The sequence below is a fragment of the Leptonotus elevatus genome, chromosome 3, assembly GCF_054856555.1.
Source record: "Leptonotus elevatus isolate MCC_2025b chromosome 3, RoL_Lele_1.0, whole genome shotgun sequence".
Taxonomy (NCBI): Eukaryota; Metazoa; Chordata; class Actinopteri; order Syngnathiformes; family Syngnathidae; genus Leptonotus; species Leptonotus elevatus.
In genome coordinates this window covers 6,313,239-6,457,417 of record NC_141241.1, presented here as the reverse complement: position 1 = coordinate 6,457,417, position 144,179 = coordinate 6,313,239, and the positions used below count along the sequence as shown (strand labels likewise).

At 39.0% G+C, this 144,179-nt stretch overlaps 4 protein-coding genes and 1 long non-coding RNA gene across 10 annotated transcripts; 3 read left to right on the top strand and 2 right to left on the bottom strand.

The window, feature by feature from the left end:
- The first annotated feature begins 2,857 nt into the window (after positions 1-2,857).
- LOC147176772 (uncharacterized) lies at positions 2,858-10,409 on the top strand. 2 transcript variants are annotated; one of them, XR_015094377.1, is made up of 2 exons: positions 2,858-4,029; positions 7,754-10,409. It is a non-coding gene; the product is annotated as an uncharacterized LOC147176772 (long non-coding RNA). The 2 variants fall into 2 exon arrangements; XR_015094378.1 differs by having other exon boundaries at positions 2,858-7,229.
- Positions 10,410-12,246: 1,837 nt separating this feature from the next.
- Positions 12,247-15,157, bottom strand: LOC147176771 (uncharacterized). The gene is made up of 3 exons (XM_086071356.1): positions 14,435-15,157; positions 13,324-14,352; positions 12,247-13,011 (listed from the first exon to the last, which is right to left on the bottom strand). Exons 1-3 carry the CDS (start codon positions 15,155-15,157, stop codon positions 12,247-12,249), a joined length of 2,517 nt encoding a protein of 838 aa, XP_085927482.1.
- Positions 15,158-31,754: 16,597 nt separating this feature from the next.
- pcdh20 (protocadherin 20) lies at positions 31,755-35,820 on the top strand. Its single transcript, XM_086070515.1, has 2 exons — positions 31,755-31,912; positions 32,056-35,820. Exons 1-2 carry the CDS (start codon positions 31,865-31,867, stop codon positions 34,672-34,674), a joined length of 2,667 nt encoding a protein of 888 aa, XP_085926641.1. The 5' UTR covers positions 31,755-31,864; the 3' UTR covers positions 34,675-35,820.
- Positions 35,821-45,257: 9,437 nt separating this feature from the next.
- tdrd3 (tudor domain containing 3) lies at positions 45,258-55,694 on the bottom strand. Its single transcript, XM_086070409.1, has 13 exons — positions 55,497-55,694; positions 54,671-54,755; positions 52,840-52,905; positions 52,117-52,274; positions 50,531-50,672; positions 50,314-50,385; positions 49,907-50,050; positions 49,445-49,582; positions 48,984-49,155; positions 47,944-48,066; positions 46,737-47,629; positions 45,936-46,061; positions 45,258-45,677 (listed from the first exon to the last, which is right to left on the bottom strand). The coding sequence occupies exons 1-13, from the start codon at positions 55,532-55,534 to the stop codon at positions 45,561-45,563; spliced, it is 2,274 nt and encodes a 757-aa protein (XP_085926535.1). The 5' UTR covers positions 55,535-55,694; the 3' UTR covers positions 45,258-45,560.
- Positions 55,695-58,818: 3,124 nt separating this feature from the next.
- Positions 58,819-133,445, top strand: LOC147176768 (protein diaphanous homolog 3-like). 5 transcript variants are annotated; one of them, XM_086072033.1, is made up of 30 exons: positions 58,819-58,965; positions 59,239-59,412; positions 60,651-60,683; positions 61,019-61,198; positions 61,991-62,095; positions 62,356-62,486; positions 63,613-63,687; positions 64,212-64,281; positions 66,328-66,464; positions 66,722-66,827; positions 67,715-67,825; positions 67,960-68,078; positions 68,302-68,418; positions 69,988-70,106; positions 70,236-70,300; positions 70,689-70,793; positions 72,050-72,346; positions 73,907-74,021; positions 81,470-81,502; positions 82,259-82,354; positions 83,227-83,321; positions 83,925-84,026; positions 86,937-87,176; positions 89,499-89,628; positions 92,286-92,411; positions 94,008-94,171; positions 97,325-97,460; positions 101,849-101,944; positions 102,182-102,244; positions 131,967-133,445. In XM_086072033.1, exons 2-30 carry the CDS (start codon positions 59,284-59,286, stop codon positions 132,320-132,322), a joined length of 3,651 nt encoding a protein of 1,216 aa, XP_085928159.1. In that variant the 5' UTR covers positions 58,819-58,965; positions 59,239-59,283; the 3' UTR covers positions 132,323-133,445. The 5 variants fall into 5 exon arrangements, with proteins under 5 accessions (XP_085928159.1, XP_085928163.1, XP_085928162.1 ...); XM_086072035.1 differs by lacking the exon at positions 58,819-58,965 and adding an exon at positions 59,052-59,170; XM_086072037.1 differs by lacking the exon at positions 60,651-60,683.
- Positions 133,446-144,179: the final 10,734 nt, after the last annotated feature.

The following is a 144,179-nucleotide window of genomic DNA, read 5'->3' as shown; positions in this document are numbered from 1 at the left end:
TAACAACTGTTGTTTGGTGCGTGCATTTACCTAAAAGGATGAATACTTGAGTCCTACACCATCCTGTCAGACAAGAGCTGTATAATCTTTAACTGTAGGTAACTACTAAGACAACTTGAGTGTTCTTTTAATAGTGATTCAGTCCTTGAGAAAATTCACGGGCCAGTACAACAAAATGTCAATATTATGTGTGAGAGCAATAGAGAGTAGAGTCAATGGAAAGATGTTGAAGGCTGGACAGTCCTAACTTGTCCTAAGATTTTATAATGAACCATGCACAATTATTACTGGTACTCACTGAGGAAATCTGTTGATAAATGTCTCAAAATCAATGCAAATGGTTAAAATCAGCACAAAAATCATTGATCCCAGATTGACACACTCCTTGACTAATGCACAAATCAACCACAAAGTGTTCCTGGAGTCTCAAAAAATAACAAACATAAATTGTTCAAGATTTATGACATTTTCTTTAGATTGCTTTCTTACTGCACTTAACTTCCATTGTTTGTGTAATTCCAGTTATAATGTCACTCAGTGTACATCAATGACAGAAAAATAGCTTTGATGTAATTTGCAGCAGCTCTCACGAGTACTTTGTAATCATGCACACAAAGCGAAAAGCACTCCGAATGCAATCAAATCATATCAAACGTGCATGAACAGACGAGGCAGCCATTCATCCATGCCCATCAACGCAACATGTCTTTTGAAGATGTTGATCGCTTGCCGCTGATTCCACTTGACCATTTGACTCCACCATTGTGTCATTTGTATTTCATGTTGCGCTAGGAACGTTCACAGCGCATGCAGCGCATGCAGCGGATTCAGTAAAACGTCATCCCCATTTTGCACGTCCGCCTCTCTTAACACCCTTACAGGTGCCTGGCCTTTAAAATAAGAGTCTGGCGAAATGAAACTGGCAGATAAACCGAGAGAGGCTCAGGAGATGTGCACACCCCCAAGGGAGATGGGCAAACTCGTCGACATGGGAAGGCGAGGCACTTGAAAGCAAATAGGAAGCAGGATGGAAATAGAGGTGCATCAGCAACTGTTGCCTGCAGGGGAGAGAATACTTGTTTGGTGTTCACCACTGAGGTGGAAATGTGTGGATGGTCTGGCGTGGTAGGTGGGCAATGTTTTTTTTTTTTAAAGGGGGGGGGGGTGGACAAGGTTTCCTTGACAGCAATGTTTTCTTTTACTGAAACTACTGTTGACGTGATCAGGAAACGGTATTCCGCAAGTGACTTTGAAAAGAAATTAGCTTGAACTATCATTAGTATGGATATGGCCAGTCGTATTTTTAAATAATTAATCTTGCACAGAACCCAAAATGGTGCGAGAATGTCACTGTGAAGGTGGTTGGATCATTGCATTGAATTATTAGCGCCAGTGAAATATGAGAAAATTCATGTTCATTCAGTGTAAGTAACAGAACAGAGGCAAGCAAAGTTTTCATTTACTACATAATTAATTTTTAGATGCAGAACTGAATGACAATTTGAGCTTGTTTTTTATGCTCTCTAGACTGCTGCTCTTGCTGCAAACTAAAATAAGAATTGAAAAAGAACAGTCCTTAAAGCTTTCCTTAGAGTCGACTCACGTTACTGAGTTTGACTTGCGACTTGCTTGGCTAACATTTTTGGGAAAACTTGACTTCGATTTGAACTCCATGACCAAGTCATTCTTTGTACATTTGAAAATCTGCTTCTTTTATTTTGTCGGGTTTTTGTTTACTTGTTTTTTTGTGTCATGCTTGTTGTAAAGGCACCAGGCTTAGACTGAGGTGAGTGCTGAGGCTGCCTTTTTGAGCATTTTTCACAGAGGACGCTCCAAAGTCAAATACATTTGGGCTAAAGGATTATCTTTTTGATGAAATTGGGGGAAAGACAGTAGCAACACAAAGGTTTACAACTTGAAGATAAGAGACACAGCATCTTTGATGTTTGCCTTCATCTGTCAGACACCGGCAAACTAGCTGTGTGGACTGTGAAGTTAAGCTAGCTAGGTTAGCTCGACAGTAGAGCTCACCAATCGCTGGTCAAATATGAAGTAATCTTCATTTTTTATATATATATAAGACTTCAAAGTGATAGATTTGATTGTTTGTTTGTTTTTATGTAAATGTTATCATGTTTGGGTTCTGTTTTTCCTTGTGTGTCTCCCTTGGTCTTATTTAGTGTAATCCTGCCCTTCCTCGTGTCAACTGTTACAATTATTAATATTGTTTTCTGTTTTACATATATATTCTTCAAAGTGTTTTTTGATTTTAGTTAGATGAATATAACTGTGGTAGAATGTGGTCTGTTTTCCCCCTAAGGAAGTGAGGTGTCAGAATCCACACAGCAGGTATGCAGGAATCTCTGGAGCCAGCTCTCCCGAGGTCAATAGTTTATCTAGGAAGCCAATTGTATACCTCATGTTTGTTAAGGACTGGAAGAACTCAATAGGAGTTGGCCAGATTGTATCTCACTCTGCTGACAGGACAAGATCAAAAGGGGGGCCTGGTAGAGGGAGAGGGGGGCCCAGTGTGGCCCACATCCCGAAGGAAGAGATAAGAGAGGGGGTGTGTAGAATTGGGGTGACAGGAAATATCACATGCTGAGAAAGGGCCGAATGGTCAATGAGGGGGAGGGAACCATATGTATAAATGCACGCATGAACTTTGTAAAGAACACATCTGTGGGTGAGCTGCGATGATTGAGCAGTACTACAGGTGACTTTCAGAATCTGAAATAAAGCTGGCAAACTTGTTCACAGATTTCCACTTTGAATTTATTTGAACACGCAGAAATCAAGGAAATGATTTCCAACAATTGGTGACCCCGAACGCTGAAGGAGGTAAGAGGATTTCGAGCTGCAGTGATTAATGAACGAATGGAACTTCTAGGCGCCTAAATAATTAATTACAGTAAGTGGAGACGTTGATCCACTAGAGGAGTTCTGTATGTTTGAAATCATTGCAACTTGTTTTCGTCTGCTAAATTGTGTAAATTTGTACATGAAATCTGTTTGAACAAAGTTGTAGTTTGATGTCGTTCTAAAAATTTCTGCGACATTGAACTATAAACACGTACGTGGGGTGGAGCATGTGGAGAATGTGCTGGCCCGGACCGGTGAATGCGCGAGGCTGCTGGGGACAGGGCCATATTAACAGGAAGAAGCAGCGTCTTTTGTTTTTTTTTTTAATTTGTAAGTGTTATTCTGTTTTGGCGTTGTGAAGGATTCGATAGACTATGATATTTATTTTTTGAATATAAGGATAAAGAGGTTACGGGGTTTCGTGGATATTTGAAGATCCATTGGTAAATCTGAAGATCATAGTAGACGCGCCTGCCCTTGGCAGTTTTGGTTGGTTCAGGACTGTTCTTTTTGGTAGTACATGTCGCCTGTATTAGACGGTCCATTTCACGTAATAAGTTATTTTAAAAGTGCGCGCGCTGTTGAAATTGAACAGTTGGGGAAGTCAGGTCGATTGCAACGGACATTGGGTTTTAAACGTTGTATTTGCGATCGATAGATTACGTGTGATTTTTTTTTTGATTTTGCGCTGAAAGAGCGCCTTGCATGACATATGCAGTAAAAGAGAGACAGTTTTGACACTGTGGAATTGGATCACGTGATTCGTTGTCTGTGTACGTTCTGTGAGTCATTGTGTATTCGTTGTGTGTGTACGTTCTATGTTGTGTTGTGCGTGCTGTGTGTTTTGTGGGCTTCTGTGATTGCTTGTTGTACGGTTGTTTAAACGTTGTTGAATAAATTTACCCTATTCGAACTATCATATTGTAAAGTGAGACGTCACTGCATTGATGAATATTAATACTACTTGCGTAAGATAAGAAACCGAAAGTAAAATAGCCTATGAACAAAATGGAGGCGATTTCGACCCGGATACAGTATGGTCTGTCCTGAATGCGCTTCCGGTTTAGAGTCGGGACTTGTGAGTCGCCGTGAGGAAAAAAGTGTCGATATACAGTGAAAAAACGAACTATGGATCGATTGTATAAAAAGCTTTCGCTGGACAAAATGGTATGTCAGACGTTTGTATTTTCTTTGTTGGTAATGAAAAAAGGCTGAATTTGGTGCTAAAATGACTCCAGCATTGTTGGAGTAGTTTACGGGTGATGTGTTCGAAGTTAACCCGTTTACTGAAATCACCGTATGGAACTGCGGTTTAAATGCTATAAGATTTGTGGACAACGAATTGATAGAATAACACCGTTTATTATTATAATGACTAAAGAGTGTGTGCGTATGCATTTGAGTGAGGGGTAGAGAAGTACGACGAAATTGTAGACATGAGGATCAAATGATGAGGAATGCTAGAATGTTGGCGATGGGCAGTTCGGTTAAAATTGCTAGAGGAGCGTTGGTAAAAGCGGGTGCTAAGGATGTGGCTAATTGTGATGCTAACATTGTTGACAAAGCATGTGCTTTTAAATTGGACCTAGCTTCTAAAAAAAAAAAAAGGTGGGGGCTGCTCTGTTGGAAGTGTTTGGATATTGGGAGGTTTTGTTTGATTTTCTTCAATATTCTTAACTGTAAATTGGTTTTGTGTGAGTTTAGACTGGTGAGATGATGGCAGATGGAATAAGGTAATGAAAAGGAGTTTGGTAAAATGGGTTTTGCGATGTTGAGGGATGCTAAATGAAGAAATTTTCTCTCCTCCTCTGTATGGGAAAAGAGGGGGTTTGAGTGTGAGTGGGGGATTAGTCATGTGTCCTCGTATTGTGAGTTTTTCTCTTTCATAGATAAGAGAAGGATGATAAAACAAAATAAGTAACAGTTTTTTAAGGCTGTTGCTAAGTTCTTGTAGAAAAATATTAATTTGGTGTTTTTATTTTTTAGTGACTGCATTTGACAGTCTTTTATGCTATACTGTTTTTGATAAAGACGAGCCAGGTTAACTTTTTCTTTTCGGGACAAATGAATAAAGAGTAATGATAAAATGATAGCATTTTGTATTGAGCTATGTTGAGTTAAAATAATTATCCCTATATCCGTACAGCTGTGGCTGGATTTAGGATAGTTGAATGAGAAGTTATGAATGTTTTTGTAGTCAACATAATGATTATGATGTTTAATATTTGTTTTTTCTGAGTGTGTCATTTCAGAAACTGATGTTTAAGTTCCAAAGCGGATGGGGTTTGATGACTATCTGCAAACGGGATGCGCCCAGCTCTACGGATACGTTGTATTTGCAAGTATTTCTAGTGGCTGTTTTTGAGGGGCATTCTAAAAAGAACAAGTTTGAAATAAGATAATAAGAAAACGGGAAGTGAAATATCTTGCTATAATCCCACATCCTCAGTCTGGCATTTTTAATGCATTGCATCAACGAGTGTGCATTTTTTGGTCAGGTGAGCTCTCAGAAAGACTATGTGTCATCAAGCCCGCCATTGCAGACAGCAATTTCCAACGTTTGGATGTACGTGACAAAGAGTCAAAGAGCTTCGCGCCGCAGCACAGTCATTCTCCTCCCGTGCCGACAGACAATCATAATGCTCAAATTCCTCAATGCCCAGTGACTGTGTACACGTCTCATTCCAGTGACTTCTCCCCTATGGCTGTTGTGCATCCAGAGGAAATCTAAATGCCTGCTTTGAACATTGCTGACACAACAACCGCCGTCCTGACATCTGCTGGCTAATTGTAAAATGTCACAAGGAGTCAGAAAGCAAAGCAGCGATTGGCTGCCGTTGAGAGAAATCACAACAAGAAAAGCAGACTATTGTTGTCCTCATCGTGTTGGGCCTGCCTCCTGACCTGGCTGGGAAAAAGGACAGACAGGAGCCTTCAAAGACACGCTACGGCAGGACTGCATGTTAGACTCGTCACACAAGGAGGTTTGGCAGCTCCGACGAAGGCTGAAGTGGCAGCTGAAATTGTCACCAAGTGGAACAAGGAAGCGCCGGTAGCGACAGCAGAACTGGAACATTGGAATCGTTTGGAACAATCGATTGGCAAAAAGAATCCATCCTTTGGAAGGTTGAAAATGGCAACCTCCCCACAGCGACATCTGCTGGAGGACTGGACAAAGACTAATAAAGATGGAGGTCCGAATGGGGTGTGATCTTGCTCAAAGAAGTGCTACACGAGTGGTATGCAAGGCATTTTTAATGTGTTGGATGGGGAACTGTGATCTATAGCAAGGTATTTCAGGAAATTGAACACGACATATGTGAATTTGGAATGAGGGATTGAATAAAATTTATTTCAATCTTAGTTCCTCTATTTTTTTGTTGAGAAGGGCCTACTAAATGTCTGGCTATTTTCTTGGGATAATCAGTTTCTGAATTGGTACAATGGGAATTTAACTAATACGATACGATATACTTTTGTTTTCCCTGTGGGGAATTTTTTTTTTTTTTTTTCTGGGCTCCGTCCAGCTGCAGTTAAAGTTGAATACGAAGTGCAGCATTAAGTAGAAGTCTTCCCAGGAGTCTTCACAATAGTATATGTTATAAATATGTATTATCTAAGTGTATGTTCTATAGACATAATATTGAAACTTACATCTTATCATACTGAGATATTGTTATTCAACAAATAACTGATAATTTGATGATTCATTTTCGATTATTATTTTTTTTCTCACAGCACTGTGATTTGTTAATCCCAGAGATATTTTTTGTGCTGTGTTTTACGAGCCCCACTAATCTGTAGAAGAGGTGAGGTTGATTAGCAGTTTCTGAATCATTTTTAGTTTGCTTGAATCTGGTAGTATTGTTTTTCATGTCTCCAAAGTTTTCACATTTAGTGTTTTAGTTTTTATCTGATTGTGCTAATTATTTGCAGTGTTCTGCGGCTATCTCGGTTGCCTCACATTCTGGTTTTGGGAGTTGTGAATTTTACGACGTCTTTTGCGGGGGCTGTGGTCTGGCAGTCCTTTGTGAGCTAACGGGTTTTTTTTATGTGTCTTCCTTTGAAGTGCAATGCGTGTTTGTAAAGATCTGTAGATCTTTGCCAAAATGAGGGAGGAATGAACAGAAGGACAGTTCATGTTTAAGATATTAACCAATGTAGATGAATTAGAAAATTCAATACAAAATTAAAAGGTTGTGGGTTAGAGAATGAAAAACAAACTTAAAAACAAAATTACAAAGGTTGTGGGGTATCGCCTACACTCCATTCGACAGGGTGAGTTTGAAAGTGATAATCCACAGGAAATCGATCGCAAAGTAAGTCTGAAGCAAGCAAGGACAATAATGCATATTCGCCGAATGAAGGTAATTATATTATATTATATCTTTTATCTCAGAATCACATGTGAAAAATGTAATGTTTGGAGCCCAGTGTTTGCAAAAGAGTATAGATAATATGAATATATGTGAGTTTTTCCCAGCATGCCAGGATTCGGCCGATCATGAGATTCTGGGAAGAGAATATATGATATGCTAGTAAAATGATTCCTTTCAGGATGGTGAAAGGCACAGTCATGCAAATTTAGAACTGTAAATGTCGAGGTAAAAAAAATTACCTACAATTATATGAAATCTATTTGAAAATTAAATATTTACGAGCTTTGTCTGTTGTATTAATGAATGAGCGAATGTCATTCAACTCAATCAAAGGCTGGGCTCTGTTTCAATGTCACAAAAATAGATATTTTCCTGTTCCAACAGTGCAGTACCTACGGATCTTAATCAAATAACATTTACTAATCCCAACTAACAAAAACTATCAGGGTTTTTCCTCAAAATAAAATGTATGTGTGTTTGTGAGAGACTAAATGAAAATGTTCTGCACTCAGGAGAACGGCCCCAGGGGGGACGGAGAGGAAATCTTATGCAGTTCGCTGCACAGAAAGGAGGATGAAGACGACATTCCACATCTGGTCTACAAGGTTGCCGGAGACGTGCCAGGCTCAGCTATCTTATCAACTGATGATCATCAATCTCATCACCTCCAACTGGGAAAACAACGTCAGCTGATGTCCCGATCTAGGAGCCACGTCAACTGATGATCCAGTTTCCGGCTCAGGAGCTGTCGTTTGAGGACATCATTCAATCTTATTGAACGAAGATCAAGAGCAAGTGCCTTTTCTTGGGCAATCATTCCTTTGATCAGTCACATTTTGGGCAGAATAATCCCAGGTGACAAATCGAAGAATTTGGGTAGTCTACCCCAAATTCTTGAAGAAGAGACGAACTATTGCGACACTCTTTTCATTCAAAAAGACCTTCAAAGAACTTCATTACGAGATGGCTTCAAAGCTGAAAAACATATCCTTCTGCTGTACTGCGACCTTTCTTCTCATGATGACTTGGTACTTTTTTCAGCCTTTTGACACAACTTTGAACACAATTACAACGTATCGTATTAAGCGAAGTATTAAGTCTACATATAATCCCTGGGTCACATTCTGGACTTATGAGAAATCAATTGCTGTGACAGTTGCTCCAAATACAAACACTTCTGTTAAAATTCCTATTAGATCCTTAAAGGGATTTGGTAAGGGGAGACAGACTAAGGGGGAAGATTGGATAAGATACTGGTGGTATTTGACAGGTCATGTACGACGAGATTGGAATGCTCTGATAACAACACAGGATGGAAGATACTGGCGTCCGGGAACTAGTGAGGAGGCAGTCTTCTTTAGCAAAAGAATAACATTGCGTAATATGGGGGGGCGACTCTATATGAACTTTATTTTTCCAGAAGGGGAATTACGGTCGCCTAACACAACAATTGATAACGCCTCCTGTTTTGGATTTTTGTTGTGGGCCTGGTTCTCTGGACATGACCCATATTTCCCCATTTTAGTATGCGTAAATAAAACAATGAGTAATTTAGAACAGCCAAAAATGACTAAATACACAATGGAGAGCGGAGTAAAGGCGGTCAGCGTACCAACTGAGGGAATAGTTGAGAGGTTTCGGGTTACAAAAGGATTTTCCGGGGGCAGTAACAATTGGCTATTATTGGCGAATGAAGCGGCTCGAGCCTCTGATAAAGACAATTGTGTGGTATGCGTAGGTCCGCGGCCTCTATTGAGAATCATTCCAGCTAAAATAGATGATCACTGTATATTGGAACTAATGAATAAGGCTGTCCCCAATGTCAAATGCTCAAAATGGGATAAGGTGTATCCCCTCGTCGATTGGCAGAAAACTAAACCAGTATTTTCAAACACAGTTGCAAATGGTAATTTTACATGTATTAAAATGACAGGCACTGGAGAACAATTGGGAAAATTAAATCAGATTACTCAGTGCGTGTCGATAGTAGATGTGGGACAGAAGTTCCAACCGAAATCCAGAGCGGACATATACTGGTGGTGCGGTGACAACAGAATATTTGATAAGTTGCCTTTAAATACAAAAGGATATTGTGCCCTCATAACCCTTCTCATGCCAGTACAAATCTACCCCATCTCTATTGATAATCTGTTACAAATGATTGATAATTGGGAACCAAAACCTCCTTCCTTCCAGAGGACCAAAAGACATTCTTGGCAAGAGCAGAATGTTCCCACCTACATTGATGCAATTGGAGTACCAAGAGGTGTGCCAGATGAATACAAATTAACTGATCAAGTACTCTCAGGATTCGAATCTGTAATTTGCTGGTGGTGCACCATAAACAAAAATGTAGATAGAATTAATTCACTGCGCTAATAACGATTTGCGGTTGTTGTTTTATTCCATGTATTCGTTCACTTTGCCAAAGACTTATTATCACTATGATTGAGAAACAGGATGTACAAAATAAGTCGTCTCATATGATGGTAGCTGTTGCTAATCAATGGATGTCTCCTGTTGCTTCGAATGAGGGGGATGAGGATGCCGCTGGCATTTTCCTTTAAAAACAATATCTAATGTGTTGAACTATAGAATAGTTCAAATGAGGGAATGTTACAATTATTAATATTGTTTTCTGTTTTACATATATATTCTTCAAAGTGTTTTTTGATTTTAGTTAGATGAATATAACTGTGGTAGAATGTGGTCTGTTTTCCCCCTAAGGAAGTGAGGTGTCAGAATCCACACAGCAGGTATGCAGGAATCTCTGGAGCCAGCTCTCCCGAGGTCAATAGTTTATCTAGGAAGCCAATTGTATACCTCATGTTTGTTAAGGACTGGAAGAACTCAATAGGAGTTGGCCAGATTGTATCTCACTCTGCTGACAGGACAAGATCAAAAGGGGGGCCTGGTAGAGGGAGAGGGGGGCCCAGTGTGGCCCACATCCCGAAGGAAGAGATAAGAGAGGGGGTGTGTAGAATTGGGGTGACAGGAAATATCACATGCTGAGAAAGGGCCGAATGGTCAATGAGGGGGAGGGAACCATATGTATAAATGCACGCATGAACTTTGTAAAGAACACATCTGTGGGTGAGCTGCGATGATTGAGCAGTACTACAGGTGACTTTCAGAATCTGAAATAAAGCTGGCAAACTTGTTCACAGATTTCCACTTTGAATTTATTTGAACACGCAGAAATCAAGGAAATGATTTCCAACACAACCAATCAGTGCCCTCAGCCACTTCTCCCAGTCTTGCCCCAGGTGTGTCTTGTTGTGTCGTTAGTGTGTGTATTTAGTCTCCTGTCTCCCCTCTGTTTTTTATGTCAATTCATTGTTGTTTTCCTCCCGTCTTGCTGCCAGTTTTTGCCTTGTCATCCCCACATTTTGTTTCACTTGTCATTTGTAGTTCACTTTTGTTTTGTATAATTAAATTCCTTTTTTTTTTACGTTTCCTCTGCCTCCTTGCCCTGCTTCCCTGCGTTTGGGTCCGCAACCACCACTACCCCCTGACAAATGTACTATATCATTATCCAAATCATTCCAATTATGTTGTGCTGAGCAGGATTGTATTATTTGATTTACAACTTGCTTGAACCAAGTACATGACTTGTAGTAACTTGAGATTTGCTGGAGACTTTAAGGTTAGATTTGAGCCTTACTTGTGCCAATGTGATTTACTCCCACCTCTGCCCAAAAAAGAGGGTCAAGGGGTAGTTATATTCTCAGTTCCCGCTAGATGTCGATTTAAAGGTGTACTATTTGATGGAGGAGTTTATTAGTCCAGATACTTGATTATGGGTGGAGCTACATACTATCTTCAGTTGATCATGTTGTGGAGTAGATCTTTTCCTCCGCGTGTTCGTTTTCTTTCGGGTAGTGAGAATGTTGGTTATCTGAATACATGCTGGAGATCGATGGACAGTTCCTTCAAAGCTTTTATTTCTACAGAATATTCCGGGCACAAGTGAGTTACAGGCAATGGCTGCAGCTTCTCACAAGTGCGAAGATTACAGAGGATTTACAATATTCTTATACTATCTTGAAGGGCGGTACCACACAGTTTCCAGTAAACAGTTCAACCGGAGTTGACCGGACATGAGATTAAACTCAAGGACATCATTCAAACACAGACCAACGCCCATTTGAGGATTAGAGGAGGTTATTCAGTCATTATTCAGTCAGCCAGCATTACAGCCCACCATCAGATCTTCACCCACCATACTTCCATCTTTTATTCTTAATCTATCTCCCAACCCTCCCCCACCACCCCCTTACATACCAATCACTATCCATACCTTTACGGACCTATTTTTAAGCCATAAACCTACTACCTATAACCATCAACCCCCTACTAGGAATCCCCTAACCTCAGCCAAACCAAATATTCCCCTCCCTCTTCCAGAATTCTCCCTGGCCTTTCCCCCATACTACATCCTCTATACCTCCCCGTGACCCAAGAAGACAAAGACCCTTATCCACCCCTGTCCCCTCAAGCAGTAGGTGGCTTGCAGAGCCCCTCCCTTGGGTCACTTCCGTTTCCGGCCTTCATCCTAGACATATTTCCTTTTAGTGAGCAGACCTGACCCACCATCCACCATTGCCCCCTCACAGAGCTAGGTGACTTGCAGCGCCAGTCCCTCCAGTCACCCACTAACTTAATTTTTGTGTTAGTAATGAACAGAAGTCATAAATAAATACAAGCAAAAAAGATTAAAATAACACCAGTTACAATAAAAAATAGACAACAAGAATACAAGTTATCCACACATTTGTTTATATGTTTATTCATTTATTTTATTATTTACAGTTTTTTTTTGTTTTTTTTTCATACAGTCGTTTCCGGCCTTTTTCCTTGGCTTCTCCTTGTCCTTCCCTGGACTGGAACCCGGGATTTAAGTAGCCCCCCACCCAGGCCTCTGGGTCTTTATTTCCATGCTCTTCCTGGCTACTTCTCCCATCTTTGACATGTCTTAGTATTACTGTACCAAAATGCAGCGTCGCTATCTCCCTTGCAGCCCTCCATAGAACGCTGCCAATACATCCATTGAATACAGCAAAGTCCTTCTGCTCACCAGTCTGGCGAACTCCTTCGATCTTCCTCCAGTAATACCCAGGGCGTTAAGCACCTTAAAGTTCATCGGGGGCCACTTTCCCCGGGTTCCCATCGGAAAGCCCATCACCTGTACATCTCTCCCTCCGACCATCCGAGCAATCTGTGCCGCTACCGGTCTGTAGTGATTCACCTTTTCCGTTGCCGCCCTAGCGAGGCTGTCACAGTCCCTTTCATATCGGACCGTCACATCCAGGACCAGAACCTCCAGTCCACGCACGCACACCAGGTCCGGAATCCTGAGGACGCCCCCAGGAGTCGTCACCCGGAACTCCCTGGTCACGACCCAACCATATTGCACCGCCTCGGCGGCCAGGAGCTCACACACCTTATTGTGCCGTTTTATCCGATTTGGTTGGGTATAAGCACAGTTCCCCAAGATGTGAGAGCATGATTCGATCTCTATCTGGCATCTTCTGCAGGCTGCTCCTTGCTTGCTCCTGCCCCTCGCCAGGAACTCCCAGGTGGGATACACGCCCGCCCTTAGCGCCAGTCCCACCAAAAAGTGACGTTGCCTGAACCCCACAGCCATGGGATTCTCAAGCCACGAATTGCTTATCCTGTCGCTTCGGAACACGCCTGCCCCCACCCCCTGCACCCGGTTAGCCTCCCATGCCAAGCTCTCCTCACGCCTCCAGTCTGGAAACTTAGGTGCCTAGGAAGCTTAGGATCCTAGGAAGGGCAAATGAATTCAGAACCTTCAAACGCTGTGACGGCTTCAGGGGTGCCTTCGAGATTCTCTCCAACCATATTTCCATATTCTCCCTAGGATCTTTCGGAATAATGCCTCTACCCGGCCCCACCTGAACTCCCAGGTAGCCCACCGATTCGCCCTCGCCGATCATATGGATTTCTATTCCATTTATTTTCCATGGCTTGCATCTTCCACTCCTCTTCCCTTCCATCCAGAACCCATGGCATTTCTTAGGTTGGGCTGCAAGTCCTGTAATACTGCAAAATTGCTCACCTTCATACCCTCCTTCGAATCACTCATCAGCACCAGATCGTCTGCAAAGGCAAGCGTTGCGATCCGACGGCCCTCCCAACGTACTCCCAGTCCAGATTGTTCAAGCCTATGGATAAGGGGATCCATAGCCAGGTTGAACAGCAATGGGGACATTGGGTCCCCTTGCTTTACTCCCACTTCCATTCTTATGGGTTTGGTGTAGGCATCCCCACATCCCACTCTGGTCGAGCAGTCCACGTACGAATTCCGTACCAATCCGCTTACATGTTTGTCCACGCCCCTCTGCTCCAATGCATACATTATGTGCTCATGTGACACTGAATCGAAGGCCTTCGCAAAGTCCACGAACACCACTGCCAGTGGCACCGCTTCCATCCTCGAGCGTCTGATCAGTCTGTCCAAGATCATTAGGTTTTCCGCGCAGCCATTTGAGCCCTCCACGAATCCACGCTGTCTAGCGTCAATTGGACAGGCTCGCGCTATCCTCATCGTCATGACTCTACTGAACAGCCCCAACACCACCGACCCAATCGTTACCGGTCTCCACCCCGAAACCGCACCCATCTCAATCGGGTCAGCAGTCTTGGGCAGCAGCCGTGTCCTGCACCTCTTGAACGCCCGAGGGATGACTCCACGCACCAACCATGTGGTAAACAGTCTCGCCATTTTCCGGCCTGCCGGGTCCCATTTTCTCAGCGCCTTTCTGCTTATCCTGTCCGGTCCCGCGGCAGCTGTCTGTTTCATTTTGGACAAGCTTGCCGTGACTTCAGCCGCTAGGATGGGCCTGCAGAATCCCTCATTATCTGCACCTCCACCTGGCTGAAATCTGCCCAAACCACGGAATGGCCTTACCGCCCCCCATCTTGAACGAAACGCCTTGTCCACCATGTCCATTGGCAAGGCACACTCCGGGTTCCCTACTCCATCCATCACTCGGGCAGCCAGCTTAGGCAGATCCTTTATGTACATCCTCTGGTGCTCATAATAGTGCTTTTTCTTTTGCGCAAGACGCCTCACCCATCCTTTTCCCTGAGGCCGTCTTCGCACCGGAATCCTACGGCCTGTTAAGTGCCCCACAGACCCCCCCCAACGCTTTAATCAAGTCAATTGCCATGGTCTCGATCAGTTCCGGATTCTGGTCGACATCCCTGACCAAGGCAGCTATGGCCTTGAGCTCCTCGCCCTCTTTCCCGTCGCCCCCTTTCTCTATCTCCTCCCAAATCCTGGCCGCCACCAGATCTGGGGGTGCTTTAGACGGGCCTTCAGCAAACGACTCTCCTTCGCCATTTCCTTGGTCCACCTGTCGTCCCTCCCGGCCATGGCTCGCCTTGTCGCCACATGACGACCTTGTCCCCATCCTCGCCTGGTCAGCTGGATTGGGGCGCAAAGTTTCTCTTTGTTTTGTCCTTTTCCCTTTGCTCCTTCCCATGACAATCCTCCTCCATTCCTCCGGGTGAGCTCTCCTCTTGTGCCGGGAAACACCAACAGCCTTCTTGAATCGGCGTCCACATACATCACACGGAAATCCCAGAGTGGCTCTCTCCTCACCCAACACGCCTCCACACTTAGGAATGTGGCACACAATGGAGTGCTTGTTGGTGTTGCTCTTCCTGCACCTCCGACACATGTACGTTACCGTAGCGTGACGATGTTTCAAGGCCAGGTGTCTCCCAAGCTCCACCACATTCCCAACACGCACCCAGCACAGCGGGCATCCTCCAGACTTCAATGGTAAGAGCACTGCCACTCTCACAGGGATGATAGTCCTTCTTTGACGGAGTTCCGGGATTTTGCTCTTAGTAACATTCATTTGTCCATTTATTTCCTCGCACATCGTTCCTTTCCTTCCAACTTGACCAAACTATACAGACTTCACACTCTCTTACAACTTTTCTCACGCTATCAAGTCCTCCAAAGTCCCCACTTCCTCCTTTTAAGGGGGACGCCCAGGGCCTCGACCAATCACGATCCGCCAGCACTAATTGGCTGATTGGTGCGGTCCCCGAGCTCGTTTGCTTGTTAACAGGGACTTCCCCTCCAGAGAGATTTCACCACCACACCCAACTATTGCTTTCAACGAGAGACATGTCTCAGTTACTTGAGAACCCCTTTATTTACGAAGGATGTGATCCTTACTTCCTATCCCAAACCGTTCTGTCAGGGACAATCAGTCACGTTTTTTTTTTTTTTTTTTTTTCCAGAATCCTTCAATTTCGAAAGGAGCCAACCCACTTCCCTTCCTAGGACCCCTCTTTTTCGGGACAATGGTGGTCCAACCCATCATCCCTAGGGGAAGCTTTTGGCCAAACAATGTCACACACTCTTTGTTGCCCAGCGGACACCACGAGGAGGCAGCTACCCCCAGGGAGCCTTATTTTATTCGCCATTTACCCAGGTACATGGATTTCTTCACTTTGACATCCCCCCCTAGGACGAATACAAGTCATACCGTGTTATTTGGCTTTCCAGGCGGAGGCACTCAAGCCTCGGGCAGCTAGAAATCCCAAATCGACCCTCGAACATTCATATACTCCACTATCCGATATATCCGGCCTCTTTACTTTATTATTTTTCATACAGTCGTTTCCGGCCTTTTTCCTTGGCTTCTCTTTGTCCTTCCCTGGACTGGAACCCGGGATTTAAGTAGCCCCCCACCCAGGCCTCTGGGTCTTTATTTCCATGCTCTTCCTGGCTACTTCTCCCATCTTTGACATGTCTTAGTATTACTGTACCAAAATGCAGCGTCGCTATCTCCCTTGCAGCCCTCCATAGAACGCTGCCAATACATCCATTGAATACAGCAAAGTCCTTCTGCTCACCAGTCTGGCGAACTCCTTCGATCTTCCTCCAGTAATACCCAGGGCGTTAAGCACCTTAAAGTTCATCGGGGGCCACTTTTCCCGGGTTCCCATCGGAAAGCCCATCACCTGTACATCTCTCCCTCCGACCATCCGAGCAATCTGTGCCGCTACCGGTCTGTAGTGATTCACCTTTTCCGTTGCCGCCCTAGCGAGGCTGTCACAGTCCCTTTCATATCGGACCGTCACATCCAGGACCAGAACCTCCAGTCCACGCACGCACACCAGGTCCGGAATCCTGAGGACGCCCCCAGGAGTCGTCACCCGGAACTCCCTGGTCACGACCCAACCATATTGCACCGCCTCGGCGGCCAGGAGCTCACACACCTTATTGTGCCGTTTTATCCGATTTGGTTGGGTATAAGCACAGTTCCCCAAGATGTGAGAGCATGATTCGATCTCTATCTGGCATCTTCTGCAGGCTGCTCCTTGCTTGCTCCTGCCCCTCGCCAGGAACTCCCAGGTGGGATACACGCCCGCCCTTAGCGCCAGTCCCACCAAAAAGTGACGTTGCCTGAACCCCACAGCCATGGGATTTCTCAAGCCACGAATTGCTTATCCTGTCGCTTCGGAACACGCCTGCCCCCACCCCCTGCACCCGGTTAGCCTCCCATGCCAAGCTCTCCTCACGCCTCCAGTCTGGAAACTTAGGTGCCTCCCTTGCCATCACTCGAGTTATACCTCCCTCACCAATCACCGGTGTATCATTCGGAGTCCCTCCGGCCTTCACCCACCACCTTTTCCAGTCCGAATGTCCAATCAGCTCTCCTGCCAGGACTCTCACCCACGGGTCCAGAGACTCCCGCATTTTCCAGGTACGCCTCACCTTGATCGATGAGATTAGTGTCTCCAATCTTAGAAGTCCCACACCTCCATCTCTCGTCCTTGAATATAAAAAGCCATTGCACGTGGCCATAGCAACGTGGAGCCATTTCTTCACATATTTCCTCACCATCCTGTCTACTTGGGCTAACACTGTTGCCGAAACCTTTCCCAGATCGGCCTGATAAATGATCCTAGGAAGGGCAAATGAATTCAGAACCTTCAAACGCTGTGACGGCTTCAGGGGTGCCTTCGAGATTCTCTCCAACCATATTTCCATATTTTCCCTAGGATCTTTCGGAATAATGCCTCTACCCGGCCCCACCTGAACTCCCAGGTAGCCCACCGATTCGCCCTCGCCGATCATATGGATTTCTATTCCATTTATTTTCCATGGCTTGCATCTTCCACTCCTCTTCCCTTCCATCCAGAACCCGATATATCCGATATATCCGGCCTCTGTTCTTAAGAGAGTCATAGTTACTCCCGCCGTTTACCCGCGCTTCATTAAATTTCTACACTTTGACATTCAGAGCACTGGGCAGAAATCACATCGCGTCAACACCCGCCTCGGGCCATCGCGATGCTTTGTTTTAATTAAACATTCCCCTGGTCCGCACCAGTTCTAAGCCAGCTGCTAGGCGCCGGCCGAGGCGAACCGCCGCGGGAGACCGAGCGGCGGCGGCGGCGGACACCCGCGACCGACCCCGGAGGGCCGGAAACGGGGCCGCCGCGCGACCGACCGCCGCGGAGCCGCCATTTGTTTGAAGGGAATGAGAAACAAGGTGCTTCCGGAGGCACCGCCGCCGCCTCCGGGCACCAACCTCCCCCTGACTGGGCTTGCGCCTGTCGGGCGGGGGAGGGAGGGCCGGCGGGGCGCCGGGCTCCGTCGTAGGACGGCCGGGTGATGGCTTCATAACCCCCCTCAGAACTAATTCCCTACTTGTTTCTTCGCCCCCACGTTTTGATAGACCAGCAGGAGCACTCGAGCGGCTGACTGATGCACGTTTGTGAGACCCTGACAATGTGTATTTAGTTTGTCATGCCCTTTACTAATTAAACAATGTGTTTCTTTTCAGACAGTTTTCATGGATTCCTTTTCTAAACAATAATACCTTGTTTTTAGTCAAGACCTCTGGTTTTGTGCGGCACTTTGGGACGCTACAGCATGGGACAAAAACAAAAGCTTTGTTTAAAACAATAATATGGGTTATGACAGGAAGAGGATTTGTTTACTACTTTGTGGAATCCGCTGGTGAGTTCCAATGCTGTAATGCTACTTATAATGTCACAGTATTAACAGAGCACATGCTATGCTGCTATGGTGTTCTGCCATCAGTTACACACTTGTGCTAACCAAACCAGAGTGCAGCATACCGAGCCAAACTCTAATGCCGTTTGGAAATGTGGCTATAAAACAAGGAGACGTCTGGGTAGAGGTGTTTATTTGTTCAAGTGGGCAAAACACCTGTCTATTGGAGTAATATATTTGTCAGCACTCTACCCCTGCATACAAATATATTTATCAAGGTAATTTTTTGATTCTACTGTTGCCTGGTACCAGACAGACTTTTTGGAATCGATCAAAAATGCCAGTAGGCCAATCATTATAGTGAGGTAAGTTTAACATTGAAGTTCTTTGCAGTTGGATCACAGCCTTTATTATTGTTGCCAATAACCACAGTTCACGTAAAGGAAATTAAAAATATATATATGGTGAGGCACTGCCTCTTGGAGAATTTCCAGTATGGATTCGCTTTAGCCATACAGCACATGCACATGCACATGAAATGTCAGCTCCTTACTAGAGCTAATTGGTGGAATTTAGTTTTTCTGGATGGTAAACTGGGGGGAAATAAATAAATAAACCTGGCTGAAATTTTGAAATTAGCATGCCACTTTTAGTTTTAATCAACATAAAAATCTAATGCAACAGATTTTTTTTTTCTTCAAATTGTTCCCCACTGTTTGTGATTACGTGTGCCGCACAAAATTATTCATTTTCACTTAATTGGTCTGCAAATTATCTAAACAGGCCCACATATCACTTTTTTTTTCTTCTTTTTTTTTAATGATTGCGCTTTTTCGGCATCATACTTGCACCAGCATTTTTGACAGCCCAATTTTGTTCGGTGGCGATGTCAGCACAGGTGGGCAGTCTACAATTGTATGGCTGGAGGGAGGGCTGGAGGAGCTAAGGATGAGTAAAGAGCAGCGTCGTCAACTGATATGTGTTGATGTGTAGAGGAATGAAAGTCTGCGCTTGGTGAAGCAGATGTAAATAGGACTGGACAATTGAACGATTCTCTCTTTCTGTATTTGTTACTCGCTTGCCAACGGACACTACAGTTGCTTGTTGACTTTCAATTTTAGCTTGTAGCAAACACGAGTGGCGTCATGCATGCTGTGATCTTGACATCTCTGATCTACTGGTGAAAGGAGAATTCAAAGTGCTTCTCATTCATTTACAAGCGTTTCAAACAACCTAGAGTATATATGAATAGGGAAGAAGAATTTGTTGATAAGTAGGTTCAGAAGATGGATGGATGGAAACGTGGGCCCTTGAGAATTAACTTTCGATCCTATGTATTGTTAACACATAGCGGATTGGCAGCAAAAGCATAGTGTACCATACATTTCTGAGAAAAGCTAAACAAGGTCATCAATATTTCAGGATACCAAGGGCTGTGATTTTTCTTCGTGAATTGTATTCACGGCCATCTGCTCATTGAAAAACATACCTTGACTGTAACGAAGGCAATGCAATGACAAATTGAATGACGCTACTGTATTTTTCTTGGTGAGAAAATCAGTTATTATGTGTCAACTCCTTTGTTTTCAATGGCAAATGGTGTCCAAAGAGTTCTTATTGATATTGGTCTTAATCTACAAATATAATGTCTGATTTATTTGGTTGTTGTTCCCCTGATGCTGTCAGCAATGTGAAAAGGACACAACTCATCTGGCTGATGGATGGGCGCAAATGTAGCTCAGGGCCTGAGGGTGGCCTGTGAGACAAGTGTACCTCCTAATTCACACACAAAATCACAAACATGAACACATAAACATACCCTCCAGATGATTTCCCCTTTGTGAGCAGTATGTAAGATCCAATTATGCATGTCTGCATAGTGTGTTGGTGTGTGGGGGCTGCATTTCACAACAATGTGAAATATAGCAATTGGAATGTTTGGCCTTTCACAGCTTTTGTTTCTTCAAAGTTAAAGTACCACTGATTGTCACACCCACCTAAATGGAGCGAAATTCTTTCTCCGCATTTGACCCATCGCCTCAGGGAGCGGTGAGCAGGAGCAGGAACCGCGCTTGGGAATCATTTGGTCATCTAACCCCCCAATGCCAACCCTTAATGCTGAGTGTCAAGCAAGGAGGCAAATGGGTCCCATTTTTATAGACCCGGCCAGGGATTGAACCCACAACAGGTTAATGCACAAGACCCTTGCAAGATACATCCTTTCAAATGAAAAAATATAACAATATATATATAATAATAATAAATTCATCTATATTTATTTATTTATTTATTTATTTATTTATTTATTTATTTATTTATTTATTTATTTATTCAAGCCCGTTTGTGACATGTCAGAGTTTTTTTTTTTTCATACAATATGAACAGCACATTTCTCATTTTTACTCTGCGGAGTTGTTTCAAAAATGTTGTAATCCTGTTGCAAGATCAGGAGGAATACTGTACTTGTTCTTAGTCTTTTTGATTTTCTTTCTCTTTTTTTTGTTATCAAATATCTGTATAGGATTTTTCTTTTTACATGTGTTCACTAAGCCCCCCAGTCATTCTTAAATGCATCTTCTTATTCTATTATATTCCTTTTCACTTGTGAGTTATTGTTACAATTGATCACTTACGTCATTTGAGTATCCTACGTATTGTTTTGTTGTTTATGATATTGGTTATAGTATATTATTAACAAGACTTCTCCTGTGTGCTGAGATTTTGGCGTGTCTGGTGGTTCAGTACGCAAGTTATTGCAAGTCAGGTAATTTTATCTTACAGGTCAAGGTTGTGTGTTGTTGCTGTCGTAAAACAGTGTAATGTGCGGTATAATCTTGTGCTACTGCATTACAACCTTAGTTTATAGTATATTTATCTTTTGCTTTTGAACTATGGGATCATTTATACAAACACAGGCTTTATAGTGTGGCAGATAAAGAGGAGAGAATGAGATGCCAAGTATTGTTATTATATGTCATAAAGTACAATCGCTTGTTGTGTCGCAATCGGATGAGATCATGTTCGGGACTACTGGCATGCACAGTTTCAAGCTAATGGTTTGCCAATAGTCGGTCATCTGTTCGGAATTTAAATTATATTGGGACACTTTGCCATTACACCTCGTGTGTCTTAGTTTTTTTGTTTGTTTTGTTTTCATATAGTGTCCTATTGGAGAGATTGTAATAGTTGAAAATTCTAAAGGACAAATGTCAGACTAGTAAAGCTATAGTCACTGTCCCTTCTCCTACCGTCAAGCACCCTGAAAGCATGAAGAGGTCATAAATGAACAGAAGTCCCATGTGGGTGGGCATTAGTCCTCTGACCTTTTTAGGGCCTCATCCCTGATGTCCATTCCCCAGAGGTGTCAGATTAAGACAAGCCCAGAGGTCAAGTATGCAAAGTCGTGCAAGGAAAAAGGAACTTGAGAAGGTGAATGAGGACAGGAAGTGATTTGAATGAGTGTGGAAAAGCCGGGAGTCAAGGAAGGGGTTTCGAAAAAGAGAGGACACTTTCAGAAGGACTTCAATGAAGATGGGGTTCAATTAGCAGCACATCAACAGGCCAATTACAGCTGTGTCTCTTGCTTCTACTTCTTCCTCTTCTTTATCCTTCCTTCCCTTGCCTTGTCCTCCCACTTTCCTCTTCTCACCTTCTCTATTCACACCTCACACCTCCACTACCCCTACTCTAACTATCCATGTGCTGTCAGCAGCAACAGATCCCTAAATGATACCAGTGTGCACTGGCAGGTTTTATCTTCCAATGCTACAATAGGAAAGACGGATCTGAAACAAGATAAGATAGGAGTCACTAGCGGTGACAACAGCAAACAGGGAATGGTGGGTCACATTGTTTGAGACGGCGCTTCACTGCCATCTATTGGCGGACAAACCATTCAGGCTGCAGGTCTCCAATTAATGTCACTTGTATTATTATATTGTGAAATTTGTATTAATATTTTTTTAAATACTTTTTTTATACATGTTTTTGCACAGGATGTCTGTAACATTGTTGGAGGTACTGAACCCCACTAGTTTCCAATGCGCATTCACAGAAACCCTCTTTATTGAAAAATAAAACAGGATTTTTTTTTTATGTTGAAGACACAGGCATAGAGTTTACTGGTGAACAAAATGAACAAGGAGGCCTTTTCATAGAATTTGGCTTTCTTCACCTTTTTTTGTCAGAAAGCGTCATGTATTCCCCATCTCCATGCAGCTTAAAGAAGTGTTCCTTTAGTATTGCTAGATAGTTATGCTGAAGTAGAGTTGCTCAACTCTGCATTGCAAATCATGCAGTTGGGACACTGACTCCCATGACTCAACTCTATATTTATAGAGCATTTTAAAACAACTGCTGTTTTCTTAAAATGGAACCCAGGGGAAGCAGATACAATGAAAACAGCAGAGGCCTCAGAACTGAACCCTGTGGAACACCATACAGTCCGTTACACATGTCAATTCATATTGCACATATTCGTCTGACCACATTATTTTTTTGTTCAACATAGTATGAACTATGAAGGGGCTTACAATAATACAAAAATCACACGACGTACCATCACAACAACCACAAGTTGACTACAGAGTGCACCAAATTCCCCGCAGCACAGATAGGCCAAACGTCATCACAAATCATTTGAGTCAGGTGTGTGTACCCCTGAGACTGACTCACCAAACCCTTGGGGTTCGATCTGTGTCAGTGTGTATGGGCACGGTGTTAATAAAGTTGTAAAGGGTTTGAAACAGTGAAACATTACAGTCATAGGACCAGTGAAATAATGGGACATCTGGTGGAGACATCTGGAGCTAGAGGACTTTTAGGAGCTTCACAGCATCCTCTCACCTTGCGACTAAATTAGCAAAGTGAGGAAATATGGTGGGGGTAAACGATGCTGACAATCCAACAGAGGGAGGATCGTTGCGACAGGCTGCAGGGGCATTCATCATTTGGAGGTCTTTTTGTTTTGCTCTTTTTCTAACAATGGCTGATAAATAATGGTCAGTGTGAGAGTTGCGATGTGAATGTGTGTTCATGCAGATGTTTGGAGGAGGCGGAATGTGTATCATCATTCCTTGATCATAATATTCAACTAATAGTTTGCTGTACACTCTGAACTCTGGTGAGGAATGTTTAGTTTACTTGGTTCCATTCAGATACCAAGGGCTCTATTTTCATAGACAGGTGCCTGTGCACTTGGTGAAAAAACGGGCATGTCTTCATTTTCATACTGGGGTTGGTTTAGCGCGTTTGAGTTGCCGCGCCCCCAGTGCCTGTGACAATTTGGTGAGAAAAAGTAGACTACATTTTTAGACTTGCAAAAACCAGGTCTAATTTGTGACACAGGTGGTGTAACACGTTATTGGTGGATTTAATCAGGGTGCGGACCGGCTGATTTTGAGCTCCGCGGACGTGTGTGGTGGATGTCATCGGATTTCATTTATAAAAATGACAACAGCGTGGAACTCATTGTAGAAATCAATTTGTTGAAGGCATTGTTATCATTATCATCTTAAAAAGGGTGGGAGGTTGGGGAAGGGTGAGAAGCTCGGTTATCCGGGAGGGACTCGGGGTCAAGCCACTACTCATGTTGAGCTAGTTGAGGTGGCTCGGGCCTCCCCTGGAGAGGTGTTCCAGGCATGTCCCACCGGGACGACCCAGGAAACGCTGGAGAGACTATGTCTCTCGGCTGGCCTTGAAGCTCCTTGGGATCCCGCCGGAGGAGCTGGTTGAAGTGGCTGGAAAGAGGGGAGTCTGGGTTTCCCTCCCTAAAGCTGCTGCCCCCACGATTCGACCCTGGATAAGCAGTAGTAAATGGATGGATGGATCATCTTAAAAATATTTAATATTTTTATCAAAGGTGGGCACGACTGTCTCTCGTCTCTTTTCGTCGTTGACGGATGCCCACATTTTCGGCAAAAGCGTGATAGCGCAAAGCCTTGGAAAAAAAACACGGACTGCATCAACTGACGCAGGTTTTCATCCGTCAATCCGGGTCTTAGAGTCCTTCACAGTCCGTGTATTTTTTCATCATAAAGCACCCGACACAAGAATAGAATAGAATGGAATTTAATTTATTTGTCATTGTTTACACAATTAAACTTCTTGCAGCAGCATCCCTGCCATCAGCACTGTACCATAAAAACATAAAACGTGGCTACAAATAAATAAATGAAAATTATTACATTATATACATGCAACCACACAGGCTAAAAAGAAAAACAACATACCTTTACATACATGATCAAGATGCACGATCAAGACGGTTTTCGATTGCCCATGTCACATGCGTGGCCGACTACTCGCGCCCATCTCATGCACGAGACCCCAACAAGTCAATTTCCGCTTTTGTAATGTCAGGCACTGTGTGCGCCTCGATTGCCCTGATTTTAACAGAAATGAGGGGAGCCACTTCAATTGGTTGGGAGTCGACTGTGTTCCAAAACAAAAAAATCAAAATCAGTTTGACTTTTTGCGAGACTTGCGCTAAGCACAAAATAGGGCCGCAAATGTATACACCACCAGCCTTATCTTCGTACTAAAAAAAATTAAATTAAACTTCTTTAAGTTGTGTTTTTTGAAATTCTTACAAAGTTATGTTTACATTTGCAGAGGGTAAGGGTCACTGTTTATTTTATATCCATTAAATTTGTTATGCCAGTAAACACTTTAAGACTTTGAAATTTCGAGCATCAGTAAAGCAGTCCCCAGAGGTTTGCTTTTCAACACCGATCTTGAGAGATGCACCATTTTTATGCGTGCACACACTGATGGGTTAGCACGTGTCACAGAGAGGTGTCAGATGTGAGGTCGAGCAAAAGCCTATGTGCTTCTCTCTCCTTTCCCCTTGGCTTAATGTAAGGTCACAGTGGAAAGGTGGACAGCAAATATACCAAGGCACTCTTGACAGCTTGACCCTTGGGAGAGAAAGTACCCTGTCTTCGCAATGCTCCGCCTCCACAATGCCCTATTCTTTCACAAAACTCTTCCCCGCTTCCATTTCTTTTCATCATGTGTAATTTATCCTTAACCTTTTCTCTTTTCTTATGTGCAGAATCAACAATTTGGGGGAAGACTTGTAATGAAAGCCAACCCAATATACTCTCGCTGGTCACAAAATTAGGTACACGGTCTAACACAGGACATTTGATAACTGTGCCCCCCAAGAAGAAGAATATATTCTGTCCCCCCCACCTCCCCGCCCCCTCTTGCTGCGTCTATAAATAATGTTAATTTGTTTGGAAAATTGTTGTACTTTGTACACCACCGCAGAGGAACTAATAAAGCGCTACTGCCACCTACTGGAGTGGATGTGCAATTACACTTTATTCTAGTACTACGGGAGCACCCCCCTATTTGAGAAGGACTGATGTAGGTAAACTATTTTAATCTAGTGAGGTACATAAAAATTGGACCTATAAGTAAGAATCTTGCATTGGATTCCCTGAGCAGCTTTGTCTGATATTGTAGCAAGTGAGTGTTGGTAAACATGCACACATACAGATACAAACTCCTCCTTGGCAGTTTCTTTGCACTCTAATGTTAAAAAAATAAGTAATAAAAATGTCATTGAAAGGACGCCCAGAAATCCATATTCTTCCTTTTGTTCCACTCCGCTCATAACTCTCCAGAGGGTATGAGGACATACATCACCTGGAGACTTTGGTGACATAGAATTATATTGGTTTTGTATAGCTTGTCCTCATGCACAACAACCTCATGCATACACAAAGAGCAAAGAATATCATACAAACAAGGCAGCGTATTGCTGCACATGCACTCTCTTGGGATCATTAAAGGATTTATCTCATCCTAATCAGAACGATACGACAAATGTATGTTAGAGGTCCCTGCTTAAGGGAAGGAGGGAGGAGACTCCGAAGAGGACATACGGTGTTTATTCCCCCCTTGCTTCCTTGGTCTGCCATGTTGTCTTGTCGGATATGACCTTGAGCGAGTTCATTGTATCATAACATCTACACCATGCTGTCACATCGGACCACTCCAGCAATCTGAATAGAAACAACACAACAACAGCATCCTAATGATGTCGCACTGAACAGCAGTTGCATTAGCAAACAGCTGAGGAAGGTTTGTCATATCCAATTATCAAAGCTGTGGCGTGCTGTCTTCCCTGTTAAATGCGTGGATCTGTTTACTGCTTGCAATTGGCATTACTGCATACCCAGTGACAACTCTTGCTATTTAGATATCTATAATATAGCTTCTTCTTTTTTTTTTATTACTCTGTTCCGGCAGAGGGACCTGGCACCCCCCACTCCCCCGGCTCACCTGACAATTTGACACGTAAAGTTTTAGCGAAGCAATCCCTGATTAGCAAAAGAAAAAATAAATAAAAGATGAAAGTTGTGATTGGTAAAGCACAGACGCATTAAATCAGTGGTTCTTAACTATATTGAACTGAACCGTTCTTTATTGGAAAAAACATATACCATCATATATATTTTGTTTTCTCCAAATTCATGACATAGGTATAGGATTTACTGGTGATACAATGAAAACAGCAGAGGCTCCAGAATTTAACCCTGTGGAACACCATATGCTTCGTTATACAATACATCTGAATTTATATTGCACATATTCGTCCAACCAATTTATTATTTTTTTGCTCGACATAGTCAGTATGACGTGCTTAAAATAATAAAGAAATCACACAACTTTTGATCTTACCAAATACAAAGATAGGCCAGAATGTAGCGTGATCACCTGCAACCAATGACGGTCAAGCGGGGCGTATCATCTTATCTGCCTGATCATCTGTTGATCATGTATCTTGACCTGCGCCTGACTCACCGTTCCCAGGTCTGAACTTTCATCCATGTAACGTCAAGGGGACTAGACTTGAGGTCTTTCATATCAAGAGGGCTCTGACAAATTATATTGTATATTAAATATAAGGCCAAATTTTAAATAATTCCGTGCTTCAATATAGCATAAAGTGATATAAGGAAAATGTTGGGTTCTTATGGAACATAATCAAAAAATGTAACATGACACCCTCTCAATTCTATGCTACTTACTTTGTTCCCTATGCATGTATATATATTTCCCATCTGCCAAGTTTAATGAGACAAATGAGCTTTGTACTCTCCTGCTGAGAGTTATACAAGCTAAAGAGAAAATTCTCTTAACATTATAACCTCCCCAATGACCATTAAAGCCAGAAAATCATTGAAAGCCTTTGCAAAAAAAAAAAAGAAAAAGCAATCCGATTTTCTATGGACCCAGATGAAGCTAAATTGGACTTTCTTAAGTTGCTTGCGATTGTTTTCCGTCGGTAATTGACACCCTGCAGGAAACACTCTTTTAAAAATTGAACTAATGCACTCAAAAACTTTAAATTAAAACTTTGAAACAGTCAGCAGACAGAAACAAGTACCTATGGTGGGCTCAGTCAATAGAAACTTCATTACTGGTCGGCCTGGCAGGTAATCTTCTTGGCGACTGCTGTGTGAGAGATGCATTGCACTGAGGCAACTTTCCCCAGGCAGGGACATTCTCAGCATGCGCCTTCACTCACATAGACACACTCAAACCATTCTGATATTTTACTCTCAACCTGGCTTGCTATTCTGCCTGTCAATCAAACGCAAGATCACTTTAGCGGATTGACATCTCTGTTTCTGTTGTGCTCTCGTTAAGATAAGCTTTGCGCTAAATTACCAGAACATGTTCAGCATTTGAAAAGAGCCGACGAGAAGAAAAGCATGCTGGTTGCTTGAAGACGACAGAAGACGGACATATCATGGGATGCGTTTTTGACTTGATGGATTAAAAATAAGCAGGTTTTCAGGATTTTGTCTATTTAAAAATCTGTCACACAAAGCTGACAGCGCAACAGAATAGCAATCGTTTTTATTGTAAGGTTGGCCTAGAACATTATCAGTGTGTATATTTCTAACCAGCAGATGGCAGTATCAGAGCAAATTAATCCATCCATCCATCTATCTTCTACAGCACTTGTCCTCATGGTAACGGATGAGCTGGAGAAAATCTCAGCTGAGTTAAACCGAGAGGCAGGTGAGTGCTATTACCATGAAGACAATTTTGAGTCTTTAATTAGCTTAAAGCAGACATGTTTCTGGAAACTTAGCATGGGGAGAACATGAAAACGCCACATAGGTGGAGAGGTTCAAACCTAACCACTCGGGGCAGACCTAACCACTGATCAACCAAACTCTGGCCCGGGGACCATTTGTGGCCCGCTGTCCATCTGTCAGCGAGCCCGCAGCATTAACTAAAAATGACATTTGACATGGCTCGCAAGGACAGAAAAAACAAAACAAAGGTGGAGATGGGCAGAGTGAGAGCGGAGGTTGTCGAAAAAAAGACACTACTACTAATAATAAATTGGCTAATATACTGTAGAGAATGTCTAGGTATGCAAAGATAAAAATACATTATTTGAAACTCTTCAAAACGCTTCAATTTTAGAAATAAATGTGCCCCCTCCCACCCCTCCCACACACACACACACTTTCTGCTCTGTGTTACAGACCGATTTATGAACATTAGTGACCCTCAAGTAACTGTTTGAAAAAAAAAGTGATCTTACTACGGTTTGCTCTTTTTTTGGTTGTGAATGTGGAGATTGGATTTGCAGGGGTGGATCTAGTCTGGTGGGATACAGAGCTGAGGCCACCCCAAAAATATTGGAAACTATTTGTCTTATCACCTTTTAATTGAAATCTATTTTCAAAAATAACTATAGAAAATATATATTTTTTTTTAATGCTTGTTTGATTTTGATGTGTTTAATATATTAAAGCAGCCTCATCCATTTTTCTGTATGCAGTCCTCAAATGAAAATATTTGGACACCTCTGGACTAGATCATTGCATATGTATGCAGCGGTGAACAATTGTCAAGAAGGGGGAGCTTGAGGACCCAAATGCGGGAAGACAGGGCAAGAAGGCAGAGGTTCAATCAAAAAAGGGATTTTAATTTCTACAAAACAAAAGGCGAGATCTAAATTGCAAGGAAAAAACATAACATGGAGAAAACAACAAGGCAAAACGGGCAGCATGACATGGGGGGAAAATCCAAGGCAAAAACGGGCAGCATCACAGGGGGAAAAACAACAATGAACCGACACAGACAGAGGGGAGACAGCAGACTAAATACACAGACTAACGACACAACAAGACACACCTGGGGCAAGACACACAAGTGGCTGAGGGCACTGATTGGTTGACACGAGGAAGGGCAGGATTACACACTTAACAAGACCAAGGGAGAACACACAAGGAAAACAGAACCCAAAACATGACAACAATAAAGTAGTCATATTTGGATAAGCTGTGCATAATGCATGTAAAAGTGAAAATAAATATGAAAAATATATTTCATGCTCTACCAAAAGGTTAACATTGAGACTTTGAGCATTTCTCACAATTTTTTTTTTTAGGTTTGTTAAGTAGAACTATAAGCAGTTTGCCTCATCTGCCTGGTTTACTATATGTATATGTATATACAATATGTCTCCCAGTTACTAAACAAGTTATATCAGTGTTTCCCAAGTCACATAGTGTAAGATAATCAGGTATGCTGCAGGAAATCCCTCCAAACTGGACTGAAAAATATTATTCATTAAACAAAAAAAGTACGGTATAATCACGGGTGTATCACAGCTGCCTTCAGACTGGTTGCCAGCCAATCGCAGTGAACATTGGTCTATAGTATAGTGATTATCCTTTTCAGGGTCATGCTGTGGCCTGGAATCTATCCCAGGCAGACAACATCCTGCAGATCAGCAGTCAATCACAAAGCTATTGAGAATGGGGCATTGAGTAGGAATTGATCTCACGCAAGCTGAAAGTTAATGTGAATCACTGCACTATCAAGGGTTAATTTCTTAAGGTACTTGACCTCGAACAACACGAGTTCGAGAGGGCTAAACATGATCTGATTTAATGTGAATTTTTTTTTTCCCCAAAAGTTATCACACTGCAAAGTCACCAATAGCCAAGAACCACCCATTTAATTAGCTTTAATGACTGGACTGTCCATTTTTCAACAACAAAAAAATCTTGCCCAAAAGGTTTGATGCTACTGTTGAGCCATAGTAGAGCTAATATGTGTGCTCATATCAATCTTAGCAGCCACAAGTTGTGTCACTGACAGCTATCAAGCTAGCTTAGCAGCACTTTGATTAAAAGAGGAGACCATCGTTGATAAGACATCTGTTCGGAAATCTGGGAAGAGATTATCCAGCCTCATCTCACACAGAATCAAATGACGCAAATAAGTAATAAAGCCCTTGGCCGGATTGAAACTTCCTTTTTTAACCCAGGAGTCGCCAATGTTTTCAAATAGTATTGTACTATATAAGTCCAAATAGATATGTATTTAAACAGAGTATTCTAATCAACTAAATGTGAAGCTTCCGTTTCCAGGAAGCACAAATAGTCTTCATACTGCTTTTATCCAGTTTGGATGTTAACTGAACCAGGACATCTTTGCATCTGCTGTATATGGCTCGACAATTGTTTGAATTGTCTGCATTCACTCTTGATGAACTTTTATGGCTACTTTTATGTCGTATTACTTTTTAATTTTTTAATTACAGAAATTCAACATCTGTATTTTATAATTCTATAATTCCCCAGACAGAAAGAATTAATAAAATACTGTCACACGATATTGAAATAAAAGTTTCGCAGCAGAAAAAAAAACTGAATAAAATGTTGGTTTATTATTTTTTAAAAGTCTAATATATAGAATATTTTTGCATCTCAGAGCAATTTTTGCAGCAACATTTCCGCCCTGTCAAGTCACTGTTTAAAATAATGTTTTCATGTTGTGCTTTGATTAAAATGTTGGAAGGAAAAGGGATTTATTGATTATCTACATTAAGATAGTGTGTGTGTGTGAGTGTGTGTGTGCGCGCATGCGCGTGTTTATTTCCAATGGACTTCAATCATCATTTTCTCTCAGCAGTATGTTTCCAATCCCAGCAAACAGCTGGCCTGGCATTTAGAACACATGGGGATTAGGGGGCTGAATTATTTAAAGGCTCAATCCAGAATCAGACCATATCACTATTTATGATGCCAAGATCTGCCTTTTGATCATTTTTTGCCGTTAATTTAATCAACAAATTGCCTGTGAGATGATACCTGTCAATCGATCCTAATCACATGACCATACGTTTACCTTTGGTTTTGCTTGTGGGTTTGTTCTCACCCAACGGAATGAAATCCATATGTTTTGTATGTACGTTTTATATTTTCAGTCTCACGTGTGATTATAAACCAGCCACAGACACACCATGCTGCATCTCGCATTGACGAGTGAGCACAGAAAGGCCAGACGTGTGATGATGCGTGTTAAAAGCATGTGAAAAAAGGTAATCTGTGAACTGCAGATGTCTCAGCGGCCGATAGGCCTCATTGGTTCGCATATGGGACTGATTTGCATATGGTGGGAGTGTCCTGAGCCAGCACTGGGATGAATGAGTGGTTCAAGTCAGACAGCAAGAAGGCTGTGGACTAAGCAGAGATCTGCATGGCTCAAAATGCCTCGCTTATTTAAAATGCTACGCCTCCTGCTATAAGTGGAAAGAGTTGGAATAGGATATACTATAAATATGTTCAACAGAAAAGTCCTTGGACTTGGCAAAAGAGGGGAAATATGGGTAAGTGTTATTTTTTCAAACTTTAGAGTAGAATTTGTCAAGCATGCATAACTTTACAAATAGATTACACAATTTAGTTTAGCTGTAATATAGATTGGTCTATTTTTTTTATTCAAATGTCTCATGATTATCCTGTGTTACAGGGATTTGTCATCCTTTTGCTTTACACCGGCCCTCTTTCCTGTTTTGCAACCTTCAGTCAAGCAAAAGAACTCATCTATAGAATAAAGGAGGGATTACCCAAGGGGACCTTCATAGGAGCCATTGGAGTGGACTTAAATTTGGATTTTACAGTTGACCCTCCCTATTTATTCAGTGTGGCTCAAAAGAGGCTCAGTGAACAGTATGTGACACTCAATAACATCACTGGAGAGTTTTTTACATCTGCTACAGAGATTGACAGGGAGACACTTTGCCCTTATAACCCAAACAGGCACGGATGTTACCTCTCACTGGATGTCTTTGTGCTTCCTCAGCAATATTTTCAACTCATCAAAGTGAAGATCATCATTGAGGATGTCAATGATAATAGACCAAAGTTCCCTGTGGATGAGATTGTTATCTCCGTCCCGGAGAACACGCCCATTAACGCTCGCTACGCGGTAGAGCAGTCTGCAGTCGACCCGGACCTTGGTCTTCACGGAGTGCAGACCTACTGGCTTGTGAGCGACTTTGGCGTGTTCACACTGGACGTTGAAGAAAACGAAGCAGGGGAGTTGACGCCCTTCGTCATCGTGACGGACTTTTTGGACCGAGAAACACAAGCTGAATACGTCACAGATATCATTGCAGAGGATGGCGGGACGCCTCCTCTACTTGGTGCCGCCACTTTAAAAATTGTCATCTTAGACGTGAATGATAATTGCCCCCAGTTCACAGAATCACACCTTAATGTAACTCTGCATGGCAACTCCACCAAAGGGACACATTTGGCACGTCTACATGCTTTTGACCCTGACCTTGATGCAAATGCTCAGATCAGCTATGCTTACAGTGAGCGCGTGCCAAAGGAGACCAGAAGCTTGTTCCATTTGGACAGAACTACAGGGGTGATCAAACTAGCTGGGAAAATAGACACGGGTACAGCCATGTTTTACAAACTCACTGTTCTGGCCAATGGACCTGGTTGTATTCCCGCAGTTGCCACTGTTGCTATTCATTTGATAAAAGTTCAAATGGGTCCCCCTGCAGTCTTTCCCAGATACATCGCACAGGAAAAAGATGGTGTGGTGACAATTAAGGAATCTGAGCCGGTGTATTCTCCTATTGCTTTTTTTACCGTCAAAAATATAGACACCGGTCAAATGGTGGACTGCCATTTGGAGGGCGCAGGTCCTTTTCGGATCGGACCGTATCAGCTGGTCCAACATGAATACTTGCTTGAAACTACAGAGCCGCTGGACTATGAAATGACACAGGAGTACGAGCTCATTGTGGTTGCTGAAACGAGTCAAGGGCTCGTCATCAAGACGTTCCTCAAGGTGCAGATTTTGGATGAAAACGACAATGCTCCAGTCTTTCAGCAGTCTTTAGTGGAAATATCTATTGATGAGAACAATCCGCCCAACACCTATCTCACGCAGCTCCATGCCACAGACCAGGACAGCGAAGCCCGAGGGGAGGTCATCTATCTCCTTGGAGGCGACGCCCCTGGCATTTTTGTTTTAGATCACGTGACCGGCATCCTGAGTGTGACCGCGTCACTGGACCGTGAGGAGAAGGAAACATACCGCTTTATAGTGAGAGCAGTGGACCAGGGGATCCCAAGGAGGGAGTCGATTGCCACTGTAGTCGTGACAGTGCAAGACCGCAACGACAATAGCCCACGCTTCATCAATAAGGATTTCACTTTTTTTGTTCCTGAGAACTTCCCGGGTTACGGCGAAATTGGGGTGCTCTCAGTGACGGATGCTGATACTGGGGAAAATGGCTGGGTGGCCCTTTCCATCCTCAACGGGAGCGACATCTTCTTGATTGACACAGGCCGAGGCACACTAAGGGCCAAGATCTCACTTGACCGGGAGCAACAGGGGACATACCAGCTTTGGATCGAGGCCGTAGATGGTGGGGAGCCTGCGCTCTCCTCTGTAACCATGGTGACCGTGCTACTCTTGGATGTCAATGACAATCCGCCGATTGTCCTCTTCCCTCAGTCTAATCAGTCCTACATGTTGGTTCTACCCAGCACTCTACCAGGAACATCCATCACAGAGGTGTATGCTGTGGATAACGACACAGGAATGAATGCAGTGATTGCATACAGTATCATAAAAAGAAAGGGAGGGGAGCCCGGATCTTTTTCCATTGATCCGGAAACCGGAAATATCACTTTAGAGAGGGAACTCAGCAACCGCGGTCTCCATAGCCTTCTGGTAAAGGTCAGTGATCATGGTCAGCCCGAGCCACTTTACTCAACAGTCTTGGTGAACTTATTTGTGAATGAAACGGTGAGCAATGAAAGCTACATCCAGAGTTTGCTGACAAGAGAGGTTGATATCGAAATAGAGGATAGGCCATGGCAAACTGGCCAATTGCAGGAGGGACCGGAGAGGTACGACACGTTTCCATGTAAACCTGCCCTCATTGCCCTTTCGGTGACATGCATCGGGCTGTTCTTCTCCCTTGTTACCCTGACAGCTTGCATATGCTTACAAAGATTTCAGAAGCAAAAGACAAAATCCGAAGTGGAGTTACCTTTGAAAATGAAGACAGACTCTATGCAGGTCAACAACAGGAAGTTAAAGCATGTCTCAAACATTTGATGTCATATCCACACGTCTTTACACTTTTGTTTACAACACACACTGTGAGAAATGAGCGTACATTTGCTCTATTTGGTCTGTATATGTGGTCGTTGTTTGCCATTACTGGGGAAACATTCGCAACATACACTCACAGGCCACTTCAATAGGAACACAATGAGATCCAACTTATAGCCGCAGAAATGATGCCCATATGAAGATATTATTTTTATGAGATTCAAATTTAATATATTATATATTTATTATTGTAACTATAGTTTTCAGTGGTTAGTGTGTGTCCATAGACGAACGACTGCAATACGATTTTCTTTGCCACATGGCTACATTCACAAATTTATGTCAATTTATGTTTAAATGACAAATGTTTAGGAAATGAGGTAATCGTGTACATATTGTACTTTTTTTCCAACTTTGAATGTACATATTTCATCTTTATAAGGCACAACTGTTAATCATTTTATTAATGTTGTAGACCATCCACATTATTGTCATAGCTGTCGCGCTAAGTAATATGAAGACAATGTTTTTTGTATGAATGTGAAAATATTTTTGCAATATTTATGTGATCATGGATTTTGGAAGTAACAGACCAAGACGAATGGTTATGTTTTGTATTTCTACTTTCAAATGCAAGATTGAGGAAGATTATACACACTATCAAAATGTATGCAATGGCAACTGTTCACAAATGCTATTTAAAGACTTTCTATGTCACAGAATTGTCTGCCATGCTAGATTTTGAGAACATTTAAACAAAGTTATTTTTTAACTACTTTTTTGTTTTGTTTTTTTGTTTGGTAGGTCCATGAGGAATTTGAACTATCCATTTCATAGTGAGGACTGACCTAAAGGCTTGTTTGTTGTTTGTTAATTTTCACCTGTCAACCAAGAGGCCTCACTCATGAGGTTTTGTTTAACTTCACAGTTAAACCTGTTATAGCAGTTCTGTTCAGGTGCCAGGGTTAGCAAGATGCTTTTTACGTATATTGACACAGAGCAGAGGTCATCACATGATGCCATATGCATTCAAATTGTCTGTGTTGTTATATAATACAAACCACCCTCTAAAAACGTGCAATGGTGTCTGTAAAATTTGAAAAAGTGTTAGTGGAAAAAGTAAATATTAAAGTGCTTTATTTTACTATATATTAGCGTTTTGGATTCCTATTTTGCGAGTCTGAAGTTTTTTGCTGAAATGGACAATGCCCATAAACATCAACAAGACCACAAAAATCATCTCCAGAAGCTTTAAACACAAATAATGTGATGAAAGTCAAAGACGAAAATCAGGTTTAGCTGTCATCACCTGCAAAGGTGACGGCTTGGGCGTTCACATCCAGTCAAACATAGAAAGCAAACAAACACGTATATATTGTGCCTTGACTTATCTCGGTGTTTTAACAACATGATTTAGTAAAAGAAAGCTTTTTTTTATTGCACCACATACACTCGCTGACGTGACTGGGAGGCAGGTGGATCGGAGCGTGGGGATATCATTTCCCTCTGCTCCGGCTCACCTGCTCCCAATTTTAATGCACCACACACACACACTTGTATATACTCTGGGTGGGGTCACATTCAAGGTGTAGGGGTAGAGTTCGGCAGTCGGCGAGCTGGCGTGGTGGGATGCTGAGGGGGTTTGGGGGCCTGGGGGCGGCTGGGGCTGGGTTGGGGTGGATGGCGGGGGGTGGCTGTGGACCGGTGGGGTGCCTGGCGGGCCTGGCGGGCCTGCAGTGCCCCGTCCTGCTGCGTTGGGTTGGGGGCGCGGGCCGTGTTGGGGCGGGGGGCGCTCCTGCTCCTGGGTTTGCTCTCCGGCCGGTGGCCCCTGCGGGGCCCGGGGTTTGTCCCTTGCCGCTTGCCGTGGCCTGGGGGGCCCTGGGGTGTTGCGCTTGCTCTGTCCAGGCAGGGGTCGACGGCTCCCCTCTTTGGTGGAGATTTTCATGCATGCCAGATCCACCACACCAGCATCTATCGAAACTCAGACACAATCTGCTTCTTCCTCTGGTCGTTGAATCGGTGGAGGCTGATGTCTGTGGATCTCACTCGGCTTCGTCTGTCCTTCCTTCCTTTCCTCAGTCTCTCCTTTGGTCTCTTGAGGTTTCCCTGATTTGTTGGAATTTAGATGTTTCTGGGGTTGGTGGCCCGGTGGGTGGTGGGTGGTGTCTGGTCTTTTCTTTGAAAAAAAAGTAAAAAAAATTAATAAAATAAAAAAGTAAAAGAAAGCCTAATTATTTTGGACTCGTTTCAAATATGCACCCTCCCAAGTAAGGAACTCAATGATATCACACGTCTTCTTTCTTGTTTTTTTTATCATGCTTGGGTTTGGCTCGAACAAGAAGAGAAATATGCAAACAAACCAGTGCTGTGCATGCACTCACACACATGCAGCGTCACAAGCTATAAACAGCATTGCAGCACACACCAGCGCATGTCATGTAAGCACGGAGCACATCAGGAGCAGCTCAGTGTAATCCTTCGTAATCACCTCTGGCCACCCTGTACACTTGACAAATAGGCTGGGCTATGATATTCAGTTGACACAGAAATATAAAAAGTAACATGTAATAAAAAAATAAAAGAAAAAGTGCAATACAATTTACTACTTCATTTGATAATATGAATAACACTCAATAGAATTGATTAGATATTTTCCTTTAAGAAATTAACAAAAATGAAGAAATAAATGTGAGAAACGTTTCATGGGCGTAACATTTAAGTAGTTTCTTTGTAATTCTATATTATTATTTTTTTACCACCTACAAGCAAACTGTATTCAAACATTTTAATGAAGTGCAGTTCAGTACATGCATGCATGAGGAAGTTTAATGAATAAAAAATGCATGTTGATTGTTGTGATAATTATGATTAACGATTGTGTCGTGAATAACTGAAAGCGATATTATATTTGGCAGAAAAGTACTCTTCTGCCAAGATGGATGGTTTCCTTATAATTTACCCACAATTCTTTTTTATTTCACCTGCGGTGCTGCAAGGAAAGTGATGACCATTCTAAGGGCTGACAGGCGCCATGGAAAATAAATGCTATTTTTAATTTTGCGTCAATTTTGCGTTCTATCCCTGGCAACACCTCTGATTTTTACTTGTAACAATTGCAGAGGTTCGCTTTGTCTTTTGTTCTATAGTATTACTCAAAAGTGTGGTAAACGTACCACTAGTGGTACGCAGGCTCCCTCTAGTGGCACATCAAAGGATCACTGAATTAGATGTTCGAACTGTGCAAAATGTTTTTTTTGTATTTAATTTAAGTTCAATATATTTGCATTTCATATTTGAGCGCAGCATTATTGTTGAAACTGCATTACGTTACAGTGGCTTACAATATATGACGCATACACATTTTTGAACACTTGAGCCTGACTTTTTAGGTGGTGTATATGTAAGAAGTTTCAGAACCACTGTCATACAACTTTTTATTTTTTATTTTTTATTGCTACATTGTCACCAAAACCTTTACCTTTTAAGTGTTATTTGGAGCGTTCAACATCTTGGAAAAGGGTCAAACAGACAGGAATACTGTGCAGCTACGTGACCTCTTCCTGTCATAATGCATCTTCAGTGCCATGCCGCACAGTCAGAATAAACAGTGGAGACGTGACTTTGCTCTTTGCGACCTTAAGGACAAGTAATCTCTCCTGTTGACGCAGGAACATATTTGTGTACTGAAGAAAGACAACAAAATACTATTTGCAACCACAGAGGACTTGTACAGCTGGTTCCTGTAAAAGGTTTCCGGTTCATACATTATACAACCAGCTCAATAAATAGCCCTACGACACCCCCTCCTTCTGCACCATCTATCGGTCCATCTGTCCCTCCAGCACTGCCCGTCTGAAATTACATTAAATTGTTAATAGTGTGGACAGGCAGTAATTACTGTACAGTGTTATCTGCCCGAGCATGAACCCATTTTGAGATTGGGTGATTGTAATTTGGCTGCCATGAAATTCAACAAATAAATGCACAACAAAAAGGCCCGGGTTTGGTTCCACCTGTTCCGATGAATAGGAGAGACCACATTTCACAAGTCATAATATCAAATATGGTCCTCCTCAGCATGCACAAACACGTACACACACATGTAAAGGCTGATGTGGTGAATTGATAAACAATATATTACATTCCTGCACTCACAAGATCCTGCAATGGATAATCATTTCCTTAACTTCTCATCCTTACTTTTTAAGTTTAATGAGTTACATGGCTGGAAACCACACATATGCTAAACACATTTATTTTGACTTTGATTTGTGAATTATTTTTGTGTGTGATTCTTTTTTCTTTTCTTTTTTTCCCAAGTACCAATGTGTCACAAGAGTTTTTCATTTATGGTAAAGTAGGTCACCAAAAGAGTATGTATTTTTTTAGTCTTTGCAAAATATACTGCTAAAAAAAAAACTAAAGGAACAAAGTGTTCCCTTAATTGTTTTGAGCAGTGTATATGCTATGTATATATTCCTACAGTAGGCTACTGATAAAATAAATAAATAAATCAAAACAATTAAGGGAACACTTTGTTCCTTTAATTTTCTTTTAGCAGTGTAAATCAGATCATAAGAATACTAAAAAAGGGACATGTTTTAGTAAGCTGTTTTGGATTTATTTTTGGTTTGTTTTGTCCTTTTTAAGTCAAAATAGCACAAGAGCAACCTGTTTTTTTCTCTCAAATTGATTCAATTGCACAATGCAAAGAAAAGACTAAAAAACAATCGTGAAATTTAATGTCTGTGAAAAGTGTTTTTCACACACCTGTCTGTTACATGTGACATGTCAAGTCATTAGCCTAATGAGCTGCCCACAGTTAATAATGTGGTGCTTTGAACCTGTTCGGACTGCATACGTTCAATATGTTCAATATGAACATGCAGTGTTTAAAATACAATGTCCAGCAACACTTTTCTATCCGTCCCTTCCAAAACGCTAAAAGTGTTCATAGTTGTGAGTAGCTGCAGAAAGGTAGACTCCACATTGGAGACTCCACATTGAACTTCTCACCAATCAATCAATTAGTCAATTACTTTTAAAATATATTTTACATGCAGTGTCTGTTGTGTCAATGTCAGGGAGAGCTAAACTGACAAAAAAAAAAGTAAAGAGGTACTGAGGCAAATAAGCCATCGATGCCCCTTTTCTGTCGGACCCTTTTGGGGAGGAATAATGAGAAAGATACCGTTTATGGTCTGACTGTGTGGCTGAATTGTTGAATCATGCAAAGTTGAATGTGCCAGATGAGCACTCCTTGTTAATATTAGCCACTCATGCATTTCAGGAAGCTTTTCTCTCTGCCAAGAGGAACTAAGCCCGTGCACCACATTTGGCAGCCGATTTTCAGGAAACATTCTGAGGCATCGGTGTATAATCATTTCTCATATTTCCCCACTAACCTATTCTGATTGGCAAGTGGACAAAGTTTAATTTGATGAAACATTTTTGAGTAATTTAATCAAGTCTGGGTCTGGATCTGAAAAAAATTATACCCTAAAAAACAGAGAAGTTGATTTGGGGACAGTAGGATTAGAATCTGCATATTTATTTACACAGTCCTGTCTCAGTCATCTCAGGTTTCTCTGCCCTTTTTTCAATTCAACAGTGATGATGCTCATAATCTCAATACACAATATGCAAATCGGCTGCATCTCCCAAAGTGCCGCACGGAGCTCTGGCAATTTTCCATGAGGTCTAAGTGGGGTCCAGCTATGGAACCAATATCTTCAAAACTCAGCTCAGTCAACCTCACTAACAAATTATAAATCCAATCTTAGAACATGTTTGGCAAGTCAAACTAAATAAAACCTCAGACACGCCTTCTCAATCACAAATATGTTTTGACACACACACTATGTACAATCTCTTACTGCTTATGAAGTTTTATTATTGTTTTGTGGTCTATGTGCAAATAAATCCAAACTACAACAACACCTTTTGTATGAACAAGTGGGAGGGTAAATAAATGGCAATAATGTGGCTTGGTTAGTCTCGGGTTCTTCCGGTGGACAGTGCTCATCTGCCATATGGCAGTAGGCTAGTTCATACATTCACTCTCCAAATGAATAGTCAAACAGGCAAAAGGATTTGTTTAGACTTTAGAGAATGTGAATGTTATGAATATGCTATTTCCCTTTCATTTTCAGTTGTTTTGGTTTTCAGAGAACCTTTGACTCTTCACCATATGCTCCTGTAAAATCCGTATGTATCCTTAAACAGGAGTGTATAAATAACCCTGCTTTAAAAAAAAAAAACTCTTAATATTAGAGGGGGGCCAGAAACCCATCCTCTCTGTTTATGGAGGATTTTTTTTTTTTTTTACCCGTGCACAAAGACACTCTCCAACGCTCAAAGGTTAATCCTTCTGTGCTTCATCAGACAAAGGCGATTAGTACAAATGACACACTGAACCCTAATTTGGTGTGCATGGGCTGTCTTTATTTTTCTCTAGGACTGGAGGTTTTTATTCCCCTTCTTTTTTAAACATATAACAGTTTCTTTCTGTGACTTTTGTAAATTTTGCAACAGTTTTCACTAACTTAAAAATCCTTTTCCCAGTCTTTATTGATGACATTGAAATATCTTAAATTAAATTGACATTTGGCTTCTATTTTCACGCAAAGCGCAATCTGATTGTGTGTAGCGGTGGCGCTATATATATCTTTAAATTGGCAACACCGAAGACAAGTCGCTGCTCTTGCTAGCTTGCACTGCCGACACATGCACATCAAAATTAAAGCAACGGATACTTGATGTTTTTATATCGAATTCAGAAAGACTGCAATGGCCGATCAGAGACTGAAAGAAGACTAAACATGACCTATACAGTATGTCAAGAATGTGACTCTTCCATGAAGACACAAGCTGAAACTTGGATTTATCGTTTGAAAAGATCAAAGCAGCGAATGGTGGATTTGCTGAGTAAATGCCGGGGGGGGGGGGGGGGGGGTTGACGAGACATCAATCCAAGCTCCAACAGGATACTCGGACAACGAAGATGAATACGGAATATAAGAATGAATAGCATCAGGTTAATAAGAAAATACAGCCAACAAAAACGACAATCATAAAATGAAAGGAAAGAGTAAAAACTTGTGTATAGGTTCACAGCCTAGTGCCACTTCTAAAAACACAGAAAATCTGGTTGCATTTAAGTTAGTCTGTCGCTTCAAAAGCACAAAAGGAAAGGCTCTATTAATAACAGATGGTTTCAACTAATTCTCCCCTTTTCCATGTCCACTATTTCACTTACAAAAGAGAATTGACCTGTGTCCACATTTAATTACACTCACTGCACTGGGCAAGCCCAATGATAACAAAACAAAACAAAAAACATTCTATTCCAAACCTTCACCTTTGAGACGGTTCTCTCTGCTGCTGAACAATTCTCACATTCCTTTGATCATAAAAGTAGTCACAGTTTGAGCTGTCATGCCTCCTCCTGCCTGCTGTAATATTAGCTCTGTGTCAAAACACACAAACCAGATGCCCATAATGGCAGCTTTGATGCTTAAAGGTTTATTTCTTGGGAGCGTAGAAGTCAAAATGAAAGATAGCAGAATGAGTCTACAAAGAGAGGAAACATACCATGGGACTATTAGTGCTTGCCTATACTGTCCTCCATACTATAACATTTATTCACAACATCTTTAATCATGCCTGAGCATTGATTTGATTGAATTGAGATACACAAAATGTCTACTTAAGGTTACGAAGTATTTGCACTTCATTACATGAGAACTTGTTAAAATCAAAACTCAATGGATGCATAATGGGAAAAAAATATCAACCCTTCATTTGGGCTGACATCAAAAAGTGTGGACAGGGAGTTACACAAAAACAAACCCACGCTAATGACAAGAAGCCAAAAGTAATCATGCTACCTGGACTCAATCGTTCTTGCTCATGTGGTGCCGGAGCCATTAAGTGCAGCAACAGTGAGACAATAAAAGTGAGTGAGAGGTGCTTTACTTTGTTTGCTTTGCCGTGTAGAGGCATATCTTGCTATGGTGAAGATCAATATCCACTTGCTGATTCATCACTCACCTCTCGTCCACACTGTGGATGGTCAAACTAACAGGCCCTGTTTGACCATTAGATTGTCATGTGTTACGAGTATGACAAGAAGTACTTGGCAACAAATGTTGGCAGCGTGTTGGAGGAATGACCCGTGAAGGCCACGGTCTGATGCGCACTGAAAACATCCATTACCACTTGACAAGCAGCCAGTACCTTGCTCATTGTGTGTTGAACCTTTCTGCTGTGGAAACATACATGGTTTACATCCCACAAAACTTTGTCCATTTATGGTATTATTGCATCATTATGGGGTCATTAACTCATTCACTCCCAGCCATTTTCACTGAAGCAATCCCCTTCGCTCCTGGCTGGTTTACTGGATTTTAACTGATTTTACAAGACTCACAGAATATTGTGTTCTATTGCTATAAAAACATGGAACCTACCAAAAGAAAAATTAGAGTCTCTTTCCTTCTTTCATCAGGAAAGGAAAAAAAAGTATATTTCTATCTGTTTCTCTTTTGCAGCAATTAGCATTAGAAAATAGCTAAGTTTCATCATTATTCAAAAATCTGCTTGTTTTCAACATGGCCCTGGTTGATCTCTTCTACTCTGTTGGCCATTTTTGTAATAACTACATTGCTTCAATCGATTTGTACAGTTGAGAGGCTGCATTAAAGCCTTTTGAATGCTTTAGCATTAAAAAAAATCCACATAAAAAACGTATAAATACATCTTTGGGACCCGTAAAACATTTAAAGTAGAACGTATTTATACATTTGTACATTTGTAAATGGTCATGTTTGGACAAGTATTCATAAACAATGTGCATTAATGGTATACATTGATTTCTTAAAAATCACTTTAAATGAAGACAATGCACCAACACAATGTGCCAAAAGTAGCCTATTGATTAAATTAATTCACAGCGCTCAACAACATTTAGGCCTACAGAAATAAGAGCTTTTTGTGATCCTCCGCTTAAGAGGGGTATCTCTTCCTTGATTTAATGCAATAATTCCAAATAATCCCCGTAATCTCATTGATGTTAGTGTTGACCAAAGATGGACTAATTTCAGTAGTTAGGACTGACACAAGGCCCAAAAATGGATAGACGAGACATTGTTGTTTCTTTGACCTTGCTGGCCATATGTTTAAAAACAAATTCAAATGAGGTAAGATACCATATCCCAGGTTCATGCAACATCAGGTTACTTGTATGTAAATGTTTCTGTGTTTTGTCCAACATTGCATCTGTTACAGTGTTCACTGCATGAGTGACATTTTGCAATTCAAATGGCATTGGCCAAGAGATGCCAACAAAGCATTCAGAGGAAGTCACTTGTTTGGAATACTACACGGACTCTAACCAGAAGCGTGGCTCTGCTTTACTGTGGTGGATTAAAAAGTTTGCATGTATTTACTTCACATCAATGAGCGCGGACAGAATTGCATGCAGTATATTTGATCCTAGATGATGTGATTGTCCTTATCTTATGCTTATTATTCATACACGGTGTCATTAAAGGCAATAGGACCAAATACTGATTAAATGTGGCCTACTCTGAAATAATAAAAATAGTGTCTTTAAAAAAAATATGTAATTATTCCGGCAAATATTGGTAACATGATTGACGTAAGGCAAAAAGTTTACAGCGAGAAAATTTTATTTTTTATTTTTTTTATAGACCAGACTAGTAGTCTTTTTATAGTGTATGAAAACTGGTTTTAACCGTATTATTTTGACAGAAATGGATAGTTAGAAAAAAAAGATGATCTTATTACGATAAGGCACTAACTTTTTCCAAGCTTTAAAAGTGCAAGAACAAAAACAACTTTCAAACTTTCCAGTCACTTTGATGCAAGCTTGTTTCTGGCCAACTTGACTTCTCTCTCAAGAAGGGAAAGAAAGGTTTGTGTTGTTGTCGAAATGATACAAGGCCACATTTACAGGGATCACAAGGTTCAGATATCACTGCCACAAAAGGGCACCATGGTGAGGATGGAGGGTCGGGTAAAACGAAAGATAATGGTCATTGACTATGAAAAGTGACATGAGGAGGGAAGCAGGTGGGAGGCAAGCAGGCAGAGAAAAAGAATGTTTTTGTACTAAAGGAGGCTAGTCACCTCTCTTGGGGGCGCAAAGCATTCCTCTTGTAGCTGTGAAGGTTATCAAGTTGCAAAGCTGATGAAGATGCGAAGACGCACATAACTCGTTTAATGCACAAGCCCTATAAATAGCGTATAGGCTACCATAAATATTGTCATTGACGCTTCAGTGGTTCGTTCGATAGTTTTCTGAGCAGGTGGAGTGAGGTTAACCGATACATGCTCTGTGATTGACTGGCGACCAGTCTACGATGTAGTTATTTTCTCTTATTTTTGCATCGTAAGCCCTTTGAAAAGCCCTCCATATGTCCTGACAGTTTGCAGACTTCAGAGTTCAGGAAACTCGGGATTGATGAAGCCAGTAAAAACTTGATTGTAAAAGACTAATGAATTGAGAAATTAAAATGTGATCACGCTAATTACTTCACTCCAAATGCATCAAATAAGGAACGTTTTAAGGAGGTTTAAGAAACATTTTATTTTCAATGAATCATCCCAGTAATGCAATTTCAAACTAAGGATTTGTATTGAATACCCTGCAAAATGGGCTGTGTATTAGACATATTAATACAAAGTTAGAATTATGCCATTGACTGGATAAATGTGATGATAAAAAAATCCTTCCTTAATTCAGACCGCTGTTATGGCATAGTTCATACATTTTATAAACATTGAAATTTACACAAAAAAAAATACCGTTGAGGGGAAGACCCTGCAATTACATATACATTCACCAGCCAGGGTAAATGTTGCCATCAATCTCGTGCCCTGGGAGGCTGGTAATACTGTTGTGTTGGTCTTGCGCGCCTCGGCTGTCCATCTCCACCACGGCGAAACTCGAGGGAACTGTCATAGTAACCGTCCTCTTCCCCCTGACAGTATATTTAACATAAGGATTGAAGGTTGTTAAATTATTCCATTCTTATTTCAATTAGTTTCCATTACATTCTTTAGTAGCTGAGATGACTACACATTTATAAGATTTTCAGAGTTATCACAACCCTCTGAGGGAAGCCATAACTTTGATGAGGCCCTCGAACCAAAATGAGTTAGACACTATTTTAGATGGACAGTCCAATGCTCATCTGACATGTACTAGTTCATCATTAATGTGTCATTTTCAACCTTACCAAGATATCAGCAGTAACAGGCTTGAGGTTATGGAGGAGGACCTCTTCGCAGTTTCCATAATCACTAAACACGACCACAGCTGTTGAGCCTGATGGATGCACAGCATCTATTCTGGCATGGTAGAACTTTTTCACATGCCAAGACAAAGCAAAGTCTAAATTAATCTCAGCAAATGAAGAACACTGTCTACACCTGCTATATGCACACACCATTTTTGGATCGATTCCAAATATATTCTGAAACAGCAATAAATGAAAAATTGTTCAATATTCTCTGCCAGTGATGGATGGATAATTGAGTGAACTTTGTGACATATAATCTGGCTGGGCAATTAATAGAAATGTCAGCGTGGGTTCAATTTTGGTTTATGGCAATCATGAGATGATAATTGAAGAAAAACAATTGACATAAATTTACTGCAGAACTAAGTAGGCAAAAAGAATTATAAACATTTAAACAGCACGTACTTTGTTTTAGAAATATTGACAGCTTTCTAGCAGTCAATGGAAAACCCCATTGACGGAGAAAGTACAGGATGGATTTACAGGTATTCTTCCTAATCTGTGAAAAATGAGTTATATTTATAAAGTTTAATTGTGACTTTCTTCAACTCGTTTTATATGAATGCCTGCACTGCACCACACTGGCCCCAAGAGGCCATGGTGTGCACAGCAGAGACAGCAGTTATCTATTTTCTTTTTTTCCCTTTTATTTTAATATAATATTTTAGATGTTACTAATTTGTTGTCGTTTTTTTTCACCTAATTGCCAAGGTTCGAATGAATGGTGCCAATACATACCTTACTGTCTTCCCAGTACAGAGCAAGGCATTGATCTCCAGGTTTCCATGTCTGATCAACATTCATATTTTTCATTGTGCCTCGAGGACCTTGACCTTTACCCATCCCAGACTTTCTTTTAGGTCCGGCATTATTATGAGAGTTCCGCTTCGGAGGCTGTTCCCTATAGTTAGGACCAGGTGTACTGGTTGGCTTGATTGGCCCAGTTCTTATGGGTACCGAGCCTCCATTTTGGTAATTAGATGGTTCCCCTGTTAGGAATTGCGAACCCTGTAACATTTCAACATCACAGGACGTTCGGAAGCTTCCTCCTTTTGGTGGCACACTATCCTTTTGGCGCACAACATAGTCAGGTCGGTCAGTTTTCCCCTTTCTTCTGAAGTTGTTCAAATTAGGGTTAGGGATGATGTCATTCGATGAAGTATTCACCAGTTTAGATGAGGGTGCATTGTCCTTTGCCCCGCTCCTGACAAATGGGCCAGCCATATTCCCACCATCATCACCATTTCTTGACCGCTGTGGAAAAGATCCAACTGATTCCATCTGCTGTTGAGTTTCCTTGGAACAAGTAAATGATGGTGTGAGGCAAGGGGCAATATGTTCATCAGTCTCTTTCCTGTCACTCGGTTGTCTGTCTGGTGTTCCCCGTGATGACCTATCCTGACCCTTCCACTGCTGGACTGATGACGTTTGGAAGGTTTTATAGTTCGAGAAGGGCTCCTGTCCTGGTTTAGGAAAGTCTGTGTCCCTGTGGAAGCGGGGTGGCCTGTCATTCTTTTTTTGCCTATGATCATTATGTGAGGAGAACTTGGTGTGAGAGGCTTCTTTGGAGTAATAGTCGGAGTCAAGCCAATTACTGTTCTCATGTCTCTGAGGGGCCTGGCTCCTTGGCTCTGAAACACAAATGAATCGAGCATTCAAAAACAAACAATGAAAGAAAATGTTGCATTGATTATATACGAATGAAACAACATGACTGAAATAATACGTGAGCCCGTAGATGTGATCTGGGCATTCCTTAAATATCAAAATGAAACAGTCAAATGCTTGTTTTAAGTCGATTCACACTGTAAAGTCTTAAAGGTGCAGAAATTTGTATTTTTTATCGACAGTACAGATTAACGAAATATGTCATGATTCGCTCAGCTCATTCATGTGGTATTCAGAGAGATTTGAGACCGGGGGCGGATCACTAAATTTTACCCACCATCAATGGAGAAAACACCCATCTTGGATTCCAGGAAGTCAAAAAGAGTACTTGGTCCAGAGGGCCTTACTCCAGCTGCCTCCTCATCATCATTTCTGAACCGGCCTCGTCCCCTTCCTCTGCCTAAACAGGGCCCCCCAAACACCAATATATTATGGACAAGTTACTTGAGAGCAGTTCAAGTTATAATACAAACCCAAAGTCCAATAAAGTTTTCAGCCAATATTCAATTGAACACACTAAAAGACAATATATTTCATATTCAAACTGATGAGTGTTAACTGACAGCCGTGCGTGTTTTCTTAAGTGTTCCGACCTAAACCCATGTGGCGGTATCCTTTACACAATGATGAGGGTTTTTAATGCAGTGACACATGAGGTCCTCGCCCTCTTACAAGTCGCGATTTCTCCAGAATCTTTGAATCTTTTGATATTATTGACTGTAGATGATGAAATCCCTGAATTCTTTGCAATTGTACATTGACAAATAGAGTCTAGAGTTGGACTACTTGCTAATGCAGTTTTTCACAAAAAGGTGAACCGCACCCCGTACTTGTTTGTGAACAACGACCCCTTTTGGGGATGCTCTTTTTTTTTTTATACGCAATCATGACACTCACCTGTTTCCAATTAACCTGCTCACCTGCGGAACACATGCTTTTTAGGCATTCCTCATCTTTTTTTTTTGCTTTTGTCCCATCATTTTTGGAACATGTCACAGGCATCAAATTCAAAATTTGAGAATATTTGCACACAAAAAAAAAACATTAATCAGTTTGAGCATTAACTATTTTGTGCTTGTATTATATTAAATTGAATATAGGTTGAAAAGGATTTGCAGATTATTGTATTGTTTTTAATTTACGTTTACACAATGTCTAAATTTCACTGGTTTTGGGTACAATAACATGTAACAATAAAATGCGGTCTTTGCCCAGAATTTTTCCATATTTTACCAACAAGCAGCCATCTTAAACTCAGGCTACACAATCCCTAACTAAAATGTAATATATTTCAGGTCATGTCTGTCAATTACAAACCTCTGGGCTGAGGCTTGTCTGTGACAACAGAGTTGGATCTGCTACCAGAAGATCCCGACAGAAGACTGTTGAGTGCCATCTCAAGATTGTTGTTGTTATCCAATAAGGCCTGTCGGGTTGCCTCCTTGTTAAAGCCCATATCTATGATATCTCTTAGGGCACGCTCATCCACCTGCGCGCATCATAAGAAACAGAACAACAATATTGTTTGAAGGAGGTAGGCTACAGAATGTTCATTGAAGCCAGCCCAAAAGAGCAAAACAAAATATCAGCTGCAGTGTAATGCTACAGGCTGCTTAACATTAGTTTACCTCGAATTGTCGATAACTAAAGTACTCGATATGTTTTTACTAGACAATATCAAGCTACAGTGGATCATCCAGGTGCAATAAATTACATGCAGTGTACATGTCCTATTTAAACAGCCTTAAACAGTTGACTAACATCAAACCCCCTCTCACCAGCTCTCGATAGCTTCCATCTTGTCTGTTGTCATGTCTATCAACCCGGTCTTCCCGCCTATGCTTGTCACGGCTCCGTGAAGCAGTGGCGGATAAATTGCTTCCTGCATTTCCACCTCCACCAAATACACGGGGACCCTAACAAGGGAAAATTAAACCACAGGAGGAAACCGGCTTGTGTGAAACAAAAAAGAAACACAAAATTGTATGTACACAAATAAGATTCAAAATTAAAGGAAGTAAGCTAAAGGTGACGGTAATTGAAGAAAATAAAACAGCATTCCCATGAAGTGCAAAATTTATCTATTTCTACTGTTTCAATAAGGGTTCATATTAGTGATGCACAGGTGCCCACATGCACTGAAAATAAAAGCACACCTTTACTCTATATCTATATATTTTATTTAAAGTCTACAACCAGCCAGTTAATGCAAGTCAGCATCAGATTCAGGATTTCCCTACCTCTTTGCCCTTGGCCACCTCAGCAATAGCTGCTGTCCGCTGCTTTGCAAACTCGTCATTCTCATCGGCAATTTTGACTATACTCTGAAGGGTTTTTCTCTTGTCAAGTGCTTCACTGTCCACCTCATCCTTCTTTTCATTCTTCTGCAGAAAGACACGGGATCAAATTTACCTTAATGGATTATAAAGAATTACTGAATACAACTATATCTCCAAGTTGGTTGAACTTGTATTTAAATTTACTCAACATTGTTGCTTATAATTGTAATAGCATTTACCTTCGCGTATTCATCATTACATTATTATTTGCTTTATGGGAAACCTAATTTCGAATTGAATTATTGTTCAACTTTAATATGGAAAATGGTCATATTCAAATCAAAGATGATCCTAAAGATTAACCTTACCTGGCCAAATGCCAAAAAAGGAGGTGGCCCACCTTCTGCTCCAATGTTGCTTCTGCTATGTTTGGCCAGACTCTACAGGTGGAGTAAATTCGTTAAAAGGGTTTTCAAGTTATAGACAGGCAGTGCTTATTTCAATGAACATAAAATATGCTATATACAAATATTATTGGGATTTCTTAACCACAAAAGCTGAGATATAATTAAAAGCCACCCTTACACGTTGCAGCTCCCATTTCTCCACCATGTGCTCAACCTCTCCACCAAGAATATCAATTTTTGAGTCATCAAGGAGCAAAAACCCATTTCTAACCAGGACTGTACCCAGGAGCTTAATTTTTGTTCCAGGGGGGGTATTAAGGCTGAAAAGAAAACAAATGAGACGTTAGTGCATGAAAGCACTTTAAACATTTGCTGATATGCTCAATAAATGGTTGAGTTTGATTTTGACTCATTCTATTGGAAGAACTTGAGCCAGTAGGGCATTTTTGCAATAACAATTTATTTTTATACAAATCCAAATAATTCCAGCATTAGCACGAACGACTCCTTCACACTAAACATCAGATATCAGCTATTTTTTCACCAGATGACAATCTTAGCAAAAAAAGTCCGGATTCATGATGAACACTGTCAACTATAGTGTAGAACAAAGTGATCCATGGCTGTCACTGATGACCCAGTTATTACAAAATCCAAGGCTTGCCATGATCAGTATTTGAAATCAAAAGCACTGTGGTGTATTGTCATATTTGTGAAATGTTTGACTTGACATTCACAACAAACTAATGGAAAAAAAAAATCGTATGACTTTTTTTCTTCTTGTTATGCAAACGATGGTATAGCTTTGAGGGGAAGCACTAGACAGCTGGAAGTTTCCAGAATGCGCTGAGATCTCGCTGATTTATAAAACATGCCCTAGGATAACAATTGTTTTGTTTTTTCAAAACAAACATAACAATTTGTTTCCCATACATTTACCAGGGACTTGTGCCTTTCCCATACAAATTACTCCACGGCATTGGGCAGGACTATAGAATTAGGTATGCAGAATAGGAAAGGAAAGATTGTTTAAAAAAAGCTCCATATGTTCACCCTTTTTTGTGGTAAATTAAAAACCCGTCTCATCAGACCTCTGCCTCACTCATTCGGGACGCACAGGGAATGTCTGGACAGCGTAACTCAAATAATTATATAACTGAATGTATCCTTTACAGCATCTTACTCACATTTATAGAAAACACTACAGTATTATAAAATCGCTAACCACTACCATTAGTGCCAAAACTGTGCTTCCTACTATTACACACATGGATCATCATATGATGGTCTGATTTTCAGTGGTGTATTTCTATATTCCCTACCAAAACAATGTTGTCCACGTATGTAAAGAGAGGATTCATTCTACTTTCGTCTTTCTATCTATCAGGAAGTCAAGGCCTACACTCAAGCCACTCCACCTGTACAGGCTGGTCACCATGGTAGCGGTCACCAAGGCCACCAATGCTTGGCTAGAGAAATAATTCAGGCTGGGAATTGTTAGATCAGCAGCCACCACATGGAAATTGCAGATAACGTGAAAACTGAACCATGTGTTCGGGCAACAAGAAGGATATGAACTGTGGGCAGAATTTTACATTTTCTCATGAAAGTACTGCACAACAAACTAGCGAATTGACCTGCAGCACATATATCAGACAAATATACATTTATATTATAGTCAAAATAGTCAAAGCCATTCCTAAACTAAATAGAGCATAGTTACACTCAACTTCATTAATAAAAATGCAAGAAGGATTCAAGCACCTGATTTTGGTCAGGTGTTTAAACTCCAATCCAGCGCAGGTGGTATGGCCATCTGTCATTTGCAGGCGCAGCATTCGTAGCCCTCCCTGGGACTCGATATCTTTTGGTGCAGAGATATTCCTTAACTTCTGCAGCTGTAGAACACATGGACCCTCCAGCTGGCCATACAGAAAGATAAGACATTGTCAACCCCCCCCCAAAAAAACTGCAGCAAATTGACAGGAAAAACAAAGTACTGATTCATTTTTAAATACTGTAAATATATTTTAATGTTTATTTCTTTTTAACACATTGCATTTTGAGCTACTGGGAATATGATCACAACAATTGAGTCAATTTTCCAGGTCTATTTACTTGTAGAATACAAACCAAACAGCCCTCTAAAACAAGCAATTCATGCAAATTCATGCATGCCATAATGGGTGAGGAAAGAAAAGTGGGAGAAAAACCTGAACTGTATTATGCAGGCTAAATTTGCACTCACTCTTACTCTTAACAAGAATCATTCATACAAACTGCATAACAAGCATGACGTGTGTGTATGTGTGGGTGGTGTTACACATAAAAATTATGTACTGATCGATTAACAGCAATTTTAACATGCCACTTGTTTGTCAGTCAGAGAATGAACAAGTGTGGATACATCTCTCATGTTTGGAGGTGTGTTAGGGCCATCTAGTGACATTTAGAAGAAATGCAAGCCAGTTACGCTCTGCAACTCACCTTTTCAACCCTTCCACTATTGATATCGGACGGCAGAATTTTTCTTCCAATCGGTCTAAGATCAGTCTGCAAAAGAAAAGACGCTTAACTGAAATAATGGAGAAAAGTGACAACAATCAGTTTTGCATTTTTTTTTTTAATGATCTACTTTCACTGGAATGTGTACTACAGTGCCAAAAATAACTGCATCCAGACATCATTAGGCCTTTTACGCACCATTGGCAAATGTCTGCAAAATAAACCTATTATAATAAACATTTTGTTAAATAGAGATCTTTGTAACAGTGTAAATCAAGTGGTGAGCATCTTTGTAAAGGCTGATAAAAAAAATAAGATCTAAATAGTTAAAACACCCCCTAAACAATAAAATGTTGGGATATTTTATTTTTTTTGCCACAGACAACATTAGTATGTCTGAGCTTTCACAGGAGTGTCCAGAAGCGACTGCTTTGAGCTGTTGGCTGTGTCGTAAAAAGTTGTTGTCCTCTGTGGGTTGTCACAAATGTAAACATTTATTGCATCAACTTGAATTATCTGTATAGCATCTAACTATAAATTACCACAACAGCTTTTAGTACACACCGAGTTTCCGCTAAATCCCTCTAGTAGATCCTGAGAAATGGTGTTAGTTGTGAAATTATGTAATTCAGACTAAATTTCCCAGATTTGAAATCTACTTGGGTGGGTGGATGTACTCCAGCGGTGGGGATGGGAGGCGGGTTGGATGGGAGGTGGGTCTCACTCCTGTTACTATGTCTCCTCTTGCCTCACGATCCACAAGTGAGTGACGGCAAACTAATATATAATATAGTATATCCTGTCGCGACACTTTTTTCCCCCCTTTTTCTTTCTTGAAAACTTCTTGGGTGGCCCACCCAAGTATTAACATGGTGTGGGAAACACTGTCAGTTACACAATTGCTCTTACCATGGCTACTAATACAAATGTTCAAAAACTATTTCTAAATGACCACCTTTGTAAGAAATAAGTTAATTCAAAATAAAATGTGGCATGGACATTTACATAAATGTGTGACGTTTTGTAAATATATATTGAGAAATAGTACACTTATAATGTTTTACTGTAATTTGAAGGTGCTTTTTTAAAACCACATTTTCGATGGGCAATCTAACACAAAAGCATTCCCAAAAAATATTCACTTTTTCCCCCCACAAGATAAATACTGTAAATAAAAACTCAATTACTTCAGATCTTTCCGTCCATTTTTCAAAATGTTCGGTGCATTGATTAAACTCAGATTAAAGTGGCCTTTCTAATCATACTTTGCACTTTGACAGACTTACTAGTCTGTTTATAGGATTTTAATTGTATTTATTTATTTAATGTTCTCCCACAGTCACATTTGGGAGGTCGCACATTAATGTCAGACTGCTCTGATTCATCCCAAAGGCGTTCCATCGGGTTGAGGTCAGGACTTTGTTTAAGCCAGTCAAGTTTATACACACCAAATTCTCTCATCCATGTTTTTATGGACTTTGTTTTGTGCGTTTGTGCACAATCATATTGTAACGGAAAAACTGTTCCTACGACATCGTGAGCATGCAGTAGTTCCAGTACCAGAATATGTGAACATTTCAGCATATCAAGAGATTTGGGACAATTCTATACTCCCAACTTGGTGGGAACAGTTTGGGCATGGTGCATCTGTTGTGACATCTTGTCTTAACCCATTGTTGAGATATCAGATAAGAATTGGCTTCAACAGATGCTAAAAAATTAAGACTCAGACACAAATGGAGAAGAAAGGGGGGAAAATGAGATCAGGACATCTTTAGTTTATACAAGGAAATATGTGGATGGTAGAACTCACATCAAGTGCAATGCGAATAATATCATTGGGTGTAATGTTCTCAGCAGATCCTTTCAATTCAGCAATGCCTTCGTCACTGAGGTACCTGTGGGGCAAAAACAAATCAGATGAGAGAATGAATTAACTGAAATAAGTACACTGTATTAGCCTGCCATCCATTTTCTATTGTTGTGAGAAAGGTCAAATTGCAGCCTTAAAAACTTTGGTGAAACTATATTATTAGTGGTAGGTAGGCGGTAGCTATCAAGACAAAGCAACGGCTGAAATAACACCGCTCAAATTTGACCACGAATATATACTGTAAATGTTTTGAAATAATTAAATGTACTGTAAGTACTGCAAATAGCTCGTCACTGTCATCATCATCATGGATATTGTTATTTATAGTAGTAGCAGCAGTGTTGTTATTACTGTAGAATTTGACGTAACGAAGAAACCTGTGAAGCTAATCCAACACACGCTTTTCAACAGAGCGCTGCAGTAAAGTTCTGACTTTTAAACCGCTGCAAACATTCTGAATTGTACTTATATAATGTTTTGATGACACGGGGCTTTCTGGCGTCTTTTGTCGTCCTACTACAATTTCTTTGGCGCGTATATATCAAGCACAATCGTTAGCCTGCTTCCAGTTTCGTGCTACACGGTTATGGCGAGCTAAAACGTTATGGTTCCCATTTCACTTTAAAACCAAATATTTACACATACTCAACATTTAGTTGTGGAGGATGTGAGGATCTTTTGCGCTTCTACTTAAGTGTGAATTCCAAAACAACTGGGCGCCTTAGTAATTGATTTGTGAAGCAATGTTAGCTACCATGCGACTTACCAGCCCTCGTTGGCCAGGGACTCCACCAAAGTGGACATTGTCGTCCAAATAGACGAGAATATGACGACACAGATATATCCAAACACAAAAAAACAAAAAACAAATTGCGTTATACTCTACTACACATCGCTTTCGGTTAATAATAATACCCGCTACGTCGAATAGCTTGAACGTCACTGACGTCACTATTATGAGACAGAACGGCGTGCCAAAGAGTTCAAAACTCTCACTTTAGCGTTGCTCTTTCTTTCGAAGGTGTCTGAAAATGAGCAATATCGCTGTATACTATACAGCTTGGTCAGATATTTTGTTAAAAAACAACAACATTTAATATAGTCCCCGTAGTTTGACAGGAATATTTTCGAGTGGCAAATTTGAGCTATTGATAAGTTAACTACCCCACTTGCACAGTAAAATAAATCGTATAGCACTATTTAATCAATTTCCTTTCAATGCCACCATTGATCTTTTAATTTGACAGCATATGCATTATTTTGGAGTGTAAAATATAGCTGTTTATTACTGTATTTTGACAGAAGCACCATTACTCTAGATTTGAGTATAAAGTGAAATGATCATTCACCTGCCATACTATAAATATTGGACATAGTACCTTTTTTTTTTTTTTGCTCTTGTAATAAAGATGTTAAAAATCTTGTATTTGCCATTTTCACAGGAAAGTACGATAACAAGTTTAACTCAAGGCATTCAACATAATGCAGTGCATTAACTCCAAATTGGGATGTTGTACAGAAACTTAAGTTAAGTCGCCGCTCACAAGCAAAGCAAGTATCTGGCGAGGTTACTCACTTTGTGAAAAAAAATTTAAGAAAGGAAAGAAAGAAAATTGTTCAGATTTTTCAACAGGATGTTTCTCAGTGTACATTTGAAAGGAATTTAGAGATTTCTTAATCTACAGTCAAGCATAAAAGCTTTAGAGAATCTGGAAACATATCTGCAGGTAAGCAGCAAAACAAAAAGTGAATTCATGTGACCTGCATTTAAAAAAATAAATAAAATTTTATGATGAAGATATTAGAATGTGAACTCAGGGTATAGTAAAAGACTGACTTACCTTTATTTCAGACCTGGGTTCCAATGAAAACGTGTGCTGCTGCGGTGCGTAACTGTAGCCATCCAGTAAGAATGAAACACTTCCACCCTCAAAGCTTAAAGAACGAGGGACCTCATTTCCTAAACATTTTCTGTATTGAGTTTTGTTAAAGGTAATGTAACAGTTGCCATCTTTTTTTAATGTGTTGCTGGCTTCAAATTCAAAATGAGTTAATATTTGGAAAGGTAAAACAAACAGAATAGTTATGAAATGGATTGATGGTTGAATGGGTTCACTTGCCTCACATGCAATCATGGGTTTATTTCCATAGGCCTCAAATCCCAGTGCAGTGTCAATTTCAATATAAATATGATTTCAATACATACATATAATATAAATCTCTTTTAATATACATGCAAAGAGATTTGAAAATATTTGCATATCGTCTTTAGTTATATTTTGCAGTGTCCCAATTTTATTAAAATTAGTTAACTTTTACCTATTCCACAAAACGCAATTTTAATCTTATCCACCAGATGGCAATATATTCACGTGTAAATAATACAAAAACACGAACAACCAAACCAATCCGAAAAAAGAATAATGTTTTAATAATAAAAGAAACACATAGACAACCCAAAATCCGAAAAAAACTAATCAAGACTCAACATTTGAAGATTAAAAATAAGAACACTCTCTACCCACCTATAGTTGTCGTATGAGCTTTACAGCAAGCCAACACACACAGGCAGGAGCAAAGAAAGGAGGTCTGCATCAGCATTTCTGGTGAGTGTAATGTATTTTATTATACGTTTCTTTTTGTCATGTCAATTACATAATTATTAATATTTATGTTTTGTCACTGATGTATTTTAGTTTAGAGGTTTGGACTTTTTATGGTGTAATGAAAGGTAAAGGGAGCTGTATTTATTGCTTAAGTGCATCTGTAGGAGAGCATCTTATTATATTCTACTGACAAACATCCATCCATATTCTGAATATACATTATTTGTGAAGTAAATAATGTGTATTAAATAATAATTTTTGAAATAATTATTTGTAATTAAAATTGTTGCAAATCAGTGTTCTAGATAGCCTCAATATGTTTCATAAGAACCCTGGCTCAGCCAGGGTGACTGGCTATACTAGGTTGTGTAACACAAAACTATAGAACATCCAACTCACCAAAATGTCAGTTTGTTGCATCATTGTGTAATTTGTACTAACCAAAATGTTTGGGATTTTAGCCTGAGGCTTATTGTCGGTTTGCTGAACGAAAGAGATAGCACTGACCCCTGGTCTACAGTACACCAACATGAACAATAGCTTTTATTAAATAGTTCACTAATACCTCAAAAAAAAAATAAGCTCATTAATTCACCTAAAACCTAATAAAAATCCCATACCGTTCACCGAAACCGAATACTTCAGAATCCAGCTAGAATTGTGAAGTTGTCAGCAGACCCGAGGAAGGATCAAAGAAAAGAAAAAAATAATATATGTATATATTGTTCACCTAGTAAAATAAATTATCTTTATTATTATTATTTTAAATAATATTGTTTATGCAAAAGTTAAAATTATTATTTAAAAAACAACATATTTAATATCCGTGATGGTAAGATTACCAATCTGTGTCCTTTTAGAACAAATCCAATGTTGAAAGTCAAGCCAATTTTTTTTTAACATACTTGCATTAAAAAAAAAGATGATCCAAATCTTCATTTACACTTTCACAAAAAACACAATTTCCCACATCCATCGTAAATTTCTCCTTCAAAAGTTATTTTGTTGGGTAAATATTATTAATAATTTTAAATTGAAGTTCCGCGGTTTTTAACGGGACTGGAAATGTTAAATATTTACATCTAATCGCTTTTCAATCTTCAAATTTAAAGTTATTAAGAATATAGTCACGTTTTAATGAACTAAATAAACAATTATATAGTAACTAGCGTTTAATAAATTTGTTGTTGCATTTGTCGTTACAAAAATCAATACCATTAATGAATAGATTCCTTAAAGCTGGCGTGATTTTCGAAAGTATTTTATCCTATTTAACCATGTTAGGAAGTGGCAATGTAAGATTAACCTTGGGCGCCAGGTTGACGTAAAATGGGCTTCAAGGCACATCCGGTCTGTGTGTACAGCACGAGTTGGTTGATTGGCAGCACTGAGAACCAATCAACAATACGTATAACCGGAAAAGGGAGTAGTTCGACCCATCTTGGTCCCACCTCCACTATTCGGTGGACGTTATTGGTCGACTCAAACGGGAGGAATTTACACCTCTTTGCGCGGGTCTGTCCAAAGTTGTGTTCGCAGCATTTCTACAAGTTATCCGACTTGGACATAATCAGGAGAGATAAACCATATTTACAGTCAGAGAGGCTGTTTGTTCAACGCCTTCCCCAGGTTAGTGGAGAATTGACACGTTGACGTGACAGTCCACAAATTGGATTAGCGCCGTGTAAAGCCACCACCAGTATGAGGTTGTAGCGAAGCTGCTAGTTGACAGCTACACGGACGGTTGCTCTGTATGGAACTTAGTCATAAATTCCTTGCATTCTCCACGGATCTTAATGTGTCATCGTCTTTATGCAATTGACTGCAACCCTATGTATGTGTCTCGAGCCAAGACAGCGTTTTAAAATAATAATACTTGACAAGGATGTGTTGTACACGCAGGTCGAGGCCGTAACGTCGAGTAGATGTGCACAACTAGTCAACAACATGGACACTTACGCTCAACGGTTTGAAACAACAACGGGGAGAGATGGTAAATCTCATAAGAAGAAGCTTGCTTCCTCCTCCCACCTTGGTACGCCATGCTCGGAAGAAGGAGACCGCAAACCCAAGTTTGTAAGTTTCACATAACATAACAGTAGAATTTCTGTGTACTGTGCTGCTTTTGTTTTCCTCTTATTTGTCGCAGGTATACACTTACAGTATATGCATGCATTTGATGTGCACTTGCTGTATCTTTTTACTTGAATTTCTATTTTTTTTATCGTACTTAATAGTGCAACATGTAAATATTGATTTAAAAAAATATATTTTCTATTATTGTTTTAGGAAGGTCATACAACTGTTATGTCTGGCTTGCAATATTGTTTTTAATACCCGCCTTGGCATAGTTTTTTATTTGCTAATGCCTCGAGGAAATAAAAGGTTAAAATTAGCAGTGTTGAGCCCTTCCACTAATCCATATGCTTCCTACAGCTGTGGGACAATGCATCTATCTTGCTAGTGGGTCTAGTTGTCTGCGGTATTTTTCTGAGGTCTAGGTAGAAGTTACAGCTCAGAGAGGCTACAAACTTTTAAAGTTTTCAAAAAGCTGTCAAAGTGAGTTTGTCTTATTTTTTTATTTTTATTGATGTTAAATGTGGTTTAAGTAGTTTTTATATAAACATTATTCGGTCAGGTTCGGCTTTTTTTGGTCACATTAAAAGTTATCACAAATTAAAACAGAAAGCTCTTATTGGCATCGCTGCTTAATGTGAACTTTATCTGCTTTGCTGCTTATTTTATAGCATTGTTTAGTGCCATTACAGGGAATACGGATGCTGCTAAATCTTTCTTTAACTATGATGAATTTGACAATCTAAGAAGTTTTCAGCTAGGTCCCTGGGTCTTCTCTCATCACACAGCTATTATACACATGTTTAATGTGATTAGTGCAACAAGTACCGGCAGTACTCGTACTGTGAATTTTAGCCAGTAAAATGACACAAATACCATAATTTCAAAGTAAAGTTGTCAGGAAAAATGCCGTGAAAGCGCCCCATCCCCGCGTCTGGGCTACCATTAACGCTTCCCCAACCGATTCAGTACAAAGTTATCCACTTAAATCATCAATCATTCTTGGCGCATCAGGTTGAAATTTTGAATAATTCCTGTAAGGAAATGCTTGAACATGATAAATAAATATCCCAGTCTGGATTTGTACTTTGCCACGTTCATGGCCATCTAAGTTAACTAGTACTGTACTATTTGCTTTTCATAAAGGATCGTAGACTAGTTTAATACATTCCAGGTGTTGATTGTGTACTACAGGGCAGCATTGCTTCATATTGTTTTTGTCTGTCTCCTATTCATAGCACCTACCATTTAGAAATCTCACTGATGACATGGTAAGATCTGAAAAACGGAAGCAGTTCTTCCATTTTCTTGGCTGCAGACTGTCAACTAACATGACTAAAACCGTATTATTCGAAATTCTGACTTGAATGCCAAACGTCACATTAATTAACACAGCAAATCCTTTCCCTTTGTTAAGTAAAATATTTGTAAATTTTTATTTCACGCTTTTTCTCATAATTATGCTTTTCTCACACAATACAAATAAAAAAAATTCTAATGCAGAATGCAACATTGACTTTATATGAACTAACTAACTTACTGTGTTTAGCCTCTTTTTTTCTTTATTTATATTTTGTTTTTCTTTCCTTTTTCTCCCCCCTTTTAGCTGGACAGATTTGCAAGTATTCGGATCCCGGGTAGTAAAAAGGAACGGCCAGCCATACCCCATTCTAAATACAGTACCACTGATTGGTCTGTATTTTCATCATCTAACTCCCAGTTTGAGGAACTTTCATCGAAGATCACTTCAGAAAAGGAAATATTGGCACTTTTTGAAAAGATGATGGTATGCAAGTAATATCATTCATTCTTCCTACTATTTTTTAACTTAAAATGTCTTCATTTCTTCTCATTTGTTTAGCAATTGGGCAACCGTTTATTTCTTTTTTCTGTAGTCAGGATTAGGGCTGCAACAGTTTCAGATTTTGGTGTACAATTATTGTCTGAGAAAAACGCGTTTTTTACGACTATTATTGTAGACATAAAAAAAAAGATCACATCAGCATTCTTTGAAAATATTTATTTTTAACAATAATAAATAACTGAAAATAAATAAATAAAAACTTTTAATACAAATAGATTAGACAGATTCTTAATATCAATATGGGGAAATACAGCATCGTACTGTATTTCGTTTTAATGTTACTAAAGTGCACTCATTCCTCAATACACTTATTTTCAAGGTCACTCATTTAATGTTAACACTTAAATGTAATGCAACTAAGTTGTGATTGTAACTGTCCCTTAGAGGTAACATGACAGCATGGGGCTATTGATGCTCATAGGTGGGTGGGAGGAATGGCATTTATTTAATTGAGCAATTAGAGTAACATTAATGACAAGGTGTAGAAACACATTTTTAACATTATAAAGCAATCGGTTTTTGAATATGAGGCTGCTAAATACGACAAAAGTCACGCCTGCTGTACACTTGATGTTTAGCTGAGCCCACAATTGTTTTTCATTTTTTAACTTATTCTCATGCAATAGAAAGTCTTATTGCCTAGGGTACGACAAAAATATGACAGAAAAAAACAGAAGTTTATTGTATTTCTAACTTTGTTCATTTTCATATTAGGAGGACATGAACTTGAATGAAGAAAAAAAGACTCCCTTGAGAGACAAGGACTTGAATACAAAGAGAGAAATGGTCATCCAGTATGTTTGTACTGCTTCAAAAACAGTAAGTTTCATATGACTTTTATGATTTTCGCTTCATGATGTGTTATATGTAAGCACGGGTGTTTGTGCATGCGGGTTCGTATCAGAGGCATGTAAGCACAGTGTAACCTGCAATGTAGTTTATAGTGATACTCCTTTGACATGGTATTCCTTTTACTAGTAGACAGTATATTACATACAGTATATTTGTCAGATTATTTTTCCCTCTCTCTCTTGCTTTCCCCATTTTCATTTCAAATATTTTTTGTTTTCTTCCTCCAGGGTAGCTTGAAAAGCAGCTATCAGATATCTCCTCAGGAATTCCTGGGAGAACTTAAGTCAGGGGTGATGGAAGAACGCCTATTTGCTTGCCTCGACTCACTGCGTGTCTCACTTACTAGCAATCCTGTCAGGTACGGTACATCAAAGAAAAAAAAGACTTGCTCCTATACCTTGTATTGGTCCCATTGTTTAAATGAAGATTTATCTACTCTTTTGTTTTTATTAAAATTAAATTACTTTATTCACCTTTAATTATTAAGTTACTTCCCCTATTTGTAAATATTTAGAAAATATTTCCATTTAAGAATTAAAGTTAGCACAGATAACATAGTCTGCGTTTTATGAAAACAATTATCGACATTTGTTACAGTGGTTGACGATTGTATAGTTGGAACAGAGATGTGATTCCTCAAGATATTCTGCGATACGAATGTCTTCCCATATTTTCATTGGTTATGCCTTTTTATTCAAAGTACATTGTAACTTGACTTAGGGATGTAATGATATCCAAACATCACAATACAATATAAAAGTCACGATATGATAGTTATCACGATATTGTGGGGAGGTTGGCAATATAGAAAGTCACAATATTGTTAAAAAAAAAAATAGCTCATACTATTAACCCCCACACACACAATATTCTGCTTTTGTACATAACAATGCATATAAACCACCTACAATCTCTAATAACAATTAATATTGAGGCACTTACTTGCTAATGCACGCACACATTGAGTTCCTCCACACGCACACACTGACTCGGTTTACAAGCATATTACGTTCCCCTTCACCTGTCCAATAGCATGGATTTTAAACATAGACGGGCCAAAACATGCCTTGCGAAAATTAAACGCCACTAAAAAACTAGCCACCACAGGTGCCAGAACTGCACTGCATTGAAATCATCCTTACTTTTTTAACATATGTGCTGCTTTTAATATCGTGACATAACAATTTCGATATTGTGGCAGTTTTAATATCGCGATATTGCTGTTATCGTTGTATCCCCAACTTGACATATAGTAAGCCTAATCGTGAGTTTTTCATGATACAAGCAATTGCTTGGCTGATTCGTCTTGACTCGCGATCAAAATATGAATTACGAGTGCCAGATGGTGTCAGCAAACTTCACAGCATCATATACAACGTTTGTGTGTGTATGCATATATTTATTTATTTATTTGTGTGGCATACTACCTTATTTAACTGTCTATCATCACTTTTGTGATATGCCATGTTTGTTCTTTTTTCCAGTTGGGTACAAAGCTTCGGTCATGAGGGCCTTGGACTGTTACTTGACATTTTGGAAAGATTGCTGACCAAGAAACAGTGAGTGTTTGATTTCAAACTTAGGTGTAAATGCCTCCCCTTGTTCAATAATCAGGGCTCCTACACAAGTATGGAAAAGTACGGAATTTGATTTCATAAATGACCACGTCTGGAATAATGTAGAAACTGGAAGCTATTGTTTGGAAATATATTTATGTTTCCATGATATCACTTGCACAATTTCTTTCTTTGTTCTGGTTATGTTATATTGTTTTGTAGTCTACTTGCAAATAATTAAAAAACAGCTGTTTAAAAAATAAAATCTAAAATAATATATAGCTTGATCTTTTTTTTTAAGGCACTTGAAATCACAGATGCAAAGTTAGTGTGAGAGCGCATAGTATATGTTAATTTCAAGTCTTGGCTGAAACATTCTGTGTCACTTTCTGGTATTGAATAGCCATGAATTCAGGTTATACCTGTCCTGTTTTTCTCCAAAGTCAGCTGGAATATGCTCCAGCTTCTCTGTGAATGGGATAAGTGGCACATTATATGGATGATTTTTATTTATTTCATGTCCCCAGGCAGGAGAGGATCGACAAGAAGAACCAGCATAAAGTTATTCAATGTCTAAAAGCATTCATGAACAATAAGGTAAATGCACTAACAGCCATTTTCCCCTCGTCAGAATGTGCCTTCATGTACTCCCATGGGTATAGGAAGGAATTAGGGCTGCAATTATACACCAAAGTTGAGATTTGATTCATACCTCCATTTATAACCCACATAAGTTAATTAGTTAATTTATATAACACATAAGGTTTTTTTTTTTCAAGTCCATATGGCAAATAGTCTGAGTCAGGCACACTACACAATTTCATCTCTTTGTATAATTTTAACATATTTTTATGCTGAGCTAAAGTTGATTTATTGCTGAATGATATTGCATCCTGTCTGTTTTCACATGTATGTTCCTAAATATTTTAGCCCATTAAATAATGTTTATCCTGTCTGGCCCAGAACCTAAAATTTTCTTTGAGCTTTGGCCCCCTCTGGGATTGAGTTTGACACTTCTGGTACAGGAACAAAACATCACTGCACATGAAGCTCTGGGTTCTAGCCCAGTGCCACTCCATCACAAAGTTTAATGTAAGGTCTCATGTAATCCTGCATCTCAACAGCTGCCAGATGTTAGCGTTTACCTGAAGGCTTATCTGCCAGTGCAGACCTTTCCTTGGCTCAAAAGGCATCTTGGAATGCAATGTACCCAATGCCCAAAAGACTGGTTTTCTCTGCCAGCTGTCTACAGCTTTGCCTTCCCCTTCTTTCATACTCTTCCACCTTGTATACAGAATAGAAGTTGTAAGAGTACAAAGTTATGCTCTAGTCAATAATTAAGTTAGTGAGGTCTAGTTCAGGAATTTTTTTTTTACATTTTGTTCTGTCCGTAAAATCATGAATATCGGGCATGGCCAAAATATTTTGTTATTGCAAGCCATTTTTTCAGTGTCTAAGTCGTCCCCAACTGATTGTACAAAAATAAACTAAGACAAAGCCATAGTAATAAAAAAATAAATCTAAAATCTATGATTGATTTCCTTTGAAATGTACTTCTAAACATTCTAAGTGCCTGAAAAGTGGGCGATAACAATACATATTTGAGATTCAGCATTTTGTGTTGCTACATAATATTTAAGAGAATACTCGTAGTTCTTAACATTGTTGGAGGTACTGGACCCTGTCAGTTTCCCATGCGCATTCACCAAACCCTTCTTTATTGAAAAGTAAAATATAATGATTATTTTTTTTTCCCAATTCTAAGAAATATAGCATTTACTGGTGAACAAAACTAACAGCCTTTTCATTGAATCCGGCTCTCTTCACCTTGAATTCAGAAAGATTTGAATTCAGAAAAAACATTGTTTATTTGAGTGCACATACTCACACGTGCACCATGCACCAGCTTGACAAAGAGGCTGTAGTTACACTTTAGGCCAGGGGTGGCAGTCGCGAGCCAAAAAAGAGACAAATTCCACAATGTTGACATTTTTCTTTACTTGGCATTGCAAATAATGCACTTTGGACGCTAACTCCCATCACTCATACTAAACTCTATATTTATAGAGCACTTTAAAATAACTGCTGTTTTCTTAAGATGACACCTAGGGGCAGCAGATAGAATTAAACAATCACACCATGCCCTCCGTTATACATGTGAATTCATATTTCACATATTCTGACTACATTCTTTTTATTTTATTTTTTTCATGTGAGTGACTCACAACCTATCATGGGACAAGTCAAAAGTTACAACATGGAAACTTTTAGCATTTAGACCAGGGGTGGACACACTCGGTCTTTGAGGGCCGGAGTCCTGCAGGTTTTGGATGTTTCCCTTCTCCAACACAGCTGATATATAATCAGCTCATCAACAAGCTCTGCATAAGCCTGATAACGATCCTGTTGATTGGAATCAGCTGTGTTGGAGCAGGGAAACATCCCAAACCTGCAGGACTCCGGCCCTCGAGGACAGAGTTTGCCCATCCCTGATTTAAACCGTTAAAAAAAAAAAAAAAAGTATCTAAATGATTCGCAATAATCAAAAATGATTATTGAGTAGTTGCAGAATAATCATTGCACCTCTAGTTGATTTTATTGTATGAATGAAAAGCTGTTTACACATGTGCTTGTTTATTGCAGTATGGCTTGGATAGAATACTTGGGGAGGAGAGAACTCTTGTATTATTAGCAAGAGCAATAGATCCCACCCAATCCGCTATGATGACTGATGTGATGAAGCTGCTGTCGGCCATCTGTATTGTGGGCGAAGAGAACATGTAAGTTCTGATATCATTTTTTTTTCTCCAAACAGTGACAATGCTTTTCAAGTGTTGTCATTTAAATGAAACCACCTTGATCAATAAAATTGTAAAAGTAAAAAAAAAAAAAAGGCTTAACAATGACTGCTTTAGTATAGTAATGTTGAATGTTTCCTCGATGATTGATCCATTTGTGTTAAAGTTACAGAGTGACTAATGAGCCTTTTACAAATATCAAAGTAACATTCACTCATGCATTTCATGTTTTCATTTAGTTTGGAGAAGGTCCTTGAAGCCATTACCACAGCTGGGGAATGGAGAGCTATTGAGAGATTTAATCCCATCGTGCAAGGACTTCGAGATCGCTCGGTGCAGTTACAAGTAAGAGCAAAGAGTCTGAATTTAGTTTGCTGTGTGAGAATTTTTTTAAACATATCTATATATTTTTTGTTTGCTGTGAAACACAAACATATAATGATTGTTTTTTTATATGACAGTGACTTTAGTGTAATACATTACAACTCCCAGCTAGTGCAGTCAGATTTGAAGCTACAATGAAAGCAGATACAACATAACGTTTCACCATGATCATGGTATATCAGTGTTCTTTCTTGTAATGGTTTCATTCATGTGCAGGAGTGCTATAACATGCCTTCCATCTAGTGGTGAACAATATTATTGCAATTTTGAACTGCAGCAGTAGAGGAAACATATCAGTAAATGTTAATAAATCACATGAGACGCCACTTGCCTGTCCCTGATCTAGATGTTTGGCAATTTGCCTTTAATACAAATATAATGATAAATGTATAACTAATAATTACGTGTGTATCTTTTCTGGAATATAGGATTGCTATACTATTTCTCATACATGAGTGGATTGCTTTAGTTATCAATAATTGATTTGCCTGTCACGACTCAAGCCGCAGGAAACAGCAGTCCCAGAACTAAACTTGGAGGGTAGTGAAAAACAGCTTCCAAATGATCCAATTTTCCCTTCGATTGACTGTTGGTTTTATATGTCTGCAGTTGTTGCATCAATATTAAAATAAGCCCTCCCAAGTTGGAGGCTGGAGAAAATAGACATGCATTAGTTATGTTTCTTTTCTTCCTGGGAGTATATCTCATTTAGGATGCATGTTGGCATGCTGATCATCTACTGGAAGGAGGATTCTGTTTGTTTGTTTTCTTACTCTCATGGGACTGACCCAAACCTAACTCCCCCATTCCCTTCTTTTTTAATAATACTTTTACATTTGATATTGCAGGTGGCGTGCATGCAGTTAATCAATGCACTAGTAACATCACCTGATGAGCTGGACTTGCGGCTACACATCAGGAATGAATTTATTCGTTGTGGCCTGAAAGCCATTTTACCAGTAAGTACAACCTCACTGTAATCACAGACAAACATACACATGTATTTGTATCAATAATGCTTAAATTGTTTCCTAATCTTAATACTTTATCTTTTTGCAACTTATTTTGTGTGTGTTCTTTATTTTAAATGTAGCAACTTTCCTCAGTGAGAAATGATGCCCTTGACATTCAGCTGAAGGTATTTGAGGAGCACAGAGATGAGGACATGATGGAATTCTCTCATAGGCTGGAGGACATCAAAAGCGAGCTGGAATATCCTTTATACTGTTTACCTAATTTAGTGTGTTCAATCTAAAATGAAAATGCACGTCACCCAGTGAAGGTCAAATATTGATGAATAGATGTTAGATAATACAAAGTGTGGCGCTCTTTGAATGCAATGATTCCTGGGGTATTCATTGAAAAGTAGTTTTTTTTTATGGTTACAAAGCATTGCTTCCATTTATCTGCAAGTTCTTGCCTTGACTCTCTTTACTGATGCAGGGGACGTGTTCAATATTTTGCTGAATATGGTGAAGGACAGCAGTGCTGAAAACTATTTAATCTCCATACTGCAGCACTTGGTCCTCATTCGCAATGACTACTTTGTCAGGTCTGTCAAAAGAAGGTGGAGGAAACATCAAATTACAGTATATGATCAAACTTTATGCTACCAACTAAAAGTTTACAATAATGCTGTGAAAACCTCGAGAATTTTACATTTTCCCAAGATTGTTGCAGACACTAAGATTAGCCCTAAAACTGTGGTTCTTAACCTTAGGTAGTTGGTCCAGGTGCTCGACGAGAATTGCTCAACTGCAAATCATGCAGTTAGGACACTGACTCCCATCACTCAACTCAACTCTGTACTGTATTTACAGAGCACTTTAAAGCAACTACTGTTGTTTTCTTATGATGAAACCCAGGAGGGCAGTACAATGAAAACAACAGAGGCTCCAGAATTGAACCCTGTGGAACACCATATGTTCAGTTATACATATTCGTCCAACCACTTTATTGTTTTTTTTGCTCAACGTATTTAGTATGAAGGGACTGCAAAAATAAACAAATCACACAACATACCATCACTACAGCCACAAGTTGATTACTGAGCGCACCAAATTCCCATAGCACAGATACGCCAAGCAATGCAGCGTGATCACCTGCAGCCAATGACGGCTAAGCGGGGGCGTATGATTTGAGTCGGGTGTATGTCTTGAACTCCATACCCCTGAGACTGACTCACCGAACCCCCCCGAGTGTTCTTAAACAATATATAACAAATTGAAACTACATATTATGTTTACAAAACTAATTCAGGCTATTGATAATTATAGCAAAAATGTCCTTTGATTTTGTGATCCGTTGAAGTCGTTATTTAAATTGTGGTCACCAACACAATCAGTGCGACATCCGACAAATCTAAAAAGTGTAACCCGCTATTGCTTAATTTTGGTCTTATAATGCCCAGGTCTGCCTTAATGCCTTAAAGGCTCTAAATGGCATCAACTAGCAGAGGGAATGTTGTCTCTTTCATCTGATAGCATTCTTGTTTCCATGACTCAAGAGTATTTCTCATCTTCTTTTATGGTACTTTTCAAAGTCTTTCGTTTGGTTGGATCGCCCACAGGCTGTGTGAGCGTTGATCAAAGTTCACTTGATCAAAAGATGGAGCAATAATAAACAACAATATGGCTTATTTATTAGCTGCAGTTTTCTTTACAACCTTAAAATTTTTTTTGTGTGTGTTTGACACTAACCCAATGTGTTTGAACCTCTATATGCTGCGTTTGCATTTACATTTTTGAAAATGTTGAAATGTCAAACTAAACTCAAAGCTAACATTAAAATGATCAGAGTTTTGGAGGCACATTTTTCAGTTCGGGTTATTTTTGTCTAAACGAGTGCAACCGCAGTATAAACAATATACAGTACATCGAGCATTACTCGCAAATGTTCTGTATCTGTGGCAGGGTTCTATCCTGTGTGAATAGTGGGGCTTCACTCTAATCTAAAAGTACAGTAGTTCGAAAACATGCATTACTCTAGTGTCTTTATTCACTCTAATCTGCAATGCACATTAGAACATTTGTTATGTCAATTAGGATTCATATAACCAATATGTTTTTTTTTTTTTGGTGTCATTTTATCATTCCCCCTTTCTCACTTATGTCACTCTCAGGACCCAGTACTTCAAGATCATTGAGGAGTGTGTGTCTCAAATTGTTCTGCATCGCAGTGGAACCGATCCAGACTTCAGTTATCGTAAACGTCTTGATGTGGATTTCAGCCACCTCATTGGCAAGTCATTTTCTTATGTCGAACATATTGTAGCAAATTTGCCAACTATCACTAATCATGTTTTTTTCTTTCTTTCTTTTTTTTCTTTCTTTGAGTCGTTCTTTTTTTTTTTTTTCATTGTTTTTGTAGAAGTTTGTGTAGAAAAGGCTAGATATGAGGAGTTTGAACAAAGAGCTTCAGAACTGGCAGAAAAGGCAAGTGTTGAGCCCCACAATTTTATGAGTTTTACCCCCCCGTATTTTCACATATCACTCCGTCCTACTCATTATTTTTTGTTTATAATGTACGTCAGTTAGTTTAAAGACAAATACATTAAACAATACGATTTTCATACAAACTGTCATATAGAGTACATAAATCAGATTGAGAAGGTCGTGAATGTCTCTATATTTTTTTTTATTGTTGGTGATTTTAACACAGGACATTTTTAACAAATACAGATTAATTGTGTGACATGATTGTACTTGGTGGCACCCTTGAGATGAGAGATAAAGCTCATAAACTGGCATGTCTATTCTGAAATAAATAAATCTGTGCTCTTCAAGCTTGAAGCATATGTAAACATTGTATTTTTATTTTCAGCTTGATGAGGAGTTTTTAAAACGACAGGAGGCCCAGGCTCAACTGGTTAAGGGTGAAGAAAAGATAGCTGAACTTCAAGCTGAGTTGCAGGCTTTCAAGTCCCAGGTATTTGAGTTTTTATTATTATTAATTTTTTTTTAGGTTTACTGTATTTACAGTTACATGCAGTTCATGGTTTCTGAAACATTGATTTAAAGAAAAGGCCATCATCTGCTGCTTACATAATCACAAGTTTCTTTCAATATGTGATGGTCTTTTGTTAGATGGGCTTCACTTTTTTTCTTTTTCTTTTTTTTTTTGCCCCACCTATGCCTATAATTTTGATGACACTGAAGCTTGTCCACTGATGAGCTGACACAAACTCTAATGACATCATGGACTGGGCATCTGTCGACCATTTCTGCTTCTCTAATAACAACAATCTGACAACCCTCTTCAACTTCTACAGGCCTACTACTGCTGATTTGCAGCCTCAGAATAGGATTTTCATTTTCTTTGCGAGATAAATTTTCACTTTGAGAGTAAAGAACACTGAAAGAATAATCAAATAGTACAGTTTAAATTGCTGTGGCAGGTTTAAAAATGGTTGTTACACATATTTCTGGTAACTGTTGTGAGTCTAAATAATCTAACTCGGTGGTTCTTTCCCTGGGTCGGATCCATGTGTTAAGTTTGCGTCAATGAGGATTTGGTTATCTAATCGGATCTAATTTGCTGTTCAAATTCACTGTCAATGAGTGCTTTTTGAGTTGGGTCAATGCTATCTCTGCAACTTTGTTGGAAGGGCTGAACCTTACCAGTTTCCTATGCACATTCACCAAACTATTCTTTATTAAAAAATAAAACATGACTTTTTTTTTTCAAGTCATATTGTGAACAAAATAAACGGGGAGCGTAGCCTTTTCTTCAACTGTGGCTCTCTTTACCTTGAATTCAGAAAGTGTTATGTTCTTGTATTTCCCATTTCCATGCAGTTAAATGTTCCTTTAGTTTTGCTAGATAGCTAGTTGTGCTGGACTGAATTGCACAACTTGGTCATGCAAATCATCGAGTTAGGACTCTGACTCCCATCACTCAACTCAATTCATTAGACTGCTTTAAAACAGCATCTGCTCTTTTCTTAAGATTAAACCCAGGGGCAGCAGCTAAAATGAAAACAGCAGAGACCCCAGAACTGAACCCTGTGAAACACCATACGTTCTGTTGTGTATATGTGAATTCATATTGTACATATTTGTCTGACCTTTTTCTTTTTTTGCTTGACAATGAAGGATTATAATAATATAGTTAGTTGATTTGATTTTTTCCCCCTTTTTTGCCATCACTTTAATGTGCACACATCAATTGATCTATCTATCCAGAGTGGAGTTGTACCAGTGGTTGTGTCATCTGGCCACGATTCACAGGGGATATCTTCTTCTTCATTACCCTGTAACCCATCATCTGGGTTACCAGTTCCTCCTCCTCCACCACCACCACCTCCTCCTCCATTGCCTGGTTGCCCTGCACCCCCTCCTCCACCTGGAGTGCCTGCTCCATTCGGTGCCCCACCTCCACCGCCACCCGGGTGGTCCACTTGCCTTGCCCTGCCTCATGGCCTCAAGCCTAAGAAGGAATTTAAGCCTGATAATTCCACAAAGCGCCTCAATTGGTCAAAGGTAAGTACAAATAACGCTAAGTCGGGTTGGTTAATTCTAATCAAAACACTATAAAGTTGGTCATAAAATAACAGTTGAAAATCTTGTTGGCTAAGTTGTTTAAAATGTGTGCACTCTGTAAGTATTGCAGCATTATCTTTCCATCGAGTCTAATGAGTACCCAAAAGTTTTTACAACTTCAACTCACTGCCCCTTTTCTCCACTCTTAACTTTGTCCCTGTTATTTATTGGCAGCAGCTAACCAACACACTTGTTTTTCCAGACGTAAACAACAACGTCTTTGAGAAGACAGCAATTCTTGAAAATAACAGATGATCATATGCTTCTGTTAGATCTCACCGTGTGGCACCTCGACAGATGTTGTTCCCTGCAGAGCAATATTAGTTCACACTGCAAATGGTGTTAGTTTGGCTGTGATTAATTATTTAATATTCGCTGTAGATTTGTACAGATGTTCAACAAAGACATATGCTTGTAATTCTAAATTAACGTTTTAAGATATGATGAAGGCTGCATAGCCACATGGGATCAAACTTGTGAAATGTTTAAAATAACGTAAATTCTCTGCCATATGCTATGACTATACAGTGCATTATATACAGTTAGTACTTTAATATAATAGATTTTGACCTTCTCTGTATGATTTGGTGGCTTGCTCCTTTCATGAGGGATTGTATATCAATTGAGAGGACAAACGCTTAAGTGGAAATTATACTATGACAAACTCCTAAAACTAAGCAAAACGGTGGAATATTAGCTGATAAAATAATAAATTGTTTGCATTAATTCAGAAAATTATATTAATTACAATAATTTTGATAAAATACATTTGAAACATTTTCAAATATTTTATAAGAATTGAACAAAAAACTTAACTTAGGCCACCAAAAAGATTAGTTTTAACATTTTCATGATCATATATGCACACACACGGACACAAATATTGGTACGCCTGGTAAAACCAGACATTGCTTTTGAATTGTGCCTCTATAGAATTATAAAAAACAAAACAAAAAACTAACAGGCCTGAACAATAATTACGGTATCCTTAACTTTTACACGTTTTCCAAAGTAATAGCCGATGTTTGCAAATGGCTTAATTTGAGAAAACACACACACACACTTACACACCCACACACACACACACACACACAAAGAATCGTCTGCTTTCATGGAGGACTAAAGACAACTGAGAATATTTACGGTTAAGAGGCTGAAATTCCAAAGCTTTGGACAATTTTAAATTAAACCATCTCAAAACGATTAATCAATTTATCAAATATATGTATTGATTCATTGTTGCACCAAGTTGAAGACATGCAACACAACACATATTATGATTTAGGGAATATGCAACCTTATTGTGCAGCAACTTCATTCTGAATGATCTTAAATTTTTAACAAGTGCCTAGCAAACAGATTTTAATAATGCATTCTTGTTGAAAATTCTAAATTCAAAAATTTAGTCTAGCTTTTTTTGTTTACAGCATTTTAGATATACTCTGTGCTCAGGCCAAGCAAACATGGCGATTTGGGGATTTTTTTTTGTTTTCCGTCCAGATCCATCCCCAGGAAATGTCAGAGGGCTGTTTCTGGGTGCTTGCTGATGATGGCCGATACGCAAAGCCAGATTTGCTCAGCAGAGTTGCTCTCACCTTCGGTACACAACGAGCAGGTAAGACTTTTGTTGAGTAATTTTTGTTTATGTGTCATGGGACCCAACCTGCCAGCTGTGTAAAATTTGTCATTACAGTGTTTAGATCTTTGTCCCATAGAAACCACCAAGTACTGCATTAACAGACGGGACCAAAATATTGCTTCAAGGGTCTCTCAGAAGCCTTCTATTTTTATTAACTTTTTTTTCTTGCCTATAGAAGTGTCATTTACTTTAAATGTGACCAATTTCATTGGGTGTCTAAAATTAGACTGAAAAGGGTTTTAATATTGCACATTGGTGTGTGGCTGCTTGTCAGTCGACATGTGTAGTGTTTCACAGCCTACGTACATATTTCCTGTGAGCAGTGGTGGCTTTAGAAAGTTTTATCTGGGGTGGCAGGAGGAGGTTATAACCCTCTTAATGTGATAATTGTTCTTTTATTGACCTCACACCCCATAAGTTACACTGTACATTCAGTGTTGAAGCTGGACAAGGCAAAGCAGATGCATTTTTTTTTTTTTAAATCTGAACATAAAATGTCTTTTGGTTGGCAGCTTTACAAATGGTCATTCACACTCATTCAATCCCAAAGGCATACTTTTGTCTTTTCAGAGCCCAGACATTCAATGCCATATATATATATTATTTTTTTTCTTTCAAATGTTAGGTTAAAGAAAGGTCTGAAATGTCTGGCTCAGAATGAGTTCAGTGAAATAAATATCTTATGGTTCTCGTTTGTATTCATAATAGCTCTTTAATTAAGCAAAAATATACTTTATTATATTATATACAATTGTTTAATATTTTTTGTAGAAGGAAAGTTTTAAATATTTCTTAGCTGCAGCCTGACATTGAACTCCTCAGTTAGTGTAATATTTTTATTGTTTGATAAAAACCTTGCTTCAGGTTCCTGTGAATAACTGCTCCCCATTAATTAGCGAAACTGCTACTCAAAGAAAGTTATTTCAAGCCTTGTATACAGTACATACATACAGTATATACAGTACATGCACTGCATACATAAATACTTAAAGTTGTCTTTGTCACGCATATTGCATGCCTTTTAGTCTTAATTGCAGAGGAGGTTTTAAGGTCTAGACAAAGTGTGGAAGAGTTTTGCAAAAGCAATTATTGCTCTCGTGCCTTTCTGTGATTTATTCACAGTTCACACCATGTGGTTTCTATCTAGTCCCATCACTGACTTACCTGCATTATTCATTCGAGTGTTATCTACCTGTCAACTATATGTTTCTTCACTCAAGGCAACCCCCAGCCCATCCATACTTGTGCCCTGACAACATTTTGACTATTGAAAAAGTAAACATATATTCAAGTTTGTGTTTTCTGAAAACCACAAGGGGATAAACAAATACTATCAGCAGAAGATTGTGCTTTTCTAATGACATTTCATGGACACTACATAACCAGAAATCTATTTTACTTTTAGCATTCCTCTCTACTCATACAGTGAGAGCAGAGGAATGCTAAAAGCACTCCATCAATTTCTGCTCTTTTGCATTTCATTTTATAATAGTTAAGGAATGCATAAATCCAGGTCTTCCAGATGGTTCGGGGCCATCTTAGTTGCTTTCCTCTTGTTTTCTTGCCATCCCACTGGTGGTTGTAAGCACAGCGTGACTGATTCGTTCAGCTGTTAGAGAGTTGCTGTTGGTGTGTATCACGGAGTGCAGGTCTACTGAATGTGTTTGTTGTTTTATTATCACCGTGTATCGTCTCATTTAAGAACAACATCTGGATCATCATTAAACATTTAGAAGGACACCATATGAAACAGTTTTTCCTCATCAAAATTTCATTTACATCCTTGTCCTTTTATGACATTAGGGTCCTTACTGCTGTTGACTTAGACTGGGGATTCCTAAGCGTACGGCTAGACAATTGAAATATATATATTTTTTAATGGAATTGAAATAACTACTAATAAACATGATTATTCATTGATTTCAAAATTTGGAATGTAGTAAACTACATGAGCATGGAAGTCAAGGATAAAGATTATAGTTGTTGTAGTCCATGAGGTAAGTGACTGATGTACTTGGTGGTGAGGGCAAAGGAGCTGGAGATGCTGACTGAGATGGAGTCAATGTTCTTGATATTTCTGCAGGATATAAGGTGTTGTGTTTTGATGAGGGGCGAGGGGAGCAGGATCCTGAAGGTGACCTTTCTTTAACCTAACATCTGAAATGCTGATGTCCTGGATGTGAAGATCTGAGATGGGGGATGGAATCTTTAATGACCAGGTCTTGTGTGTGGCCCTTTGCAGACAGACAGTCTAATACAGTGGTTCTTTATCTGTATGTAAGCATGTTGTCTCAATTTTGCTTTTAAATGCAAAATGTAAATTTTGACTCACAAATTGTGGTGTAAACCTGCTTATTTTAGCCTGTGAATCAGCAACGTGAGAATTGCCTCGTGAATTTTTTTAAAAACATCGAACAAGCACTTCAAATGCCTCTAAAATAGTCTAAATAAATTCACGGCAAAAAACTTGATGACTAAAGTACATGACCTATTCTACTGCCCACACTGCTCTTCTTGCGATTAATGTCCCATTTGGGCTATTAAACAAGACAAGAACTAAATGGGTTAGCTGGCACCATTATGGAAAAAGATGAAGAGAATTAGAACGGGGGAGGTAGGATGAAAGGATTCAACAAAAGGTGTTTTTCTTTGACAAATATAATGTCTCAAATCAAATTTTCAGGCATGATTCTTTAAATGTAAAACAGTTTTACTATCCTCTCTCATTTTTTTCCCTCCTGTGACATTTTTAAAGAACTCCATTAGCTCTATAATGACTTCATGTGGCTGCCGAAATTTTGTCATTATGAGAGCACTCATCAGATGCATAATCATTAAAGGTTATTTTTGTTGTTGAATGGCAAGATGTGATCATTTTAAATGCATGGTTGATGGTAGCTACTCTGGCTGTCTCTTTCTTGCAACACATTACAAAAATCCTTCTATTTTCAAAATAGTATCTGTAATACTCAAATCTGGTCAACATTGTTGGTACGCTTTTAAGAGACAAATAGAAATAGAAAACAGAATAGTGAAATAACTTCAAATGGATAAGAATGCCAAAATGTATATTGAGAAGCCACAGTTTTATGTTAACATGCACAATAATGAGGCATACACAGAAAATAATAATGCACCTACTGTGAATTGCGGAGGCGGTCCTGGTTATGTTCAGGGGTTGTAGCTGGTATCTGCATCTCTTAATCATTTGTGCAGAGAACAATGCAATCTCAATGCTCTCAAAGCATTCTGGAGAGAGTTGTTCAACCCAGTGTCAGGTAGCTTCGTCTCATTCGTAGGGTATACAGCCTCCGCTGCCTCCCGCAGGACCCAAAACACACAGTTAATACGACAAGAATGGTTAAGAGCAAAATATTGGTCTATCTACCCTGAAGTGTCTTTGTATGAGCCCTGATCTAAATCCTATTGAACATCTGTGGAAGGAGCTGAAACATCCAGATCTGTAGGAGTTAATCAAAATCCCTCTTGACGTGCAGTTTTCATTGAGAATTGTAGAAATGGGTTGATTCCTGTGATTGCCTTAAAAGGTTGTGCAACAAAATATTAAGTTTCGGATATCCCCATTTTTGTTCAAACCAGCTTAATTAGTTTATTTAATACAGTAGTTAATGTAGTTATGTTGGACCACGAAAACCAATTCTTGATTAACATGTGTTTTTATTTTGTTAGTGGAATGGTTCCAACAATTTAGTTTGTGTCCTGGAAGTAGGAGCAAAAATAATTAGACTTTGAAGTATACGCTGCACTTGACAGTACTTTGCATACTAACATTAGTCCTCACAATTAGTTGTATTTTCACTCATTAGCTTTACTACTATGACTTTTTATTTATTTATTTATTTTTTTACTCATAACAAAGAAAATGATAGCCTTCTGGTTGAAACCACACCCCCAGCACTATCACATGGGGAGAAAGTAAAGCTGTTTAGCATGAATAAATGAGTGCAAACGGATGAAAAAGTTAACATTTAACCTACTTCTTGCCTGGAGTCACCTTGATTAGCCTTCAGTTACCCGCAACCCTAATGAGGATATAATAAAGGAATGGATAGCTTTCTTGAAACTGTAAACAATAATAAGTTGCCAAGCAAACCGCCACAAACCTATTGTTATGGAAATCTACTGATAAATGCAAGTTAGCCCATATTTCAAGTTTTGCATTTTTGTAAGCAATCCTGCATTTACCAAAGGCTTTTTTTGGCCCCTTTTTTCTCATGGTAATTTCCTTTGTTTTTCAGTGTCACTCTTCTCCATCATAGTTTTGCGGTTTTATTTCAGCCACCTCAATTTCTCAGGCATCAGCATTTCAATTTCTTCCCAATTTGTGTTTTTATGTCTTCACATCACCCAAGTAATGGGCTGGCTCGTTAAAAAGATATTTGCTTTCGCAACATTTTCCTGTTGTGATTTTTCATCCAGACTTGTGATTTGTGTATGATAGGTTGATAAGTATAGACGGCTAGAAGCAGACTTGCTTGCATCATCTGCGTACAATTGGCAAATTACTTTTGAGATGAGAGAGTGATTTAGAATATCCTCAATCCACTAAGAGACGTGGGTAAATGCTAGAGTGACTCAGACGGAGCTTGCCATATTTAATATTTAATAGAAATAATAATGTCTCCTAGCAGATACATTGACGTCCGATTGTTTGTTGTGGTACTCACATTGGTGTGTGTATACAAGTGACCTTTAGAGGGCACTACTCCACTAAGAATATAAATGTTAAACAATCTCCCAACTAGGCCAGTAGAAAGCCTTAAATTGTGGCAATTTCTGTGTATACCAGTATGATTTTAAAGAGTGATGTTTATGCAGAGGTGATTCTGGTAGTTTAGAATTCACGGCAATCTGGGAAGAAAGAGCACGACTAAAGAGAAAGTTAAGAGAAGCTTAATGAAGTCTGTTAATTTGCTGCTATCAGAATTAGTCTCACTATAATTATGGCCCTTGGTCATCTGGTGTGAATCACAGGGAGATGTGGCCTTGCATGGTTCGCTTTGATTATCTCTCTTGCAGCACAGCTCCTCACTCCATTATTCTGATCACCCTCTTCTGCCTTCCCCTCATTCATTTGCTGTCCTGTCCTGTCAGTATTAGCCAAGGTGGTTGAATGTGCATTAATGCCATAGAAAGGTCTGTTGATTTGCTGTCAGGGTGACTGAACTCTTAAGACTTTGCCATATCAGAACAAAATGGTGAGTCAAACAGAGCAGCTGGCTTGACTATTTGACAGATGTGCCGTAATAGTGAGTTTCTTTCACTCGTTGCAGACGGCACTCCTCCTGTGCATGAAACGTCTGGTGGATTTTGCTTTGGGCAGAGATGTGTACATGTACACAAGTCGTATACAGTATGCTCTCTTCTGAGTTTCTTAGAAACATATAACTATACTAAAATCACAAGTCTTAATCACTATGAAGGAAGGCACTATTGCAGGCTGTATAATGGTTGCATTAGAAGAATGCATGACTGCATATTAAGGTAAGACTACTAGGGTTGTGAATTGCCTAGTACCTTGCGATTCGATCTGCATCACGATTGATTGGTCACGATTCAGTATAATTTCATGCAATGTTAAGGAGAAATTGTATATTCCGGTATAAACTTTAGTTCTTTCTTTAAAATCATCTGTAATTTTTAGGTGGGGAATTTTATTTACTAGTGGTATCCGTATCTGGTATCAGTATCGGTGACTACTCAAGAGTTAAGTATCGGTCGGAAAAAAAAGTAGTATCGAACATCCTTAATTCTGACCATGCGCCATGACGTGCATTTATTCTGTAAATTAACTGACTCGCTTTCATTTTTTGCAGCCAACATATAATACTCCCATGTTCCAACAATAATAATAATAAAGATGAGGATGATGATTATAATAATAATAGTTCCAATATGAATATGACTATTATCACGTTAAAGCATTCATTCATTAAAACTGTTCTGCTGTAATATTTCACAAGTGGAAAGTATCAGCCACTGTTTTTTTCCAGGATTCAAAATATGAATTCCCGTTTCATTATATGGCGACGTTTTAAAGTATAGCCCATCAAATGCACATACGCTTTAACATATAGATGAAAAATGTATTTCCATTTTTGGGCTAAATCATCGCACACGTCTCACACTGTTGCCTTATTAGAATACACTTTGATAAATTACAATAAATTAAATCTAAATTTATTGCGAGTAGTGTGCAGACGATATAGATTATTTGGTATGTGACGTGTGTGTGTGTGGTTTCTGTTTTGTGAAGGGTGGTTGGGAGATTTGAGGTGTTACTTGCCTGTTTCTAAGGCCTGCCTGTCATGTACAGCATCAGTCATGCTCTTTCACAGCAGTTTTATTTTATCCACCCACCATTCCCTTTAGCGCTTTCACAATGCAATGTAGTCATACGGCCTTTTGGGAAAGTTGCTGGTGGAGTTGCATGTGCATATGCAGTTTTGCCAGTTGTCAAAGCTTAAAGTTAAATTTAACTCTACAATATAGTTACAAATAGTTAAAACAACACTTTTAAAAAGTGTTAAATGCAGAGATTATCTAACAATAGGCGATCAACTCTGTAAAATAACGCCTCCTCTGGATACCATTTAACTCTGAAAATGTTAAAATTGCACCTGTTCAGTTAAACAACTCACAGGATTTTAACCCTGAAATTTTAACACAGAAATTTTTGCTGTGTGTGTATAGCCAGCTTTTATTGAAAATGTAAAAGGAAAAAAATTTGTTTGTAAAAGTGGCATAACTCCTTTCAATGAGATTATTACATAAGCTCATCAGAGGGCCAGCACCGACTGCAAAGTTTAGAGACAAAACTCGGGAAGCCAGATTGATATGGCTTGGTGGCGAGGAAGGGCAGTAGATATATCGATAGAACAATACTGGAAATGGAGCCGCCAGGTGGGAAACAAAGAGAGAGACTGAACATGAGATTTATAGATGTAGTGCATGGAAGATTTGCTGATTGCTGAAGTTAGAGCAGAAGATGCATAGGACAGGGAGAGTTGGAAGAGGATGATTAGCTGTTGTGACCCCTGAATAAAGTTAAGTGGAAAAACAAAAGAAGTCCTAATTCTTTAGTCTACTGGCTTTGGCACGCCATCTTGTGGCATTTTGGTGCTAAGAACCTTTGGTTAAATAAACACTTCTCGGCTGAGAGACAACCTTTTTATACGTGGAGCTGTGTGTGTGCATGTTTCAAAACCAAATTTGCTGGCTTAATGTTGCCGTTAACATCTGTCGTTAATTATTATTTTTTTATTCTACTTATTTTGATTTCAGAAATGTGTCCTTTTTAACTTGCCTCATTTGTCACACCACAATAAATAGAACACTCCAACAAACAATGTTTATTTATGTCCTCTTCTCTGTGTACTTTACTGCCCTTACAATTTTGAAAGAGTGTGAAGAGAGTACATCAACTGAAGAGCCACGTAAGTCCACTCTTGTGTGACTGTCAGTGTATTTCTGTATATTTGTAGCAGTGCACGCTTGTGGACATGCCAGAACTTCACTTCTTCACTTAATCATAAAATGTAGCACCCTTGTAAGGGGTGCCAGGTTAAACAGTAGACAGTCGCCCTTCCCCCTCCCTTCGCTTTGCCTATACTAGCAGTGCCTAAAGAACTAGTATGTGAACTGCTCATCCTTACTGTAACCTGGCAGTAATGAGATTTTTTTTTCTCCACTAAATACTTGTTCTCACACTTTTGTGAACGGTACGGAAAATACATACATTCGGTGGCTTATGCTTGAACTTGGTATAGTTGGCAAATATTGTTCTGTCTCCTGCTGTCTGTTAGTCACACTGTCACTGTTATATAAAAATTGCCATTTGACAGTCTGGCTTTTTTAGCATCCTGTCATGACAAACTGGTGCAATTTTTAGTCTACCTGCAATTATTTAAAATGGGTCAACAATTTACTGTTTTCTGCATGTTGCGGAAGATTGGACATTTTTGTCGAGTATTGAGCAAATAATTTTGCTTCCCTTATGAAATTTCATGCCTGTAGTGTGTGGATAATAATTACATCATGTGCACTTCATGTGTCTGAACCTGGGAATAAAGATAATGTATTAAACCTTAATTGGTTAGTAATTTGCACGTCAGTAATAAAATAAACATCTAGGTGTGCAATTATTCACGGTATTTATAGATAACAATTTCCTGTTTGTATGTTTTCATCAGCCAAAAGAGAAGAGGAGGATCTCGATGATAAAAAATCCATTAAGAAGCGAATTAAAGAGCTGAAGGTGCTTGATCCTAAGATTGCACAGAATCTATGTAAGTATTTATTTTCTTCTACCCACACTTTACCGTCTCCTCTTACAAGAATTATAGTTATTTTTACTATTATTTATAATATATTATGCTGCAGTATGATCATTTAATGCTGTACATGACTATATGTATCTCTTGTGTGTGCATAATGCATGCTTAGTTTTAGAATTACTGTTTTAAGCCATACAGAATGAATGAGAATCTAGTAGGATCTCAAGTTATCTAATAATTAGCACCTCATTGTCTTTTCTGAAGGGGAGCTGTGACCTTTATTTCATGTCTTAAAAAAAATTAGTGCAATCAGCCCGGGAACAGTGATAAACCATGCAGCAGCAATTATGAAATTAGGATCTGCCCGTTGATGTGTTCTGTGTTCAGCTAATGCAAGCTGCCTTGTGGTTGCAGGCAGGGTTAACCTAGTATACTGTACACATTTTGTCTGATGAGAAGACACAAGAATATATGATATGCAATCACTTGACACTTCGTCTGGCACATATTTAACCTGCTTTTGTAAAGGTAAGGTAGCATTCTGAATCTCATTCTTTTGGCCCATGCTGAGAAAACGCCCATTATACGAGCGTAACGAGTTAGCATTCAGTGAATTCCGTAACATTTGGAACCTCTGTTTTGCCACAGAAACGCCCATTTACAGTTTTGCTCTTCAATGTGTTTGATTGAGGCACAAAATGTGAGTTTCCACTCACAAATTGCAATGTGAATATGCTTATTTCGAGCCTCGATGGGTCTGACAAGCCTTTTGAGTGTTAGCCCGGGCCAAGTTGTGGCCCCGTATATTGATGATACAATATGGTGTGTGAAAAATTTCCACAGCATCTTTAAATTTCATTTAAATATTTTTTGTTTCTCTGCAGCCATTTTCCTGGGTTCTTTCCGCATCCCTTACAAAGAAATTCGTCAAATGATTTTGGAGGTTGATGAAGAGCAGCTAACTGAACCAATGATTCAGGTGGGTTACTTTTGAACATTTTGTTTTACATAGACTTGTATCTCTTCTTTTTAACTAGATGGTATCTACACTTTGGGGAAAAAAACGTGACACCTCATTCCGCTTAATCAATTTCAGGGGGTGTAATTCTTGGCCATTTTGACAATGGTAGATTTTTGTTTGAGTGTGTTCTGGCCAACAATGGTGGTGCTTGTATATCGAGCCGGCCGGGAAGGCCAAGAAACAGATTAATCTGGCTTTAAGGGGCCAACGAAATTGCATGAAACCCCATTTCCAGTGAGGTGCAATTTTTTTCTTTTTACATTTTTCCGAGACAGAAGGCTGGTTATGTTTTCTGGCAGAAATTTAGTAGTGTCAGATTTTTGAGATGGCAAGACAGAAAAATAACAGAAAGCATGAATAAATATCATATGTTCTGGAAAACCCGAGGACTACTTTTGTTTGGAAAAGTGAATATCAAACATCACCACCTTGCTCGGCACTATACTGTGTTAAAAACTGTCAAACATCCTGACTATACACAAATTTTGCTTTACTGCTTTCCCCCTTTCGCATCTCTCCGCACCAGCCACATTTATTCCTATGTTCCTCTTGTCATTGTAGAACCTTGTGAAGCATTTGCCTGAGCAGGAGCAGCTGAACGCTTTGGCCAAGTTTAAGAATGACTATCCAAATTTGTCAGAGCCGGAGCAGTTTGGGGTTATAGTGAGTATCTATGCAAATACAAACACATGCACGCACTCACACACGCTCCAAAATGTTATTTTCTTTTTATATTTAATCAAAACAAATACAATTTCAACATCACATCTGTAGTGACTGAGTGTCTGTTTGCACTAGAATGATCTGCTGAAACCATATATTTTTTTGTCTTTGCACTTTTCAAAAGATCTCCTTACAGTCATTTTAAATATGATGACAATTTGAGGTATGTGAGTCACACCTTAGCAAAGAAGTTTGAACAATCTCATTGTCTTGCATATCATACGCTCGTCAACTGTTCCACCATTCGTGAATGAATGTGACACACTTTTAAATGTGCATATCTGGCTTTTCTATCATACTTTTTTAATTCAGATTTTATCTAATTGAAAAGATGCCACTTTATTTAAAAGCCATTTACTTTTTCTTTTTCTTTTTTTTTTCAAAAAGAGCTCAGTATTGTTCATTCGGTAATGTCATCATCATTGCTCTTTATTATTGTTATTTTTATTTTTTTATTTTTTTGTATGTGTGCGAGTGTGTGTGTATTCGTTAGCTAACCAAAAACCTATTAGAAAAAATCCCATACCATTCACCTAAACCGAACACCGCCGTCAGGAGACCCGAGGGGACCAAAGAAAACAAAGGAAAGTGAAATCCAGCACCGGCCAGACACCACCCACCGGGCCACCAACCAGAATTCCTCACCAACTCCAGAAACATATAAATTCCAACAAATTAAAAGCCATTTACTGTCACAGGACTTATGACCAGTAAAAATTTCAAAATCATTTCACAAAATGTGTTTTCTTTAAACGTATCTTAATTGTACATTATGCTGTCTTTGAATGTTTCTTCGTGTAGTGGGAATACACAGCTGCACTTTCGAATTAATATTCTCATTCACAGCTTTAACATTCAGGTTTTTTTTTGCCTCAAGTGACACCTGGACTACCTCCGTAATTTATGCACTTTTAAAAAGCAACACTGCAGTCAAATTTTTCTGCATCTGCTTCTTAAAGACTTTTCAAATGCGACTTGCTGAGAAATTTGCATGAATCTAGTTATCACTTCTTGAATTTGCCATGACTCCTGCAAGTGGCACAGTTAATGCCTCTCCCCTCCTTTAAAAATGAGGACTGAAAAAGGGTTTTGTCAGTTTTTAACTAACCTTTAGGGCAGTGTTTTTTTGCCTTGTTAGACGTACTGAACCCTACCAGTTGCATGTGCGTATTCACCGAACCCTTCTTTATTGATTTTAATTTTAATTTTTTTTAATTCAAGTTAGAGCTCTTACTGGTGAACAAAATGAACAGAGGGAGTATCCTTTTCATCAAATCTAGCTCTCTTCACCTTGAATTCAGAAAGAGTGTTCCTGTATTCCCCTTCTCCATGCAGGAAGTGTGCCTTTAATTTTGCTAGATAGCTAATTGTGCTGGACTAGAATTGCTCAACTTGCCATTTCAAATTATTAGGATGCTGACTCCCATCACTCAACTCTATACTTAAGGATAATTTTTTAACAACCACCGCTGTTTTCTTAAGATGGAACTCAGGAGTAGCAGGTACAATGACAACAGCCCCAGAATTGAACCCTGTGGAACGCCGTATGTTACATTATATATGCAAATTCATATTGCACATATTCGTCCAACCATTTTCTATTTTGTGCTCGACATTAGTAGGAAAGGATTACAATAATAAAGCAATAACACAACGTACAATTACGACAGCCACAAGTCGACTACTGAGTGCACCAAATTGCCTGCAGCGCATATAGGCCAAACAATGTAGCGTGATCACGTACAGCCAAAAATGCACAAGCGGGGCATATCATCAGTCAGTTTTTATTAACCGCCGCCAAACCTCAGAGACTAACCAAATGACTGGAACAATATATATTTTTAAACATAACAAGAACAAGTTTTCAATTGTCAGCACAGTGATAATACTAGTGGTGCTGAATGCATTGAAAATGTCTTATATCTGTATTAACACACGTTACGGTAAATCAAAACATATTTAATTAAATCTTGGCATGGCAATACAAGTGTATATTATTATATACATGTTGGTGTTGATAACTGGACTTGGCTTCAACGCCGTAATATCCATGTTTACTAGTATTCATAACCCCCACTCATGTAGTCACAGCTCATGACTGGCAGCGTTTTGGATTAGTCTTAAATCTGGGATTTTGATTGTTGTTGACACTTCATCACACAGACACATTTTCTAAGTTGCCAAAACATTTACTCCCAAATATGTTCTTGTAATGCTTTATGCTCTTAAGTATTACAATTTAGTTTACAATATGAGGTTTTGTACCCATTCGCTTTTTTTTCCTTTTCTTTTCTTTTTTTTTTAATCCTCCTTACATTTTAAAGAAGTTACAGATGCACACATACATACTTATTCACTCACTGGAATAGTCATTTGTCAACTTTGATGTAGCTATAATTACGCTGGATGGAATCTCAAACAGCACAGCCATCTGTTGTTTTAACACAAGTGGAAGCGGAACCCCTCCTTCCAACCCAATACACATCCACAATCACCGTTGTGTCCAGGTCTTGGGGCCCAATGCAATATTTCCCAATTTGCTGTAATTGCGTGAGAGTGGTAATCCAAGGCAGCCTGTTGTATATTCCATTCACCTGCCCTATATGGACACTAACTCCATAATTGACTTAACAGTCCTGGATCCCAAATCAAATCAATGCCAACATCTATTACGCCTGCCTAGCAACACTTTACAGCATGATGGTAGCCTGTATTTTTTCCGAAATTAAACTTGCTTTGTGAGAATGCATCAAGACTAGGTGTTTATTATTTTACGGAAATTCACATTAATTACTCAACCCAATTTTCTTACAACCAGTTTTCTTTTCACATTTGTGTGTCATCTCCTAGATGAGCAGTGTAAAGCGCCTTCGCCCGCGACTGGACCATATCCTCTTCCGACTGCAATTTGAGGAGCAGGTAAACAATCTGCGTCCAGACATTCTCGCTGTGAATGCTGCTTGTGATGAAGTCAAGACAAGCCACGCCTTTGGCCGCTTGCTGGAACTTGTGTTGCTGCTGGGCAATTACCTGAACGCAGGTTCCAGAAATGCCCAGTCATTCGGCTTTGACCTCAGTTCCCTCTGCAAGGTGAGTGTTGACCTTTCTGTCAAAACTTTAATTTGATGGCGTCACATGCTCTTATTTGTGCTTATGTGCAAAACAATTTACCACTCAGTCAGAATATTGTAGGCTCAAGCAAGAATTATGATTATTTGTTTTAAGTATGATTTTTTTTTTTGGCATATGTTTTCAAGTAGTCAAACCAATTCATTTATTTATATTTAATTAATTTAAATATAAAGTTTATAGGATACTATACATTGGATTGAAAATAAGATATATTGTTTCATGTGTGCGACATCAAGTTTATAATGTGTAATTTGACCGCTTAATAGCCAGCAAATTAAAAGACATACATTGATTCTCACATTAATGCAAACATTTTTGTGCATGGATATCTGAAAAACAAAACAAAAAACATCACCAGTCACTTATCAAAATCAAAGTCATTTGTTTGCAAAAAATATGCTAATTGCAATGCAGCAATTAAATAAAAGCAGAAAGTAAGCAACCTATGAAAATAAAACCAGAAGTAAACATCAAAGTCGTGCACGTGGCTATTTCTATGTATTTTTCTTCATTTTCTTTCCCAAGATTAAAACATACTGTACAGGGTCTTCTCTCTACGTATATGATATATCTAATGCATTATTATTACAATGGTAGAAATTCTTCCCAAGGCCTGAAAAAATAGAAATGTGAAATGTGCATGAACCCTGGCTAGTACATAATTAATCAACCTAATCTAACCTTACTCATGCATGTGGACTCGGACTATCCTTGCTTCAGGCCGCAAGGACTTGGCAAACACCTGTGCATTTTGCATAGGATGGAGACAGAAGAGTCAGTTTTTCTGCATGATGGTGATGATGACAGAGAGCAGAGTGTAATCCTTGGGTAGGAGACTCATCCATCTTTAGCTGCATAACTACCAAAGCAGCCATTCATCACTGCCAAAATTCTACCCTGTTAAACTTGTGCTTTCAATATTACGTTCCGATAAATAACATTTATTGTATGTGTCTACTTGATGAATTAGGTGAACAATGGTACAATCAACTGATAAAGGTTTTTTTTCTTTTTGAAATGTTGAAAAGCTGATGATTCAGCGCACATTTTGAACGATTGTAATCATCTTTGTGGTGGGTTCAAGGTAGGAGCTGATATGAAAGGCTGATAACTGTATATAAAAGCAAACATTAATCTCCTGTTTACTTATTCCACAGTACAGCGTGCAGCAAAGAGCATGTCGAGATTGTAAACTGTGATAAATATGTGGATGAATTAAGGATTTATGTGATTTCTTAAATTATTATCATTATTAATATTATTATCATTAGTATTTTTTCAAATTCATTACATAGGTATAGGGTTTACTGGTGAGCAAAATGAACAGGGAGAGTTGCCATCGAATCTGGCTCTCTTCTCCTTGAATTCAGAAAGCATGTTCATGTATTCCCCATCTCCATGCATCTTAACAGTTTCTTTAGTTTTGCTCGATAGCTTGTTGCGCTGGATTAGAATTTATCCACTTGGCATTGCAAATCATGCAGTTAGGACGGCGCTTACTCCGATCCCTATATTTATGGACCACTAACCACTGCTGTTTTCTTAAAATGTAACCCCGGGGCATTAGATACAATTAAAACGTCAGAGGCCCCAGAATTGAACCCTGTGGAACACCATGCATTCTGTTAATACGTGTGAAATCATCCACCCTTTTTTTTTGCTTGACATAAAAAAAAAAACATTCTGGAAGTGTATTTCTATGGGATGGAAGCTCTGACGATCAATAGCTGTCCTGTGTCACCAATGGGCTTGAATAGTGGGGATGCGTTATTAATAAAGAAGGCAGCACGTTTCCTGCCCACATAGTTGTCAATACAGTTTGTAACTTGTTTTTGTCCATTAAAAACATGAAATGTACTTTATAGTCATTCAACTTGCTATTTTGGGTAAAACAAAACAATCGCTTCTGTGTTGATGGGTTTGAGTTGGTGATCTGAACTCTGTGTAGCTTGGCAACACTAACATGGATGTTGTTATTAATACTGACAGATGTGGCACTCATGAGAAAGCAACAACAGATTTAAAAAAAAAACTGCAGTTCGGAAACCTGGGAGACATTGTTTTCTTCTGGTATTTGATTATTAATACATTATACAGTAATATGACCAGTGATCACAGCAAGTAACATTGCCAATCTGCCCAACAGGTCATCACTATGGTACCTAACACTGTGGTCCAAATTTTCAGTTGATCTTCCCATGTCCTATGTAGAATGGGTAATTGCCATCCTGTGTGTTTGTTTCAACATTTTGTTTGTTGTGGCTCTGTGCTTTTCAACAGCTAAAGGATACTAAGTCAGGTGACCAGAAGACCACATTGCTCCATTTCCTAGCGCAAATATGTGAAGAGGAATTTCCAGATGTGATCAAATTTGTTGAGGACCTTCAACATGTGGACCGAGCAAGCAGGGGTAATGATCATGCAAATTTACACTTGACACACATTAATTGGTCCATTTTACAATTTCTTACATGAAGAGTCAGTTAATGTAATTTATGACTTTCCTTGATGGGTCGATTAATTCTATTTAATGCAATTAATTCAGTTTGATTTAGTTTCATTAAAAATAAATACATAAATAAAAGCTTCATATACAACCAATAGCCATGAATGAAAGACAACTTTTTGTATGACCTTTGATGTTCTTGTCTGAAAAATGGCCCAAAATGATTAATTGTACCAAAGTACAGTATGTATACTAATGATCACATCTGTGTTAAAAAGTAGTCACTGACAAGTGGGTTCACTTCCAACTCAGTGACAGTGTGAGTGGGTTATCTGTCTCTATATTAGCTGAACAGCTGGAATAGAGTTGTGCTCCCCGCCACCCCGAATAGGACAAAACAGTTTAAAAAATGGATGGGTGTTAAATATTAAAAATCATTACATATTTTTGCCTGACAGCAAAACAACACATTCGTTTTATGTCACTTATTAAAAGTGAGCTGTACAGAAGTAGAACTTAATTATTTAAATTGCACAACAACGAGCATTGGATTCTGTCAGGCTTTATTTTTAATCAATGCCTGTATATTTGTACTCATCCAAAAAGTCAGGAAAGTTGATTTAATTATTTGTTAATAGTAACTATAGCGGGATATTCCATCAGCAAAAACTCATTATGATCTTGACAGGACAGAGAAAGCATTCGTCAGGGAAAGCGGCATTAAACTTTTAACCTCAAAATTAATTTTGGTGAAGCAGATAAGCAGTAAATAAACTGTTCCCACCAAAAGACCTGACAAAAGCGCCTACCTCTTTTTTTTAATTTTTATTATTATTTTATTTTTATTTTGTCGTCATAATGAGTGTGTCTAACGAGTGGTCCAGCAATGCTCCGTTGAATCTTTTGTTCACTTTTACGCCAAACAACATGAGCTGTTTCCATGTCCTCCTTACGTGTCTTTCGCCTGCATATACAGGTGTTCGGTCGTGTGTTAAAGCTATAGTTTGTGTTTCTCCTTGGCTTTAGAAATAACACTTTTTCTGCATAACTTTCAAACTATTATATTGTATTTTGCATCATATCTGAGCTCCACACGACAAAGGTAGATCCCACTTGAGGCAGTAAATCCTCTTTTGAGGACAAAGACGTTATGCATGCACGTCCAAATTTACGCGATGACAGATGTTACAGACTACGTTATCACATCCCGACAGTGTCAATTTCGCAATATTTTACATTTTTATCACCCAAAAATATACAGTCTGTTAATATCGTACAATGTATAATATGGCACACCCCTAATGTGCATATTAATTTTCGTGATGATTCATAATATTTTTGTGTCATTGAGTTATGTTTAGCTTTTGTACAAGTCTAGTTGTGCTCATAAGTTTACATAACCGTGGTGTATATAAATTTATGAGCACAACTGTATATGTATATAATATGCTTGGAAGTATGTTTGCTATCTCTGGAAGCATAATTTCATTTTAAATCCCTTAATTTCCCTCACACAAAATGATCGACTGTATAGTAGAGCGAGCTCTGTGTGTTGTGGTGACCTGTAAAAGAGTATGCAGAGATGTGTGCTACTCATTCTTATTTATCGCACGGCAGGTTGGCAGAGTAGTAAAGAGGTGTCAATGGGGGATTTGACCTCTGCAAATTTAGCAATTTTTATTCCTTTAAATCCTTCTACATCTGGCAGCAATCTCTCTGCCACAGGGCCATTCAGACTCCAATGCTCATAAAATCACTCTGGCTTGTACACACAGAAGTGAAGGTAAAGGAGATACAACATTTGGTAGCTCTTACTTAATACGCCTCCTTGGTCCGTTCCACCAGATTTGTTAATATTTAGTGTAAGGATGGACATGGTTGGTACAAATGTTGCAGTTGTAATGTAGTTCTCTATTCCTGACATTCCATTCTCACTAAGCATATATTTGGATCAAGATAAATTTGTTGCTACTTGAAAATAAGGAGCTTATTTTTTTGTAGAGTACAGTCTTAAAAGGGTAATTTAAGTCGTACGTCATTTTTGGGGACTTTCATGAAGTGGCAGGCATGACCAACTTAACAAAGTTTGGCTCATTGCTCCCTTTCCTTGTTAATGCAATTTTGGGAAACCTACTTACCTCTTATTTATGGATAAGTAGGTATACAATGAATTCAGATTTGACAAAATGCCTCCTTACATGAGGTGTAAATCTGTTGGCACTGACATGCATTTCCGTTTCTCCACTTTCAGAGGATAGTTTTACTTGATGTTATAGTCAGTTTTTTTTATTTAACTTTATTTATAGAGCACTTAAAAAACCCTAAAAAAAAAAAACATTGCTGCATACATAGTGCTGTGCATAAAGTAAATCAGACACATAAAAACAAAGACCCACTAAAACAACATGGCTGACTCTGTGTATTGTTTCACCATTTTCAACCAGATTCTTATTAAAAATCTATTGCCTTTTGTCTGTGGCTTCCATGTATGTTTTATTTGACCCCTCTGATCCGTTTAGACCCTCAAAGTATTTTTCCACAGATTTTCATGGCATGGTGATGTGTGTTCTTTGTGCTTCTATGACTGTGCGTATGCATGAATGCATCTTGGTGTGTGTTAGTGTCTGCAGAGAATTTGGAAAAGAGCCTCAGGCAGATGGAAAGGCAGCTGTTGCAGCTGGAGAGAGACCTTGAGACTTTCTCATCCCCCGATGACCCCAGTCACATGTTTGTCAATAAAATGACAATATCCTTTTAACAATTTTCTTAGATATACAGTGGTGCCTTGAGATACAAGTGACCATGTTAATGAGGTTTTTTTTAGATTTAATGCTAACATATAATAGGAAACTCTAGGCACACGGTTCAACAATTATCATCTATTTCACAGTGTTTTTCCGGAGTGAAATTATGATTACAAACAACACATGTAGATAGATAATATAACCACGGGAGTACATTAACATTTTGGTCTGGTTCTCAAAGGAGCACCAGAGTTATTTGATCGATTTGATCCACCAACATCATGGATGAACACCAGGGCAAAGCTGGCCCCATAGGGAATGTTTATGTTTCTTATTTATTTATATTGTTGTATATTATTATCGTTATTCATTGGCAAGTTGCAGACTGTCTTAAGGCCATGATGTCAGACTCTTTACAGAGTTTATGTAGCAATCTGACATGCCGTTATCCTCTTGCAGATGTGGATATATGAACAAGGTGCCCATGAATTCTAAAAAGAAAAAAAGTCTTGGTTTCAAAATGAAGGCTTTAATTACCTCCCAATACTGTATCTGCCTTTCAAAGGTCTTGCAAATTGGCAGATTTCTAAATTTGTTTATATATATATATATATATATATATATATATATATATATATATATATATATATATATATATATATATATATATATATATATATATATATATATATATTAATTAATTAATTAGTGCCTGTACCACTCATTATGAGTGCACAAGTATTACTTCCTCAGAGGTGAACTTAGAAAATGTATATAGACAAATGATACTTATATTTATATATATATATATATATATTTATAGTCATGTCAGAGAGTTGAGAGGCGTGAAACATTTTATTCTTCCTGGGAGGGCCCTAACAAAAAATAATTGAGAAGCACTGCTTTGTATTTCCTAAATGTCACAGCATATTGTATATCTGCAGTACACAAGTAACAGCTTATCAAGGCAATTCACTGCTTTGTAAAAAAATAAAAATGCATGGAAGCATACTGGTGAGGCCCTCGACAACCGCAACTTTCTCACATGCCCCCTTGGGAAAAGTACTGTAATTGTCCACGTCTCCTTAAACTCAATATTTTTTATTAAAAACAGGCAGAGGTGATTATACTTTCTGTACTCCTCAATTAAACATGTCAATTGCTGTTTTGGCCCTCTCATTGTGAGCAACCTGTTCCAGTTACCTCAGGTTTAATGTGTGCCTTCATCAGGGATTCAGTGGGATTGAGATCAGGGCACTCGTCCAGTGTTTTCTTCCTAGACAATCTCTAGTATTTTCTTGTGGTTCTTTCCTTCTGTAATGAAACATTTTAATAATTTAACTCAAATAAAAGGTGCACGTTTGTTTCTACTTACTACAAATTTGATTTTCTAGTTTTCAATTTTAAATGTTACTAGAATTCGCAGATGCCCTAGCACCCACGCCTTTGCTTCTGGTTAACTGTAATATAATTGACACCAGCTCAATCCTGACCTTTCCATTTGTGTGTGTATTATGTGAATTAATGCACATGTACTTCCACTGCTAATATGTTGAATGTGTGATAAATTTGTACCGGACCTTGACCAACACCCTCACAGCTTTAGTAAGATGGCACGTGAGCAGTATGGCAAGCTGGTGACCATGCAAAGCAGCATGGAGACACTTTACCTCAATCTTTTGGAGTATTTTGCTGTTGATCCGAAGAAAACATCGGTGGAGGAGCTCTTCACTGATCTCAGCAACTTCCGTACTATGTTCACAGTGAGTACGCCCAGATGCATTGTTTGCACTTTCACAGCATTTTCAGCTTGTTAAATTGTTTGTGGAAACAGCTGAAGCTAACTTGAAAATACATTTGTGACAGTTGGGAAACTATGATAATAGGTTACCTGTTGTAAATGTTGTATCCTGATAAAATACAATTCTAAGATTGCGTACCGTGATGCCAAAAGCATTATAAGAATATATTGTGTCAAGACACTAGTTTGCTAAAATTGTGTCATTTCCCATCCGGGTTACATAGGCATATCAATAACTATATTATTTTTGTAAGCTTGGCACCACTAAAGAGGATTAAAAAAAAATAATAATAATTTTTTATCATACTGCACCTGAAAGTACCCCTCAACTAATCTTTTCACCAAATTGATCAAATGTGAGATGTATTCCTTATAATCTGGATGCTTGCTTGCATTTTTCGCTTGATGTGCGGTATGTGGAATTTAAGTAGTGCAGCTAAATCACAAAGCTCGGTCTCCGCCCTGTACTGTATCATTATGTTGTAGAGAAGACAGTTCCACTTTAACTATTTTTTTTCAAGTACATGGTTTAACAAATCAAGAACAAAGTCAACCCTTGGGTTAATTGTCCAAGTAAACTTAAGTAAATTAGTAGTAAAATGGAATGAACATAGAACAAATGCTAAGTGTGCATGTTCCACTGGTTATGTGAATATATTGGGCCAATTTCTGAAACCTTATACTTCATCATATCCTTGGTATTACTGCAGTTTCGTACTAAATATTCCAGTGAAGAAGCAAAGTATTATCTTTATTATCTATCTTTTTTTTTGGTTATTATAAGGACTTTGAATATACGGTCAGAACTCCCAATACAGTCGTTTATTCCACTTTAACAGGCTAAGGTGTAAACATCTAACCCCCTTAGTAATTTGTTCAAAAGGTGTCTTCCCACCATCATCCTGCTTGAAGCCAAGGCCAGGTCAAAGAATGTGTTCACGCACTAAATCTCAATACAGTAACCTCTTGGTCAAATCTGTGTCAGCACATACACTGCTGTGCCAAGGTCCATGCTAATAGGTACATGTTGTTTGGAGACCACTGTGTGTAATGAACTGAGCCTTGAACTGCAACTGTGTGCTGTGTTCTGAAAATATGTGTGCATGTTGGTGTTCTGAAAATATGTGTGCATGTTGGTGTGTGGAAAAAGCTAAGCAGCTTTTCCCCGAAAAAAAAAAAAAACATAAAAATGACAAGTGCATATAAAGGCATACACAAACCGGTACACACACATGCAAGCATGCTCAGTCACCCGTAGGAAGGAGACCCAGGGCAAGGCCGCACATCTGACAGGAATCCAATTGAGCGTGTCTAATGGCAGACATCCAGGAGGAGAGGCGGGGGAAACAGACCTGGAGTGATGAGGAGAGCTGAGGGCAATATCCTTTCTGCGTTTGTCTCTCTCTCTCTCCCTCTCTCTCTCTCTGTCTCATCACTCTATTAGAATTTTATATGCACAATACGGCATGACTCCTGAGAGTTTTGTCATGACAGAATACCAATCACATAGGTTCTTGATTGTATTACTTTTTTGACTTTGTGTTACTTCTGATCTAAAATACAAATTAAGAACAAGTTTTTACCAAAGTTTAATTTTAGACATTTGGTTTTTGGTCTTGAGAGCGATTATGATCATATTAGGTTTCGTTTGAACAAAGAGCTTCTGAAGTATTTGCTCTTGAGCTGCTCCCCTGCTGCAATCTCTTTGTGAAGTTAAGTGTGATTCATTCTAAGCAGGAGTCAGAACCACTTGTTGTATTGACTCAATATTGACTAAACATTGCTTTCTCTTTACTAATGGCGTCAGTGAAGGGTCCATTTGCCCACCCCCCAACTGTGCATCTGCATAGCTATATTGATAGAACCATCTACTATTATGATTACCTTTCGGCAGATTATATTTTACTACATCTGACATTGCTTTGCAGGACCTCAAGGAATTTAGTTAAAAGGGAAACTTCAGCCATGATGGCCCATTTTTCTCTCATAAACTCATTATGTATATAAAAGCTTGCATTTTCAATTGTATCAATTTGTTTTGGAGAAATCAGTAAATAACTCACTCAAAAATCCATTTTGTGGCATTTTTATGTCTGTAATGAATTACTTGATTTCATGCCACAATACTTGTTACTGATCTTTTACTTGGTTTGCCGTTCCGCATTGTTTAAATTTTGTTTGCCATGAATTGTTTTTTTGTTAATATACCCCCCGCGTGTTTTTAGCATTCCCCCTGATATGATATTAGATCAGTGTTTGAAACTGCTTCCAAGTAAGGAAAGTAGTCTTTTGGAGTCCTATAATTTACATAATAACCTTATTTGCAAATAGTTCTAATGGATGTTGTAGGAGAAAGGTTTAATGTTGACTGAAAAATAATGCATGTTTGGACCTACATGTGTAATAGCTTGACAGGGAAGAAACATTTACATGCAATCAGGTAAATACCAATGTGGTTGCATGAGTACTAACTTCAACATTTGGGGACATATTAAGCAAACACTTCACATGGCCTTTTTACACATTTACACAATGATCTCAACTTCACACTGTGCCTTATTTGTTCACTTAACACTCAGAGATTTATAGTTAATAAAGTGTGCTTGTTACAATGGTTTCTTCAGAGAAGCATGCTATTAATTGAATACTCATGAACATTGAAAGCCAGTTTTAGTGATTCAAGTGGCTAGTTTTTTCCTATTTTATTTGCAGTTCAGGTTGTAAAATAGCTTGCAAAACTTGGTGTAACTTAACCGGCTGTGGGGTACTCACTCAGGGTGGGATTGTACATGTACACCCGTGTTCCATCCACTTCCCAAACTGTTGTTTTCAAAGCCACAAGTGATTAAATACGTGAAACAATGATCTTACTAAACCTGTTCAGGTAAGTGGAAATGAATGTACACAAACTCACCTCATGAATTCTGATGCTGGATTTGAAGGAGTAAATGGGACAAAAGCTCAAATCCAAGGCTAAGTATTTATGGTATTTGGAGAGTAAATAAAAATAACTCATACGACTCGACCAACCACTGGAATCCGCCCGGTGCCATCTGAATACTGAACCAAATTTTTGCTCTCACTATAGTTACATATTTTATTTCTCATTTTACAGCAAGCACTCAAAGACAACATGAAGCGCAAGGAATCCGAGGAGAAACAGAAGAGAGCTCAGGCAGCAAAGGAAAAGGCTGAGCGTGAGAGGCAAGAGAGACAGCAGAAAAAGAGCAGGCTGCTTGAACTTAATGCAGGTACAGACCATTCAATCTTTTCGTAACAACTATTGCATGCTGTTAATCGTCTAATTGTTGTCACCCTCAGTGATTCGACACAAGCACTCATCAGTGAATTTTATTAAACCTAGCTATTAGTAGGCATTTTTTAATCACTTTTCACCAACTAAGAAACTACTGCAATTTGATTTGTAACAACGAAAATATTAAAATTATATCGGTGTACTCGATTAAATGTCTTGTTCAGGAAGGTGTATTCAAGTCGGATCATTACAATATAGTGTAGTATGCATTATAATCTAGTCAAAATTGGAGGTGTGTCAAAAGTTTTGTCAACAAGTCTGATCACTGGTCAGTTTCAAATTTGCTGATTGAATTTACTTTACATATATGTACAGCATGTATACAGAATATGTGTAAGCTTACTACCTAAAAAAAATGGCTGTGCCCTTCAGTGATAATTAAACTAGAAATTTAGAGCATGCTTCATAACTTCCAGTTGTTTTTGGTTTGTTTTCCCTCCCCCTTTGGAGTATTGCTGATGCCAAGAACTTGTTCAACAACACAGCCTCCAGACCTATTTTCAATGCCAAAACCAAGACTGACAGACAAATCCAGCCCATCACTCCTAGCCCCATAATACATCTATAGCAAACATTTGCCAACCATTGTAGCTTGCCTGCAGATAAAATGCACATATAAAACCACAACTATGGTTTGTGCCAAAATACTGTCATATGTTTGGCTAAATATAATATCAAAGCTTTCCCTCACTGTTGGGAGGCAAAGTTTAACACAGATATGCAGACAGTTTACAGGGTTTGGTAATACAGTTGAATCACATTATGTGATACGTCATGTGACTCTCTTCAATTGTATGTAAAAAAAAAATAAAAAATACCCTTCTGTCTTCCGAATGTAAAGCGCTTTGAGAGCCTTCTAGGTTTAAGTGCTACATAAATAAAGTACCATTTAGAAGAATGGTTAAAGTGAAACATGCAATTGATCAATGAGCATGTGATGATGTGGTGAAGCTCTGTAACTCTTTTTGTGTATTGACATGTAAATTATCAAAGGTTGGCCTCTGCTTTCGGTCTGATGTTATTGATGACTGGCACTGGCTCCAATTTTGAGCATCAGTAAAAAAAAGAAGAAAAAAGTAGTTATTAGTTACTGATCAAATTACGTGTTATGATTCCTTTTTGGGGGTCCAAGAATTGCCTCCTTGAGTTGCTGTCCATTCTTATAGACTTAACTATTAAAATGACGCTAATGGTAGTCACGTGATTTTTGTTCTTCTTTTTGTTTAGTTTTTTACTTGCATGCATAAGAATTGTTTTACTTCAGAAAAGTTTATAATGCCGGGAAATTATCATTTAGGAACGTCACCTATTTTTCAGAGACTCTTTTAACACCGTCAGACACACTAAAGCAGCCTGTAATATCATTCTCAATTATTCCAGCCCAAAATATCATTCCAACAACTCTTTGTGGATATTGTAGCCTTGCTGGGACATGGTGGCCGTCCATCAACCATCAAGAACCCCATCCAGCCTTAACTATCCAATGTACAAGCATTAATTAGTGAATACGATAAAAAAAAACAAAAAAAAAAACATTTTCATAATATACTTCTGAGCCAGGTTAGTGGTGGTCAAAATACAACTTTATGCATCAATGCATATAGGTTTGTATGAAACTAATTGTCTACTATTTTGATTATGTCTTTATTATGTTTGTGTTTGTCTTCACTGTTTGCTGTTGATGATGTTCAAATAATGTGAACGGGCAAAGCATTCAGTAAATGCTCAAACCGACCGGTTTTGGCAGTGTATCAAGGCACTAGCAGACAATCCAGACATACAGTATTCTCATGCACACATTGTTGGGATGAATATTTCATTGTGATTTTGCATTTACCACCAACCGGGGCCCACTCTCTTTTCACAATCTCTCTTGCGTTTTCCATCTGTTTCTGACCATATTTATTAACTAAAGAGCTTTCTCTTTGTTTGTTAGGGAGGATTGTCCTCAATGGAGATTTTGTATGTAATCATTTCATCAACCATCAATTCACTAAAAGCCCCAGGAAGTCCGGTATCCACATTATGGCAAAGGACACTGCATTGAATAGCAGCATAAGATAATGAAAAGGTTGAGGTTTTCTTAAGAACATTTTAAATGGACATGACCTTTTTTATACAGAGTTGTAGATGAGCATACTTACGCATACCGTAATCATAATATTCTAAATTGTACGTACTGTACTTTGCCTGCCATAGACTAAGGATATCTACACACTGATATGCCGAATGTTCTCACCATCTGCAGTGTGTGTGATCTAGCAGTGTGAGTGAACGAAAGTTTCATCTTGCGCCCATTTGCATAGAGCCTGACTTGAGATTGAAATTCAGATTGGATTGTGTGGGTTTTTTCCCCCCTCCTGTAACTGTGCCTGTGTATGACAAATCTGTAGCATTAACTCCCAGGGTAGGCCAAGAGCTGAGCGTTATTTAACACTCACTGTAAGGCTACAAACTATTAAGACATCAAATACTAAACAAAGCAGATGTGCAGCCCTGCACCGAAAGACGAAAAGAATATATATAATTATCAAAGAGAAAGAGGAGTTGTTTGATTTCTGCTATTAATTATTTTTTAGTGCTCTTTCATGATTTGCGGAATCCAGAAATAGGTATCAATTCAGGAGGCCTAATTAAGTAAACCCTCCCAAAAAAACCTGAAAAGCAGCTCCAATAAAATCCTGGAAAAGCATCGCTTTAAAAGAAGAGTGCAAATGTTTGTTGTTGTCAATGGGTTATAGGCTCAATGCAATTACCGCAAGCAATGGACTTTTAAATAATTATTAAGGTTATCCAACTGAACAATTTCTGTTTTAATTCTTAACACCTCATCTGCTTACCTAAAATGTTATTTTACGAATGTTGAGTTTATTAGAAATGCATGCTGAATAAAACAATTCAATCAGTCATACCAGCAAATATTTTTGAACATCTCCGTCAAAAAAAAAACTTTTTTTGTGTATGTTACAGATGTAAATACCTGTAAATGAAAGGTCATCTCTTGATGTCAAACCAAAATATTTTTGGCCTGCAGTAAAAATAAAGGAATTATCCTCACTGTTCCAATACTTTTGGTGCATGTTGTAACTGAGCCCTGCACTGTGAATGCATTTTTATTTTTCATTGTAGTTGTACAACTGTTCTAAGAGTTCTGATCCCGAATGTCGCTTAAAAACGTGAGCCCGGCGAGTTGCGCGCATCAAAGGACCAATCAGTTTGTTCTGCTGCCAGAGCTGGGAAACTGCTCCTCACTGTCTGTCCTCTCGCGTCTTTCTTCTGCAGTCAAATCTTCAATGCCACCTTTCATAATATACCCATCTTACAACTACTCGCATGACTAATATTCTGCTGTCAGGTGTACCTCCCCCAATGCTAACCATGTGACATGTCTGCTGATCTTGTTCTAACTCTGCAAGCACGTGGGTGTGTATATCGGTGTGTTAAAATGCACTGTGTCAAGCTGTCTATATTTTTATAAAGCAGTTTTCTCTCTGCGGTTTCTGATAGATGTCCACAATTGGACGGTTTTTACTTCCCAATAATCTTCAGGCTTGAGTTTGAAGTGTTTTTCTTTTCCTTCTCCTCTCTCAAGAGGCTCCCAATGTTTTTCATGTTTCCATACTTTGGAGGCAAATGGACCACAACTCGACGGCACACATTACAAGTTTCAGTTGATTTATCGGCGCTGTTTTGTTTGTTTTCTGGCATTCTCCTTTTGATGGAAAACATGTATGTGTGTAACACTTGCTGCCTGTGATGAATCGTCTTGGCAGCCAAGACAATTTTAGACGTCAAGGAGTGTTGGGCCTGCTCAGAAATCCATGCTGCTTCTCTGTTCTGAGTAATGATGAAGAACGTGAAAATATGTGAGCATGAGCTACAGCTCAACTTTTGGAGAAAAAAAAACAAAATAAAAGACTGAAATGTTTTTAGCATTTTGTTTGTTCGAGGAAAACAATATTCTGTGCTCTGTTTTGCTTCTAAGCTGTCAAACACAACATACACTAGTTTGATTATGAATTAAGTTTTGATCACATTTTGTCAGTGATTTGTATTTTCCTTCTTGATTCATTCAGTTACTTCTGATATTCTGTCAGCAAACTGACAACATCTGACTTGTAGGCCCAGAATATTTTTTATGTGCAAACACCAGCTTGTGTTTTAGTTAAAAATAGTTGTGTGAGGCTTGTGTATGTTTTATATCCTGCGCTCTTACTATTCTCTTACTCTCAGGTTTGCAACCATTCTGTAAAGTGTATATATAAGAAAGTTGACCTTATCAGATTTTCTTCCTAACCTCTTATATTCTTCTTGGGTTTTCAGAGAATGATGAGACAGGTGTGATGGATAGTTTGCTAGAAGCCCTACAATCAGGAGCCGCATTCAGAGACCGCAGGAAGAGAGCACCAAGACCCAGAGGTAAGTCAACCTTCAGTTTACACACACGTGCTTATGGATGCACATTGAATGGAACAGGGTTGTCCAAAGTCCAAACCGCTGGCCAAAAATGCCCAAACTGCAACATTTCTTGTTTTAGGTTTTAACTACAGCCACTTGTACTGTTGAACATTTAATTGAGTGTGTTCTTCTGAATGTCAAACCTTTCTGACGCTTCTAGTATGCATTTGCATTGTGTGTAAACTGCCTCCTTTGCAGATAAACAGCAGCAGACCATCAGTCCCAGCTCCTACCGTCAGGTTCTAAAGCCTGTTAATCATGGTAAAGCAGAATACAATAATCTATTCAGCTATGATCTCAGGCATGGTCAACACTATCGACATGCTCTCATAAATCATCTTTAACCATTTCCTCCTTTGCATGTAATGGGAACTGTGTTCCCTGAGCCCTCTTACCCTTTCAGTTATCTGTCTTGCTGCGAGCCTTTGTGCGCCGCACACTTTGTATGGATGGCTAGTTTCAAGCCGTGGTGTGTTTTGAATGGGGTAAACAGTGTGAGGGAAGCGAAGTTAAGCAGAATTTGAATTAGATTCTGTGCAATAGTAGCATTTGTCTATTCACATTAAAAAGAATAGTAAAACGTTGCAGACTAGTAATAGTTACGGCTTGAGGTAATTATTGTACCAAAAGTTAGTATTAATGCAAGCCATCTTATTCAAGTTTGTAGCCCACGCTTACCTGTGGTTTGACAGGCTAGAAATATACTGTATGAACATGGATATTTTTTTCAATATATGCAGTGTTACCATTCACGTTAACTACATGGGCACCTACGCATTACTTGATTACCTCAAATGTCTTGGCCAGGTATATTTAGCAAAATATTCAACAATATCGCAAAAAGTATTTGGTGAATCAAAGTATTTATATATGATATATGCATTAAATATATTTATATCTTATTGATGGCTTTTAAACATAGCAAATTTAAATGGCTGATTTCCGTCTCTCAGAGGTTTTCCGCAATCATGCCTGAACCACTTACGTTGTAGCCCTTTTACCTTTTATTACCTGTAATTGAAATCCCCATGGGCTGAGGTACAGCACCCATGAATAAAATTATTCAAGCTCTGTCCGCCCACATCATTGATGGCAATGATAAAGGGCCTCGCTCAGTTGTTCTGCTTTGGAAAGCGATGAAGGGTTGGGGGATATACAGTGTGGGAGGAAAAAGACAGATCGAGGTGGCTGCAACATCAAAAATAAAGAGAAATTGTGTGAGGAAGAAAGATTGTAGCAGTTGGTATGCCTGAAACAAATTTGTAATATACAGTAAGAAACATTATCAACATTATGGTACTCTGGTGTTTGTGTGTGTGTGTGTGTTTGTTTTTTGGACAAATATTTTAGATGGCAGATTAGATATTAATATGGGGATGACAATAAATACAGTGCACAAAGTTACTGTTTATTAATAACTCCATGATGAATTGTGACAGTAATAAGGACTTGGACCAGTTTTCCCAGTTGGTAGCTGCAAACCTGGCCTTGTTGACCTGTAAACCTAAAGTCTTGCCTGCATAGCAGGCATCATGTTCAATGTGAAACACCCAGAGCAAACAGCTAATTACTTTTCTCTGCCCTACCCAAACACCAGCTCAGCCCTCTCAGTGCCCATTCATCTTAATTTCCCCCACTCTACCATCTGCTTCCTAAATAACACTCCTCCACATTTCCCTACCATCCCAGATCCCTGCTGTCTTTTTCTATACTCTCATGGCCTGACAGTGGCCCACCCCAAACATAATTACCTGTTATTGGTATGAAGTCTACACTTCTGCCTCAGCCCATCATTCATAATTCCCTTCCCGCCTACTTTACGAGAAAATTGAGGTCTTTTATCCCCACACTTGAGTTTAAGTGAGTTAAACCAAGACATTAGTCTGTTTCAGTGACGGTGTTTATTAGGTGGTATAGTCACTGAAACAGCTGCTTTCACTTTCACACCATCTAAATACTAGGGGTTTGAATTGCCTAGTACCTGGCGATTCGATTTGATACCGATTAATCTCGATACAAATCTATATATTGATTATTGCGATTATTATTTTTTTGTATGAAAATGTATTTATGTGAAAATTCAGGCTTATAACTGAGCCACTGCATTTAAGAAACAGGTTGTAGTCCGTTTCATGTTTGAACAGTACTGAAATAAAATATTAAAGCTTAATGTTCCATTAATATAACTTCTATGCTTAATGTGTGAATCCTAACCCTAAGTAAGATGTTTTGTTGAATATTTCGATTCGAGAATTGCGCGCTGTAATATGGTGATATATTGCCGAATCAATTTTTCCTAACACCCCCTACTAAATACCAACTTTAAAAAAAAAGAAAAAGAAAAAAAAAAGATGTCTAAGTATCATTTTAATAATTACTCTCTTGTTTTTTATCGGCTTTGAAGCAGCAAAGATAATTTGTGCTTTCATATACTGCACTTATTGTTGAACAAAACTTTTTTTTTTTTTATGTCCATCCATGTTGATCCATTGTTGAACTGAACTTCACTATTCTGCTACAAATCAATTGTAAATAGACCACATTCTTCATTTAGTAAATTTTGAAATTTTTAGTATGACCTGGTGCTGATAAACATGAATTAAATTGTTTCTTTCCATCATTGAGGAAGTCATAAATTAGTCTTCTGTTATCTCGTCATCTCTTGTTCCTAAAAGTTAAATAGGCACAACACACGTGAAACGTGAGCAGCTAACCGTCGGCGCGACCTTACGCAGTATGTGGAATTCTTCAATTAATTTACATGAGTGGCAGATCGTCGGCCCCTAATTTTGTTGTAGTTCAAAATCACAGTTGAATGGCATTGCAGGGTCGCACTGTTGGAGATACAGCAGACAGTCAAACGTGCCGTGTTGTTTGCATGAAACAGAAAACAATTCTGATTACAAAGCACGATTCAGCTGGGCACCAATTAAGTCATACCAATACAGTATTTACAATTTAATTATATAGAGCTGATCACTTCCATCTCTCCGTTGGCCTGCCATTGACGAATGCCCACGTTTTCGGCGAGTGCTTTATGATGCAAAGCCTCGGAAAAATACATGTAATGAGAAGGGCCGTCTGTACTGACCTGATTTGACGGACGAAAACCTGCATCAGTCGGTGCTCAGTCCGTATATATATTTTTTTCAAGGCTTTGTGTCATAAAGCACTCTCCAAAAAGGTGGTCATCTGTCAATGATTGGCCAATGGAGAGACCAAAGGGGCCATCTCTGAATATATAATATATATTATGCTTCACAATAACACTTCATTCTGTTCATGATTTCATATGTACCTTTGGCTAAAGCGTGGAGCTGAGTACAGTGTATGTGTAAAGACGATAAATATAGCAATTATTGCCAAGAGCCTCACAAATATTGACACCTGGTCCAGTTCAGCATTTTGCCACGTCACTCAGTGTGCAAAGTTTTTTTTTTAAGCTGGGTTCGCAGTCTTCTTCAGCACACATTCACAAGTACACATAAAAGTACACAGACACACCCGACTTGAAGGGATGAAGGTAAGCGGGCTTTGTGGTAGCTGGCCTGGGTTAGGATAAGGCTTTAGGGCTCTGGGGCTCCTTGGCTCTCTAAATTGGATTGGGCTCTACAGAATGATGGATCGATGGTTGTTAGCCACACGGGTGTAGGAGACTTATTGAATCTATAAAGCAGTCATAGCTTTTTAACTGTATCCCCTGAAAACGTCTCTCCAGGCACTGTCTGGTCATTTCATTTTTATTTATTTTTTTAAAGCCGTTATCTTAAAGTTGTTGAGAGGTTTAATTGTGATTGTGGTATACAGTATATGGTTATGATATATTTTTAATTGGTCCAAAGTCACAGACCCAGAGATAAACGTGTGGATGGTTTAAAATGTGTAAACCATTCACAAAGGCATAAATGGCTTTGCCTATAGTAATATATTCACTTCATAAACCTTCAACTAATCCATAGCAATTGTCCTGCTTTATTTTCATAAGTATTATACTTTAAGTTTTGAATCTTTGAATATACTAGAGAGAAATGTACTGCCCAGTGTAGACAGAGCTCTTCACTCTCTTCTCTTTGGTCTCATTCTTTCTTTGTATGTTGTCCAAGCTGAACCAAATGACAGCTGTCGTAGCCTAAAGTATTTCCCAATGCTCAATCTCATTTTCCTCCACAAGCGCAAGCGAACTCCTTTAGTTGCAAAATGTACCACATGTTAAATTGTTGGCAAACTATTTTGATTTATAAGACAATGCAAAAGTAATTTTTTTCGCTCTGGGTCAATTTCTGTCACTTCAACCTGCGTTCTTTTCGAAAGTCCAGTTGAATTTTGAAATCCATAATTTGTCACAACTGCTAAAGTTTACATTTAGAGTCCCAACTGGTCCAAACAACCATTCACCTCTTTGAACAAATTACTCTCTCACAGTCCCTTCCGTTGGCTGGAAGGCTGCAATTGTCTCTGTAATTTTAAAGTCTACAATTATCCTACATATCAAAGAAGATTAGCTGAGTAGTTTCACTAATGCCGCAGCTCTCGCTCAAAGCCATTGGTAAAAAGTTCAGTTTACTGTTCTGTACCACAGTTGAAGGATTCGTCCTCAACCCTTCTCATCCCCGTTCGTCATATTAACGCTACAGAGTCCACCAATCGTTGTTTAATAAATTTAGGATCAGAAAACGGTTGACTGTTTTTACGATTTGTTGGGATATGATATAATTTGTTTTGGCACCTGCATCCCTAGATTTGGAAAGCTCCACAAAAGTAGTTTATTTTTTATTTTTTTATTTTTCCAATTTAGCTAGCAACTCATCCGACAAGTTCTTGTTCTTCTTTGTGTGTTTGGTGAAGAGGAGTTCAAATGCAACAATGCAACCTGTGCATATCAAATGTCTTAATCACCCTTTATTATTATTATTATTATTGTTATTATTAACATTTGACTTTCTGTAACTAAATACTTTGCAGTCCAGGCAGTGTTAAAAATTCAGCATTTACCTTCAGCCTTTTTAGGGCGGTACAGCAAAGGCCAATGGATTGCATGTGGCCCACAGGCCTTAAAATGCCCAAGTCTTACCCTGATATGTGGAAACCTGCGGCAACTGGATTTGCATGTTGTTTTTTTCTTTCAATATTTTTAGTTCAATGTAATGATTGACAGTAAAGTGGAAACATGCAGACAATTCATATGTAAGTATGCCTCTTTAATTCTGTACAGTTCAATTCTGCTCTGTGTTGTACTGCTACATGTACGTATATATCATACAGTTTTACAAGTCCTAAGCCAATGAGGCTTTTCAGATAGCCACCTTTTAGCTCTATTATGAAAATGGTAGGCTGTAAAAAAGTAGCTAGGGATTGTCAAATAAAAGATGATGTCGAGCTAAGGGTCCTAATTAGCCAGTTCACATCAGCTGGCCCTTAACAGCAGAGGAAGCCTACTCGTGCCGCATAGCTATTCAGTTAACTTCAGAAATCCTGCCTGACTTTTTAACCTGCACAGTAAATTATGTAGAGTAAATTTGACTCTTTTTAAAGTGGGACCAAATAGACTCAGTTTTTGAGTAATATTTACACTTGGGAGAAAGTAAAATAAAGAATTGGGGGGTAAAAGTAATTCTAGGGTTGGGGAACAAACTCACTATCTTCAGTTTGGGAAACTGCCACACGACCACCTAACTATGTCCTTGCTACTGTTTTCTTATCTCCAAGATGAGACCAAAAACACAATTTTGGTCTCTTGGAGTTAGGAAGATTCCAGCTGACACAAGTGATGTACTAACACACAGCAGGAGCTGCGTGGCTCAGGGAGTAGATCGATTGTCTGTCAAGCTGAAGTCTGTGAGTTCTTTCCTCAACCCTTGAGTGACTTTTATTTATTTATTTTTAAAATTCTTTATTTTACTCTTTCAAGTGTAAATATTACTCTAAAACTGGGTCTATTTGGTCCCACTCTAAAGGGAGTAAAATTTACTCTATAATTATAATAATAATTGATGTTGATGTGTAAAAACACTGATTATGTTAACTCTTTGACTGCCAGACGTTTTCAGAAAAGGGATGCCGTCAGTGCCAGCCGATTTAAGCATTTTGACTGATCTTTCAAGGTCCACAGAAAATGTTCTGTTTGGACTATGGAAACACACGTACTACCAAATGAAAGATTGGACTTTCATCTTTCATCAGAAAAAAAAAGTTTGTTTCTACCTTATTCCGTTCTTTAGTAATCAACAATAGAAAATGGTTAGTTTGACCCAATTTCGCCTGTTTTGGACCAAAATACGGAGAAATCAAGCTTTTAGTGAAACGATATTATTTCATGCATTCTAGTGAATTTGACACTTCTTTTTGTCCATGAATGATGCCACAAACACCTAAATAGTGCTTTACTTCTATAAAACACTACCACCAAGAATGAAAAAGTGTTTTTTGATAGCAAAATACGTTTATTTACATTCAACAGTGTAACAATTTGACAACAATTTGGCAAACTATTTACAAATGTGTGCAACTGTGGTGCTATTTACAAATATGTGGATGTTTCAACGACAGTTTTTCTTTTTGTAACACTCTCCTGCGTGCAAGGAGACGCAACAGCATTTGCACAACAGATTGCCTCTTCGCGTGCGCCACTTTCTTGCAGGCCGTTTTTTTCCGGGGAATAGCAAGTATATACTGCAGTGTGTCATCAAGTCTAATATCAGGATCATGCTACGGTTACGTTACGGTGGTGTTACGTCTCGCTTCCTCGCGTCCTTCAGTTGCTATACCGGGTGGTAGGAGATGTTCTGATCCATTTTATCCACTCCATTCATGGTGGCATCGTAGTCCAGAAACAGTGTCTTCTCCGTGATCAGACTGTACCCGCTCCTCCGATGAATATGCATTGGACTCGGGGTACTCTTCATTGTCCGATCGAATGTCCGCTTGTGCAGCTCCGCGTTTTCCGGCGTTAGCAGCGCTAGCCGGTGAGGCTTATGACGAGAGAATAACGGCCGCGTCAATGCTTCCAACTCCGGCGTCAACCTCGGGAGTGACCATCATCATCATCATCAATGTGCATTGGTCGATGCTTTTCGACTACTCTCCATCGTCCGATCGAATGTCCGCTTGTGCAGAAGTACCCGGCCGGCTATTGTGCGCGTTTTCCGGCCTTAGCAGCGCTAGCCGCGCTTAGCCGGTGAGGCTTACTACGTGTTCATAACAGTCACGCCAAAGCTTCCAACTTTGGCGTAGAGCTCGGAGTCATCATCATCATCATCATCAATCTGCATTGGTCGATGCCAACTCTCCATCGCCCGATCGAATGTCCGATTGTGTAGAAGTACCCGGCCGGCTATTGTGCGCGTTTTCCGGCCTTAGCAGCGCTAGCCGCGCTTAGCCGGTGAGGCTTACTACGTGTTCATAACAGTCACGCCAAAGCTTCCAACTTTGGCGTAGAGCTCGGAGTCATCATCATCGTCGACATCAATGCGCTTTTTAGTATTGATTGATGCTTTCCGTCTTTGAAAAAAATGCTCAAGCGTGAGCTGCTTGCAACCGGTTGCTTGGTCAGCCATTGTTGTGGCTTCATCAGCCATTGTCTCCTCAACACTCTAGCTCCGCCTCACGTCTTCTACTGACGCCCACGGTGGGCGGCCCATCCAACCTTGTGCAAAGAGAGTCATCGCTGCCCTCTAGGGGCCAAAACGAGTCTTTTACTATTCAGATATGCCTGATACTTTCAGCACAGCTGCCCAAGGCTTTCCTGCACCCGTTTTTGAAAAAAAAAAAAAAAAACATAGGGGACGTCTTTTAACGTCCTCGGCGCCCTTCCCTAGGTTTATGCTAAACGTTTTATAACGTTTATGGCAGTCAAAGAGTTAAAGATTTCTCACAATAATTACGAAAAAATAATAATGTGCTAAACAAGTACATATGCAGCATTAAGTCAATTTAATTGTACTTGTACAGCACCAATTTACAACATAAGTTATCTGGAGTCACTTTACACATTGAGCAGGTCAAGAACCTCACTCCTCATACTGGCCAATGGAATACCAAATGAACAAGCACTTAGCAACTGAGGCAGCGAAAAACTTCCTCTAAAAAAGAAACCTCTAGCAGAACCTAAGCCCTGTGGGACGACTGTCCACCTCAGCCGATTAAGTTGCGATGGATAGACAGTGTAGGGACAGAGGGTCGCGAGAGACAAAACGGGGTAAGCGACGGAGGGAGAGATGAGGAAAACAACTAACACAACTGCTGTATCAACAACAGTGATATTTCTATTTCTGTATATTCTATTTCTGTAAATTCACTTCTCACAACATTCCTAGGAAATTACAATGACCAGTTTTGAGTTTGAGAACGGAGCATAGAGCTTCCCTTTGACCTTACTCTAGTCAGTTAGCACGTTTTTTGGAATGAGTAAAAGGAAGGCATATCTTGCCAAATCCAAGAGAATATGAAAGCCATTCGCTATTGTCTTAATTTAGAGTGCTAAACCATTAATCTACTGCAATAACATTCACATATTTATTCATGTTTGTGTGTATGAACATCGGAACTATTCTAAAAAAACACAACTATTCTTATAAATTGTTCATCAGCTGCATCAGAGTATAAAGTGACTTGTAAATCTGCAATCTTCCCAGAGCTAGTTTTCATTCAGGTGAAGATATTTGAGCTGCTGCCCCAAAAAAAAAAAAAAAACATACTTGACATTTCTCTCTCCTCTAGTATGTGAAAACTAAAAACTGCTTTCAATTCCAGTTGAACCCATTAAGCCCTTTGCTTGTTCACTGTATCCACTGGCCTGTCTTTTGCCAAGGCTCTTCTGAATGTCAACCACCACTATTAGGGAGCACAATACAGCCAAACGAATAAAGGAAAACTGCTGGCTTTCAAATGACTCATTTTTAAAACAGTGGTCTGTTGATTTGCTGATCCAACATGCTTAGTTTTGCACTATACATGATATAATTACTGTGATTGGCTGGCGACCAGTTGAGGGTGTGCCCCACCTCTCGCCCAAGTGTGGAAATGTCCACAACCCCAATAGCATATTCGGGTCTGTGCGCTTGTTTACATGGCCTTTCAAAATAATATTTGGAATATTATATATATTATATAATATTGCCAATATTTGGGTTTTAAAAGTGTTTTTGACTGCATAAAACTCAAAATAAAATGCCTACAGGACAAGTTGACAGGGATTTAAACCGTGTCCATTAGATACTGTTTTCGATATCTCATTAAGCTCTCACTTTGAATTCAGTCATAATGCTCTTTCCGATGTAGGTAATTTAATTTTGAAAATAAAAAATAAAAAAATAGCATGCCAGTTTGGCTGTGGCCCACTAAAGCCCAGATTTGTATCCTTTGCGCATTCTTAACATGTCCCTTGGCTTTGACAAAAGTGAATCAATTAATAGATAGATGATGTTATTCTACAAAGAATAAAAAAATCCCTGCACCCATTAAATAGGCAGCATTTCTTTGGACTTTGTATAAGAATCAATTGAATTTGACTGAAAGCTTTTCTGTGCTCCAAGCAATAACACGTTTCATCCATATACACGCAGCTTGCAAGTTAGTTTACAAACTTTTTTTTTTTTAAAGAAAAATTTGAGTTTGATTTTTGCAATAAAAAAAAAAGGTAATATATTATATTACAGTAGCTCTAATTGTGTGTTTTTTCTAAATCTATTTAGCTTTTTTAAAGGATCATACAGCCTATTCAGTAATAGTCCCATTATACAATTATTTTCCAACAGGGACAACACAGAAAGGTTTCATGTTGGACCACATGTATTTAATACCTGTTGACCAATCTACATTCTTAAAAAAAAAAAAGAGTAAAATAATGTTATGCCATATTACAATAAATTTAACTTTTTTTTAATTATAAACTAAAAGGCACCTCCCAGCTTTGACCAAACTACACCTTTCTTATTCAGCAGGCATGATTTCAAATTCTGCTTAGTTTTAGTTCAATAGTGGGATACCACAATGCTAATAAAATATTGATGTTTGGATGAAAAGTAGAGATGTAAATTATGAATCTGATGTAATGTCCTAATATTGCATTGATGTGCTATTTACTTAAGCTTTTTCATTTATTGGTATGTGACTGGTCAAATTGTATAGTAGTGCATTGGTGCACATAATCATATTTAGTGCGGACACAGAGACATTCCATAAGGCTCATGGTATATTGTTTATATTGTACATGACGCTGTGGCTTTTATGAAGGCCAGTAACAACAAAGCCATTCACTCACTGACTTTTGACAGTCACAATCTCAGTATTTTGCATATCAATAAAACAAGCATACAGTGATATAGTTTCTCTTTTTCCTGTGCAAATTATATTCTGCAGATGGGTCAGAAACCTCCATTATTTGTTTGTAAAAGGGAAAGAGAGAGCCACCAACTCAGTAGAGAACATCAGGAGCCACACTTGAGGTGGCAATGGCATCACCATTTCTCATAGAATTCTCTTTTTCCTATCGAGACTACAGTGTTAAAAAATTGAGTGTGCATGGGCTCTGTATGAAGTGTGAGTGTGTTGATGAACAAGGCTGACTTATCTAGGAAGGGTTTAGAGACGGAAGGAGCAGTCTGCCTGTAAATCATGCGCCTCTCTCGCATACTGAGCTGGAGCTCCGACAATGGAAGGTGTTTGGGCTTCAATGGAGTCGACATGATTTATCAGTATGGTGAGTGATTATAGGAAGCCTCTGTAAAAGACAGATGGACCTATAAAAAAAAAAGATCTCATGGTGCTTCATGAAACATGCAAAGAATCGTCCATTGGAACCTGTGAAAAATAGTCACATTAAGACATTGCGAATATTGTGAATGTGTTTAAATGTAATACAGTAATTTTGAAGACCAGAAAAGGAAATGTCAGCCTGTAAGTCATAAAACTATCCTTGATGGCAAGATGCTATTTTATAGCTAATCATTGTAATCACTGGCCTTCAAGCTTGTCACTCTACTGTGTCATATTCAAAGACAGCTCGAGGTACAAAATGACAAAATGCAGGACCTTTTTCAATTTTTAATGGATAATTATCTGTCTCGGGTGTTACAGAGGCGAAATGATGAGCACCAAAATAGATCAAGTAAAATGAAGAGTCTGTGATCTCTTTTCTTGGCAGTGAAGTGGAATCAAGTAAGGAAACTCTTAACGTTAAACCACTACTCGTTTTATGTGCAAATTCAACTTCACACATTGACAGTTCACTCAGGCTCTGTGGATGACTTTTTTTTTTGGGGTATCGTACTTGTCATGTTTTTATTAAATGTAAGTCATTACGTCTGTGCTTGGTCCCAGTTGCCATGGCTGTGAAAGATTCATACTTTGATGAAAGAGGGTAAAGGAGTTGCCACCCATTTTAATAAGCTTAAATGATTATCTTTGAAGATGTAAATGCAAAAAATAAATATCAATACAAACAACTACAATCACAGCCTCACAGTGAAGGCGGTGGTGAAGGTGCTTGACAGACACACAATAACAAAGGAAATGTTCAACAGTAGAACGATCCAGTGGGAGATAAATTAAATCAGTGAACAACTCAGAAATTGTCTTTATATGCCTTGTCATAAAATATGATCCTGAATCAAGATCGTAATCCCGGATTTCGGAGCGATTCAGCAACGTGTTTAGCCGCACTAGTAGCCAGCTAAAGCTCGTTGCTAGCTAGCTGGTGCAGTGTAAGTATAAGCTGCGGGCTTGCCTCTGCCTCACTTTTGCTATTGAATGTAAATGAGTCGGTTTGAAAACTTTGCTACTGTGTGCATCTGCAGAGAAAGTCAGTTGTATATATGTTGAATTGGTGAAAGTCATGTCCTACAAGTCTCTTAGATATTATAAGTAGGGCCCGACCGATTCTAATCGATTATTAGCCTTCAAACATCTGCCAAAATAATAATAAAATGTTCCCCTTAAAAACATTATTGAAGAAAACCGAAGTTTGCGACGCTGTGCAAGTAACCTGAATCCATGATTTTGCTTGCGTAGCATCAGCAACTAGCAAGTGTGTAGCATATGTTATTTTGGTGTCCTTTAAGCTGTTTAATGACATTCCATTTGGAGTTAACTGTAAAACTAAACACGCAACATTAAGAATTAAATCCACTGTATATTTATTTTAAATACAAAAAATGCTTAATTAATAAAACATTGCTAGCCTAGCGCTAATGCTAAAAGCGAAGGGAGGACCCCATTCAAATCCTAATAGGAAGTTAGCATCGACTTCGGGGGTGTTTTTCTTTCAAATAACGAATATTCACACACAAATGTGGGAACACATACCCACAGTTAAGAACACTAAGCAAATGCACAAATTATTCCCAATGTGTAAAAAACAAGTTATTTTAATAGAATTCAATCGTAACTTTCTTTTGTACTCACTTTAAGTGTGTACACCATGGATGCACGGCACCACACTGCTCCCAAGAAGCCAAAATGCACAGAAAGTCAGTTTTTATTCAGTTTTTTAAATTGCTATTATTTTAGTTTATTCTATTTTTATTTCACTTTCTTATTGTTTTAATTGTTATGATTGATACCCATTGAAAATGAATTGGGGAGGGGGGGCAGTAATTGTATGCATTAAATATATATTTTTAAATAATCTGCAGATTAATCGATAAACTGTATTTTTTTTTTCTGCCAAAAATCGGTGTTGGCATCGGCCTAAAAAAATGCATATCGGCCGGGCCCTAATTGTAAGCAATAATCCTGTGCATATCTGGAGATAAAAAGTTCAAGTACCTTTGCTCAGTAATGTAAAGGTATGAAAAGTAGTATTTCTTCTTGGCAAAAACATTTAATGAAAACTGAAATTCCTGGATTAAAACTACTCTGACATATACACTTTATCCAAAAATTGCCGAAATGTAACAGAGTAAACGTATCTCCTTATTCACCATATTTGTTGCCACATATTTTTAATGACCATATAATTATGCTTGTGACATTTCAGTTGTAGCAAAATTCTCTGCTGGGTTTTCTAATTTGTTGTGGCGGCCGTGCCTGAGAGTGTAGAGACGGTCGTTCAGTAACCAGAAGGTCAGCTGTTCGATCCCCGCTCTCCCCAAGTCACGTGTTGTTGTGTCCTTGGTCAAGGCACTTCACACACATTGCCTCCAGTACTATTCACACTGGTGCATGGAAGGTGCGACTGTTTGGTGGTGGTCGTAGGCGCTCACTGGCAGCCACGCTGTGGCTACTTAAGTAGCTTACCGCCACTACAGTGTGAATGTGTGAGTGCATGAATAATGCATTAATTAATCATCCAATTGTAAAGCGTCTTTGAGTGTCTAGAAAAGCGCTATGTAGATCTGATTTATTATTATTATTATTATTTGATTAACCTATGTGTTGAAGATATGTAACTGGTTAATTATTTATATGACTACATTGCAGCAATATTTATAGTGACAGTAGAACAGTGATTCTTAACCTGGATTCGATCGCACCCCAGGGGTTCGGTCAGTCAGTCTCGGGAGTTCGACGGAGGTCAAGACACTCACCCAATTTGCATGATTCGTGATGATGCGCCCCGCTTGGCCATTATTGGCTGTAGGTGATCACGATACATTGCTTGGCCTGTCTTTGCTGCAGGGAATTTGGTGCACTCCGTTGTCGACTTGTGGCTGTTGTAATGGTACACCATGTGATTTCTTTATTATTGTAATCCCTTCATACCATGTCGAGCAAAAAAAGAAAGTGGTCGGACAAATGTGTGCAATACAAATTCACTTGTGTAGGGGGTTCCACAAGGTTAAATTCTCGGCCTCTGCCATTTGCATTGTATCTGCTTACCCTGGGTTCCATCTTAAGAAAACAGTGCTCTATAGCAGTGGTCCTCAACCCTGGTCCTCGGGGATCGGTATCCAACCTGTTTTCCATGTCTCCCGCAGCCAACACAGGTGATTCATATCATCAGCTAATTAGCAAGCTCTGGAGAAGCCTGATAACGATTCCCACCTGTGTTGGCTGTAGGAGACATGGAAAACAGGCTGGATACCGGTCCCCGAGGACCAGGGTTGAGGACCACTGCTCTATAGAGTTGAGCTGAGTGATGGCTGTCAGCGTCTTAACTGAAGGAAAAAATAAAAAATAAAATATATATATATATATATATATATATATACATACAAAAACTGTTTAAAATCACCTCTGTATGAATATAATTGCTCCTGAGTACTGTATACTAGTAGGCCAAATATATTATATCGTTTTTTTTTTAATTTATTATTTTCTTTAACCACTTGCAAGTGGGTTGCAGCAGGACTTGCCTACTAAATAGTTGCGGCTACTTTCCAAGGTCAGGCTGCGAGATTATGTCCTTCTGGGGGTTTTTCTCCCCTTCCCCTCCAAGGTCTACTTAACAACACTCCTACAATATCATGATGGAACATCTAAAGCAGATGGGAAGCATGTGGATGCTTGATCAACTGAAGTTCAAACAATTAAAATAGTAAGAGACAATTGTGGGTATGCTGCATACACATTAGAGCTTTGACACCGTTACGACTTCCCCCTCTAACTTTGTATCGCACTTTCAACTGATCAAATTACCAGTGATTTATTACAACTGTCAGAAGCAGGTGCATCAGACTGGTGTTTTGTCTGTCAGAGCCAAGTGGAGCCTGAGGTTAGCAGCTTTGTTTATCAATCAATGCTACGGCAGCTCTGCCTCTTTCACCGTCTGCGTAAAGCCAATTGTCTGTAAAACGCAAGACCGGTATTGTTTTGTGATGCAATCATGACATGAAGGCCTGGGAAAAGCTTTAATGTATCATAAACCGACTTTAGAAAGATAGAAAGGGAAATAAATACAACCTGTTTGCATTGAAACACTGTAGACCACCTAATGTCAGATATGTGAAATTCAGGAAATTGTTCAGGTTTATTTGCAGAAAGCTCCTTAAAACACTTCCACTACCCACTTCCGTAACCTGCTGGGAACATCAAGTATTCGCCTCACAATTTGTTAACAGTCTTTCTCTCCAACATCTTTGTACCTGCACCTTTATCTAGAAAGCTTTGAACAGTTTTAAATAAGCCCGCATTCAAGACATTTTGCAGCATATTTCATCATTTGCCTGTCTTCACACGTAACAGCAGCATACCTTGTTGGTAGCCTTTCTTGATTTCGTCTGAAATCATTCTTAATTTATACTTGTTAACTGTCAAAAGCACTTCTCACAAGAAATAAACTATGGACAGTGAATTCATATTGCACATATTTGTCCGTCCACAATCTTTTTTTGGCTCCACATATATGGAGGGATTACAATAAAGAATTCACATGATGTACCGCCACAACAGCTATAAGTAAAATACTAAGCTCACCAAATTCCCTACAGCGCAGATAAGGCAAACGATGTAGTCTGATCACGTGCAGCCAGTGATGGCCATGTGGGTCGTATCTTCGCGAAACATTTGAGTCGGGTGTGTGTCTTGACGAATCCCTGACACTGACTCACAAAACCCCTTCGGTTCGATCAAACCCAGGTTAAGAACCACGGTCCTAGTAAAAAGTTTGATTCATTCAATAAATAAGGTGAAAGCGGTATAAGGACTTCTAATACAGATAGAAGCTTTCTTTTTCTTTTTCTTTTTTCAAAGTAGTCTCCCAGCCCTATCGCACACTTTTTCCATCTCTGCACAAGCTTCCATATTCCCTCAGCGTAAAAATCTTTGGACTGATGTCTCAGCCAGTCGCTCACAACACTTTATCATCACTTTCAAACTTCTTTAAATTTAGCCTACTTGTAGACATTTTTTTTGGGTGAAACATGTGGCACCATACACAGTTGACATTCTCCTATGAATTTCAACTGGTTTGCACCCTTCAGCAACCAGAAACTTGATAATTGACCGCTGTTCAATCTTGGATCATGCTTCTTGGTCGGCCGTCTTTGTTAATCGGCAAAACTCTCAAAGTTTTTCTTTAATCTGAAAAATAAATTAAATCCATATTAAAAAGAAGTAATACAAAAAGTAAGCTGCTATCTGTATTAGAAGTCCTTATACCGAAAAATTCACCTTATTTATTGAATGACCCACGTACATGAAAAAACAAACAAAAGTAAACTGCTCACCCGACTGACGTAATGGAGAGGAAACCGTATAATCTTTGAAAACCATGTACAACTGGTTTAATAATAATATTTAAAATGATATTGTACTTGTATGTCTGTTGCTCAAAAAAGCTGTAGAAAAAGTAAATCACACTTCAGATCAGTTGCTGTTGTGTATTTTTCCCCAAATGTTTCTAGTCTCTACTGATTAAAATGGAGCATGATCTCCCTTATATACTAAGAAATAGAGCCTTGGTTCTGTAGAACCAGCAAATCATCCCGGGATTACACCGCATGCGTGTGCGTTGCGTTTCCTCTCTGCTGCGTCTTGACTGCATGCTCCGGACATGTCAATTTAATTTTTTTTAAACTCACCGTCCACACCCACAGCTTCTACTATGACGTTCCTTGCAACATAAATTTTTAGGTTGTCCAAATAAAAAGGATGTGCCGTGTGCGTGTCATATATAATCCACCTGCATTATAAATCTCTCTAAAGTGAATTGAGCGTTAAACATAATGACGTTTTGCTGACATAATTGCGAAATAGGATCTGCCGAGTATTTTATTCTGAAAAGTAATCCATTGCTTGTGACTGATAAAAAGACAGTAGTGTTAGTCAGTTTGTTCTTGATAGTCTGGCAGTCAGTGTTCATTAAATATTTGGCTCAGAACTGGCTGTGTGGACACATGGCTGGCCCTGCAAGCACTTTTAGCTGTGCCATGAATCCAAAAGTATACAAGAACAACTTTTTAAGTAAATGAAATGGCACTTGGATGGATCTTTTCTTCTCTACACTATTTCTGCATTTTGTGTTTGCTTTAAAGACAGCAGCAGTGTTGTATCTCTCATTCATGAACCCACCCACTCACTACCCGTAACCCACAAAAAAACTCACACATTTTCCTTTATTTACTCTTAATCTCATTTGAGAGATGACAGTTAAATACTCCTAACTGGTTTGCAATCAAACTCCATTTTGGACATATGCTTAAAAAGGTCTTCATTTGATTCAATCTACAGCAGTCCTCCCCACACACACAGACATACACACTTTTAAGAAATGTAATTCCTGCATTTTATAACAGAACATTCCCAGCCACATACATTAGTGTTCTGCATGAAATCACTGGGGGAGCTGTGGAAGTATCTAATTTAACTTAATTGTTTACTTCAAATGATGTGCCACAGACATATAGTTGAAGCAGAACAAATAAATTGCTTGTCTACTAAAAGGCAGAAGGTACAATTAACCTTTGTTAGTTAGCACTTGTATCCATTCATACGACAGAATAATAGCTTTGTGTTCTAACAAAACCAGATTTCACACCAGGTAAAATGTATTTGTTTTCCAAAATAAAATGTGTGTCTTTGTTAAATAAAGGTCAGGGAACATGGACATAAAATATGTAAAACCAATGTACTGTGACGGAGCTTGAGAGAAAAACAAAATAGAAAACCACTGCGAGTTTCATTTGTTTAACAAAGTATTGTATTTTTGACATTTGGTTGGATAATTGATCAGGTTATAAAATCACCATTGATAATCTTGCATATCAGAAATTCCCAAATGTCAACCAAAATATAGCGATCAGAACTATTTTCATCTTGACGCTGCCCTGACATCCAGATTAGATTTTTCTTTTATTCATAAGCTCAGTTTTTAATTCTCAAGTCTTAAATTTGAAACTGTCGAACTGAGAAATATTAGAGATCAGCTGTACTGAATTAGTAAAATCTTTGATGTCTTAAGTGCATTTAAAATATTACACATTCAGTATTTTACAGAAATGCTTAACTCTCTCTGGAGTCTCATATAAAATCAGATTTGGTCATGTGCAGCAACACACTTAAGGCCAGTAAGTTTCTATGCTAACCTTCACCAATTATTCAGACATTGAGGCCAACTAACCGTTCTTGCCCAAAATTCAAACTGATCTTAGACAACCAGCTTGCTGTGGGGGGGAAAAGTTCTTCTCTGATTTGGTGAAGAATATTTTTTTCAAAGCCTTTATAATAGGTCTTGTATATATTTGTATTTACTGTTTCATCCATTATAATAGGTTATAGGACAAAAGTGTCAAATTTGACATACGCTACTCCATTTAGTGGAACCGTCTTCATAACCAACAGTTGCACAAATGATCGTTTCGCATTTTAGATTGGTACCTTCTGTCCAATTAACCAGGATATATACAAATGTGTATTATTTGCATGCAATTAAAAATTGTCATTATAATAAACAGTACTGCCTTCAACAAATACAAAAATGGAAAGGAAAAATGAGGCAGTGCCATATTGATAAATATGAGATGACATTGAGGAGGAGGAGGAGTAGGAGGAGAGAGGGAGAGTAATGTAACATGGCCAATCATGCCCCAGTGGTTCTTCTAATCGCGCAAACAAGGTCACTGTGCTCCCGAGCCAAACTGGCAGACTGTATGTTTGCATCTCAGGCATGCTGTCTCGCCCTTTCATCCACTATTTCCCTTTTGCCATCATAGTGCTTGTTTTTTTTTCACTCATTTAATCATACATACCAAATGGAATAGCACACAGCAGCAATTGATGCTATCACTGGGAGGTCTATACTACTCTTATGACATTGCTCATCAGTTCAGTGCATATAGAAATGCGCCAAGTTTTTTTTTTTTTTTTAAACCCGTTAGGAAAAGTGTAAGTTACTGATTAAGATACGGAAAACAGCAGATGAGTGTAATGAAATGCTGAATTTTACTCTGTGCACACTTTTGTTAGCCTAGATAAAGACAACCAAAAAAATCCATCATTTGGCCTAATTTCTGCCAGCATTAAACTTAACTTAACTTTGTGTGTGTTACTCTTTAACTTTGACTTTGCAACACTTATCTGTAAGGGCATTGTAACTAAGAGAAAAAGATCAGCACGTTATATTCCTCTCATCATCATGCACTGCATACAATATATTAACCACACCTCCTACGATAAAAGCATGACTTATTCAACACCAGTTTCCAAAAATGAAAATTGATTTGTTTTTGAACGTTTTCTTTTCCTCTGTCAAATTTTGGATTTTGCTGAAAGGTAATGTGTATTCATCATCACTAAATGCTTGAAATGCATTGCTTATGCATTCCCCAGCATGCTGATCTTTGTTATAGTGTCCTCTTTGAGGAGAAAATTGTCCTATTCATGTTCATCTAAGTTTGTTAGAATGGGTTCAAAATCAGAAATACATTTGTGGCAGTGTCATGTAACAGGCCTTATAATCTCTATGGTTGCTGTATTTGGTGAATCATTAGTACATGTAAAATAATATTGGGTGAGTAAATGAACACTGGATGTCAACTAAACTAGTAAAATAATCATTCATTGTCTCTACATAAGCATCTAATTAACCTTGAATACTACTCAAGCAATACAGATGAAGGTCATGACTGCTGTTTCTATTCAGCTTGGAAGTGATCCCTTGAGTATGTGCAGACAGCTGCTTGCAAAATTGACCTGCACAAGTCAAATATCTATCTTCTCCTTTGGTGGTCACAACCCTGTGTTCATCTTGTATTGATCAGCATCTATATAGTCCAACCTCACTAACACCACCATCCTTGGTCTTGCCATCACAGACCTTGTGCGTGATGAACGACAACCCTCTTTGCGCAGCTCAATTCCCTTGAAGGTGATCGGGCTAATGTGTTTTTCTGAGCCATGATGTGTACAAACTCGTTTTTGTTTTTTTTGTTTAGTTTTTTTTCTCATTTGTCTGCTGCATCAGTTAATGGTTCTTTGAATGGAACAAGTTGGCTGGACTTTCCATTTGCATTGGGTTACACACACCGCACAGAATGGATACGTCCGTTTATGCGTCTCTTGAGTAAATATTGTATTATGTTCTTCAGAGGATTGCACTAATCAATGAGGCATGCATTTTTAATTGCTGGGCCTTTACCAGAGAAAGGATAAGCCCCAGGATAGGTGCGAAGCTCAGCCGTGCTAGCGCGTGCATTTATCTGTTTTCGCATTCTCCAAACGGCAGTGCTCGTCTTTTCTTGCCTGAAGGCACCCGTTGTTCCATGTGACGTAAAAATCGTCAGCCACCCTTGTGCATTTGACCACGCGCAGCCCAATTTTTGTGACCGTCCATGGCCCAGAGAAACGAATGAAAGTACCCAAAAGTACTGACGTTTCTCCTCATTTCTTGCACCCGTGTACTAAATTCTTGGTCCCTTCTCTTCAGGTGCAGTGGCTGCACTTTGGATTATTGTTTTACTGTTTCCGCTTCTTGTTGCATTCTCATGGTCTCCATTTTGATTGCAGTCTAAAATTGTGTATGAACAGAACTGAATGCACATCTGTGTCTTTGGGCGTGCAACGTGAAAAGTATCAATTGGTCTTTTTGGCCCTCTTCAGGGTTTCCCCCAAGTACTTAAGTACTTTATTGTGCTCAACCCCCCACCGATTCTTGGCCTAAATAAAAATGGGCATGTGTTGTATATCAAAGGACAAACTAGTGACTAAAATGTTTCCTTCTTGGAGTTACAGTGAAAAATAATGCTGTTGCTTTGGCCACCGCTCATCCATTTAGCTTAGTACCAGTGCAAATCACATTACCGATGCCAGTTTGTGGAGCATGGTTGTCATTTGCTCTTCACTTAATATCAGTTTTCTCTTAATATGGGTTTTGAACCACAGCAAATGTACAATAGGACGTGTCAATTTGCTGGATATATGGTAAATGTTACTTCATTTATATAGCACTTTTGCACCTTTTTATAAGGTCCTCAAACCACTTTATATTCGACCACACATTATGTCTCATGCTCAGAGTTTTGCACTTGTATGTAAGGATTTTTTTTTTTTGTCTGACACCTAAATTCTTCTATACCATGACATACAAGTAATAGCCATTAGTCTATCTACCGTGAGCTCGTCAGAACTTAATGTAGACATCTTCCAGTAGTATGTTAATGTAATCTGTTTGATTCATCAATGTGACATCATATTAGGTATGCAAACATCTTGGACCTAGGCTTACATTGCCTCTTAGTTTTAATTCTGATATGTCTTGATTTGATCACATATTCCAAAGGACGGTAAATGGGCGCACTCGCTCCTGCCCACAGGCTTATGCATGTGTTTGTCATGTTTATTCATCATATAAAACATATGAGCTCAAGTGGGCATAAATGAAGTAAGTTGGCCAAAATTGTGAGGCCCTTGTGTTCTGAATTGCCTTGGATATTCCAACAAATTAGCTCTTCTTTTTATGTTTTCAGCAAACAACAAGCGCATGCTATCAGTTTTGTTGAAGTTTTCAGAATGGTATTCCGTGTAATAATAAAAACATTGAGTTCAATGATAAGTTGACACGGTTATCCTAATATAAATCAACAGCATTAGACCTATTTGAAGAAAAGTCTGGTTTTTGTTTTGTTTTTTTGTTTTTAAATCCTTGCAATAATGTGTTCTATGTGCCCCCACTAGTCTAAACACAGTATTGGAATGCAGTTGTGGAATAAAAATTGAGAGGCAGGGCATAGCCATTTTGATATTATACTGCCCTCTGCTGTCAACAGGAATTGACGTTAAAGTGCCCTTCTTTGTGCATTGTCTGTCATGGCGCACCTTTTTTTCTGGATTTGCTCAAAAGTATAGACTCCATCAAATTATTCCTCGGCAAAAATGGTAGAATATGAACAATGGAAATTGTCAAGAAAGAGTGCAAATGCAGCATGTGTGTTCTGGGGTTGTTGGCAAAGGCCGCCTGGAAATTACACCTGTTACAGCAATTTTTGTTGTAGGTGTTATTTGAGCCTTAAAACAATGCAATTACATGAGTGATGACTTGCTTTATTTGAAGATATGTTTATCAATTAAGCCACCAAAATACTTGTAGCAGTGATAGGTCTTGAAAAACTTAGCATATGCAGAAATTTCATTCTAACACTAATAGCTTTATTTCTTTTTCAAATTTTTATCACTGCGTTATATTTTCTTAATGAGTGAAAATAATGTGCTGCGGTGCTTGCAATGATCTTTTTTAGGATATGTGAACCCAGCACCTTTGCTAAGTTTGAAGTCTGTCAGATCAGCCAGCAATGCACTCAATGTTAGTTGATCTAAATTACAAACAACGTGCGGAAATTGTAATTCAATTGCAAGAGAGAACCCAAGAAGGATATGTTGTATTTGGTGATTTAAGAGAAGAGGTTGAAGGGCAGCCCACAGTTGTAAGAGTGTTACTAGAGCGTTACAGTGTCACTATTAAAGGGAAAGAAAGTGAGTTCCTGAGCGCAAGAAGGAAAAGGGAAACAAATGAGATGGCAGCAGGAAAAAGTGCAAAGTTGTTTGACAGAGAAAGAGGGCAAACTCTGTGTTGATGGAGACAGGCTGGTTACCAGATGGGTTTTGTCAGAAAGAGAGGGGAACAGAGAGCAAACTGGTGAAGAGATGTGGCAGATGTGGCTGTATGTAATGCGATATGGCAGATGCGATTTTATTTATAGGACACAAGGCCCCAGAACGATAGGTTTTATAGGGTTTTGAGTGGGTTGATCTTTTTAAATATTCAACTTCAATGAAATATAGAGCATGACTCCAGGCCGTTTGGAATTCATAAGTCTGTTTGGCAGGACTGGCCTTGCATGTTGAGATCTGTCAAGCAGCCTGAGTGTTAAGCACAACCACTCAACTGGCACTGAAACAATGGCAAAAAGAAACATTTTAACATTAAAATACCAAGACATCTATAGGAGGCTTACTTATTTAGTCACGCTTCCACTTCAGTGGAGAATGTAACTTTTATATATTGTGCCTTTTTCATTTTTGTATACTTATAACATCCTCACGTCTGTTATAAATAATTACCATTGACTTGTTAATAAAAACATTCATTATGTTTAGGGATGCACAATAACTGTCGGTCGGATAATTATCTGACCGATATTGGAGAGAAAAAATTACATTTGTATCGGTCCAATATTGCAAAATTAGACAGATATTGAAAGCCGCCTCAAATACACTGACGTTTGTTTGGTTACTGTCACTTTGTTTAGTGTCACTTTCAATCAATCAATCAATATTTGTATAGCACTTTTCATACAAAAAAATGCAACTCAAAGTGCTTTACATAGTTTAAAAACAAATCCCCAGCCCACCGCCCCCCACAAAACCGACTCATAAAAAATAATAATAATAATAATAAAATAAGGTGCATAAACAAACATTCAAAACAAAATAGATGGTCTAAGGCTTAGCACAGGGCAGCCTAGCACTGAAAACACTATCTCAAGGAGCCCTCTGCGTCAGGAGAGGACCAAAAGCTGCTTTTTTAGGTCATCCTCCGACCCCGCTACATTAGTAGGAAGTGGGATTCAAATGTTTTATTCTTTTAAGCTGCAACAACAGATATATTTGTTGTTTACAAAAAAAAGTTATTGATGTGGAGGAGCAGGAAGTTTTCCGGTTATCTTATCAGTGTTAAAACAGTTATTGTGTATCACTAATTATGTTGACACCTTACAACAATTAGAAAATACATAAAGTATCTCAAGCTTTCAAAGACAACAAATAGCATTTACCCCTAACTTGGCTATTGTACCATCAAATAAGTTGCATTATCCCTTAAATGCATGCATGCAAATAAAGTGCTTCGTCTTTGTGTAGTAACGGCATTTTCCCTGTGTGAGCGGTTTACAACGACAAAGAAAATGGTTGGTTGCCAGTGCTCAGTTAGTGTGAATCTGCTGTTCTATTGAATATGTATTAGCACGCTCACTGATGTGGATATTTAGCAGCAGTGCCCACATAAATAACAACAGGTAGCAGCGCCTGAAACCAAGATATGTTTAATTCAAGCCAGAAGCTGTGAACTAGCCTGGCAATATTTTATCAGTGAAACGACCAGCGCTTAATAGATAAGGTGAAAAGAAAGTGCATGCTTGTCTGTGGGCGAATGGAACTAGAGACAAACCTTTGTAAGCGATGCTGTCCCGGTATGAGTATACATTCTCAGTCCATTACCCTGCATGTAGATGTAATTAGAGTACGGCAAAGTAGATTGAGAGCCATGGCTGCAATGCCATCTGCCAGGTGTTTCTGCTGTTTCTAATGTATTTTGTAATTGCACACTGTATTTCAACAACGTTTTGCTAGGAATTAATGAATGCATTTTTATAAATTAGGCTTGCTAATTGACAGCTCACATGATCAGTTTTTTGTCACCATAGAAAATTGTACTTCACAAGTGAGTCGTTTTTGTTTGTTTGTTTATTTTTTGTTTAATCAGGTAAGGCAATTGAGAACAGTTTCTTATTAACAATGCAATGCAATTTAAGCAGTGTAATTACAGTTTGTGGATGATAAGGTTGTACACACACAATAAGATGAAAACCCATCAATCAATAAATAACCCGATCTGCTCCAAACAATACAAACCTTTGTTAAGCAGATTTTTATGCTAATCTTAAGATTGATTAAGGTGTAAAATATGTCAACTATCACTTGCAAATAACTGTCAAGTTGTGTTGTTTAGGGTAGCAAATGGTGTCACAATAATCTGAAATTGTGACGAGTATGAAACATTTTTTGTTGATGAATGCACGCGCTGCACAAACCTCCGGCAGTGACACGTAGACGCACACAAAAGAATAAAGTATTTCCTCAGCCAGCACACTCTGAAAATGCTATGAATGATGTGTTAAATGATTGCAAAGAGTTTATGGTATACAGTATTGTTTTAAGTATTTACAGGCTTTTTATATATATTTTTTTATTCTGGTGAGAATAGGCCAGTGTAGTACTTGTGGGCAATCAGGTTCACTTTTGAGGCATTGTTTAATGCACCAAAGCGTGCAAACGCAATGTCATGCTTCAGTGCAGCTCACAGCGGTTTGGGTTCACTGAAGGGCACAAGACTTGACGGACATTCAACTCAGCCCTTTCATATTCTCGAGATTTCCCTTTTGCGTTTGGAGGAAAACCGTCCTCTTCCAATTATGTATTGTTACTTAGTGATGTTTTCTTGAATATGCAACAGTACTGGATCTGACGGAAATGGCTCATTCCTATACGTTACTGAGAAGACAATAGTGGGACTAGGCCCCATCCATACTGACACTAAGCCATCTTTTTCCCATTCGTTTCTAAAAGGTTTTCTATAAACACAGATTTTTTTCAAGAAAAACGCTAAAACGTACCCAAAGCTTGGATTGAGAATTAAGAATTTATTTTAATCGACTAAACTGAATATGTTGAAAAGGGCTAAAATTGATCAATATATTGGGGTGGCCTGAGTTTGAACAGTCAGAGCTAATTATTTGCCTGGCGATGATGGGATCTTTAACTGCAGTTGTTCTCATTCACAATGCCAAGATGTCTTATTGATATTTAGTGTCAGCCTGTCAACGTTTTTGTATGTCATATGTATGTCCTTAAAACGTTGTGTGTCATTAATGTGCAATCCCAAATACAGCAAAATAGTTTCTCTTGTGCGATACAGTCTTGTATTAGCTTGTAATTGTCAGTTAGGACCTCGCTTATCTGCAGGAGAGCTTCCCTTTACTGATAAAGGCAGTTTTGGGTTTAAAAATACAAGATTAAGAAAACACTTTTCATTGGACACACAAGCAACAAACTGTCACAACAACTGTGGTTTATGGTCTACATATATGTTTGCTAAGTTTGATCCCTTTAGCTTTAACTTGTTGTGTCAATCACTCCACAGGGAGAAACTGCATATTTTTATAAGTGTCTGACTACTTTCTTTTTGATGTGATCAAATACTGCAAACTTCATAAGAGTGGAGAGATGGTGTGTGTGAGAGTGATGAGAGGAAAGGCTCATCTGCATCGTGTTTGATGTGGCAAATGCAAATGGACCAAATGATCTGATGAGGAAAAATGTGAATTCATCCTTGCAGCTATTTGCAGATCGACAGAGGCTTTTGCATTTCTACAAAATGTGATCTTATCAGACGTATGAGCATCTTTACTCTTTCTTTCCTCTTATTGAACAATAATTAGTCTTTTTTTTCCAATCAATATTCTTCTCATTCTTTAAGCAATGTCAGTAGTTGAGAGCTCAAGTCTCTTCCAGCAGGTTGAAAGATTTCTTCTACCCCATTTATTTTTTATTTTTTTCAGTCGACTGCAGAGACAAACTGAGAACTTCAACAATTCAAACTTTGAGAAAAATTAGAGCGGAAAATCAGATATTGTTGCTGACCACTGAAGAATAGAAACAAACCATTTCAAGCATTTTAAGAGCTAACTCACAATTGATGTCCACAATAACTCCTGCAATGGCATCAAAAGACCTTTGATTTGAATGTGAAATTGCCAGACTGCCATTAGAATTTTAATCATCATCTTTTAGTGGCACCATCAACAGTTTGTGAATCCCCGATCTAGAAGAACATTAAAATAAAATAAAATTGAAAGTGTGGCCTCTGACACAGCGTCTCTTGAGTTCATCTCTAAGGTGTTTGATGAGCTCAAAGGTCAAGTTCTTCTGCACCAATTTATCCAAGCATTCCTTTGTAGTTGTTGCTTTGTGTTCTCATTTTGTTGGAAGCAGAGAATTGTCCAAACTGTCTTGATAATTACAAATCAGAGGCAATGACTGCCTGGTTTAGCCCCTGATTGACAGATTAGCAGCACCTCATTACTTTAGTTCATGTGGCTCATCAGGATCCTGGCCAGACAACATATCCTGCTCTTCCTAAATGTCTTGGTAAACCGAATAATTAGGATTCAGGGGGAGCCTTAACTCTTGCCTGATTATTTATTGATTGAGTGGATATATCAATACTTTTGCCCCACTGCTGTAGGTCTAGTTAACCACTCTCAAGCCTTGGTCCGAACAGTTATCCGTTGGCGACTTCCGCTTGACTTGTAGTGTCAGCTCTTGGGATTAAATTAGCAACTGGGAGATGACACACACTTCACATCTTTCAGCCTTGCTATACAGCTTCCACAGAGGCATGTATTGAGAAGCTATTTGACTTCAAAGGACTGGTGAGGGAGCATGTCACTGAAAGGCAGCGTGAGAAGAAACTTAACCTGAGAGCACTTTGATCATGTTCGCCTCTTGACTGCTTTAAGGCTTAAAAGTGTGAAGAAAAAAAATACAAACGGTTGATAAGAGGTGATAGCGAATTTAGAAGTTATAATATAGGAGCGTAGGAATTAATATATCTTATAGAGAGAGACCAATATGGTTTTTCAAGGGCCGATGCCGATTGTTTGTCGTCAAGGACTCCGATTGCCGATATTTGGAGCCGATATTCACTTTTACTAAATGAAAAAGTATTGTCTTTAAAATAAAAATAATAATACAAACTTCAGCTCTTAACTTTGCCAATGTTTTGAGCATATTTTTTGAACAGCCTTTCAGATTAGTAAAATGTTGTTGTTTTTGTTTTTATCTTAGACAATACAAACAAAAGTGGCATCAGTATGTCTTAAAAAGTTCATTGAAAATTAAAAAACGTAAATAGCTCCATATTGTTTTCTACAGTGAATAAAGTTTTCAAAATATTTAACATTTTCACTTTCAAACAAAAACAGAAGGTGCAGAGTGCCCAGGGTCAGCAGCATATCCAAGAAAGTTAACCTAATATTTAAATCTATAGTTCCCTGAAGTTAACACAAATTTAAATGGATCTTTAATCAGCCGTCAGATGTATTAAAAAAAAAAAAAAAAAAAAGGGCAGATGCCGATATTCCTGAAAAAGATGAAAATTAGCCCAACCGAAAATCGGTCAATCCCTTAAACTCCTATTCCCCATAAATTATGAATCATTCTTTGTTGCAGAAAATAATTGGTATTTTTTTTTACACCCCTGCCATCTCTCCAAGATGACTGGCATTAAATTCAGCAGCAACATGCTGGATGCTAGAAGTTAAAAGACAATTTACTGATACCACTATTGCCAATTTTCACATTAGCTCTGAGTGTGTTTCCTTACACATAGTGTTTATGAGGCGTCGCGCACACATCGAGTAGGGAAGCTGTTATGTGGGTGAATGTCATAACGCGAAAGAATGGAATTATAAAATGAGTCTCGGCTTTTAAACGTGGCAAGTCACAGTCTAATAAAGTTTTTCAAATACCACCTGCAATTTTGGAGAGCAGAAAGTGGCGGCGACGCCGGTGATCGAAGACTTACTTTGCTTAATTTTACAGTCTGCTCTATCTTGTCTTGTTGCTCTCTACTCTCCCTTATATCCTTATTTATTTGTCAGAGTTTGTGTTCAGGGACGTTCCTTGTCATTCGTCAGCGTGCCCATAAAACACACTGTCATGACTGACTGGCCACGCTCCAAACTCATTACCGATTGGCTGACAGAGCGGCCTGTTCTGTTCTGCTCCGCTGTGTTTGACTCCTATTTGCCAGATATCTCGTGCTGAGGAAACTTTAAATGCAGTGGTGTCTGCACTCCCGCCATACCTTTCCCGTCTCCCTCTCAAGGTCACATGAATATGGATTCACCCTCTCCTGCCAGCACGCACATACTGATGATGAAGTCTAAGGTCTACTCAGAGGGATTATAATTCAGAATGCAGGTCTGATTTGGTCACTGACTGACTGTTTTAACTATGAAAGCAAATGGGAGCGGGCAGTGAAGAGCGGACTGTGGCGGAGGTCGTGGGGGCGGACTCGGGGTAAATAAGGATGATGAAGGAGAAGGGAGCGAGATGAAAAGAATGGATAATGATTGTGAAACCGGCGGCGTTGGGGCGAGCTCGGTCTTGCGGCTTGGTGGGGGTGGACGACATGTATGAGGAAAGTGACAGAGACTTGGAGATTGAAAAAGACAACGTCCAGTGTTATTGAGTTTCTGTTGTGGTTGATCAGCTATAACTATGTCATCATATTGCGTTGGCCGTAAACCTGCTGCAGCAATTCAGTGTGTCTGTTGTCTGGCGTGTGCTTCCATGTGTGTGTGTTTCCATCCCAACAAACGGTGTCAAGTAAATCGATGTGTACATTCACTTTGCTTCCCATTACTTAAGTGCCTCTCGCTTCTCTTTGCTACTCCATCATGTGCGTTTCCCACAGACTAACAATTTTAATGGTATGTTTCTGTGCTTGTAATTTGATGATGTCCCTTTGCTTGCATTCATCTAACAATCTTGAATGACTACGTTTACATGCAGTCAATATTCGGGTTATGGTCAAAATTCCGGTTTCTGTAAAAACCGGGATAACCTTTTTACATGCTTGAGCGGACAGAGTTACTCCTGTATACATGGTCATTGTGCCCAATTGGAATACACCGTTTGAAAGTGCAACGTACGGATTTTGTCATTTGCAAATAGACATCACTTCTGCTTTTTAAATTTCTACTTTTAATAAGACATTTATGTAACTCAGTCACCACGCTAAATAAAGTAATCGGTTTCCTCCTCGCTGTAAAGATGTGGTTCTTAGCTTTGTCATCATGTTTGTTTAACTCTGCTTGAGTTGTTCTAGTGCGCCGCACGCCAAAATCACAGAATTTATATACACGCATATATGCTATATGGATACACACTGCTGCATTTTTGCCGTAAAGACAGAAAATAATGTGAAAACGCTGTGAAGAAATCAATGAGAGTCGTTACTGTACGACAAAGACAATGATTCTTTAATAAAATGAAAAAGAAGACGAGAGCATGCACACAAGGCAAACCGATGCCTCGTTCAATCGCGGCATTCCAAATACGATTATATGAACAAGAATTCCGGTTACGAAAGGGGTAATACTTATTCTGATTTTTACAGTAACTGGGTTTTTCCACGTTTTTACATGGCCTTTCAAAACCCGAATATTGCCAATAGAGTTTTTAAACTGCATGTAAACATCTTGTTGCATAGAAACTTAATCCTACCGTTCTGCTCACTGTTTTGTTTTATATCTGCCCTCCCCCCTCACAGAAAACAAGAAGGAAACTTTACTTCGGTCTCGCTCTCGGCTAAATGTAAATGCCAGTTCTGTGGCGGTCAAGGCTCCACCCACCAAGGAGTCCGACACCCAAGCGACTTCAACAGCACCTGCCAAAGCTGCTTTGTGCTTAGATACGGGACACAAGTATAGGAACACCCCAGGCCATACTTATGGGTCAGAGAGTGAACAAGTGCTGGTGAGGAAAGACCCGAAAAATGCCGAGATCAAGAAAAGGGATGAAGGGGAGCCTCTGGCCTCGCAGACATCGTCCACTGCTGCTGTGGTCTCCAGCGCTACTGGGGAGTCTGATTTGGAAGCTCTGTTAGCAAAACTCAGGGCCCTGTAGTGGTCAGGCCCTCCAGTCTAAATTATGTTTAGCACATGACTGTTTTCAACACTGTTGCTTTATAATTTGGACAGAAGTGTAAAAAGTGTTAGTATCATATATATTTGATGAAGCTACACAGAATTAGACCTATATTAATCTTTACCAAATTTGCATACGGTGCTGGAAAGTTCTGTATATCAATTTGACACATGTAGAGCACAATCAACTAGTAACACTTTGGTTTACAAAATGGATTCAAGGGGGAAACAAAGTCTTTGTGCGGCTAATTTGTAAATATTAAGCAGTGGAATCTGACCTTTGATAGTCTAGTTTTTGTACTGGTGTCCAAAAACATTTATTTAAATCAAACATGTAATACTGATCAGCACTTTCTAATATACGCTTCTGATTCAAATGTTTACTTTTATTCCATTTTTCTGTATTTATCTTAGGTTTACGTGTATTTGTCTTATGTCATACGTTTGCCAGCAAGCTCTGTAAAGGATTTAGCACTTTATTACATTTGGACATTTTTCATCTTCAACCTGTTTCATTCACATTTGTTTTAGCTTTGTGTACATGAACAAACCTCCATAGTGACACACTCAAAAAAAGAATGTCCTGCCCCAAGACACTCCACAGTTATTTTAAAAGGTCGATTAAATTATGTTACATTAAATCCAATGCAAATAAAAAAGCATGTGCATTTTGTAATGATAGCAACTATTTTGGTATGATGAGAAAATGCTTTGTTAGTAGCATTGAGCACATTACACTTATTTGCTTTTATCAGTTAAAGCCGAACTAATTAATTCACTTACAACCTCAAAGCTTAGACTATATTTTCATAATGTTCTGTATTGTATTTTCTATTTACCCAAAAAATGTGTTTTCTACTTACTTTAAAACTTGCTATGTATTTTTTTAGATACATTATTCGATTTTTTTTTTTTCAAGGTGAAATTTGATTAAATTTGTTTGTAGTGCAGGGAACCTTTATAACCAAGCAGTACAAATTAAAGTCTTACAATACCATTTATATTTTGTTAATACAAATTTTAATTGCTGCATACTAAATCCTGACATTGTATGGTGACTTTTATATACCATTTTGCAATAAAATAGTTGGCTGTGTGACAGATGCGGTGATTGGTCCTTTTGTTTTTTCTGCAACAAACTAACCCCCCTTTTCATGGAAGTGTAGAACTGCCAATGTATTTACAATACGTTTGAATGTACTCGCAACTGCGTTTGAACATACTTGGCGGCTAAATACTAAAAACATAGAGAATTTTCCCGAGTGCATTCAATAATAAATTCAATAATAAATCATAAAAATCGCAAAAAATATATATATATTTTTTTTTTTGAAACTTTATTTTTAAACCTATTCGTATAATATGGGCCAAATGCTCAGCCTCCATAAGTAATACCCGGTGGTATTCTAGGAAAATATGCTATAGCATAAGTACATTCGAACATACGAGTATGTACCAACGTATTTGTGACTATCTTTGAGCGTACTTTTGAGTATGTTCAAACGTATTTAAATACCTTAACGGTTCAAATTTGGATTGTGTTGAGTACTCAACCAAAATTCTCCAAACATCAACATAGAGTTCTAGAGTTTATGTGCCACAACACAATCAATACACAGTGTTCATATTTTTCTTCAAATAAAGTTGAACAAGGAGTAACCAAAATGGTCAAAACATTATTATTTTAACTTGAGCATGACTTTTTTTTCAAAGAGAATATCACATGAAAAAGCCATCTGGTCTTTTTTATTGAGGTGAGCCTGAAAAAGTATTAATTAAATATTGCACATTCTCTTTTAATGTTTAGGACAAAATGTGATTTATTGTGACTAATATCCATCCCACTTTGCATTAGTATCTGTATGTGCTTGTTCCTTTGAGTTTGGCAGACTGTTTAGCCACTGAAAAAAAATCTGCAAATTGAGACAGAGAGCACACGGGGCTGGATTCTGTTACACTTGGGGAGCTTTCATTACTCACTGGTTGTGCTTCAGCCATAAGGTTTATCTATAGGCCTAATAAAGTAGAACAAAACATATTGTGAAGCAGATTGCAGTCTGGGCCTCTTTGATTGGAAATGAAGTTAAAAAGCATCTGAGGATTTCTACAGAAGGTGGGAAATACAAAGCAGATCAGATTTGTCACTTTTTCTTTCCCCTTGAGTCAAAGAGTGAACATGGAGCTGTATTTATAATAGCCTCTGCACATCAAGCTGTGCAATTTTACGCCACACAATTTATTCTTCTAATTTTCCAGTCCTCTGACGGAATCATTTGTCATCTCCTGTTGATAGTGTCAGTTACATTGTAGAGGAGGCAAAAAGCAGGAAAGATGAAGCCGTCCGTTGCTTTGTCCTTCATAGCATCTTTGTACACTTATGATTTATCTTGCCACAAACAATTTAGAGGATGCATTTGGATGCTTCTTTAGTTGTTCAAATCCTGGAAGTATGTCATTCTTATTCCGAGTCCACAAAAACCCAGAGGCCATTGCCATCTTGCAATAGGTACAAAGAGTATAGTCTGGAAAGGAAGTCAAACGGAAGTGGTGGATTTGGACTCTGGAGACTGACTCAGGTCTGAGACTTCTCTTCTTTATGCTACAGGAAAACTTCCCCAATACGCAAAATCTAGTTATATAACGAAACTCATATCTTACCGCTCACTTTGTAAGCTCCCCAGGCCCCCAATTCTGTCTTTTCACTGCTAATACGATATTTACCAAGGGTTTTCTGAATATTTAAAATCACGCATTGGGTTGCCAGCTACCTCACGGGGGAAGGAGGTGAAAAAAAATAAGAAAGGAAAATGCTGCAGAATGTAGATTAGAATTAAGGTTCACAACATCTTATTTTAATGGCGAAGTGATGTTTTTGCGATGTGAGCTGTTTCTTAAAAAAAAAAAAAAAAGTAATTTTTGCAAAGTCTTTGCTCTTTTGTCTTGTTTGCACTCTGTAATTCACATCTAGCACGTAATTTACATCTGCAGTTCAAAATACAAAGCAACTGCGGCAAACGTAAGCAAACTGACAAGTTAATTAGATCATTAACAAATATCTGCTTTTAAACTGCTCAATAAAAATATTATTTGTAGTAAATTGGTTCGTTATCTTATCTGACGTTAGCTAAGAAGACTTCACAGAGGCCACAGACATTTGATACACTGGTTCATAAACGGAAGAAAGCACAAAATATTTGTTAATAGTCTTTTTTTTTGTGCCCCCACTAGTCTAAACATGTATTCTGCTTAATATTGCGTTTGTGGAATATGACTTTTTAAGGCAAAATCCACCCATTGATCTCCATCTCAGAAGGCAGCCATTTTGCCACCTACTGTCGACTGAAATGGACATCACAGCTGCTAAGGGCTCGACCGGTAACGAACAATCACGGCTCACCTGTTGTCTGAGTTTGGTCATGTGACGTTCATAAGATGAGTGATTGGTCATTACCTGAGCCCCGAGCAACTATGATGTCATTTTCAGTCGACCGCAAGTGACAAAATGGCCGCCCCCCTGAGATGGATGATAAGTCGATTTTGCCGAGTTATTCATGTTCCACAAACGCGGTAATAGTCAGAATGCTGTCTTTAGACTAGTGGGGCCGCATAGAACATATTATTGTAAAAAAATATTTATAACTAAATGAGTACTAAAAGTGAATATTCAAGAGAGTGTAAGGGCTTATAACAATAACATCATGCACTAACTGCTGATTTTTGTGTGCAACAATGTTTGAACAAGCAGTTCACACATAGGTCTGAACATTGATGTTTCTTTTTTTCTTTCAACCTCATTTCCATTTCACTTGCAAGTATTTTTAACAGAGCACTTATGTCCCAAAAAAATTTTCTTCCTTCCAAATGCAGCCATGGAAACCTCTAAGTGATGTCAGAAGCTGTCATATACTTAAAGATCATGGAGATGCAACAATCAATTAAATGGCACGCTTTCATTCTTGACCTCAATTATTTCCATTCATGTTTGCTTCCCAACACTTTGTCATATTGTTTGGTTGTCATGACACTGAGAGACAGGCAGGATTTGGACTTAGGAAGTGGATGGTCTCATTTCCAGTCCTGCTCCGGAACAAATTAATATGACAACTAGTCTTTGGAGCAACTGTTCCCCCACTACTGTCGAGGTGCCCTAGTCCAGTCCTGAATGCCAATCATCATTCAAACTCAACTCAATTTTTGTGTGTGTGAAACCTACTGGCAACTTATTGGATGTGCTCGGGTGCCAAAATTGTCAACACCCTGAAAGTTCTGATCCTATAATAGCCTCTGTTGTTATTTTAAAAAACACACACAAAAAAAACATGTGAGAACAAGCTGATGTTCCTCCTCTTGGTATTGACTCGCAATCAGATCGTAATTTTTTTTTTACTTCAGTGCAGTGTCTTTGTTTCATTTAAAAGCAAAATTAATGATTTTGATTCTTAACATCAGATGTAACAGACCGGATCCCCACGTTCCTAAAAAGCCGAGAAGACATTTATTCCTGAGCCCAACCGATACTCTCCTGACAGTGTCTCGGTGTTTACTCCTCTGAAAGAAGAATTGTTTTAATTGCTCAGTGCGTCAATGCCAGAATCCTCTGCTCTTCTCAAAACTTTTGCTCCCGACATCTAATAAATTGGATTTCTGAGAGACTGAGCTGTGTGTTTTTTGTGTGTGCTTTTTCTTTTCTATCTCTAAAACCAAAGAGGTTTTTTTTTTCTTTACTTCTGAGATATAAAGCTGCAACAAAGTGTATGACTTGGTGCCAGATTCCCACTGATCTCGCAGCACTGAAGCAGGGGATCCTCGACATGGGGCTCAGATTCACAATGTGACTGTTGTTAAACTAATAATGTCACGGGGACCAGACATGCTCTTTTCTCTCTGTAGTGCAAAGATCAAGCTGATAAGCCGCCGACTCCTGGCTATTATCCCTTCTTGTTCCTTGTACCTGTTTGCATGGTACTTGCCTTCTCTCTTGTGGAACCGCCATCTGTTCCGGCAGTTGTATTTGTGTGTGTGTCGCTCGTCTTTGATCACAGATGCGTTACGTACGCCAGCGAAAATGTTTGGCCTCCTTCATTTGTTTCTTTGTTTCTCTGCCCTGCTGTGATGTGTGTTGATGTTTTCTTGTTACGGACGTCAATCAGCAAAACGCTAAATAGCATTAAAAAAAAAAAAAGGGAAAATAACTCGCTGTGCTCATAAGAAACATCACACCAAATTTGGCGATCACAAAAAAAATATCACGCCACATTTTGAATAATTCCCTTAGACATTCTGTAGGCTGAACTTTTAATTATGTTCACTGACTTATTGTTGCAGCGTGAAGATTTACTTTCTTCTTTTTGTTTTCAGCCATTTTTTTGGGCTGACCATGGCTTGTTAATAATAACTAGCTTAATCAATTTCTTAAAGAAAAAAATTATAGAAACCATCCATCCATTATCTACCGCTTAAAATATAACCACGTGGAATCATATTGAATGAGGTGGAATGTTGTTGAAAGATAAGAATTACATCAAATGGGATTGGTCTCAATGATATTATATCTAGAATGGTCAAGGAAATGGTGAAATGCATGCATTTATGTGGAATGGTTTTTAGTTATATGGAATTAGGTGAAATGTTATTGGTGAAAATGTGCAATATTGTGAGTGAAAAATGGGACAGTTACCATAACTCATTCAAACCCCAAAACGTATAAATACCTTATTAATACATTGTCCTGCACTCCCAAAATCATATTTATAAATGTTTTGTGTTTTTTATGCATACAGAAGGCTTTGATACAGCTTCTGACATGAATAGGTTGCTTAAAGCAATGGTAGTTATTACAAAAACGACCAGCAGGTGGCAGTAGAGTATAAGAGATCAGCCAGAGCCACGTTGCAACAAGCTCTTTTTCCCAATGTTATAACAGGTATGTGAATAATGATGAAACTTAGCTATATTCTAATGTTAATTGCCGCAAAAACGGAAACAGATACAAATATATGATGATGATGGATGAAAGAAGACACTCTAATCGTTCTTTTAGTAGGTTCCATGTTTTTATAGCAATAGAGCAGAATATTCTGTGGACCTTGCAAAATCAGTTAAAATCCAGTAAAACAGCTGGGAGCGAAGGGGGTTGCGTTAAAGTACTTCCCACCTCTGCCAAAGAGGCGTGACTCATTGACATAAAACAGTAGCACACTTAAAATGTGAACATACCTTCTTTTAGAACAGTGAGATGTGTGCACTGCTTCGTCTAACATGTTACAGATTGAAGGACATTATATGCTTCTTTTTTTCTGTATGAAATGATTCCAACAATAGTACTTTAATCGGAATACTGTGCATGTGATGGAATGCATGTTTGGAGGTCCATCAAAAGAAAGTGGGTGCGCCCGCCGTTCTACATCAGAGGTGCCCCGCGATTGCGCCACACAGCGTGAGTGAGACACTTTAATGCATTTGATTATGACGTAAACGCAATTACAAGCAAATATTCAAACCTCAATCAGAGTCAGACTCTGTTTCACAAATGGCTTACTGTATAAAAGCCACCATGAAACATTACTGAATACAGACTTGCATGCTATAAATGACTCGGCTGATCAAACAGAATGGGTGACTTGATCAAGCGGCGTGCGGGGGTTAGTGGGCATCCAGAGAGGAATGTAAGATTAGTGATTTTGAATATCCAGCAGTAATAAATAAATACAGTCACTGATGGTGTAGTGCATAGGCATATAGGCATGTACTATAATAATACTCGCGGCTTGGCACCACAAATTCATTTAATCACAGATGTATTTATTTTTCCGAAATATTTATTCACTTTTTTTTTCTTTTTTTTAAAATTTAGTGCGGGGGTTGTATTGAAAGTTTATTAGCATTTTTTGTAGATTTTTTTTAAAACAATATATTTCATTTTTTTTTTTTTTTCTTTTCTTTTAAGAGCTCAGTATTGTTCATTCGGAAATGTCATCATCATTGCTCTTTTTTTTTTTTTTTTTTTTTTTTTTTAATATATATATATATACACATATATACATACATATATACATATATACATACATACATACATACATACATTTTTTTTTTTTGTGTGTGTGGGTGAGTATGTGTGTGTGCGTGCGTGCGTGTGTTTGTTAGCTCACCAGAAAACCTATTAGAAAAAAAAATCTCATACCGTTCACCTAAATCGAACACCAGGAGACCCGAGGGGACCGAAGAAAATCAAGGAAGGTGAAATCCAGCACCGACCAGACACCCCCCACCAGAACTCCTCCCCAGCCCAAGAAACATCCAGACCCCAACAAATCCAAAAAACATAAAATCAGGGAGGCCTCAAGAGACCAACGGAGAGACCGAGAAAAGGAAGGAAGGACAGACGAAGCCGCGTGAGATCCGAGACACCAGCCTCCACCGATTCAATAACCTGAGGAGGAAACAGATTGTGTCTGAGTTTCGGTAGATGCTGGTGTGGTGGATCTGGCATGCATGAAAATCTCCACCAAAGAGGGGAGCCGTCGACCCCCGCCGGAACAGAGCAAGCGCAACACCTCAGGGCCCCCCAGGCCGCGGCAGCGCCAAAGGACGACCCCCGGGCCCCACCAGGGCCACCGGCCGGAGAGCAAACCCAGGAGCAGGAGCGCCCCCCGCCCCAACACGGCCCGCGCCCCCGGCCCAACGCAGCAGGACGGGGCACTGCAGGCCCACCAGGCACCCCACCGGCCCCCAACCCCCGCCCCCCCCCACAACCCCCCGCCCCCCATCCACCCCCGCCACCCACCCCAACCCAGCCCCAGCCGCCCCCAATCCCCCAGACACCCCCCACCCCCAGCACCCCCCCACCCCGCAACCCCCACCACCGCCCCCCCCCCCCCAACAAAGCCGCCCCCCCCCCGACCCCACCCCGACCAACCGGCAGCCCCCCAACCCCCGACCCCCAGCCCCCGGGGACCACCCGCACCCAGGCACCGGCGCCGAAGAGGGGCCGGACAGCGGAGCGGAGAGGGCAGCCGCGCCCACCCCACCCCCCGCCGTGTGGAAGGACGGAACACCGGGGGCAGAAGGGGGAGATGGGGGCACCGGAGGGCGGCCGACACCCCCGAACCCCAGGCCCAGCGGGGGAAGGCCCCGGTCGTCACCCCAGCGTTCTTTGTGAAAATTAACCCCTGTTACTGAGTCCGCCAGCTCGCGGACTGGCGAACTCTACCCCTAAACCGTGAATGTGACCCCACCCAGTGTATATACAATAAAACAATATATTTCAATGAGCATCAATTATATACTTTTCCCCCTTGAATAGTGTCGATCCACTGCGTAATTTTATGGTGTAATATTACCATTCACCACTAGATGGCAGACAGGGACGAGTTGCGCTTACATTGGCACTTATTGCTGCCCTATAATACAGCATGAGTAGGCCTACAATTTTTTTTGCGGATTTGTAATGACACGCGGGACAAACAGAGTCCTCAATAATACTGACATTTTGAGTGAGTTGACGACATCTGGGGGGAATAAATCCACAAGATGAGGTCTTCCAGTTAATGTTGGTTTGCTGTTCAGAAGATTTACTTTCTTCTTTTTGTTTTCAGCTATTTTTTTGGGCTGACCATGGCTTGTTAATAATAACTAGCTTAATCAATATCTTAAAGAAAAAAATTATAGAAACCACCCATCCATTATCTACCGCTTAAAATATAGCCACGTGGAATCTGTTCAGCAGTTTTGTGCCACCCTTGAATGGCCATGTTATGCAAGAGAATCCTTCGCACTTTGGATGGGAATCTCAGTATGTTGTTATTTTGTTGTTTGATTCAAACCCTTTGTTATTCTTTTGGAATAGGGAATCTTTTAAAGATGTACTGCATGTATTTCGCACATAGGCATGTATGTTCTCCATATTTAACCACCCGTTTCAGTTTCCCATCGTACATTCGCCGGACTTTGGCTGCCTGCGTCTTTATGTGCCCTGCAACTGACTTGCAATCAGTTCAATGTGTCTTCTGCCTTTCACCCGAAATCAGCTGGGAGAGGCTCCTCAAGCAGCCCGCTACTCGGAATAGAATGAGTGGTATTGAAGATGGCTGGATGGGTGTATTGATAAATAAAATTTTGGAGGCTCGCAGCAATACAGGAGCAGTGGTTTGCCCTTTCCGTCAAATAAAATGTTGCCCACAGCCGCCCCTCCTGCGGACAGCGCTGTCCATCACACCAGCACGCTGCATCAATCATTCAAAAGCAACAAAGAGAAGTGAAACTCATATTTTCTTCAGTTTTTGTGCATCCTCGAGTCATGTCAGTGAATCGTTACCGAACGGGGAAAACTACATTTTACACGTGTTACTATTTTTTTTTATACCAATACTAATATTAAATTACAAAGACATCATTAAGCGGGTCTCACAAAGGGAACTATACTTTATATAAATAAATAATTGCTTAAGAACCATTGGCTTGGGTGGTTAGAATGCAGCCATTTGTTTTTCTTTTTGCGTGTGTGTGTGCACATGCTTGCGTGCGTGCGTGCACGTGTGTCAGCAAGCTGATAAACCAAAGGCTTGTTGTTTGCTTTTCAAATGCTTGTCATAAGCAATCAAATGTGACTTTTGGGAGGAATGAACAAGAAGATCCCATCTAATTTCTGATATGTGACTGATAGTGGCCTTTAATACTGAGAATTTGAAAGTTGTTAGCCTGATATTGATTCAAACTTCCTGTGTTTCCAGAATTGGTCGCAAAGATGACTTTGAATTTGGATGGCTTTCAATAATGTGTCAAGGCAATTTGTCTTGTTCCACTAAGACATTTACAATGCTTCCAAAGTGCCCACACTGTACATGCATGCTGGGAAATTCCTGTTCTGGCACATACCAAAGGCATTTCATTAGATCGAATCAATGTGGAAACGCTTCCAACGTTCATATAATCCCAAATATTGCGATCCGCGGAACATATTATAAACAAGTACAGATACAAAATAAAAATACATTTTTTAGGGTGATTTTGGCAGTGAGTGTATTATACACGAATGTGTGCTATTCACAGGATTTTAAGGTAGAACATCTTGAAATACAATTGCAATGTATTACTAGCCATGAGCTTAAGAACTTTTGGTCATAATATGACATGAAGGTGTATCCAGTCCTTTTGGGAAATACAGTGAAAATACTTGTCTATCTTTTAGAGGTGGAGAACTTCTGCGTGAGTATATTTGTACGTTTTTGGCGCATCAACAAGGTTTTGAGCAATTAATGACCAAATGTAGCCGAGGAAAGCCAGCAGCTAACCTCGTGGGCCGAGGGCTACACAGTCCTTGATTATTTGTGCACTGCTAAGGACTGTGGCAGAGTTCCATGTATGTCTACCAATGGGGGGGGGGGGGGGGGGGGTTCAGACACCCTGCGGCGACTCCTGCCAGCGCAAATGCTATGGTAAACTGCCAACAATTGTGCCCTGCTTCTAAAACAACTAAACAGCTCTGTTTGCTTTCCACTGCCTCCACCAGCAGGCTCTCAAATAAGAAAAGACAGCTGCATATCTTCAAATTAGAGTGCTGGCATTTCCTTTTGCGCTGACTGGTGCACCTGCTGAGAGATTAGGGGATAAAGTCTTTTTAAAATAGCAACAAATAAAAGCGAGTCCAACTGGTTAGCCATATAGACAAATGTATTCGGGCACCATTAGAAGGGAACTTAACCCAAGATATGAAAACTTTGTTAGATTAGATCTTAAAATAGTTTTGCAAAAAAATATATATATTTTTTTTTAACCAAAATCATATCTCCTCATGATTTAAAATGGTTCAATATTTTGGTGTTTCCTGAAAAATCTGAAAAAAGGACTTATTTTAAGAAGGCGTCGATATTTTAAATATGCAACAACTACTGTTTACTTAAAGGGATGCTTGACTCATTGAGCCATTTTCAGCAGTAAACCGGTAATATTTTGTCTATAATTAATGTGATAACTTCATTATTTTCCATGAACAATTAATACCTTTAAAAACAAATGTTGCCACTTGCTGTTGACTGAAGATGACATCATCTGTGCTGAGGAAATGGGTAACGACCCCAATCATGGCACAATTTGCTGACCAAACCCAGAAAACAGTTGAGTATCCCTTTAAATCTACAAAGTTATATATCACACCAACAGAGATGCAAATGGCATCCAAGGCTCTGATTCTGTAATCTCTTAATCAGTTGTATGTATTATTTGGCCATGTTGCCTTCACTACTTTTTTATTATGGAAATGCAAAAAAACCTGAAATGAAATATACAACTTGATGGAAATTAGGGAGACAAAGCCTTCTCAGTAGAGTTCCACTGAGGACAACCTTCTGTTCATGCACATTTCATGATGTTTGCAGCATGACAGTCAAATTTAATCCACACAAAGCGAGTGCATGCGGCCATGAATTCAATGTGTTCTTGCCCCTCCAACAGTATTTGAAAGCATCATTATTTTGCGGAAACGTGAGCCATTGTTTTTTTTATTTTTTTTTTATAGCGTGGTGTGTTTTTCAGTTTGAGTTGATACTTGTTGTTGAGAGTCGTTCAATTGGCAGCTGCAGTTGGAGAGGAACACAGTGGCACGCCAACAAAGTGGCTGCTGCACATGCAGTGTGTGCACGCACACACACGTTCGACACACATTCTCCTGTTATCCTGTAAGCACTGTTTCTCAAATATTTCCAGACAAACGAAACACTGAAAAACCAATGGAACAACAGACAACCTAATATTCATTCCATTTAATTTGCGTTCACAAAATAATAATGATTCAGGGCCCCTTTGAAATCAACTTTTATCCAAGAAACACTCTAAATACACTT

What these genes read in the sequence shown, in the direction of transcription:
- LOC147176771 (XM_086071356.1), bottom strand. Translation starts at nt 15,157, where the DNA reads ATGTGCGAGGAAATAAATGGACAAATGAATGTTACTAAGAGCAAAATC. An exon ending in CGGAACTGATCGAGACCATG is followed by an intron (nt 14,353 to 14,434) that starts GCAATTGACTTG and finishes AGACGGCCTCAG; the next exon opens with GGAAAAGGATGGGTGAGGCG. An exon ending in ATTCGAAGGAGGGTATGAAG is followed by an intron (nt 13,012 to 13,323) that starts GTGAGCAATTTT and finishes TAAGCTTCCTAG; the next exon opens with GCACCTAAGTTTCCAGACTG.
- pcdh20 (XM_086070515.1), top strand. Translation starts at nt 31,865, where the DNA reads ATGTTCAACAGAAAAGTCCTTGGACTTGGCAAAAGAGGGGAAATATGG. An exon ending in GCAAAAGAGGGGAAATATGG is followed by an intron (nt 31,913 to 32,055) that starts GTAAGTGTTATT and finishes CCTGTGTTACAG; the next exon opens with GGATTTGTCATCCTTTTGCT.
- tdrd3 (XM_086070409.1), bottom strand. Translation starts at nt 55,534, where the DNA reads ATGTCCACTTTGGTGGAGTCCCTGGCCAACGAGGGCTG. An exon ending in ATGGAAGCTATCGAGAGCTG is followed by an intron (nt 49,156 to 49,444) that starts GTGAGAGGGGGT and finishes TGATGCGCGCAG; the next exon opens with GTGGATGAGCGTGCCCTAAG. An exon ending in GGGTGTTTTCTCCATTGATG is followed by an intron (nt 47,630 to 47,943) that starts GTGGGTAAAATT and finishes TTTGTGTTTCAG; the next exon opens with AGCCAAGGAGCCAGGCCCCT.
- LOC147176768 (XM_086072033.1), top strand. Translation starts at nt 59,284, where the DNA reads ATGGACACTTACGCTCAACGGTTTGAAACAACAACGGGGAGAGATGGT. An exon ending in TTTGTACTGCTTCAAAAACA is followed by an intron (nt 62,096 to 62,355) that starts GTAAGTTTCATA and finishes TTCTTCCTCCAG; the next exon opens with GGTAGCTTGAAAAGCAGCTA. An exon ending in GACATCAAAAGCGAGCTGGA is followed by an intron (nt 68,079 to 68,301) that starts ATATCCTTTATA and finishes GACTCTCTTTAC; the next exon opens with TGATGCAGGGGACGTGTTCA.